The sequence below is a fragment of the Crotalus tigris genome, unplaced genomic scaffold (assembly GCF_016545835.1).
Source record: "Crotalus tigris isolate CLP2741 ecotype Arizona unplaced genomic scaffold, ASM1654583v1 scf7180000020129.766959, whole genome shotgun sequence".
NCBI classification, from domain to species: domain Eukaryota; kingdom Metazoa; phylum Chordata; class Lepidosauria; order Squamata; family Viperidae; genus Crotalus; species Crotalus tigris.
In genome coordinates this window covers 311586-439100 of record NW_024097870.1, presented here as the reverse complement: position 1 = coordinate 439100, position 127515 = coordinate 311586, and the positions used below count along the sequence as shown (strand labels likewise).

General features: G+C 38.4%; 2 protein-coding genes across 10 annotated transcripts; both read left to right on the top strand.

The window, feature by feature from the left end:
• Nucleotides 1–10071: 10071 nt before the first annotated feature.
• ARFIP1 (ADP ribosylation factor interacting protein 1) lies at nt 10072–54069 on the top strand. Of its 5 annotated transcripts, XM_039365583.1 has the most exons (10): nt 10080–10258; nt 18194–18273; nt 27976–28077; nt 32517–32625; nt 32942–33037; nt 36119–36231; nt 40021–40242; nt 40911–41068; nt 41614–41788; nt 52717–54069. In XM_039365583.1, the coding sequence occupies exons 2-10, from the start codon at nt 18196–18198 to the stop codon at nt 52870–52872; spliced, it is 1209 nt and encodes a 402-aa protein (XP_039221517.1). In that variant the 5' UTR covers nt 10080–10258; nt 18194–18195; the 3' UTR covers nt 52873–54069. The 5 variants fall into 5 exon arrangements, with proteins under 5 accessions (XP_039221521.1, XP_039221517.1, XP_039221520.1 ...); XM_039365587.1 differs by lacking the exon at nt 40021–40242 and having other exon boundaries at nt 10072–10258; XM_039365586.1 differs by lacking the exon at nt 32942–33037.
• A 14424-nt stretch (nt 54070–68493) lies between these two features.
• Nucleotides 68494–115258, top strand: FHDC1 (FH2 domain containing 1). 5 transcript variants are annotated; one of them, XM_039365595.1, is made up of 12 exons: nt 68494–68972; nt 79693–80311; nt 92872–92933; nt 93556–93655; nt 99978–100063; nt 100150–100250; nt 101865–101935; nt 102043–102150; nt 103065–103135; nt 103663–103780; nt 107916–108080; nt 111104–113083. In XM_039365595.1, exons 2-12 carry the CDS (start codon nt 79844–79846, stop codon nt 113081–113083), a joined length of 3330 nt encoding a protein of 1109 aa, XP_039221529.1. In that variant the 5' UTR covers nt 68494–68972; nt 79693–79843. The 5 variants fall into 5 exon arrangements, with proteins under 5 accessions (XP_039221529.1, XP_039221530.1, XP_039221531.1 ...); XM_039365596.1 differs by lacking the exon at nt 68494–68972 and adding an exon at nt 68998–69487; XM_039365597.1 differs by lacking the exon at nt 68494–68972 and adding an exon at nt 69831–69853.
• Nucleotides 115259–127515: the final 12257 nt, after the last annotated feature.

The window sequence follows — 127515 nt, the reverse complement described above, 5'->3', positions numbered from 1 at the left end:
AATGCAAGATGGCAGTTGTAACTCAACAATCAAAGTCCTACTCCCAATGAGAACAAGGAATGGAGACACATCTTATACTGAATGGAATTAATTATAGAATTATTAATTATTAATTTTTCCAATTTAATGGGTCCTTGAACGTTTCAGTCATGGAGCAAAACTAATTACCAATATTTCTGGCCTGAGAAACTATGACTGTAAATGTAAGTTTTAAACGTTGATCACAAATATGATACCTTGATTACCTTGGACCTTCTAGATCTCTTTTTCTATTGGCACTTAAAGTGGGATACAACATGGTTGCAGTGGATAATTTTGCTTCCATGTTATTTTTCTTTTCTCTATGAAAGGTTGGTGTAGCTTTTCCCCAGTGAGTAAAACAGACTTGCACAGTTCCTTAAAAGGGCTACAGCTGAACTCGCTTGCTTAACTGTATTCCCAGGTGTGGTTTCAGAGAAAGATTTTGCAGGAAGCTAAAATGACAAAACAGTGAAATGACTAATGGTGGCCTTTCTGACCTTGTAACTAGAGGAAGTTGATGTTTATGTTTTTCACGTATATAGACCTGTATATAAACTTCAGCAACTCAGTTCTTATGTAATCATGGTCACTGTCTAGTGCCTTTATCAGTCAAGCAATAGGGAATAAATTTTCAAAGACGTCAAGTTTCAGATGACAAATCTGCCCCATTCCATATTACTGTCATCACAGGTAGATGTTTTTCCACTCACTGGTGATGTTTGAGAGAGACGTGGGCAGAGGAATCACTGGGTTAAACCAATGTTTTTGCTTAAACATCCTACAGATAATCAGACCAATACTATTTGACAACAAACCATAAAAGAGGCAAAAGAGGCAAAGGGGAAAGCCAAAGCATATGTGTGTGTTTATTCCACATAAGTGTGTCATGTGAGGTCTGGAATAATCAGTGTTCATTTTTTAAAAGCATTTTCCATTTTATTTAATATTTCCCACCATGTTTACAAGGTTTGCATGGATGGTTTCCATGGCACTTCTCTTTTATTCTCGTAACAACTCTAATATTCTGAGATTAGATTGAAAAGGTCATTGTTAAGCATTGCATCCCAACAGATGTTTGAACGATCCAGAAAGCCTTATCTGCATGTGCCGGCAATGCTTAATGAAAATGGAACAGAAGACAGAGGGACTGCAAAGAAAGGTTTACTTAGCTATGGCATAGGAATTTTACTCCACAAAGCTCAGTGATTTGCATAATCCATTCTACAAGTGTAGTAGGATTTTTTAAAAAAAGATGCAGAATAAGAGTAATTATGAAAATATTATGTTTTTATTAGTCAATGTTTTCTTGATAAGGAATTGTAATATACAAAACTCAAAATTATTTTTTTTATATATTTTATGAGCTGCACCAGTACATGGTGCTCAGATTCCATTTCCTTGATGGCTGAATGTTACAGTTATAGCCAAGGATTGCCAAATAGCAAAAACCAGAAAATTACCTGTACAAGCACATATGATAAATGTCCACATTGATATTTGATATGCATGGCTTGAATTCTCGCTCTGTTCTCCCAGCAAAATATCTCAAATGAACCAAGTGCAGTTTTTTAAGCATTCCACTTATAATAGATTATTTTGCAACAAAAATGTGATTTACTGTACATTATCTGTCTTGCAAAATAAAAGTGAGATACAGTATACATATTTGGAATAAATTAAAAAACATGAAGTCTTCCCTTCCGGGGAGTGTTATAGTCATGTACTCATGCATCATTTATTTATTCTATGCAGAAATATATTTTAGATGATTGTTCCCCAGCTATGGAATCTTTGCATTCTGTAGTTGTCATATAATCTGAAAAAAGCCTGTTTTCATTTCAGCAAATTATATGAAAAATAATAAAAAGAATGGTAGCATATTTTACATTTTCTAGTTTATTATACAGTTGTAATATTTATACTGTTTTTGTATTGTTGAATTAGGCTTGTGAAGACTTGAGTTCAAGTTCAGTTATGGTGGCTTACTAGATCTACAGTCAGTCACAACTTTTACTAAACAGGCAGCAATGATAACTATTGCTAAATAATAAATGTGCTTTAACTGCAGTCTCAAATGTCCTGTTTTCTTACTACAAATGCAGATTTCCTGCCACCTCAGAAGATCACATTTAAATGTACTCTAAGTCTATAGTTATGGTTTTCATGTGCTTCCTGTTGAGTCCGTCGCGAAATGGCAAGACACGAGAAGCAGTTGTAGTTCTCAGGAAACCTTTATTCCTCAGTTCAGCTTACATTGGAATATGGCAGCAACGCCCAAAACTCTCGGCCTCCTTTTATAGGCCTTTCCCGGGTCAATCTGCAACTTTTGGCGCACCAGCACCTGCGCGTGCACACAAGTACTGGCGACAGCCTGTCTGGTCCCGGGCAGCTTGCACCTGCCCGGGACCGTTTGCAATGCCCCAAGCCTGCTTGCACAGGCTCAGGACATAACACCCCTTCCCCCCGGGCTAAAACTATTACCCATGCCATAATAATACATAACCCATTTTTTAGTGAAGCACCATGCTCCCCGTGTGTTTTCCATTACGCTTTGGAAAATCTCAGGAGCGACATTTACTCCAAATTGAAGTCTCTTTACCTTGAAAGCCCCTCTGTGGGTCACAATAGTCTGAGCTATAGCAGCGTCATCATCAACAGGCAGCTGTTGATATGCTTGAGCTAGGTCAAGCTTTGCAAAAACGCGCCCCCCCTTGAGGGAGGCCAGGATATGACTGACCACAGGAACAGGATAGGCATGTTGCTGCAATGCCTTATTTAGAGTGCATTTGTAATCAGCACAGATGCGAATGTCCCCATTTGCCTTAAGAGGCGTGACAATGGGGGTCTCCCATGGACTGGAGTCAACAGGTTCTAGAATTCCTTGTTGGATCAGTTTATCCAACTCAGTGTCAATTTTACTCTTTAAAGCAAAGGACACAGGGGGTCCTTTGAATGTGCCCAGCTGGGGGCTGAAAACATCTGCAAATTCTTTGCAGACTTCCTGTAGGTCGAGTGTTTGTAGGCTGTTGAGCCCTGTGACGTGTATCCCCAGGGCCTCAAACCACTCGAGTCCTATGAGACTCGTTCGTTCACCCCCTACTACCAATAGGTCTAATGGACCCTCAAAATCCTTATACTGTACGTTAAGGGTGGCCTCCCCCTTAACACACACTCTGGAGTTTTGAAAATCCGTTAGCAAAATGTCAGAAGGCCTCAACTTGGCCTGGGTTCCGCTGCCGGAACAAATCTTCCTAAATGTGTGCATAGAAATGATCGAAAGTGCAGACCCCGTGTCCAGTTCCATAGTTAATGGAACCCCTTGTAGCTTCACCTTAAGTGACAGCTTTTTCTTAATGGGCTTGTGTGTGCCTGTCCTATAGATGCTTCTTCGCGAAGCGCAAAACCCCACCCTATTCTGGCTGGGGACCCTGGTACCTTTCAGGCGCAATTCTTCCTGAGGTTGTACCTTCTGACGGCCCAGGCACACAGCTGCAATGTGTCCTTGTTTTCCGCACGCCCTGCAGATAGCGGAGTGGAACTTGCAGTCAGTTCTGTTGTGGTGACCTCCACAACCGATGCACTTGGGGAGAACTGAAGAGCTTCCTCTTGGTTTTCCTTCCTTTGTGGGGTGGAGACGGTCCACTTCCTCGTCCGGATCCTCCTCGGAGTTTCTTTGGACTTCTTCCTGGTGCACGGATGCAGCATCTGGACTGTTTCTGATTGGCCGCATGTTCTTGATGGCACCGCCCGCTGCTTCTTCTGCGGTGACCTCTCTCAAGGCATCTTGGAAAGACAAGTCCTCCTTGGCAAAAAGTCTCTGTTGTAGTTCTCGATGCCTTAGCCTGCATACAAACCGGTCCCTCAGTCGTTCTTCGAGGTCCTTGAACTCGCAATGTTTGGCGGCTTACCTCAATGCGGCGATGTACTCCTTGGCCGATTCTCCGGGTCGTTGATCCCTCTGCTCGAAGGTGTGGCGCCACACGATGACGGACATCTTAGGCTGGAAGTGCTCCTTCAGTAACTTCTTTAGATCTGCGTAGCTGACAGACTCTAAAGGAACAGGTGCTGCGAGGTTCTCAGCGATTTCAAATGCGTCTTGACCGCAGACACACAGCAGGGTGGCAGCCTTCAAGCTATCTTCCCTCACCTGGTTCACTTTGGGGTAGTTTTCCACCCTGGCTACGTAGGACTCCCACCTCTGTGGATGTGAGACGTCGAATTCTGAAAGCCTTCCAATCTTTGCCATTTTTGTATCAGGAAGGGTCTATCAGCCAGCCTACCCCCGAATGCACGCTGGATTGGCGGGTAGCTGCCAAGTCAACGCCGTTCCTGCCGCTCCGGACTCACTCGGGTAAGCTTAAACCTTTTCTTCTTCGATGTAAGGCATCCCACCTTTGTCGCCAGTGTTGCGTCCTTCGCGAAATGGCAAGACACGAGAAGCAGTTGTAGTTCTCAGGAAACCTTTATTCTTCAGTTCTGCTTACATTGGAATATGGCGGCAATGCCCAAAACTCTCGGCCTCCTTTTATAGGCCTTTCCCGGGTCAATCTGCAACTTTTGGCACGCCAGCACCTGCACGTGCGCACAAGTACTGGCGACAGCCTGTCTGGTCCCGGGCAGCTTGCACCTGCCCGGGACCGTTTGCAATGCCCCGAGCCTGCTTGCACAGGCTCAGGACATAACACTTCCCATCTGAAGAAGGAAGAAAGCCCCAGTTCTGCAACAACATACTACATTCTGTAGCTGAAAAAAATGAGTTAGGAAGAGGGTTTAGAGAAGAACCAGTCTAGAAGGCCACAAGTCGCTCATACCCGAACTAGATAAATTACAAATTCCGATTTAGCAAGAAAAACATATGAGGATCACGTTCCACATTTATGAACTGTTTAAGTTATCTAAGTGAATATCTATGCATTTTGGGGAAGCTTCCTTCATCTGTTGCCTGCATGTTAATTGAAGAAAAATAGACATGTAGACTCATGCACAAAGATCTGCTTGTATTCTGCATATGGAAAAAAAGGTATGTTATTTTGAAAACTAACTAACCTGCCCCACTTCACAATGTTTTTGTTTACTGCTGCACAAGATTGAGATTAGTAGACTTGATCCCCCGCACCCTCAGCAACCTGTAGCAGACTTAGATGCTTCATTGGAGAGAGCCCCATAGGAGACTAAAAGAGGATGCCAGTCAAGCAGTGATGGATTTTTGCACAGATGTCACGTGAGAGTGGTAAATGAAGGAGACAGGAGGAGACAGCAGCAGATGTAGTAATGGTCAACTCTTAGCTATTACAGTTCATATAATCATATAAAATAATCACTCAGAAATGCAGTCTTGATCCTACTTAGTTTCAGTTCAATTGCTGATTGTTTTTGTCAAAATCAATCCTTCTCTCCCTCTTTTCTCCCTACCACTTAATGCCTCAGTTGAAAGTGTATAGTAGTCTGGGCAGCAGCATAGTCTTCAGCTGCATACATTGTGAGGCCTGTCTTACTAGACTGGGGAAGGAAGGGTACCAGCAGTCTTGTTGTCTTAGCTTTTCTAGAAGACCAGGCTCAGCCGGAAGGAGGGGTCAAACGCATCATCAGTTTTGAGTCCCTTCGTGCCCACAAGAGATCTAAGTTTAGCTCACCTTGAATTCCTTTGACTCTTACTACCACCAATTTGCTTTTAGCATTAGTAGTTCAGATTCTTGTAGAGAGCTTAAGCTTGCAATAAATCTTTATACTCATTTGAACTGCCTGGATTTTCTGATTTCCTTGGGGCTTGACATCTTTCTCAATATTGCTTTGATGACAAGGAGCTTACCAAACGGAATATTGACCTCAGGGCAGAGGGTTGGGGGAGAGGCACTTCTGCTTTTCTCCAAGAAAAACCTAACAGGTGAATGAGGGTTAGACAGAGGGGTGAGGTGGTGTAGGGAGAAGCAGGATGGCACAATCAGACTCCAGCTTGGCTCAGCCCTGCTGGATCCTTTCCTTAAAATTTCAAGGCTGTTCCAATCAACACATGCAGCCAAGATGGCTTTTTGGTGTGCAAGGGAGGGTGCAGGGCAGCCAAAGTGGGGGAGAGACAGGTGGGTGGAGGGAGTTGCAGTATCTCTGCAAGCTTAAATATGGGAGGTGCCAAATGCCTAAATTTTAGTCAGGTGACTGGGAGGTGTTGCAACAACCATAACTTTGGGCACAGAGCATATCCCATCATTCAGAGCTACTGTAACTTTAAACAGTCACTGAATAAATGGTCATAAATTGAGGACTATCTATATAGAAATGCCTATAGAATCACAGAGCTTCACAGTCATACAGCAAGATAAAATCCTGAAGAGGATCAATAGTTTGTTCACTTTCCAAAAACTCCTCCCTGTAATATAAAATATATAGCATATATTACCGGGCTGCAGGACAGGCTGGCCAGTGTGAACGCGTGTGCGCACACACACCCTCCCTTGTGCTAGTGCCACAGCTGCGGGATGCAAAAACAGGACGCTGCACCACAGGGTGCAAAAACTGCGCTTCAGGATGAGAAAATGGCCGCCACTGTGCTTGGGGTATGAAAACGGGTTGCCTCCACACTTGAGGGCATGAAAATGGGTGCTGCTACACTGCGGGGTGCAAAAATAGGCCACCATCATGCTGCAGGGTGCAAAAATGGGTGCTGCCACATTTCAGGACGCAAAATGGGCTGCCGCTGCACTGCAAGGTGCAAAAATGGACGCCGCCATGCTGCAGGGTGCAAAAACAATGCCGCCATGCCATGGGGCACAAAAATGGGATGTTGCCGCACTGCAAAGCATAAAAACGGCCACCACCGTGCCGCAGGGTGCAGAAACAAGGTGCTGCACCACGCAAGAACAGGGCAGGGTTAGTATCACATGGGCGCTAGCTCCGCCCTGTTTGCAGCACACATGTGCTTGCGGCCCCGTGCGCATATGCACACACACATGTAAAACGCTTCCCCCTCCCTTTTCCTTCGGTCCACCAACTGACAAAGGTTGGTGACCTCTGTTCTAGAGCATCTTGACCTGACTTCAATTTTCCTTGGCAGCAGACTAGCATGAAGATACCGTAAATGTGCCATTGTGAGGACATTAAAAAGGTAAAGGAGTCCCTGCAAATTTTACTCCACTAGTCGTTGCCAACTATAGCAGGCTGTGCTCATCTCCATTTCAAGGCTATTGAGCCAACACTGTCTGAAGACATTTTCACAGTCATGTGGCCAGCATGATATCATAGAGCAGTTACCTTTCCACCAAAGTGGTACCTATTAATCTACTCACATTTACACGCTTTCGAACTGCTAAATTGGCAGGAGGTAGGTGAGGATGGGAGCTTACCCTGTTTGTGTGGTGCTCGGGTCTTGAACCGACAAGACCAACATCCTAACCACTGACTTACTGCGCTGCCATTGTGAGGACATATCTTGAGGGGAAAAAAAACATAAGCAGCTTGTCTCAGAGGTAGAGAAAGGAGGGTATGTAGATAAGCCCCTAAAATATGTTTTACTTATTTGTCTGTTTGTTTAATCTTAACAGCTGGCAGCACTAGCTAACTTATTATACAGCTTATTAATCTCTTTATTTGTCCAGCATATTGCATTAAGTCCAAGAAAACAAAACTATCTACAATTTTCTGTTATTTGCCTGCAACTGTAAATTCATTAAATATATTGGTTGACACTACCTGACTTCTTAATATTACACAGTATCAAAGATTGTTCATTTTTCATTTTTTACTCTCCTAATCAGCTCTTCTAATGTAATAGGGTGCTTACTGCAAGGAGGTTGAGGGTTTGGTGAACTGGTGTCAGGAAAACAGCCTAGTGTTAAACATTGGAAAAACCAAAGAGATCATTGTCTATTTCAGAAAAGGCAGGCACAGCCACACTTCTCTGTGCATTAATGATTCACCTGTGGAGATGATTACCAGCATCAAATTCCTGGGTGTGCAGTTAACAAGTAGACTGGCTTGGTCACTCAACAGCGAGACACTGGTGAAGCGGGCACAGCAGCACCTGTATTTTCTGTGTCACATGAGAAAAGCATATCTTCCTTCTCCCATCCTTACCACTTTCTACAGAAGGATGATCGAGAGCATCCTGCCATACAGCATTACAGTCTGGTTTGGAAGCATCACTGTTTCAGACAGGAAGACGCTGCAGAGAGTGGTGAGGATGGCTGAAAAGATTATTGGCAGTTCCCTCCCTTCCATCCAGGACATGGCATATAAGCCTTGCTCAAGCAGGGTCCACAAGATTGTCTGGGACACTACACATCCTCTTCACAACCTGTTTTCCTTGTTACCTTCTGGGAAGAGGCTGCATAGTATCCGAAGCAGAACATCCAAATTCAGCCAGTTTCATTTCATACAGTATAAACCTTGTGAACTCTCTGCCAGGACGCACTTCAACTAATCACCCAAGAAAGTAGAACTCTTGAAACAGGCAGTCTCAAAAGGAAACTTTTATTAGGGACTAGTGACAGTAGGGAATGTAAGGCGAGTGTCATGTGTCTGATTAACAAAACACTTCAAAGAACTTTCAGGCATTTTTTTAACCTAAAAGCCTTTATTAGTATTACAGAGTGTCAGCACGGCATGGTGGAAATGCTAAGATCTGAATTTCCCTTCCTTTGCACATAACATTCCAGGTATTTCCCCTCCTCTATTTTGGGGTCATGATTCACATCTTCCAATTAACTGGGAGGGCAAAGATTCACTTTCGTTTCTTTTTCCAGGGCTTTCCTTATATTCTCCTCCCCTTTCTCTGTCACCTGATTTAACTCTAAAAATACCAGACAGTTCTGTATATATTGTCAAAGCAAGAATATTCAATATTAGCAGCGTTGACAGCGAGATCTGAAGAAAAGCCCTCGTGAATGATATAATTAAAGCAAGCAATATGCCTCCTCCCACCAAAGTCATAATGTCCATTTGAAATCCAGCCAATCCACAGGTGGCTTGATGGGCGGCTGACTGGTACGGTAGGCCCGCATCTCAAGGTCTTCTCCAGCTTTCATTTCCTTGTAACTGTCTCCTAGATAAGGAGACACATTCCATTCTCCAAAGGAGGCCAGACAAAGAAAGGAGAAAGCGAAAGTTACCACTATGAATCCCCCATGCACCCCCTCCCCGAACAGAAATGGCAGCCCCAAAAGAATAGAAGAAAGCATACAAGGAGCTTTGGGGTCTGACACTCTCAAGCTTCCTCCTTCCGTCATATATTCAATATGGACACTGATTAATGTTTATATGTTACTTATATGTAAGGGTGTAGGTCTATACATATGTTGTATATACTATGTTTAAACGTGTATTATGTATGTTTACACTTTGAGAGCAAGCAACTTTCATTTTTAATGTGTGCCATTGTGCCCACAGTAAAAAATGACAATAAAGGTTATCTATCTATCTATCTATCTATCTATCTATCTATCTATCTATCTATCTATCTATCTATCTATCTAATAAAGTAGTGTTGTCAGTATATCTCAAACTATTAGGTTTTAACTGTTGCTGTTGTATTTTTTCTTTTTTCCATTCTTATATTTGCTGCACAATTGTGGCAAGAAAGGTCGTAAAATGGGGCAAAATGCACTTAAAAACTTAGCAACATAAATATTGGGCTCAACTGTGGTTGTAAGTCAAGAACTACCTGTACAATTTTTAAAAAATATCCAACCCAGGAAGTCACTACTAACATCGATGCAGACAAATCGTTTTCCATCTCGCTGAAGCTGTTTACAAAATCTCAGCCGCAGCCTGTCTTCTGGAAAACAAAATCATTCAGCCTTAACTTCTTATTCCCCGTGAGACGCCGCCTCAGGCGAAGCTCAATCACTGGATACATTCTAGGAAAGTCAGTTACTACTCATTTCCTTGAGATTCGGAAGCATCTCTACCTTTCACTGAATCTATGACCATTTCTACTTGGTTCTCTTCCAAAGGACTACCGTAAGCAAAGGGCGCATATGATGAGATAGACCCGGATGTTGTTACAGCTACGCGGAAAGCAGGCTGTGCCACGCGTAGCGGTCTCCTAGAAGGGTCCCACTTGGAAGGGAGAAAGACGATAGAGTTGAGACTTGAGATTCAACTTCCGTCCACTCAGTTCCGATCGCTGCCGGAGTTCTCTGGGCGAGAAAGGCTAAAAGGCGGAGGCGACCGGTCTAAGCAGAGTTTTCTCAAGATTTCTCTGGCTCTCCCGGCAGAGTAGCAGGAAGGAAGTGGGTGACCGACGGTGAGAGAGAATGAAGGCGAGCCGGTTAGCGGCAGTCTTGGCTATTCGCCGGGAATGGGAGCTGGGAAGAAGCGGGCGGCCGGGAGGTTGCGGGGCAGCTACGTAGTTTTTTCCGTGTCTGCGTTGCTCGTGGAGATGGCCCAAGGCTTGCGGTCGAGGGATGATGGGCGGGGGGTTATGCCCTTCCTCTGGCATCTTAATCTTACTAGCTGTGAGATTCCCATAAAGTCATCGGGGGCAGCTTTTTTTTTTTCTGCATGAAGACGGACTGAAGGAGAAAGTTTGGCTCATTTTACAAATAGTCGCTTCCCACTTTTTAAAAAACAAACAAACAAACCTGGACCTTTACCAGGAGAACGAGGTAATCCTACTACACATCCGGATTTATTATCTACCCTGAAGTAGGCGGGGCGGTATTGATGCAGAAACAGCAGGAAATACTGTACTCTGTTGATCAGAGACCTTCAGCTTACTTGTGAATGCCCTCTTTCCTGCTTGCTTTGCTTTTCCATTGCTTGGTGTTTAGGCATTCTGATCAAATGTTTGGGACTGAAATGTGTGTGTTGTAATCCTCTAAGTTGGTATAAAGATAGCTGGCAGTAATTTTTGTTGAAAGGTGCAAAAAGTGAGTTGCCTAGAAACAGAATATGCTGTAATTGTACACCCAGTTGTTCCTTTGATTTTGGGTAGCTGTTATATAGTGCCAATATTAGCAACAGGTGGAAAGTAGAAAGTGCCTGAGATACTCTTGGGTGGCTTAATTACACTTTCACAATATGCCTGAATAGGATCTTAGCTTTGAAAGGTACACTCTCTCTTCACAACATTGTAATACTATTATTTAGTGGATGTTTTGTGGGAGAGGTCCCTGTTAGATCCAATTGTCAGTTAAATCTAAGTTCATATCACTTGGAATTAATATGTCATCTGATAATTAAAGACATTATTTGAAGTAAAATCTCAGCTTGACATTAAATGGGGTGAACTACAAATGATAAATTTATCTGTTGTGTCCATAGTCTAATAACTAAGGTTAATTAACACTAAGGATTTAATGTATTTTAGAGAAGTTTTGCATCAGTAGCAACTTGGTGATTAAGTATGACATTGCTTTTGAGATATATACTGATTAGACTTGAAACTAAGTTTATTTGAACTTTAATAAAGCTAAACTTCTGAATAGCATGCATAAAACTGTAGCTTTATTTTTATGAAAGATGTACTGTGTTATCTTGTCTGTACATTGTAAATATGTATCATAATATGATTTCTATCCTTGTAAAAGTATAAGGAAAAACTACTGTAAAGAGAAAGTAGGTATGTGCTATTTATCTTTTTAGATTTTTAGGCTTTATTACTAAGTCTGTTAAATGTTTCAAGATACATATAAAAAAAAGTAAAAAGGAGATCCAAAATTTTTGGAGAGAATCTTGTGGATTTATACCTAGTGAAAATGCTCTAAGTCAGTGGTTCTCAATCTTTTCTTCATCCCGGAAACCTATTTAAATACCTTTTGTGGTCATGGACCATGGTCACCGACAACCAAGACTTAAGATTTAAAACATCATTTTTTTCAATCCTTCCTGGGCCCACTGTGATGACATTGTGGGGTGGGGGTCTGTGGACCATAGGCTAACAATCACTGTTCTAAGTACAGTAATGATGTATATTTTATAACAGGAAGCACGATGAGAACATTCTATAGATTATAGAAAGTAATGGTAGATAAATTGCTTAGGGACAGAAAATGCTGCAAATTATTTCCAATTACTTCAAAATACCATCAACATTTCTGAATGAAATTGCATAAAGCTGTATTTTCACCAGGCTATTGTGTCCTTTAATGTCTTAAACTGATATAGTATGGCTGTAAAAATTACACTGTGCATTGAATGAAGATTAAAATGACTTCTTGAATTGTCATCTGCTAAACAAAGTAGAATATTCCAGCTGATACAACACAAAGTATATGTATCTACTACCAGTATAACTTCTTATTTATCTGTAGACAGTGATTGCTACATTCTCTTATAAGATGGAGAGTGATCACAATCTATCACAAATGCATATACATTGCTAATCCTATGTGTTTATCTATATAAACACATTCATTGTTTTTCAGTCAGTTAAAAAACAGCAGTTTACTATTAAATACAATAACAGTTTAAAAAAGAACATGATCAATAATTTTTAATGATGATTGAAGTGTTCTGTGGGGAGGTTTAGGCAAATAAGGCTTTAGCTGTCAGTTTATACAATGCTAATTTTGATGAGAAGACAGTATATAGTACCAGATGCATGCCTATAGTAGAACAATATATTGCTGGTTTCGAATGTTTGTTATATGATTGTTAATCATTTCTATGAATTTAGTATGCATAGAATTATTAAAAACCCACAAATAAATGTCCTAAGTCATTAACACAGTTTTGCTGAACATCCCATTTTAAGATGTACAGAAGTTATTTATACTTATCACTAATTTGACTATTATTGCCATTTTTCTTGTTGTAATGAGAATATGCTGACTTCATTTACACTATGCAGAGCCAGATATTTTTTAAAATGCTGGTAAGTACACCAGTGACCTTGTTGAAAATGTAAGTGACTGTATTGTTTTGGTCCTCCACAATCAAAATAATAAAAAAAAACGGTGTGGCATCAACAGAGCCCTATCAGATAGACCAAACTAAAGAACAGATACCATGCAGAAGTAAACTACTTCTATTAGAACAGTTGTAATAATAGAATATTGCAAATCTGAATATGCTACCTTTCCTGCATCTTTTATCTGCAGGAGAATTTGGAGGAGGTAGACAGAGCCATTTGCACAGATTAAAGTACTTTTTTGGTTTGAGTTCAGATTTGTTTATCTGATTGTTGCCTTGGTAGCAGATCTTTCTTTTGTTCTTCAAGGCCATCCTTTTTATCCACTACAATAGACCAAACTAAACTAAACTTATAAACTTATAAAATACAGCTAGCAAGTATATAGAATCTGGTAACAGTCAGAAACCAATCTTATTGATAAAATACAAGTAAATATTTTTTGTTTAATAATAATAATAAAGTTGGAAGGGACCTTGCAGGTCATCTAGTCCAACCCCCTGCTCAGGCAGGAAACCCTATACCAGACATGTCAAACTCGCGATGTCACGTGATGTTGCGCAACGTATCGGAGCTTTTTCGCCGTTGCCGTCAATAGGTGAGCGCAGCTCCATATGATGAAACTGGCCCGCAGGTCGGCAGTTTGATACCCCTGCCCTATACCATTTCGGACAAATGGCTGTCCAGTCTCTTCTTAAAAACTTCCAGTGTTTGAGCATTCACCGCTTCTGGAGGCAGGTTGTTCCACTGGTTAATTCATCTTCTGCAAAGATGAAGTGAGGAAAGCTAAGGCTCAAAATGAACTAAGGCTTGTGACCAAAGTCAAAAATAACAAAAAAGCTTCTTTCAACACGTAAAAAACAAGAAAAAAGTGAAGGAAATGATTGGTCCATTAGTAGGTAAAAGTGGCAAGAAGGTGACAAGCAACAGGGAGAAAGCAGAACTATTTAACTCATTTTGTGCATCTCTCTTTACACAAAGGGAAAAAAACAGACCAACCTATCAAAAATAGTGCCATAAAAAACAGAATAGAAAAACAAGATAGGCAAGAAAATGGTGAGCACCTGTCCAGCCTACACGAGTTCAAATCGCCAGGACCAGATGGATTACACCCCAAGGTTCTCAAAGAACTGGCAGAAATACTGAACTATATTTTTCAAAGATCCTGGAGCACTGAGGAACTACCGGAGGAATGTATAGCCGAGTAACTCAGTCCCTTTCTTTAATGGATGCAAACCATCTCTTTTGTACATCTTTTCATTGGACCAGCTACAGACATTGTGACTAATATATCCAAAGCCTTCCCCTTTACACCATTCCTTTAGCCACATATTGAATTCTGCTATATGCTGGCCTTTTCCATTTTGCTCCTTATACACTGGTAAAAGCTCTGAAAAAGTAAGCCTATAGCCCATTCTGCTAAGTTCCTGCCCCAAGCTCTGGAAATTGTTCTGCACAGAGAGTACATATTTTTGAGACAGATCGTTAGTGCCAAGATATACAATAGCCTCTCCATCACAGTCCTTGCTGCCATTCTTGATTATTTTAGAAATACACTTCTTGTCCCTGATGGCAGTAGCACCTGGAAGACACCTGATCTCTTTCAAAACCTCTGTGTCCTTTCCTAAATTTACATCCCTTATAATTGAATCACCTACCAGAAGGTGGCTTCTCTTTTTGGATGCCTTTCTGTTCTTGCATGACTGATGTGTAATACCTGATTCACACTTCTCCCTGTCGAAAACTAGTTCTTCATATCGGACCACAATCCCCTGCTTATTTGAATTATCATCACAAATACCTTTACCTGTCTCCTTGATGTCCCTTAATGTTTACTTGCCTTCATCTGCTCTGTTTCACACATAGCTGCAATGGTCAGTATTAAACAATAATGCAAAAATGGCAACCCACAGGCTCAAGATTGGTGGATGATAGGTAAATGACCTTTAAAATAATTTTATTGTTTTTGATAGTAAAAAAAAAACAAAATCAAACCTTTGGCACACTCTCCCACACCCTTCCTGACCCATGCTGTGACCCACATGCACTGTCCATGATCTGTGCAGCACTTTTTAAGCACTGCCTAGCACTCCCAGCACATCCTAATCCACACCATCTCCAACTAGTGCAGTATCTCTCACACACCTCTGCAACCCCCATGCATTCTTCTTGACCTGTGCTACCTTTCCATATGTCCTACTTGATCTGCATTGCACCTCTTACACATTCCCATGACTCCCATGAGCCCTTCTTGACCTGCACCACCCTCTACCTGAACCACACTGCACTCTTGTCCCAGGCACTCTTCTCAACCTATGCTGTTTATATGCTCTTCACAACTCACATAGTATCTCTGGTGCACACCCATACACCCTTTTCAAACAAGGAAGATAGATTTCTGATGCTCCCTGCTAGCTTTTCATAAGGCACCTCAATGAGGAAGCTGGCAGGAAGTTGGAAGACACTGCCATTCCAAGTGCTTTTTTGCCCACTTGCGATAATTCTGTTTTGCTCTTTACATAAAGAAAAATCTCCAAATGATGACCCAATGGGAATGAATTATCTAGTAATATTTTTAAAAATCCTAATTTTCTTGTACTTCCATTATTAGTCTTCTTCTGTACACCTATAAAAGTCCAAAACATTCTGATTTTCTGTTTCTTGCCTCTGTGCTGTAAAAATGTTTTAAAGTCATAGTATTTAGTTTACATCATCCTGTAAATGTGTGTTGAATGGTTCAACCAATATAATTTTACTTCTACGTTTCAGCTTATAAGAAGTGTTTAAGTAGAAATATCAGAGAAGTTACAGAGAAGTTTTAGCTATGAAAGAGTGTTGTTCCTCTGCTTAATTTTGTAACTATAGTTCCTAGTTTTCATTTCATCCAAAGAAGTAAAAGGATCACTTAAGGTGTGAAGTTTCTCACTTTGGTAATTGTAAAGGTAGTAAATTAATTTAATATAGTTGCTCCTATATGTTAGGGATAGATATAAAGATGTCAACATAAAACATTTTTATATGTTCTCAGGTGAATGCAGCATAATAAAAGCATTGTCTAATACTTTATACTGTTGTAATCTCTTAACTCAATTCTGAACTCTGTTCTTTAGCTGGCAATTTAATTTTTAAAATGTGCTATGGTAGAAGCAGTTCCTGTACTTTGAAATTAAGACAGAACAGCTTGTGACTCTTAAAGTATTTGTTCTAGCTTATCCAGCCTAGAATAAAGGCTTATAATGGTGCTCAGAAATTATATGAGAGGAAGAAGAAAATAGGGTTTTTTTCTTTCTAATCCTTTAAAACAGGGATCTTCAAACTTGGCCCTTTTATGACTTGTGGACTTCATCACCCAGAATTCCTCACCAGGTGTGCCTGGCTGAGGAATTCTGGGAGTTGAAGTCCAAGTCATAAAAGGGCCAAGTTTGAAGACCCCTGCTATAAAACCTCATTTTATTCTAATAATCAGTAGGTTAAATAAAGCTATTTATAGGCCTACATACAACTGAAAGACTCTTTAACCAAGCTGATAAATATCAGCATAAGTAAAGTTTGCAGAATTTCTGAAATCTTTCTGTATTGTGTGAGGGAAAATGTCGGTGAGCATGTCTTGATGTAAATTCTCTCTCCAATTTATTTCACTGGCTAAATAGTGTAAATCAGTACTTCACAATCCGTCCTAAGTTTGAGTGAAAATTTGAGAACTCAAGAGTGGGACCATAACATTAAAAAATAGTTAACTCCATCTAGGAGTCAAAAACCCAATCCACTCCATATATTAGGCAAAGTTCCAGGGGAAAAAATGAGAAATGATGGAGGCCAGCCTTTGAAGAGTTAATACATCAATGTGATGCAAAGGCAACCAGGATTTAGTGTTTATATAATTACACAGGCTCATAAGCAACTAATCTGGTTTTAGCTAATTTTATAATAGAACTTGAATTATCCTGTATTGTTTAATGATGCTCTACTCTGGATCACAAGGTCATGAGGACCCAGATTGTTGGGGGCAATGTAAATATATATATACATTGCTTACTGGTGTACACCGCTTAGAGAGTGCTTGCACTTAAAGCGGTATATAAGTCTCATAAATAAATAAATAAATTTAGACATGGGGCTACTTTTGACTAGATTTTAATTTCTAAGTTGCTGTGACTTACAAGTCCTGTGGCAGCTCCCTTTGTAATAGCACCTCTCAGATGGGTTAAGTATTGCATAAGTGAGTGTAAATCAGAGTCTTCCAGAGCTATTGTGTAATGATTCTGGCTCAAATCCTAGGTTTGACCTTGCTGATTTGGCTTAATAGGATTGTTGGCTCAGTAGGATTGTCTAAGAATTATCTTCAGATGACTCCATGATAGGAACTATCAACAAGGCCAGGCCAGCTGTTTGCAATCACACTGGACAGTGGCCAGTGCAGGAAGATTGTAAATTTTTACAACTCATTTTAGACAGTTTCTTTTTGTACATTACTAGGGTTGAACTATCACTCCCAAAATTGCTTTTTGGGATTTGTTCATTATTTAACATTTAATACTTAAACTAAAAAGATTTTTAGAACTACCAGCAGAAATCATGGGGAAAAAGTTCCTAAAATAGTAGAGTATCTGAAGCAGAACATTCCCAACTTTATAATCTTGTATTTCTTGACTTTGTTTAGTTATTTTGATATACAAGTAGATCTTGCAATTTTTGGCTTTTTCCCCCAGTCAGATTAAACGGATAGGACTGCCATAAATAACTTTCTCTACTTCCTTTCCCCCTTCCTTGATTGCTATGGATTATGGTTTAAAAGAATAAGGACAATATCTAAAAAGATTTTTGTCTATCCAGTTTGCAAATATTCTCCTTCCTCTTAGTCCCTTCAGTTATAACTCATCCAAAAGGTATTGTTAGAATGTATAATAATATTAATAACACTATTACTATTTTATTATTAGATTTTTATCCTGCCTTTTTTATAAATTACTGAAGGTAATGAACACACTTTATACTCTTTCCTCCTATTTTTCCAAACAATAATCCTGTGAAGTGTTTTGGGCTGAGAGAGAGTTTTTATGTACTTTTATGCCTAAGGGAGGCCTAGAATTCACAGACTCTAGGACTTTGTAGTAATGACTACACCAAGCTGGCTTTCATATATGTTATGGTGTGGAGTGGTGAGGTGTGTGATATGTTACATTATGGTGTGTGATAAGTTACATTATGTTAATACATACTTATATATGCATATATATTATAAAGCAAATATAAGTTCTTGTAGGAGCTTATTAGAATACATTTAGTTACTTTAAAAAATAATATACACTCAACTTGTTTCATTTTCAGATATGTCAGAATACAGCAAGAGTTCCCCAATGGTTGATGAATGTCACCAAGCTCCAGAAGGAATCCAGTCTGACTCTGAGGTGATTGGGTGATACATATAGTGATAGTTATTCAGAAATCAACCGATCCTTTAACAGGCTCAGACTGGAAAAACAAATGTAATTCAATCTCTATTATACGGAGATTGATCCAAAAATGATTAGCTAAAAATATTCCTACTTTTGGGGGAGGAACTATTGGCATTATTGACAGGTTTGCAGAATGGGTACATATTGATCCAGGTGGTTTCAATGCATACCAATGAATTTGTTCCTTCATAGGTAACCCTATCCTCTCTCCTACTTTGACAGGATTTTATGTTAGTTACTTAGAAAAATGTATAGTATGTAGTGTATGGACTGCTTGCTCTTCTGGGTGCATTCTCATGAAATAGATCAGACATATCAAACACAAGGCCCAGGGGCCGGATGTGGCCCGCAAAGTGGTTTCATGTGGCTCACGAAGCCATCCTGGAAACAATGAGGGAACGGCCCCTGCTGCCTTGGCCCTGGCCCAGGCCGGCTGGGAGCCAATGTACAATTTTGCAGTGGCCATCTATGCTGAAACGCACTCAGTCTTAGCTCCACAAGGCCGCCTGGAAACAGCGAGGAACCAGACCTTCCTGCATCGGGCCCCGCCCCCTGGGTGCATGCTGGGGAGGTGTCACCCTTTGTGAGGAAGGAAGAAATGGACCATGCCTTGGCGCTTGCCCCTGTCCCACCCCCTTCTGCCGGAGACCCTCAGATCTATCCCACTCCTGCCCAAGCCCCCATAGGCACCCTTGATGCGAACGATGTAGAGCTGACCGTGCTCACCCAGTAGGCCACACCCACTCCATGCCCACCTAGTAGGCTGCACCCACCCTGGTCACACCCACCCGGCCCCCCAAGGGCAACTGCAATGCTGATGTGGCCCTCAATGAAATTGAGTTTGACACCCCTGAGGTAGATGGTTGGCTTTTCTCATCCCATGTTTGAAGAACAGTTACTTTTTCTGTAGGAGGGTCAGTTTCTCTTATTTTGAAGAATAGCTTATTTGGTCCCTGTTTACCTTCTTGCAAAGTAACCTAATGAGATGGTTGGATATGATATTTGAGAATATTTGGATATGATATTGATTCTGTAGAAGGGTCATCTTCTCTTATTTTGAAATAACTTATTTGGTCCCGTTTAGCTTCTTGCAAAGTAACCTAATGTGATGCATAGAAGACACTAGATCAGATATGTCAAACTCGCGATGTCACGTGACACCGCATAACGTATCGGGACAGTTTTGCCATTGCTGGCAATGGGGTGGGCACGGCTTCTGCATGACGCATCCGGCCCATGGGCTGGCAGTTTGACACCCCTGCACTAGATTGTGCTACAGTATTAATGAACAGTTTTAAACATCATTCAGATTAAGCGGAAATTTTTTTTCAAGCAATATACAGCATTGTTGCTATACAGGTAGTCTCAAGTTACAACCACAATTGAGCCCAAAATTTCTGTTGCTAAGCGAGGCATTTGTTAAATGAATTATGCCCCATTTTAATACTTTTCTTTCCCCACTTGTTAAGTGAATCACTGCAGTTGTTAAGTTAGTAACACAGTTGTTAAGGGAATCTGGTGTCCCCATTGATTTTGCAACCATCATAAATATGTGTCAGTTGCCAAACCTGGATTTTGTTCATGTGACCATGGAGATGCAGTTGTAAGTGTGAAAAATGGTCATAAGTCACTTTTTTCATATTAATTTCAAATGGTCACTAAACAAACTGTTTTATGTCAGGGACTGCCTGTATCAGTTGTACTCATTGTGCCTAAATGTAAGGATAGAGTCTCTTTGATTGTGGTATTACAGAAGGCTTTTATACTCTGTCTACTTAGACGTAAACATATAGCATTTGGAAAGTTCTGGATTTCTTTTAAACATTTGAAAAATGTATTTATACTTTTAATAAATACGGTTAGTAAATGCTGAAAACCGTGGCTGGTTAAACTGGGACGATTAATAACACTGAGTGTTTTTGTTGTTCTGAAAAAGCTTTCCACCAGGGACCCAAATAGCTCCTGCATTATTTATTTTTAGGGAGACCATTACAATTATTCTGTTTCACCAAACATTTGTAATTCAAGAAAGAGTTAAGAATGGCTGCGGTTTTATTTCTTAATTACTTATTTAATTTTTATATTTATTTTTAGTAGTATACTCTTAAGATTTGGGGGTTTGGAGTTTATGTACTGTTTAAATTGCTTTTTTGATTGTGAACTTTAAAACTTGTCATTGTAACAAACCTTGTGACTCAGGTGAATATAAATATTAAAATTAATTATAAAACATGTTTCCATTATTGTGACATATGTCCCACATTATATCTATTCTAAAGTTTAATTGTTTGAAATAAGATTTTTTTTCTAAAAGTAAATCATTTGGACATATGAGTCACATATTTGAAAATAATACCTGATTTACCACAATAACTGGAAAGGTAGAAAAAGCCAACAAAGGCCTAATTTAATGCATAGTCTTGTAAATTTAAACACTTAATTAGTTGGCAGTTCAAAATTTCTTCTCTTGGGCATTGTATTAAGCTTTGCAATCTACCTTGCTATTAATTTTAGTGACAGTATCATGATTGTTAAAACCATGTAAACAGTCTAGAATGTCTACAGTAGCAAGAAGATGTACAGGGATTCTCCGTTTTAAGAACAAGTTCATTCTTAAGTTTGATTTAACTCAAATTTGTATACAAATCAGAGTTTGTAGTTATGAACAGATTGCCTGTTACTAAAAATGGCAGATTTTTCGCCTTGAGCTGCAAAACTGCTGAACTCATGCAATGTTTTCATGAATTGGTGAAAACAGGTTTTGTATTAAAAACATGTGACTTCAGTGGTTCGTGAAAAAATTGCTTGGCTTCAGCAGTTTGTTGATTTGAGGAAGGAGAATGCCATCCACCATTTTGAATAATAAGCCTGGTCATATGTGCAAGTTATCTGTAAATCAAATGTTCTTAATCCAGGGACTGCCTGTATTACAAAGTAATATTTTGGGGAATTCTGAACTCAAGGCACCATACTGAGAGCCAAGGAGAAATGCAGTTCTACCACTCTGAATTGTTTATTCTCTTTCCATTGAAACACTACAACTTAATATTTTAATGAAAGCTCTTGAGTGTTCAACAGCTTCCACATGAGGGCGCTCTGGGACCATTTAAATTGTTTTCAAGTCAATATTCATATGACTTTTAGCTGGTTTTAGCCCATTATATAAATAAAACATACAGAATTGTTTATGTGACATAAATTGTATACCCATCTAGATCCTACATTCTTGAAGAATAGTCATTGAAAGAAGAAAAAGGAATAGTAGTAATAATAATGATTGCAAATATGAGCTATAAAATACTTGTATATGTTTAAATTTTAAATAAGTAGCTTCATTTTAGTAATAAATTCAAGAGCATTCTCTATTATTATAGGAATGTCAGTTCAATATTTTTGAATTGTTGAAAGACATGTTAAGCACACACACAATCTTTGTCATTAGCTGCTTGTTTAGAGCAAATAATTACTCCTAGCCAAGTAGTTTGCCAAATATTTATGCAAACTTCTGTGATACATTCTGCTTAACAGAAAACTTTTTTTCTTTCACAAACAGGTTGGACAAACACGTAGTTTATAATATGCAGTTTGTTGCTAATGCATATTTCCCCAATAATATTAGGGTGGCACTGAATAATTTCAAATGATATTTGTGGAGAATTCTAGAACAACAGGATTTTTTGCAATCTGCAACTTCTGTAATGCAGTCAACAGTATTGTATTTAGAATTACTTGTTTATAAGTTTCAATATATTTAAATGGAATATTTGTGTGTTTTTAAAAACAAAGGTCTAGAAACTTTAGCACAGAGGTTCACTTGCATGAAAGGGATGGCAAGATATCCTTTCCTTCACGACCAAATTCTACAGGTATTGCAAAAGAAATAAATAATGCTGAACAGAGTAGACTCAAAAGATAATGACTATTACCTGATTAAAGCTGTAATAAAGTACAGTACCTCATACTATTCTTGGAAATTTTTGTCTACATGTATCATTTTTAGGAATTAAGTATGACCACTGTTAGGTTCAGGACCAGAGGATTGGAAACTGACACAAACTTTATTTGTATATATAAGTAGATAGCAGTCTCAAAAGTATAGTAGATACATTAGTAGATTATCATTATTTCAGAGTGGTAAAAATAACATCCAAGTTAAGGCATGGAATGTATGCGGAGTTTTGGAAACAGGTAAAACAAACTGGCAGTTCTAGGAGTTATAAATTCAACATATCTGGAAAGCATAGTATCATGGAATTGGATAATACCATCAGCATTAAACCTTTGTTTGTCCTTGTGTAGACCACAGTTAGGACAAGCAACTTGGTTATTAAGCAAAGTCACTAAATGAAAAATCATGTGATCATGACTGTGCTTACAATTTTGAACTTTCTTTTGCTTTACAACGCAGAAGGATGTGACCCAAACAGCTGAGTGAGCCCAAACACTAAGGAGCAACTCAACTCATGAGGAAGCTAGGTAAAAGGGCAAATCCTACAGCCCCTTTTCCCAACCCCCTTTTTCCAACCCCCTGCCCTTTGGAATGCTCACCCCAGCATTGGGATAATTAGCAAGAAAAGAATGTTTCCATTTACCTTCATTGGAAAAAAAAGGAATTACAAGAGACTAAGGCATACAGTGAGGTATACACATTGAAAAGAGTGTGCTAGTACCAGTTGTTTGCCTATATGCTTGCAGCTTTGAACTGCTAGCCATTTAGGAGGCAAAAAGAGTCTTTAGTATATGTAACTAGAGTCTGATTGGGTTATAGCTGATTTCAGACAGCAAGAAGGATTCTAATTTCTCTCACAGAACTGAACTTTTTAACTTGCCCTTGGCGCTTTTTAGGGAGATTGTTCTTGTTTAAGAATATTTGTTTATGCAATCTCTCTGCAAGGTGGGAGAAAAAAACTTGTCAGGTAGAGGATAACAGATACTGGCTGACTCTAATGGTGAAAATGTGACTGAAAAAAAGACATTACAAAGATTGTAAATGTAGTCATTGTAACTGTTCTTAAAATATCCCAGAAATGGAGAAACCACAAACTCCGTAACAAGCTGTTATTATCAGAAAGATGTTCTTTCATATTTGGATGACTGTAACTAATGCCTATTAGTTCTCCCTCACGCTAATAAGCAAAAAAAGCTTATTAGCCAGCAAGAAAAAAAAAAGATCCCTGTCTAAGTGCATGTTTTGTGAAGTGAGCTAATACTACAAACAGTAATTGTAGAATAGTTTCAAATTAATTAAATCTAATTTTTGTAATCTGTAAAAATATGGTAGCAGGATTTGGCTCATAAAATCAGCATATGTTAAAGAAAATATGATTTTTCAAGAAATTCGACTGATTATATATAATCTTTGTAATTACATAGACAGGTTTTCTCCAGGATGATACTCTGGAAACAGAGACCTTGCAGTGATACATCCGTTGTTGCTATAGTCAAGCCCATCAGACTCACTTCTAGTTCTCTTTCCCTCAGATGCCAATTTTTATTTATACAAAAAGTTACAGGGAAAAAAAACATTGCCTACCTGATTCTGATTTTTGTAGATACAGATACATTATGACATCTGAATCTTTTTGGAGCCCTCTGTTGCTACCTGAGCAAGTGCTACATAGCATATTTCTTCAGTGCTGGCCCCTTAATGTTGGTATTCAATCTCAAAGAAATAAAAGAAGCAATTTTTAAAAAAAACAGACTTGGAAAAGCATCAGATTTAGATGGGTTGAGAGCTAAATATTATAAAGAATTTGAGAAGAACCGTTGCAGCCACTTGCAAACACAAGGAATGAAATTAAAGGCACAAAGACAATACTGCCAATATGGGAAGAGACATGTATAGTTTTCAATTATAAAGAACAGAATGATCCAGAGGAAACACGGTTATACATATATTTCTTTGTTGAATGCAGATTATAATTTTTTGCAACAATACTAGTTAAATATCTAAAGAAATATATCCTAGATATAATACACATTAACAAACGGGTTATATGTTATCTTCAGTTAACTGCCATAATTGGGACCAGAACTCTGTCACTGAGTGATATATAGCCATGACCACACTCACTTACAATGGCAGTTCTGGTTGCTGTTGTTAACTGGACCATGGTTTATTAAGCATGATATTACATGACCATAGCTTGTAACTTCCTGCTGGCTTTGCTTTTCGGAAGCTGGCAGTGAAGGTTGTGAATAGCAATCGTGTTAGTATGGGACACTACAAGTGTTATAATTATGCGCTGGTTGCCAAATGCCTGAATTTAAGGATTGGCCATAAGACTCCTCATTCAGCACCATTGCAACTTTGAATGGCCACTGAACCGGTAATCACTAAGTGAGAACTACCTGTATTACACCAAAAAGAAATATCAAGATAACAGGTTTATATTTAGCATAACAGAACATATCAACAAACAAGACAGAAACAGTACACCACATACCTGTTGTCATTAGTTTCATTTTCTATGTTTTTAATCTTAGTCCCATTTTTTTCACTGTGCTTCTTGATTTTCGGTCAGCTTTATTAGGTCATTTTCCTCACTCTGAATCTTTTCATTACTAGAGCTTGCAGATCATTTGCATTTTCATTATCAGCACAGAGCAGATTATTGATGTTTTGCCTCCAGTGTTAAAACCATGCTCATCTTCCAATCCAGTCTTCTTCAATATATATTCAGCATATAAATTGGATAAATACGGAAAGAATATGTAGTTATATACTGGTATAGGCTTTCATAGCAGTTAACAATTAAGTAGTAATGAGTTTTCAGACTAATGGCTATTGTCTAAATTGCCAAACTAGACCATGGCCTTTCAGCCCAAAAGGTCATCACTGTTTAAGTATGCATTCTTTTGCCAACCTGGAATCAATCTGTGTTGCCATATTCTGCCTAAACAGTGGCTTCCTAACCTATGTATAGTTTTTTTATGAGGAAAATGGGATTCCCATTTTCATAAGGATACTCCAGAGCTTGATATCAACATAATTTAACACCATTCGGTAATCAATTTAGCACATGTTTATCTATTTTTTTCTTTGGTTTTCTCAATTATCTAGTGTGCAGCTACAATAATATCTTTTGTTTCTTGTCCTTTTCTAAAACCATCTTGAGCATCCAATATCTACCTTTCCATACATGGGTCTAATTTGCATAGGAAGATACTAAGTATTATTTTGATACTATGTGAAATTAAGACTATTATATGATAGTTTGCACAGTCTATTAAGTCTCCTTTCTTTGGCATTGATATGTACGCTTATATCTTTTAACTGATATGCCAGATGGTCAGTCTCCAGATTTGTTAGCATAGTTTGGTTGGTACCTTGACTGGTCCGTCTTCTGTTGCTTGCTGTATTTCTGTAACTTTACTAATTTTTGTTGTGAGCTACCTGCTCTGAGATGGGGTGATCATTCAAATCTAATAAATAAATAATGACTAGAATGTTAATCTAACGTCATCTTCTGGAACTAGAGGTTCTTGTAAATAAGGAATATCTTTTAAAGTAGAATTTCTAAACTTTTTACCATTATATATCTCTTTAGTATAACCTTCACATATACACTGTTCCTAAAAATCTAAACACCAAGATGAGCACAAATGAACAATGAAATCAATATAGTGAAACTTTGGGAAAAGTGGATTTATTATAATAATGTACTAAAAGGTTCTTCACACTTCCCCTGGACTCTTTCTGCATCTCCTCAAGGAAAATACACCTCACAGTTTGGAAAACTCTGTTCTAAGGAATCTTGAATGTTAACAAATTTATTGTACAAAATTTCAGTATATTTCTTCCCTCTTCATTTCATCTTATTGGAATCTCTTGCTATCTGTCTATTGGTGTCCTTTTGAATACCAATTTGAAGTTGAAAAGTCTTTCTGAGTTTGGAAATCTTTTGGAAATCCTCACCGTTTCTATGTTTGGTATCTTTACTTGTCTCTTGTAACAGCTCTCTGAAACTCTTTGTTAAAATCCTCCCTGTGATTTTTATCTTTCTTGGCTTTGGTTTCTCTACTTGGCAATTTTCATAATTTATTCTGATATTCAATTTGGTCTCTTCTATTTCTTAGTCTTTTGTAATCTCTTTTCATATTCATCCTTAACAACCTTGATATTCATTCTGTAGTTCCTCTGGTTCTCTAATAATGAATTTCAGCCCTAATGTGGGCTTTCAAAATGTATATATTGTATATGCTTATGATAATATATTGGAAGTTAATCGGTTTTGTCTGCTGTTGCTTGACTTGGAACTTGCACATGATTACTTCATAATGTATTCCATAATCAGTCCCTGGCCATGTTTTTACTGTGAAAACAGTATTTCTACTTTCTTCTACTACTAATATTGTCGTTTTTCTTTCTGTGTATTCCTTCTAGTATATGTAGATGTCATTTTGATTGTTTGAATACTATAATAGCAATGAAGAAATAATTGAGTTGGCTTCATTTCTATTTCCTAGACCCATCTACATTTTCTTCCCTATTATTTCAAATTTTGGTATTCCAGTCTCTTGTAAACATTATTATTTGTTCAGACTAAACCCTCCTGAGGTTTCTAATGTACCGTAATTTCCGGTGTATAAGACGACTTTCTAAACCATGCAAATCTTCTCCGAAGTCGGGGGTTCTCTTATATGTCCAGTCATCTTATATGCCGGAAAATACCGTATTTTCCGGCGTATAAGATGATTTTCTAACCATGCAAATCTTCTCCGAAGTTGGGGGTCGTCTTATACGCCGGAAAATATGGTACATCTTTTATCAGTACCAGTCAGAATAGCTAATGATGAGGGATGCTGGAAGTTGTGGTTCATTATAAGCATTCCAGGACTCACATGGACAGAAGAGAACTATAGCGATTGTCTTTTAGTCCTCTGTAAGTTTGAAGGGAGAAATTGAGCAATACAATTGCATGGGACATTGAGACTGTCTATTTTGCATGATCAGATATGCTTATAACATATTAATAATTTAATTAACATATAACATTAATACTTATTGCTTAATAAGTTATTAATACTTATGGTGTGATTCACTTATATTCTTTCAGCATCATTTATTCATAACCACTGTGCTAGATTGTCATTTTATATTGTGATTATATGTCATCCTGTATATGCCATATGCTAGGGGTAACTTTAGACTATAAATTTCATAAATAAATAAATATACTATTGTGGTGGGGAACCCTGACAATGAATGCATAGTCCATAGTTATTTAGATTCCAGTAACATGGTAACAGAAAGTCTGTTTGGTGTAATGGTTAAGGGATCTAGCTAGAAACCAAAGGACTATGAGTTCAAGTCCTGTGTTAGCCATGAAGCCAGCTTGGTGATCTTGGGCCAGACACTCACTCTCAGCCCTAGGAAGAAGCAATGGCAAAGTACTTCTGAAAAAGCTTGCCAAAAAATAGTAAGGACTAGTCCAAGCAGTCACCAAGAGTCAACAGACTTGAAGGTTCAAAAACAAAGCTTAGTAATAGCATGTTTCATAAAACTCTTATATAAGAGTCTCAAGATACACCTGGGATATAGCAAGATTTCCTCCATTTCCTGCCCCTGCCAGGAAATAAATTACTGAATATCCAAAAGCTGAATATTGATTATGTTTGAGGAAAGCTAATGCATTTTTTTTCATATTGTAGGTGTGCTCAATGGCTCAAGAGTCCCCCAAAACCTCAGCAGCGGAGATTTCTGTGACAAGCAATGGAGAATTGGAAGACATGCATGAGCACAACTATAACAGGGTATGAATCTATAAATATCCCCTGAATTGCTTTGCAATCATCCTGTTTTACTAATGATTAAGCAATCCAAGAGCTGGAGAATGTGTGTCAGATTTTCCTGATGGGAGAAGCCTTATTCATTAAAAATGAGTATTTTATTTCTAGAACTATACATAAAATAGAATAAACTAAAACTGGACAGCCATTTGTATTTATTTTGTTTTTAAAATGTAGAGAGTTTAAAAAGGAACCTTAATCTAGCAGCATGAGTGAAATTTAAAATAAAATTGATGATAAAATTGAAGTGAGAAATGCTAGACAGACTGTGTTGTGGTTCCGGCTAATGAAACATTCCAAAGAACTTCCAGGCATTTATTTTCCTAAAAGTCTTTTATTGTTACAAATGTCGGCACAGGCACAACAGAGGGATGCTAGGATCTAAGTTGTCTTCCTCTGAGCAGTTAAATTGCATGTCCCCTCCCTAAATTAGCCGTCATCTCACATTATCCAATTAGTGTGAAGATCAAATGTTTTCTTCCTCTTTCTTTCCTGGGCTTTACCCCCAACCCCCCTTCTGCTCAGTATTAACCCCATAATTACCAGACAATTCTACATATTGTCAAAAGCAAGAATATACAATATTTGCAGCGTTGATAGACTATTTTAGAGATTTACATTCATGATACATAAAAGAGTGGAACAGAAATAAATGCTAGAAACTATAAAGTCCAAAAAAAATATGAAAATTAATGTTTTGTGAAAATGTTGAAAATGTAATGTTTCAAGGTAGATATAATTGGTGCGTTATTAAAATATGGATATGGTTTTTGTGGGGTGTTTATGGATGGTGCAACTTATTGAACATGTACATGAAGACTATGGCAGTGCCTGATTATTGGACAAATATTGTTTCCTATGCAGAGTGAAATACAGCAAGAGTAAGTAACAAAATTACAAGAAGATTAGTTTGTTAAGTCTTTACACATTTAGCAAAAGCAAGTTAAATTTTAAATTCTGCATTTCTTAGTCAGTAGCAAGATTTATACAGAGAGTGTGGCCCAGGATGAAAAATTGTCCTGAAGAAGTAAGAAATCATTTTATACTTCACTGTTATGTACAAACCAGGTCACTAGTAATTAACGTTACCTCACAGACAAAGTGATACAGCAGATGTCCTTTTAGTAATTATTGGTGTTAAAGAAGAGGTAAGAAGACAGATATAAATGAAAATTAAAATGAAACACAGCTTCAGCAATATATAACAATTTTGAATATTGTCAACTATATACTTTGAAATAGCTATTTTGTTAGTTTTAAAATGGAATAAACATAAGCCTGGCAAGTATTCCATGTCAACCAGATCTTAAAGAAAAAATATTGAAAGTATACAGTATATCTGTTCTAGTTTTTGGAAGCAGTCAAATGAACAGTGAAGGCAAACTTCTGGCAGACTTTCATGCCTATTATGGTCATTAACACTGGGGCTTTGAAACTAAAGCTGACAGCTGTTCTATAAAGGTTGAATCTTGTAAATGATTAAAGCTTTATCCCTGATTATTGTTCATTACTGTAGAACTTTGGCACTTTGTAGGAAATAAGAAAACATTTTGCAGTTGCCAGAACATGGGCATGGAAAGGGTTGAGAGAGAATATGGGATATTTATAGAAATCCCCAGACAGCACAGAGTGCTAACTTTAATTAAAGAAATACAAACATCCAGGAAAGTAAAAGGATACATTCTTATGCCCAAATTTTTATTTTTAAAAGAACCCTAATACCAGCTACACCCTATATCAGTGACGATGTGTAGTAGAGACAACTTAATTCAACTTAAATTAAAAAATAAAAAACCTCTTAGTTCAATTGAGGTGGGTTAAACGTCACCCTTCATATCTGAAAACGGAGCTCTAGAGAAATTCTTTGGGTACGATGCAAGTCAAAATAGTATTTTAGTCAGTTGAACCAGAAAGTAACATAACTGAAAAAAAGATAAAATTCCTTGTTTAAGTATTCATTAATAAATTACTGTTAGCATTTAATTTAAAGACATCTTTTCAGTGTGCCATAATGCTTAATGGCAGAAGCTGATTTCAGTGCTATCTTTACAATATTCCTGTTTCTGTAAATTTTGTGGATTTCTCTATAGTTTAATCCTGTTATAGATATTGTTAATGAGCATATTGCTGTTCCATCTAAATAATGATAATTTCTTGACTATGTAATTACACCTGCATATACTATTTGGCCATAACTGTTTAGGTTTTTGGAGAAATCTCAAGAGATGTCACATATCACAAACTGGTAACTTATTACATATGACTGCATGGAGCCTGCCCATTAAGATTGTATGTTGTAGCAGTCATAAATGTTTGGTCATGGGACCTCCAAGTGGGCCCAACCAACAGAATTTCGAATTCAGATTACAAGTTCCCGGTTTTGGCTTGGTTGTATATAAAGGACTATATATACATAGATCTTGGTTTTGCTATGTTTCCATCTTCATCCTCCAGTGGAATGCTATAATATGGCAGGATTTCAGTTATTTATACAAGCAAATACAGTAGATTATCAAAGTCTGGTTTTGCAAAAGTGTTGCAAATCAAAATGTCATGTTTTGCTGACTTGCTAATTGGAAATGGTTATCCATCATTCAGTTAAATATTGTTTTAGTTTGATGATAGGATTAAATATTATGGAACAGACAAATGTAAAATTCATTGTATGCATTATATTTTATATTAAGTAAACAAATGTAGAATTACTTCACTCTCTAGTATTTGCTCCTTCCTCTTATATATGGAGAGTTCTACTTTTTTATCCTTCTCTATCACTTGCTTATCTTTTTCTCCAAATCTATGGCTTGATCTTTGTCTTCTAGTGATATCTCATTGAATGGATGAAATAGCAAATTATGGCTTGTAGCAAATAAGGCATGAATGTATCAAATTAGAAAGATGAAATGGAAAAAACTTGAAATCCTGAGGCTCTAATGCAGTGGTTCTCAACCTTTTTAATGCCGCAACCCCCAACCAGTTGTAAGTCGAGGACTACTCAACCGGTCGTAAGTCGAGGACTACTCAACTGGTGCAGCACCGTTTGCAGAATGGGACTTTTGGCGGGCTCAGCAGGGCAGAGACAGCCTGGACAATTCCTATTGGCTTTTGAAAGCCAATAGAATTAGACTCTATTCAAGAGAGTCTATTCTATTGGCTTTCAAAAGCCAATAGAATAAAAGGGAGTAGCACAGCTAAGGAAAAGGGGGAAAAAATGGCGGACTGCGTTGTTTGGCGACCCCCGTGAAATGGTCATTCGACCCCAAATGGGGTCCCGACCCACAGGTTGAGAACCACTGCTCTAATGGGTTAATAGCAATCTATGGCATGAATTTAAATCTCTCTAAATCACGTTGTATGTGTTACTATAGAGATGTTTAGTATTTATTTATCAGTTTGCCAAAACAGAATAAAGAGGTAAAATTGAAAAGGTAACTTTCTGGATTAATTTTGAATTGTGTCCAAATAAGAACATCAGATTTAATTTGCTCAGTTCATTGTCATCAATTCCAGTTTCTAGTCCCCAACTCTTAAGAAGTCAATGACTAGAAGTCATTGTACTTGCTCCACTGCCATTTTGCTGAATGGACAAATTACATCAACAGAAATAAGAGTGCAAATTCTGTACAAAGATTACTACTTTCCTGTTCAAATACTTATTTTCAGAATGGCTGAAAGAAAAGGACTGTTAGAATTGACTCTCAGAATATTTTAAACGATCTAAGATTTTTGTATCTGCAAACTACATAAGTTTGCATTGAGTTTTTGATACAAAGACTTAGTTTACAGCTTTAACTTTTCTATCTAAGCAACCACAGTTGTTTAATTAAACTATTGGATAATAGAAGTTTGATCCATAAATGTATCTGTGATTGATCTCAGCTCTTCAGATAGTTAACCCTGTATTGAGAAACTCTTCTTGCAGAAGGCTTAATGATAAGAGTTTCTTTACTGGAAATAAGAAGCAAGACACATATACACAGAATATTAGTTAGTTTCTTTACTGGATTAGTTTCTTTACTGGAAATAAGAAGCAAGACACCTATACACAGAATATCTGCTTATTGCACTATGTAACATTCAAGGTAACAGTCTTGAAAAATGCCTTCTAGTTTGGAATCAATCAGTGCTCTAGAATTTTTCCTCCTATTTTTTCAAGGATATGCTGGACTGTTCTCCTTTGGGTCAGGGAAAGCGTCTAGGCTATACAAGGGGTCTCTTAAACCTGGAAACTGTTGTAATTGAGCATTGTGTTGTCATTAAAATAGAACATCATGACACCATAAAATAGATTCCAAACTACAGAACACATTTCTCAAGATGACTTAAAGACTGTTATTATGCCTAAGTGTTCCCTTATTTGGGATTTTTACATGGATATTCCCTTTTATTCAAACATTTCTAAGGAGTTGAAGCGTTCTTTGCCAGCTGGACTTGGCTTGTCCGAAACACAGATCACATCTCATGGCTTTGACAATACCGAGGAAGGGACTATTGGAGCTGGACCTTTTCAAGGTAACAGAATTCAGTGTGTATTATTGGTAAATAAGGAGCCGTCTTGTAACCTTCAATTTAATAGAGTGATTTCAGCAGTAAAATGTACATGCTAGCAGTAATTGGTAACAAACAGTGGTTGAGAATCTAATGAGTATACACAAAATAGCTCTCTATGTGATTTAGTCCCCATGTGAAGAATGTAATAGCTTGCCTTTTATTTAAATGTGAAGTCTAATTCACTTCAAGTTTTGCTTCAGTTTCACCCAATATTTTGTGCATTAAAATATATTGATTAAATGAAGATGGATGTTGATGGCATATGTCCCATTTCCAGGTCCCTCATCATTACCCATGTCTCCTGTTATATCGCCTAGCAGTGCAGCAGCCTGCAGACTGGCTGGACAAGGGAATGATTTAGTTATTCCCAAAGGTATTCAGAGGTCTAAGCAGTTAATGGCTTTGCTGATATAATACTAATTCCCATGTTTACCTATACTTCCTTGACTTGTGATTAATTGCTATGGCTAAGTAGAATGCTACCTTTTATGCTGCTTTGGCTTACCAAATAACTACCTTTTCTGTTCTGCATACTATTTTCCTTCAGTATTAAGCATGTCCAGAGAAGCAATCAGTAAAATGAGTTGTGAGAAATGTTAATTAGAATGAAATTTTGTGTTAAATTTTATCATCATAATACTAAATAATGATTGTGTTGAGGAATCCTTTGTAATGGAAATACAATTTGCAAATCTATATCTATACAAATTTGCTGGTGTTTATGCCTTCTTTTAAAGTAAATAACAGAATGATTCTTGGTTTTATGAAAATTATATTACCACCTTTGAAATGCATCATAAGATGAATAAAAATAGATTCAAAAAGATACTAAAACTACTGGTATATTTAAAATACTAAAATAATAACATTTGAAAAAAGGCAGGAAAATAAGGAATTTACTGGGGGTATGCAAAATATTTCAAACTCAAAATTATGGAATCATTTTAAATTGTCATTTTGCAGTTGAATCAAGGTTGACTACCTTGGAAGTATTTCAAGCTCAAAACAATGAGGTTTTGAACTCAAAACTACTAGCAGAAATGATAGCTACTTTTGCATTCAGAGCAACTTCTTCACATTCAAAATGGTTTGGTGTTCAAAATGATTTATACTTCCCTAGTATTATTTTGGTGTTGAAAAGTTTATAATATAGGTGCCAAGCAAGCTCTTCTGGATGTGCTGGTATCCAAATGTCAACCCCCAAAATATTCTTTATTGTAAGCACAGGCTTGACTTTATTTGATTCATCACATTTGGAAAAGAATCTTCTAAGTTTTAAGTAAACCTTTGAAATGGCAAAGCAATAATGTATTATAATCGCATTGACAGGTGTCAAGTTAAAAGTAACCAGGATGTGATTACAATTAGGTTATCTCTATCCATATATCAGGCTAAACCAGGGGTATCAAACTGGCAATGTCACGTAGTGTGTCACGATGTATTGCAACTTTTTTTCCATTGCCTGCAATGGGGTGGGCATGGTTTTGCCACAAGGCATTTGGCCTGCAGGCCAGCAGCTTGACACCCCTTGGCTAAACAAACAAAAGGGCCAGCAAACTGCTACCAAGGTAATTTATGTTTTCTATGCCTGCTGGATTTAACATTCTCCAGATGTCCCTGAATTGGAATCCTCCAGATATTCTGGGCTGGTGTTTCTTAAAAGATCTAGCCACTATAGTAAATAATCAGTGCTGATTGGAATTATAATCCGAAACATCTAGACATTATCAGTTTGGGAAATGCTGCTTTAGATGGAATTCAGACACTCCCAAAATAGATTATTAATTACATCTATGGCAATCTAGATCAGGGGTCCCCAACCTTGGGCACTTTATGACTTGTGGATTTCAACTCCCAGAATTCCTCAGCCTGCCATGTAGTAGTAACAATTAATTAGTGGAACAACCTGCCTCCAGAAGTTGTGAATGCTCCAACACTGGAAATTTTTAAGAAGAGACTAGACAACCATTTGTCTGAAATGGTATAGGGTTTCCTGCCTGAGCAAGGGGTTGGACTAGAAGACCTCTAAGGTCCCTTCCAATTATTATTATTATTATTATTATTATTATTATTATTATTACTACTACTACTACTACTATTACTACTACTACTACCATACAGAGGCATTAAACCATGATTTATAATAAATTATGTTTATGCCTCTGTATGGTAGTAGTAATAATCATCATCATCACTGACCCTGTTGGGCTGAGAGAGTTCCTCAGATAGTCTAGACCAGGGGGTCAAACTCGCAACGTCAAGTGACATGTCGTGACATATTGCAATTTTTTTTCCATTGCCGGCAATGGGGTGGGCGCAGTTTTGGCATAATGCATCTGGCTCATGGGCCAGCAGTGTGACACTCCTGGTCTACACCCATGTCATACAGGGCTTTAAAAGAAGTTATCAACATCTGGAATTGCACCCAGAAGCAAACTGGTAGCCAATGTAGCTTGCAGAGCAGCAGTGTGACATGGACATTGAGAGCCCCAAGAACTTTCCGTTCTGCTGCATTCTGCACCCAATTGTAGCTTCCAAATACTCTTCAAGGATAGCCCTATGTAGACCAAATATTCCAGGTCTTAGATGACTGGGGCCTGAATATCTGAGTGCAGGAACTCCCAATCCAGGAACGGATGCAACTGGCACACTTCTGACCATGACTGCCACCTGCTCTTCGAATAGGAGTCAAGAGTACAGAAGTACCCTAAGTTGGGCACCAGGTTTCTTTGGGGTAGTGCAACCCATCCAGAACTAAAGATGTTAAAGAGTCCCAGATCTCGGAGCTCCATGCTCCCAAAGCCATTTGGTCTTGCTGAGGTTTAGTCAAGGCTTGTTGTCCCCCATCAGGCCCCTACAGCTTCCAGCATTGCAAGAAGACAGCGACAGCATCAATTGGTCACTAAGGGTGGAGATGTAAAGTTGTGTATTATTGGCATATTGATGATACCTTAAGCCCTGGTAGCAGATAATCTCACCTAGTAGCTTCATGTAGATGTTAAAAAGGAGTGGAAAGAGTACTGAGCCCTGCAGCTTTCCACAAAGGAGCAGCCATGGGCTGAATCTCTCAATCCTTATCACAAAACGTAGTTTTTGATTCATGGTGGCTTTACATGGTGGTCTGTTAGTTTTGGTAAAACATGAGCTTGTGATGAAAACAGAAGAGATGATGTGCCTGTCTGCACATTTCTGGGAGAATTATTTATATTTAATATTTAATTGTCCCTTAATACAACACATGAGAATCTTGCAGAATGTTTCGTAGTCGCTTAATTCTAAATTACTGCTAGCTATGATTTAAATGCAAGCAATGTTATTTTTTAGACTTTACCATAATCAAATTATTGTGCTATTTTCTTTAGTACGATGCTGAAAATAAAGTTGTTTTATCTCTTTAATACATTTAAAGAGCTCTAAATATGCTTTGATACACTTACCTGTATTTTATAAATAGGCAATCCAAGAGTGCAGCAGAAAAGTGGACCAGTTGTTCTAGCAGAGGAAGTAAAGAATCCAGCAATGGAAAAACTGGAGCTTGTAAGAAAATGGAGTTTAAATACATACAAGGTTTGTATGAGTTTCATTGCAGTAGCCAAATGATTCAGGTATTTCACATACCATGAATGTTGCATTTTCCGGAAAATAAAAACTTTTTAATTAAAAAAAATAAAATAAAGGCAGCTTCTCTGCTGTGGAAAAAAAATGTTGCATTTTCCAACTTGAAGGCTGATATGCAGTTAAAACAATAACCTTCCTCTGCTACAGTAATTTAATGGGAAGAAATGTTTTGCAGCAATGGTATTTAACAAGGAAAGCAATTTGTTTCCTATAGTTTATTTTTCTAAGGTTATTTTTAAGCCTGTGTTACTTTTCTTGGATTCAAATGAGACATTGAGAAATTATTAAAAAAAAAAAATGATGTTACTGAGCAGCCGTAAATAAATGGGTTAAAGCAAGCCTTGGGGTCATTCTAAGTATTTACCCGACAATTCCTGAATTGCTGAAACTTATATCATTGCTCGTACTTGCTTGTGGCTACCCTTTCTTGGTATCTGCAGGTTGCAGGGGCCTGGATGGGGGACAATAGGCTTCAGCTGAACCCTAATAAGACAAGAGTGGCTGTGGGCAAGTGTGGTCTCAGGATCTGGAGGTTTATTGTTGTTGTTCTGGATTGGGTGGCACTGCCATAGACCCGGTATGCTACTTTGGGGTTCTGCTAGACTCACAACTCCCACTTGAAGAGCAGGTGGCAGTCGTGGCTAAGAGAGCCTTTGCACAACTTCATTGGTGCACCAATTACCACCTTTTCTCGGTCACCCTTTAAGAATATTTGTAAGCTACAATTGGTCCAGAACGCAGCAGTGCAGACAATTTGGAGGCCCTGGGGTGGTACATGTAACATCACTGTTACACAAGCTGCACTGGCTGCCAATTTACTCTCAGGCTATTTGTTTATTTTTAAAGCCTTTTATGGCCTGGGTCCAGGATATCTGTGGCTCCATCTTTCCCCAATGAGATCAGCTCACTAGTGCTGGCAGAAGGGGCCAATTGCAGATCCCATCCACCAAGGAATTTCAGCTGGTGAGATCCAAAGAACAGCCTTTTCTGCCATGGCTCTACCCTTTGGAATATCTTACCACAGGACGTAAGATCCACCCTCTCTTTTAGTCGTCAGGAAAAGCCTTAAAACCTGACTATGCCAGCTGCCATGGTCTCCTGAAAGAGAAGCAATTGGCTGGAGATAGTTGGTACACTTAACAGAGAAGGCATCCCCACCTCTCCCGTCCAAACCTGTGTTTCCAGTCTGTTTTAATTAAAGTAATTTTCAATATGTTGTCATATTTGTATTTTTTTAATATTTGTAAATTGTTTTAATATTTGTATATTTTACTTTACTGTAAGCCGTTCAGAGTTGCTTCAAACGGCAAGATGATTGGTAAATAAATTTGATAATAAAAGAAATATTCATTACATAGCAAGTTTCATTGTTCTATATGGTGTTACAGTATACAGGTAGTCCTCGACTTACAACAGTTCGTTTACTGATCGTTCAAAGTTACAACATCACTGAAAAAAGTAACTTATAACCGTTTTTCACACTTATGACCATTGCAGCATCCCCATGGTCATGTGATCAAAATTCAGATGCTTGGCAAGTGACTCACATTTATGGCGTTTGCAGTGTCCTGGGGTCCCGGGGTCAAGTGATCCCCTTTTGCAATGTTAATGGGGGAAACCAGATTTACTTAACAACCATGTTACTAATTTAAGAACTGCAATGACTCACTTAACAATGGTGGCAAGAAAGGTCATAAAAAGAGCAAAATTCATTTAATAACTGTCTAACTTAGCAACAAATATGTTGGGCTTGAGGACTACCTGTATAGAGATTATAAAAGACAATTTATGTTAATAATTTAGGGTAGAAAATTTTTTATGTCACCATGCAGAAGGTTTCCAGTGAGGTTCTTTGTTGTTACTTTAATTTGGAAGAATTAGTTCTTTATTATAACTATCTTACCCTTAAGATACACATGTATCTACAATCAAAATGGGTGAAAAGCATTTTATTTCTGCAGATTTTTGTCTTATCTAGCAATTGTCATCTAAATCCTTAATGGAATGAAAATATTCTTCTCAACCTGGAAATACTCTGTCGGATTGGTAAATCTTTCATTTTAGGAAGATATAGTATAAGCCACAAGTGGTGTTTTGTTTTGTTTTTGTCTGTTTCTAGAGATTATGATATCTAGTTCACTTTTTCCGGGGGGGGGCAGAAAGTCACAAAATCCTACTTATTGAAAAAACCTTATAAATATATTTATATCATTTATGAATTAGTACATACCAAATATATTAGTGAGCAGATTGTGTTCACTTTCTCCCCATAAAGAAGGTATGGAGAAGAGAACAAAATATAAAGACTAGAAGATAGAAACGACAAAGTAAGCAAGAATAGCACCAATAGGTGCTTTGGGTGCAATCCCAAAACAAGTACAATACCATTTGAACATCATCAACATTGACCGATCACCATCTGTCAATTGCAAAAGGCAGCTTTGCTCAGAACAGGTGGCATCCTGCAATGATACGTTTAAGACATCATAATCATAATAAATGAGGTTTTTAAATTCTTAATTATATTTTTAAGAAGCAATACAATTCAGTTTTAAAAAATTCATATGCACCTTCCCCCTAGACATTAACATGTTATAGAAGACAGTCTGCATAATTTATTTACATCCATGTAGGATTGGTACAATTTTGCAGCCATTTCCAATAAGAATAGTCTCCCAGGTGAGGATATCTACACACAAAATTAAAAAAAATCTGTTTCAGAAAAAAATGAATTGCAAATGGTCAGTACATTCATTGTGCTTCATAGATTTTTTTTACTTAATCTACCCAAAAGAAAGACCTAACTTTAAAATCTTCTAAGTTCCATTTTAGAAGATACGATACTTTAAGATATTTCTATCTTAAAACACCCCATAGTAGCAATCATCCAAAATGACCTAACTCTAGTCAGACAAATATGCATATTTTTCTTTCTAGACTAAATCTACTTAAATCATCTTAATGTATCTAGAAGATAGTTGGATGAATTAGTGCAAGGAAACATGTTTTGCATATTCCATATCTTTAGTGACTTCTTATCGAGTAGTTTAATAACTATTGTTGCTATATTCAAGAACCATGCTAAAGTTTGTTGATTCAAATACAATAGGCGGCTGAGTTGCACTAAGATTTGTAATGTCTCTATGACCTGAACAGAGACAAGATCTCCCAGTAAACGATTCGGTTGATTAACTGTAATGTCCTCCTATTCCCAAATTGGAAGCAGATTTGAAAACAAGATTCAACAGTTCTTCCCAACGCTTGGTCAGTAATAGAGTGACTGAATGATGCTATATGTCCTACAGAAATAGGTGATTCTTTTAGCCAGTGCTTAGAACCATATATTTTGCTGTCAAATACAGTTGGCAGCCAGATATGTTGAATTTGAAATCAGGTAAAGCTTATACTTCCCATATTGCAAATGTTAAAATTTATGGCCTGCAACATATTATTTTAGCGACTTAGGAATTGTATGTGCATTCATTACTAGAAGGTTTTATTAGTACCTTGTTCAGTTGATTTTCAGCACAGCTTTTTCCCCCCAATATTAGATGAACTTATGGTTTAAAATTTAAAATTTAAAATTTAAAAGTTAAATTTTAGGAAGAAGTGTGTAGAGAATTTTAAAAAGCAAATGCAATATTTTCAGAATAATTTTATACTAATTCTATAACATGAATGATGTTACTTTAAATAAACTGAAAAACTTAATTTAAGCTTCTCTCTCAAATTTTACAGTGTACTCGTCAAATAATCTCAGAGAAACTGGGCCGGGGATCACGAACTGTAGACTTTGAGTTAGAAGCTCAAATTGAAATATTGAGGGAGAACAAAAAGAAGTATGAGAATGTCCTGAAACTGGCGCAAACTCTATCAACTCAACTTTCCCAAATGGTGCATACTCAACGACAACTTGGAGATGTTTTTGCAGACTTAAGTTTGAAATCGTTAGAACTCCATGTAAGATTTCATTCGCATTAATTATCTTCATTATCTGCTGAAATGCCTACATTTATATTTAATGCAACTTGTAAAGACATTGGATAATAATAATTGGTAGCTTAATGGAAATAAATCCAATAATATGTGCCTTCCATGTTGAATACCAATACAAATTAATACTGCTAATTTCAGTGTTCTCTCAAGATGTTCTAGGATTGGAGATGGTTATTTTAAGACATTGACCGTACTATTTTGTAATCTTGTTTTGTATTTCATGGATTTTATATCCAGAAATAAAAGCAACCCAGTCTAAGGTTGACTCAGCCTTCCATCCTTCCGAGGTAGGTAAAATGAGGACCCAGATTGTTGGGGGCAATGTAAATATATATATATATATACATTGCTTACTGGTGTACACCGCTTAGAGAGTGCTTGCACTTAAAGCGGTATATAAGTCTCATAAAATAAAATAAATAAAATAAATAAATATTGAAATCAAGAAGCATGTGCTAAGATTCTGGGAGTACTGGGAGAATGAAGAACATAGTTGCAATGATACAAACATATTGCAGATCAATAAGCTAACTAGGCTGCTTTCATATTGATAATTAAAATATCTTGATTACTGTTATAATGCCAGCACCATTTAATAAAGAATTAACTGTTCAAAAATTATATATTAACAGGAGGAATTTGGATACAATGCAGATACTCAGAAGTTGCTTGCTAAAAATGGTGAAACTCTGCTTAGTGCAATTAATTTTTTTATAGCTAGTGTGAACACTTTGGTAAATAAAACTATTGAGGATACCCTACTGACAGTAAAGCAGTATGAAAGTGCCAGGTAATGGCTTATATATTACTATTTATTTTAATTTAAGTAGTTATTTATTGAACTTTTTAACACAATGTAGTGTTGGGTCAGAATTTAGACACATTCTAAAAGCAGTTTTGTTATAATAAATAAAAATTTAGTAATTCATGAACAATAAAGGTATGGCTGATTTTTGAAGTTATCTTTTTATTCATTTGTTTCCTGCTTCAATCACAAAGTGAATGTAGAGACTTATGCAACAGGATCAAAACATAAAATAAAAATAATAAAACATTGAACAAGGTTCTGACAACCTTTGCAACAGTATAGTCTTTGGTCACTACGAAGTTTTATAACTATGATATAAAGTTTGCTTTTTACTAGATTTATGTTCTCCCTTTGCGACAAAAGTTCAAAACAACATACAGAACTTTTAATTGTTTTTCCTAATAACAACTTAGAACTTGGGTCTCTCCACTTCTAGCACAGCACCATAACCACTGTTGCATATTAGCTCTCTAATTAAATGTTGCAGTTCTGTGAATATTTGTACATGTTAATTCTTTTATTCTCAGGATTGAATATGATGCTTACCGTACAGATCTAGAAGAACTGAATCTTGGCCCTCGTGATGCTAATACTTTGCCAAAGATAGAGCAATCACAACAACTATTCCAAATACATAAAGAGAAATATGATAAAATGCGCAATGATGTATCAGTTAAACTGAAATTTTTGGAGGAAAATAAGGTAAGGAATTGTTTTAAATTTCTGTCAGAGATCAGTTAATTTTCATTGTTTAAATATGAATAATATGGGAAACATAACCTTAGCTCTCACTGGGTCTGTTTCTGCTTCAAATAAATTTGACCTACTGTTCATAAATATTAATTATTGATAGATTGATTATCTGCCCTCAAGCCATTTTTAACTCCTAATGACTACATCGTTTTTTTCCCATGACAATCTAACCCCAATCTTATCTTTCGAGTCTCCCAACTGTGTACTTATTGCCACTTTAACTGAGTCCAGCCATTTTGCTGCTGGTCAACCTCTTCTCTTTCCTTCCAGCTTCCTCAACTTTAGAACATAATTTGAGCCTGGTCATTTGTGCCTCTAGTAAGAACTCTGGGTTGATTTGTTTAGTTTATCTATTTGGTTTTTTTGGCTGTCTTGTCTAACATCAGTGTTCAAAAGTATCAGTTCTAAGTTCTTACTGTAAGTAAAAGTTTATGGAATGATAATCTACTTTGGAACGGCTCCAAATTGTAATAGCTCATAGTAGAAAATTATAGTTTATCAAATACTAACTGAAGTGAAAAAGATGTATTTATTGAATAAATGAGTAAATAAAAATAGTTTAAGAGGCTAAGTTGTAGGAAAAAGGACAAACATTTTATTCCCTGTCATTAGTAGAAGCATTTTGAGAAGCACGTGATAGTAATTCAATATGCTATTAACAGAAGTAATTACTATTATATTTCAAAACAGAACATGACCAAACAGGACTAATTTAAATCTGGTAATTCTAATCTTGTTTATGCATTTGTTTTCATATCTGTCAAATATAAATCTTGGTTTCCTTCCAGCATGGATAATTAGTGTAGAATTGTTTGCATTTTTGCTCATATTGCAATTTTATGAGAAGGAAGGTCAAAACACACAAAATAGTAATTATGGCATCATGATTGAAACCCCACCCCTTTAAATATTTGTGTGACCTCCATGCACACACAAAAGGAATGGAGGTTCAATAATAATCCCATGAATTTCCAGTTTCATACCCATTCCCCTGATATATAGACGTACAGATATAATACAGATTCATGGCAGTTTTCAAGAATAGACCGATACATTCATAGCAGTTAAAAATATAAACAAATTAAAACTAATAATTAATCAAGGGTATTACAATGCAATGTTCAATTAAAATTATTGAGATAATAAAAAAACCAAATCATAGCAGAACCAAATAAAATAATAGCAATAATTACATAAATATGGTTGATACATGGAGTTCTATGAAAAAGAAAGCAAATCAATTTGAAACATTTTATTAGAAGATAAGTGTGTTTCCAATACTGTTCCATTTCTTTGATATGTTACCAGTCATACAATTCTTCAGATATTAATGTGAATTATTTTTGTCTTCCCAATATATGTGCACAAACGGAGCACAAATAATGTCAAGAATCCCTGAGAACTATTAACACTATTATTTGAGGCTAATATATACTTTCAGGGTTTATGTTTTATTAAATGCAAATTTCATTTTCATACTTCCAGGTATCTGTAATTCTTCATAGCGAGCGTAAAAGAAATGAAAACAGGTAGTCCTTGACCCATGACTAGTCAGTAAGTGACTATTTCAGGTTATGATAGCACAGAAGAATTTTTTTACCAGTCCCCACAGTCTGGCCACCTCAGCATCCCTGTGGTCACATGATCATGATCTGTGTGCTTGGCAATCCATTTGTACTTTCAACTAGTTGCCAAGCACCCTGCAATCACATGATTGCTATTTGCAGTCTTCTCTGCCAACTTCCCCAGAAAGTCAATGGGGAAGTTGACAAGGTGGATCTCAGGTAAGTCTCTCCTCCCACATACCCTCTCCCGGCCCCATTGCACCTGTTCCAATCCCTTATGCACTCCAGGCACTTCCCCAACCCTTGCAGGCACCTCTCATGCACCCTCCCTGACCCATGCAGTGTTTTCTGAACCTCCCTTGTGCATTCTTCTGACCCACATGATACCTTTTATACAACCATTCACCCCTTTGCACCCCTTCCCCATATCATACCCCAACCCTTCCTCACACCTCTTCATTCTTTCCCTACTTATCTATCTGTGGGCTTGTGACTTGCAACTTCCTGCCAGTTTTCACACTGATTTTGTTGTGGAAAGCCAGCAAGAGGTTGCCTTACCTAATGATCACAGGATTCATTCAACAATGCCCTCCAGGACAGCGGGGATTGCTATCCCTAAACGATGTGAGCATGCTTTATGATCACATTGCTTAGATCCCAATTGCCATCGTCAGTCAAGGACAACCTGTATTCTGAAATGTCGAATTCCCACATTTGGTAGAAATAGTTTTCCAGTGAAGCAAGGAGTGCCAGTTTAGAAGTTTTGGTATGTGCTTCTAGCTAAGTGTAGTCCTCTGAGGTTTGGGGAAAATCCTGAAAGAGTGTGATATGATAGGTCTTTTAAGTGCCAAAGTTTATTTATTTTTATACAGAAGTCTTCAGTGAATTGATGGTCTCAAGACACATTAAACTACAGTTTCTACTGTTACTTGAAATTGCTGATGTGGAACTCATTTCTACATATTTTTCTGATGAATAGAGGAGCAGACAGCAGAGGGGAAAAAATCTGTCCTAATTTTCTCTATAATATATTTGATTTTCATTACCGTAGTTTCACAAGGAGCAATTCTTCTTATAAATCCCTACTTCTAGTCTAAAATAATTATAGATTCCTTTTTAGCTATCTAAGGTTGATGATTCATATGTTAAAGGAAATTATAGGTTTTATTAGAACCTATAATTGTAACCGAAAGGAAGATCCTAGCTGCTAAACTATAGTGGATTATTTTACTGGTCTGTGGATTATAAAACTTTTCATTCAAGTTAATTTTTTTGTGGATATAATGGAACTTGTAGAATGATCTGCTTTTCCCAACCCCAAAGGAACAGTGTGATTTTTGAAGTCTCATCATGGTAAATTATAGCCACAGGTACTCTGTACATGAATGAAAAACATTTCAGATTAATTTTGTTCCAAAGTTTTGAATAATGAGTTGATAGATTTGTGGACTTTTTTTGCATTTAATTGTTAAATGAAGCAACCAATTTGTTTTTGTTTCTCCTTGTGATATTCCCCCCCCCAAATTAAGATTTAAAAACTCAAAAGTCTCTGGAAATGAGAGGCCTGTTTTTCTTACCTTATGCTTGCCTCAAGAGCTTTTCTTCCTTCAAACAAGCAAAAAAGGCACGTATGTCCTGTTTTGCCTGCAAGTCTACAGGAAATGTTATTTATGTGTTAAGCTTTGGTGATGCAGGAAAGGAAATCTATCTAAATTCACACCTTTCTCAAATGTCTTGCTTTGACTTATAGTAAGTGCTTATTAGTAGCCAATGAGTATATAATATTCTTCTACTAGAACCTTGATTGACCTGTTGAAGGAATTTTGATTTCACAATCAAAAAGGAGCTTGTCAACTGTATTGTGTTGGTCATCTCAATGAAACTCACAACTAGGTTACTACCGTATTAACTGGGTAAAGCTAGATGCAATATATCTTTATTTAATATGTTTTCCCCCTTTCTGTTACTTATTTTTTCCAGTCCTGAATATTAAGTCTTGTGCTGAAGGAGGTCATAGTTCCAAACCAGCTAGTTTATACTGCAGACATACAAAGTGAGAGCAAGGGGATTCATAAAGTTATTTCCATGCCCAGATCTGTACTTCATTTCATTTCAATATTATATTATATTATATTCATTATTCTATGGGTAAATTGCTGACAATTAGTAACATAAATTAATGAAGAATGTTTTAAAATAGTCTGCCTACTAATGTAGGTAGCCTAGTATACTTGTCAATGTCTAGATTGACTTATCTAGAATATTAACCTTAGAAAATTAAAAAAAAATGACATAAATTCAATGCCAAATTTGAAAGTGTTAATTATGCATCTGGAGCCCTGTGTGTACCAAATTTAATTTTCCTTGGTTCTCATACATGTTTTTGAGAGCACTTTGGGAGAAAATATATAAATTATATAAATATCCAACTTTTAGATATTGACAGGCATCACAAGCAGGAATGAACCATTTAGACAAGCTCACAACAGATCCAATCCAGCTAAGAAATCATTGGAAATTGTAACCGCAAAATTTCAACAATTACTGTGTTTCAGGAATAAGACCTTTGTACTGTATAGGCCTTTATTCACCCTAAAACATTCCAGCTGGTAGGTCACTTCCAGTTCCAGGGTGCACATATTTATGTAATTGCAGTGCCCAATAGCTCTCTTAGTCAGGGTGCGTTGCCAGTCCTGTGATTGGGATATGGCTATCAGCCACAGCATATTGTTTCCTGTGCCTTATTTGTTCAGGAATGCCACTTGGGTGACTGCTGTCAAGAGAATGCTGAATGATCAGGGATAAAACTAAGTTGGACCCTGAAAGCCTTTTTAATCAAGTAATTGAATTATGAACCCAGAACTAGCTATGTAAATTACATTTTGTTGTATAATGTTATGGTGTGTGTGTCTGTCTGTGTGTGTATCTGTGTGTATATACATATGTATACATATATATATATATATATATATATATATATATATATATATATATATATACACACATACATACATACATATACATATACATATACATATACATATATATATATATAAATATATTGAATCCATGTTTTAATTTTTGCTGGGAAAGGGATAGGACATCTCCGATTCAGTTGAAAAGCAGGAGCAAAATCAGTATAAAATTGCTTCTAATTCTTCATCTGGTTGGAATGGAACCTAATATTTTCTGCAAGCAAATTATTCACTTTGGTATCACTTTGCTACCTGTAACAGTTTTTGAATTATGATTAGAAAATTGAGCCTTTAGGGGGCAGAGGTTCTTTTGGAAGGCCCAGTAGATTTGCAAGCAGATACTGCTGATTCCGTGAACTTGCATTTATCTCAAAAGGCTAGATAGGTATTGAGAAAGCACATAACTATTGTATGTATTAACCTTTTAAGAAAGGGTGTTGATACATTAGTTACAGCATTGTCCTGAACGTCCAGAATTAAACTTCTCAAATTGAGTTTTATACTTATACATTTCTTGTAATTTTAAATGAGAAATGTTAATGGATACAATAAGTATCTTGCCTATAAACAAGATGAAAATAGAAGTCTTTGGTAGAAGAAAACATTTTCCCATTGTGAAATGAGGTCATAAAACATGAAATTATGCTGTGGAAATTCAGGTTAAGAAAAGGGATTGCATATAAAAAAGAACCAACATGAGGAAAAAAAGAATTAAGTAAAAATATTCCATTAAATAGTACTTTATAATAGCTACAAAAGAAGATTTTCTTTTGTAGTTATATTCAAATATATGATGTTCTCATGCATTGAGTTACTAGGCAGTACAGTCTAAGAACAACAATGCAAGAGGGATTTTATGAGGATATCAACAATGTGAAGTAGCTAAATAGAATATGAAATTTTCATTGGCAGCAGATTTGATGGAAGCAAAAGGCAAAAATGTTGGAACAAGTTAAATTGATTCAATTTTTTGCTGTGCTATTATTTATGTCCTGTTTGTCTAGATTGTTAATAGTACCGTTTGTCTTTCATCACTAGTTAGCGAATGATGTGGAAGCACCAGTTGTTTAACTGCCTGGAATGTAATTCTATAAAGTCACTATGAGCTTTTCACTTGTTTTTTTTTTTCTGATGTTTTGTACATATGTAGCAGTATTGCCAGAACTATTAGGGGATGTATCTTAATTGCATAATGCATTATAACTGCATATATATGTCTAATTTATAAAACTGGATTTTAAAATCCTGTTCAGTCAGTAAAACATAGTGGTGTCTAGGTTTGCTGTCTGATTATTGTAATTGCAAATTACTTTTAAGTATGGCCATCCCACGTGTTTCACACATAAATCGGCTTTCTCAGTCTGTAGTTATAAGCATGTAACAGACACAGACTAGCAAAAATTGTGGAAGAAGTAGTTATGGAGTATAAATACTTTTATTTATTTGATTTATGAACACCTCACTTTTTGCACACTTAGTCTTACTGTAATGTGTTGCAACATTTCTGTAATACCTCTTATAGAGTTGCAAAATATGCTTACTAAAATCTTGTAATCTTGAATATTGTAATGTTGAAAGCTTTAGGATGGATAGTTACATTGTAACATTTTAACTTTATTATGAAATTGACTGGAGTGATAGGTGATAGAACAATCTCTACTTTCTCCTTCAGAATAGGGAGTATTGAAATATTCCAGTAGAATGTTCAGAAAAACCATTTTTGTTTCAACCTTGGCTCAAATTACTGTTTTTAAGGTTTCAAACAAAGACTGCAAAGTACTCAAGACATCCAGGGCTGTGCTGAGAGTGGGTTTTAAAAAAGTTCAACTGAAGAATTAAAAGGATTTTCTATGGGATTTGATCTTAGATTTGAAAAAGGAGATTGGAGACAATAAAAATGTTACTCGTGAGGAAGTTGGCCATGTGTCTGGATTGAATTAAATTGGCTGACCTAAAGATTTCCCTTGAGTTATGCTAGCAGGGTGGAGACTTGCAATCAAGCATTTGCAGGTACTTGCATTTCTCTGGGAAATTCTTTTCTGTCTGATTTATTAGAGGATGCACATACTCTTCCTTAGCTTAATCAACTACGAAAAATATAACAATAACAATTACTGGCTCTTATTCTTCAGGGTTACTATAGCTTCCTTTTTCCAATATCTTATTTTCAAAGAAAGAATTTTTTGACCCAGCATACTTAATGATAATGTGAAAAATTCCAAAATATGCATGTCTGGAGGATCAACGTAAATTACTTCTAATCCAGGGTCTATCTCTGAATAGGGCAGATCTAATACTACACATGTAGCAGAGCAGTATCATGTCTTTAGTGGTTAATTTTTTTAATATAATAATGTGTGCTTGGAAATGACAGTATGGCATAGGTTAAGGCTGAATTAAGGCTCATAATTTGATGACTTGATTGTGGATGAGAAGGCTGACCTGCCATGTATTACTGAAACCTGGCCGTGCCCAAGTGGGGCAGTCCCCTTTCTAATATGTGCCCAGCTGGGTTTCAGATGCAACATCAGCCAAGACCACATGGTAGGGGTAGTAAGGTGGAAGTGATCATCTGAAATACTTGGGAGGCACCCAGAAACACTGTCAACACATATACAAGTTGCTGAGTAAAATAACAAAGGTAAAGGAGTCCCTGCGGATTGTATTCCGTTAGTAGTAGCCAACTTTAGGGGGCAGTGCTCATCTCCATTTCTAAGCCATTAAACCAGCTCTGCCTAAAGATGTTTCTGCAGTCATGTGGCATCACGCAGCAGTGCAGAGTATGCAATGAAACATGGAGTGTTGTTGCCTTCTCACTGAAGTGGGATCTATTTATCTATTTGCATTTACATGCTTTCAAACTGCTAGGTAGGTAGGAGTTGAGGCAAATGACGGGAGCTTACTCCCTCATGCAAGGGTACAACTCGAACTGCTAGAGTATAGACCTTCTCCAGCATCTTTTAAGCCACTGAATCACCGCACTTCTTAAATTGCTGGATGCAAGATCCTATTTGTTAAGTTGGGCGCTAGGGATTAGTAGGACTGTTGCTATTGTATCTACTCTCCTGTTGCATAGTATTCTCCCTGCCTGACCTCTTTGACTCTGTGCTGGGTTGGCAGTGGGGTTTCTTAGGATTGTGGTCTTGTCTTGTTACTTAAGGGGCCATTTCTTCCCAATTATTTCTACCATTCAATCCAATCAGGCAAGATACTGTAAATATGCTTGGGGTCCCATTGGCCAAATAATGTCAGTTGGCAGGGCCTAGATGTGCCTTTTCTTCTGTAGCACCCACCATATGGAACACCTCCTTCTGAAGATCAGGATGGCCCTGACCATGCAGAATTTTTGTACGGCTCTGAAGACCTGGTTCTGGGACCCACTTCTTGGTTATGCTAGTTATTTGGGCTGATCTTGATCAACTGCTTTATAGTTTAACTTTTGAAATGTATGTAATTGTTTGGATTTTAACTTTGCTCTCTTGTCACTTATTAAAATGAGCAGCCATATGAATTGGATAAATAAATACATAATTTATTTTAGTAAATTGGGCCTGAGCGTAATGTGCCCATTGATGATCTTGCAATGCACTTTTCAGAGCTGAAGAAAGAGATTGTGGTTAGGAAAATATTAGTACATCTGCAAAATATAAAAAGTTGAGTACATTTCTTCTACATCACAAAAGCAGACAGACAGTTCCCTATTCCCTCAAAAGGAAATTATCAAGAGGATCAAGGATTATGTACCCTAATCAATTTAAAGATAATTAGGATAGTAAATATATTCATTTTACAAAGATTTTTGTAACCTATCATCCTTTTTGTCCTTTCAATAAATCTGGTTAATAAGACACAGGAGAATCTCGTTATCAAATATTACAACATGTATTCATAAAAAGCTGCACCATCAAAAAAAATAATCCACATAATGACTTAAGACAACATATGAGCCTAGCCCACAGGTCAGCAACCTGCGGCTCCGGAGCCGCATGCAGCTCTTTGAGCCTTTCCCTGTGGCTCCCAGCCTCCTCTGCCTTTGCAGAGAGAGACAGAGACAGAGAGAGGCAATTGCGCTTCCCTGCTTCTCTCTCTCTCTCTCTCTCTCTCTCTCTCTCTCTCTCTCTCTCTCTCTCTCTCTCTCTCTCTCTCTCTCTCTCTCTCTCTCTCTCTCTGTGTGTGTGTGTGTGTGTAAAAGAGAGTGCACTCACAGTGTTCTCCGAGGAGCTGAAAAGCTTACTGGGCGGAGCTCCTCCCTTTGCTGCGTCTCTGCAGGAAGCAGGAAGGGCAGGAGAGAGCTAGCTAGCCCAGCTAGGCTGACTCAGGAATTCTGGGAGTTGAAGTCCATGAGTCATAAAAGAGACAAGGTTGCTTATCCCTGAGCTTGTTGGACAACAGCTTGAAGCTTGCCAGGTGAGCAGCAGATAAGAGGGGGGGGAGAAAGAGAGAGAGAGAAAGAGAGAGGGAGGGAGAGAGAGAGAAAGAGAGAGGAAGAGAGAGAGAGAGAGAAAGAGAGTGGGGGAAGAGGAATGGCAGACCAAGGGCAAATAGGGAGGGAGAGAGAGAGAGAGAGAGAGAGAAAGAAAGAGAGAGGGGGGGAAGAGGAGTGGCAGACCAAGGGCAGATAGAGAGGGAGGGAGGGAGAGAGACAGAGAGACTCTTTTGACATCTAAAATGAAGATAACACTGCATGTATCCTTTTTTTACCTGTGTGTGTATGTAATTTTATTCTCTTAAAGCATTCTCTTGGTGATCATTGTTTTAATAGTATGGATATTCCCAAGAGTGATATTTTTACTTTTATTTTTAATGTGTGTGTGTGTGTGTGTGTGTGTGTACACACACACACACACACATACACCTATAATAAAGGTAAAAAAGGATATATGCAGTGTTATCTTCATTTTAGATATCAAAAGGGTTTTGCGGCTCCCGGTGTTTTGTTTTTGGTGGGAAACAGGTCCAAGTGGCTCTTTGAGTATTTTGGGTTGCCTACCCCTGGCCTAGCCAGTGATAGCCAAGAGCCTAAAACTAGGAAGCTTCATGACAAAGTGGGGTTTTAAGTCTAGATTTCCTTAGTGTTGCTCAGATATTTGAATTACAGGTAATCCTCAACTTACAACCACAATTGAGCCCAACATTTTTGTTGTTAAGTGAAACATTCATTAAGTCAGTTTTGCCCCATTTTACAACTTTTCTTGCCATAGTTGTTAAGTAAATCGGTGAAGTTGTTAAGTTAGTAACACAGTTGTTAAATGAATCTAGATTCCTCATTTACTTCGCTTGTCAGAAGATCACTGAAGGTAATCATGAGACTCCAGGACACTGTAACCGTCATAAGTATGAGTCAGTTCCCAAGCATCTGAATTTTGATCATGTGACCACAGGGATGCTGCAACAGTCATAAATGAAAAAAGATCATAAGTCACTTTTTTCAATCCCATTGTAACGTCAAACAGTCTCTAAATGAATTGTTATAAGTCGAAGACTACCTGTACATATTATAGTGGTTCTCACTTTTATAGACACTACTTTGTGTATAGATTATAGATCTACTTTGTTCCCACTATACATACTTTTGTCTTTATTTTCTTTGGCTGAATTAAAACTTAATCAAATGATAATTGTGATGTGTTGAAGTAATCGGTACAATTTCAGTATTTACAAATTATCCTTACATATCTCTATCCAACTGATAAGCTTACGCCAATATTTTTCTTAATTGATTGATGGTTGCTAACAAATGCAATAATAAAATATACTAATATCCTTATCAGAAAACAAAATAGACAAACAGATGCAACTGATAAAAACAGACACATGATCAGTGTATCTATTGGATAAAATAATCACCTACCTAAACAATCTTTTTGACATGTTGATGAACAACCCTAATTCTTAGAGCAACGAGCAAACAAAACAATGGGCGTATTTGTGTGTGGTGATAAGATGTAACATGGATGACTACAAATGAGCAAGATTGCACACATAGCCCTCCAAATTAGCTATGATTTATGTCATTCATAGTTCATTTGGTGCACCCACTCACAGGAAAAGCCTGTGGCGGGGTTCTGCTCATCTGTCATTAAGCCAAATTATGCTTAACAGGTCATGTGAGTATAGTCAGTTAAGTGCATCTATGCAGGTAAGGTTATATTTATCATACACAGCCTCTTCATTTAATTTGGCTTTGGTATTAATGGTAGTTGATATTTGCTTCTGTTGATGAAACTAATTTTTTGTTTTCAGTCTGATCGTTTCACTATAGAGAAAGACAATTTGTAAAAAAAAAAAAAAACCAACCCATATATATATTCATTTTTAATTTGATCTTTCTCCACAGGTGAAGGTGCTGCACAATCAGCTAGTTCTGTTCCACAATGCCATTGCAGCCTATTTTTCAGGAAATCAGAAACAGCTTGAACAGACCCTTAAACTATTCCATATCAAATTGAAAATACCTGGAGTGGATGCTCCTTCTTGGCTTGAAGATCAGTAATCGAACCACGTACAGATATCCATTGTTCAGCCCAGGATCTTCTATATCCAGGGAGAATCAAGCAACTTTTCTATAAGAAGGACTGTTTGTAATGATACTTGCACAAGCAGCTTTAATTCCTCCCCCCCCTCCTCCAATAATGAATACTATAATAATTTGGCAGGGTGGATGGATGTAACCAAATTAACTTGTCATTTCAGAATCAAAATGTTTTGTATTTAAGGGTGAATGGTTTTCTGTAGTAGGGAAGTATAGATTTGCACTAACATAAATATTTGTGATCTTTGGTAACTGTGGCAAGTAGGTGAGAAATTTTCCAAAGTAGGTGAGAAATTTTCCAAAGGAGATGCTCATGATTTATACCAATATCTATATTTTATATAAATGAATTAAAACTCTACAGATTCTTTTTCATGTAACTGTGTTCAAAAAGTATTTTTTTAAAAGAAAAACATTAAGCCCTTTAAACAGCTTCATTCACAAAATCAGTGGCTCACTGACAATATGAAATTGCAAAAAATGCCATTTTTTACACCTGAATCTTTCTAACGTATGCTTAAAAATACTAAATGTCAAGTTTCCATTTTGAGCTGAATCCTTTTTTTATCATTATAAAGAACCACCTTAAGAAAGTAGTCTTAGTTGTACTACTTCAATGTTTAACTCTCTATGAAATCATACCTTACTTGTCTGAAATTCAAAAGTGCCTTTTGAAATACTCTTTCTACTCTTCTATACAAAATATATCTTTACAAAACCCTTTCTAGATTTATGGTTTTTTTTAAAAAAAAAAAAAGACTAAGGCCAGTCTAGTTTGTATTCTTCTGTTTGACTCGCAGACCATGTCACTTGAGTGGGACAGAGTCTGTTTTTTTAATCAGTAGCTGTTACAAGTACAAGTTTGTTACTTTATCATAGCCGGTCAAAATTTATTGTTTTGGAGCATCATTGTTTGCACACTTTCTACTGCTTTTTCTGTTTATATAAATGAAGTACTTAAAATAACTTATCTCAGCTAAATGAATTGTACAATTATGTATTATATGTTGAAACAAATTCAGTTGCTTCTTTAATGGTTTTGTTTCAATCTTAAAGTAAAATGTTTATCAAGTATACTTTAAATCATTCCTTGCTGCGTTCTTGTCCATTATGTTTTTGTTGCTGGGTTCTGTCTTGAAGTAAAGTTGGTTTCCCAGAGTATATTTCATTATTAGCACTTATTCATACTAACAGAAATTAGCACAATACATATATATCTAGAAGTAACATCCTTCTAGAGCAGCGGTTCTCAACCTGTGGGTCGCGACCCCTTTGGGGGTCGAACGACCATTTCACAGGGGTCGCCTAAGACCATCGGAAAACACATATTTCCGATGGTCTTAGGAACTGAGACACTGCCAAAGCTGCCGCCGCCACTTCAGGAACATGCAGTGGACAAGCTAAGGAAAGGAACTGAATGAGGAGAGGGGGCGTGCCCGCTTGCGTGTTTGTGTGTGCATTTGTGTAGAGTCACTATTTTCAACTCCCAATATTACGAAGAAAAAAAAGATTGATGTGAATAAAATGTGGAAGACAAGCGCTGTGTGTGTGTGCGCGCGCGCGCATACGGTGTTAACCATATTCTTTCCCTCATGCGTCTTGAGCCGCGACGCCAATAACCGTCTGCTTTCAGTTTGTGACGACCAGGGCTCTTCCCTCTTTTTCCATCCCTGCTTCGAGCAAAACATTGAAAACCATACGACACCGAGAGGCGTGCATCCCGTTGGCAAGGCTCAGGAGAAGCGCCAGGATCAGTGCCCCTTTCTGCCTGATCTAGACCGGGACAGCTCAGGGGAAGTGCCAGGATCACCGCTCCTTTCTGCCTGATCAGTGCTTCTCCGAGGCCAGGAGAACTTGGCCCCTTTCCGCCTGATCGGCGCTTCTCCGAGACTGGGAGAGCTCGGCCCCTTTCTGCCTGATCGAGGCTGGGAGAGCTCAGGGGAAGCGCCAGGATCAGCTCCCCTTTCTGCCTGATCGGTGCTTCTCCGAGACCAGGAGAGCTCGGCCCCTTTCCGCCTGATCGATGCTTCTCTGAAGCTGGGAGAGCTCAGGGGAAGCGCCAGGATCAGCTCCCCATTCTGCCTGATCGGCGCCGGGCAGCGCGGGGGCGCCAGGGACCCCGATGATGCAGCAGCGGCCACTGCTGCTGCCGCCACCGCACTGCCCGGTGCCGATCAGGCAGAAAGGGGAGCTGATCCTGGCGCTTCCCCTGAGCTCTCCCAGCCTCGGAGAAGCATCAATCAGGCGGAAAGTCTCCCCCGCGCCGCCCAGCCCACCTCCCTTGCCATCAAAGGCCACCTTGGCCCTCTGGCGCCCGGCGCAGCCGTGGGGCTGCCAGGCAGGAGCGGCTCCTTCCTGGCTTGCCGGGCTCTGGGCCTCAGAAGCGGTCAGGAGGTGGGAAAGAGGGCAAGGCAGCAGCAATGTCCGCATGTGCATCGGAGGCCAGCCGGCCGGGCCGGAAGGGGAGAAGCAGTGCCTTCCGAGCGGGAGCTGGTGCTCTGGCTGCACCCCTCTCACGTGCGGTGGGCTGCACGGCATGGAAAGGGGCTCCTGCGATCCCGCCGCTGCGATGGCTGGAGGGGCGGGCAGGTCCCAGGGGAGTGGCTGGGAAAGGGCAAGAGGTGCCGGGATGAGGATGGGGGGCTCCAGGTTGGCGGATGTGAGAGGGCGGCCAGCGACTCTACGCGGGACTTCCAAGCCCCAGAGCTGCCGCCGCTTGGCTCTCCACCAGAGCCTCCTCCCCTCCCTGGGCAATGTTGCGGAGCTGCTTGTGTGTCCTTGGCAGCGCCTCCCCCCTTCAATCTCCTTCCTTCTCCATCTCCTTCCTTTCCTCTTCAACCTTCCTTCCATCTCCATCCTTTCCCCTTCAATCTCCTTCCTTCCCCCTTCAATCTATTTCCTTCTCCATATCCTTCCTTTCCCCTTCAATCTTCCTTCCTTCCTTCCATCTCCATCCCTTCCCCTTCAATCTCTCTCCTTCCTTCCTTCATTCCTTCCCTCCTTCCCCATTCAATCTCCTTCCTTTCCCCTTCAATCTTCCTTCCATCTCCATCCCTTCCCCTTCAATCTCTCTTTCCTTCCTTCTTTCCTTCCCCCTTCAATCCCCTTTCTTCTCCATCTCCTTCCTTTCCCCTTCAATCATCCTTCCATCTCCATCTCCATCCCTTCCCCTTCAATCTCTCCTTCTTTCCTTCCCCCTTCAATCTCCTTCCTTCTCCATCTCCTTCCTTTCCCCTTCAATCTTCCTTCCTTCCCTCCCTCCCAACATTTTTGAGCAAGGAAGAGTAAGCTTCTCCATCAAGCATTGCTATATTGTTTTTGTGATTAATCACTATGCTTTAATTATGTTCAATTCGTAACAATGAAAATACATCCTGCATATCAGATATTTACATTACGATTCATAACAGTAGCAAAATTACAGTTATGAAATAGCAACAAAAATAATTTTATGGTTGGGGGTCACCACAACATGAGGAACTGTATTAAGGGGTCGCGGCATTAGAAAGGTTGAGAACCACTGTTCTAGAGTCTTGCGTAAAACAAATGAAAATACTTTGTAGGCTTTTCGATTTACTTCATTGGAATATTGCATTTAAAATCTGTTTGTTTCTTGCAACTAGAGATTAAATGCTTTAATTTTCATTAACCCCGAGGAACAAGGTGTCTTGTATTGTTTTTGTGAGCCTACTAATTATAATAAAAGAAGCAAGCCTCACCTCACTTATTCTCCAAGTATAAGGCATACTTGAACATTTCTATCAATGATTTCATCTCTATTCTGCAACCTTCCTGATTATAACAGAAGTGTTTATTGACCACCCTTTTTTGCTAAAGGGAAACTTTTTGTGACTGCAGGTAGTCCTTCAGTTACAAATGTAATGAAGCCTACCCATTCCATTCGCCACTTGAGGTTTTTTAGGAGTGAATATCATACCTTGAACACAATTCACTCCCAGCATTGCTCACGTATTCACTAATTTAATGTGTGGGTGAATGCACTGCTCATTAAGTGAACATGAGGTATTTCAGGGTGGGGAAGATCATGGGCCTAGTCATGGAACAGGCCATCTTCACACCACCCAAGGCCTCCTCCAAACTACAGAAATACCTCATGCTCCCTCCCCTGGGGGCCCACAATTGCTCCCCCCCATCCTGCTACGCCGGGTCACTTAACTTGTGAAGATGTGTCCTCTCCAGACTCTGTTTCTTTCTCTGCTCCCAGCAAGAGCAGAGGGAGGCCTCTGAGGCCCAGAACAGACCTCTGGAAGCATGTAGTTGCTGTCCATAGCCTCCATTTTGGGCTTGGAAGCCTGGAGAAGCCCCTGGCATCCTTTCTGGGTGGTGGCAGCTCAAAAAAGGCTTCCGAGGCCCAGATCGGGCCTTCGGAGCCTGCGAAAGTGTCCCCCAGTGTCATTTCCGGGTGTTAGAGACCTTTTCCAGGCCTCTGCCAGCTGGAAAGGACACCAGGGGATGCTTCAGCGGAGCTCCAGAGGCTGTTCTGGGCCTCAAATAGGCTAGATAGCAACTTGCTTCAAGCCTGCATCATTCAAGGTTTTCCTAATCTATTGTGTGAGTGGTACCGCATGGTGCTGGTGCTAGATATCGAGCTGGACCGTGTCCGAAAGTCAAGCCCCACCGAACCCAAGCCGCCATGTCCAAGAAAAACATCTATGGGCGACGTCCCCAAGCCTCTGCAACCACCAGTGTCTCCCAAGCACCAGCCAGGGCTTCAATCAAGTTCTACCAATGCAGTCAGATGGATCACTATGCTGTGGAGTGTCCAGCTCCTCACCTTCAACCCAGGAGCATGTCAACCCACGAAACCGTGAAGAGCTCCCAGAGGGGGAAGAGAAAAAATTAACTGGGCACATCAGGACCTGAGTGTCAAAGCCTTCCCTCCTGTTGAGGTCGAAGCCAAACCCCAATCTGAGCCACAGCAGATGCCAGCAGTGTACGACAGTGACGAGGAAGGCGAGGAGGACCCCATAGTGAGTCAGCCCATTCCTTCTTTTGCCATTCCCACCAGGCTGGTAGTGCCCAAAATGGGCTCACATGAATTTGAACGTCCTAATAGACTCGGGGTGTACTCAGTGCTTAATTAACTTACCCACTGTGTTCAAACTGGGCATCTGAGCCAAGCTATTGCCCCTATCCAAGAGGTTTGAGCAGGCTGACAGATCCCGCATTGTAGGTGTCCCTCCCACGCACCTAATCGAACCTGTGCATTTGGAAATGGGTCGGCATTGGGAAATCCTCCATTTTGTGATGGTTCTGAAGATGACCAAAGCAGTAATTTTGGGGCTAGCATAGTTGGATAAATAGCATCCTCACATTTGGTGGGAGGAGGGAATGTACAAATTAAGACTGAGGACAGGACCCTTCCCACCTGCCACTGACGATAAAACAAAGACACTGGCCATCAGCAAGATTCGAGGGAAGCCCCGCAAAATCCTAACGACTAGCCCCAAAAGTGTCGGGGATTGAATTGGTCCCCACTGAATACCGTGATTTGGCGGAAGCGTTTATTGAGAAGGAATGTAACATCCTCCCCGCATACCAGGCTATGGATTGTGCTATTGAAATTCTGCCTGTTGCCAAGCTCCCAAAACAAAAAATGCACTCTATGACACTCAGAGAGATGAAAGAACTGAGAGAGTACATTGATAAAAACTTAACTCGGGGTTTGATTCAGCCTGCCGAATCACCCATGGCTGCTCCCATGCTCTTCAAGGAAAAGAAAGATAGATCTCTTAGATCAGTGGTTCTTAACCTTTTTGAACGAATCGCCCCCTTGAGCCAATGAGGAAGTTGTCATCGCCCCCCTCCCCCAACATAATCTCTCAATCACAACATAGGAAATAATTCTTCAATTTATGCAAACACTTGTTTTGTTTTCTTTAAAATTGTCTTCAGGACATATTGATGCAAATAATTTATTTCCAGTCTTTTTCCCATATCTCCCATATTCTGGCCAATGGCGTGCCACTGTATGGGTAGAGGCTGCTGCGCAACGCGCATGAAGATAAGCGATGTGTATTCACATATGTATGGCGTTCTGTACTGAAGCTAGCTGGAGGAACATTTGAAAACACAATTCAATCCACTAATAGCGAGCGATCTGATGTTTTTGTATGACAGATATACAGTGATTCACTGTACTAAAAAGTCTCAAAAGTGTCCCCAAAACTTCTCGCTCCATCGCCCCCATATCGCCCCCTTTTCGTTCCTTCGCCCCCGTGTCACCCCTTTTCGTTCCATCGCCCCCCTGAAAAATGAAATCGCCCCCTGGGGGGCAATATCGCCCAGGTTAAGAACCACTGTCTTAGATTATGCATGGATTTTAAATCTCTGAACACGGTCAGCATGGAAAATATGTACCCTCTCCCCCTGATGAAGGACATGTTAGCCCACCTGGCTAAAGGAAAAATCTTTACCAAGCTGGATTTAAGAGAGGATTTATTACCGGATCCAGATTAGGGAGGAGGACGAGTGGGAAACAGCCTTTAATTGCCCCTCAGGAAGCTTCCAATTTAAAGTGATGCCTTTTGGACTGCAAGGGGCCCCTGCTGTGTTTATGTAATTGATAAATCAAGTGCTCCATGATCATTTATACAAGGGGGATTTGGTTTATCTTCATGACATCTTTATTTACACCAAAACCATGGATGAACATATCAAATTGGTCCGTGAAGTGTTAAATAGACTGTTAAAAGCCAAATCGTATGCAAAGCTGTCAAAGTATGAATTTCACCAGATGCCTTGATTATCTGAGGTATCAGATTTCAAATGAGGGATAGAGATGGACCCCGCCAAAGTAAAAGTAGAACTAGAATGGTAACCCCCATGTACCCGCAAGCAGCTTCAAAGTTTTCTAGGCTTTGCCAACTTTTAACATCAATTTATTCCCTCTTTCACAAAGATAGCCATGCCAATCACTGATTTACTCAAAACAGAAAAGGAGGGGGGAAACCCTGGCCTTGTCATCCATTGCAATGGTCGTTTAGAGTGCCAGGCAGCATTCAAAAAACTAAAGCTGAACCAGTTCTTAAGCACCCTGACCCTGGACAACAATTTGTCATTCAAGCCGATGCAAGTGATATGGTCGTGGGTGCCATTCTCTTACAAAAAAAAATCACAGGATTTACAATCCTGTGCTAACTGACACTGAGAGGAGGTGGGCTGTTTGGGAGAAAGAGGCTTTTGCAGTTCGTTGGGCATTGCTGATATGGCGTCACTTCTTGGAAAGGGGGAAATACCTTTTGAGATATGGACTGATCACAAAAATTTGGAGGCTCTGAAAAGCCCCCATATATGATCCCCATAGCAAATACAGTGTGCTTAGTACTTCAACTGTTTCACTTTAAACTATTTTCTTGGGGGCAAGAACTTTTTGGCTGATGCCCTATCTAGAATGCCCCAGTTCAAGAGCCACTGAGAGGAAGTAATTAATTCCATTATTCCTCCGCCACAATCTGCTTCTCAAATAACAATCAGATCACAGACACAGAGACCCCCTGCTGGTCCTGACAATCACTCACTAAAGGAATTGAAGGAGAAGCCAGAGACTGATGTCTGGTTTAAAGATAACAGATCTATTTTAACCCTAAGGTGGGGGACTAGCTTGGATAGGTTCCAAGTTATACCTCCCAGATAGCCTCAGACTCCCAAGCATTACACAGAATCATGATGTTAAGCAAAAAAGTCACTTTGGGTTTTTAAAGACATTGCATCTGGTGTGGAGGTAATTCTGGAAAAAGACAGGAATGGAAAAAGACATTGAGGGTTATATTAAGGGTTGTGTCACCTGTGCTGCCATGAAGAGGCATCCTGGAAAACCCCCAGGATTATTGCAACAAGTTGCCAAGCCCTCTCAGCCTTGGGAGAAGATAGCAATGGATTTTATAGTGGAATTACCTGAGAGCAAGGGAAACACTGTAAAATGGACTGGATTGATCTATTTTCCAAACAGGCGTATTTCATCTCTTGCTCAGAAGCTAACCAAAACTGTTTTTGAAACACATATACCAACTCCATGGTGCCCCAAAGCAGATTATTTCTGACAGAGGGGTCCAGTTAATTGCTAAATTCTGGAGAGAGTTCATTAAACTGATTGGATCCTCCCAGGGGCTTTCGTCAGCTTTTCATCCGAATACTAATAGAACTGCTAAGAAAGCTAATGCAATGGTGGAACAGTACCTCAGATGTTATGTAAATTACCAGCAGACTAATTGGGCTGATCTCCTGCCTTTTGCAGAGGTAGCCTACAACAATACTGTGCACAGTAGCACTGGTCTCACCCCTTTCAAAATAGTAATAGACCGAGATTTTGTGCCCATGCCTGAGTTCTCACAGTAGCCTCCTACTTCCCAGACTTTGGACTAGTGGGTGACATCCTTTCAGGGGATTTGGGTGAACTTGAAAAAGGCCACCAAGGTTTACAAGGAGCAAGCAGATAAATGACACTCCCCTCAGAAACCTTTTTATGTTGGACAATTAATTTATCTTTCAACTAAATATTTAAGGTTAAAGTTACCCAGTAGAAAATTGGGTCCAAAATTCCTCAGTCCTTTTTCCATCACAAAGATCATAAACCCTGTCACAGTGGAACTTTGTGATTGTTGGGGAAAGTTCACCCTGTGTTTCATTGCAATCTATTAAAACCTGTGTCAGAGTCCTCTTTAAGATCTGTCCCAAAGGAGCTGCTGGGTCAAGTAGTGGTAGAGGAGGAGACACATTATGAAATAAAACAAAATCTTGATTCTAGGTTGTACAAGGAAAAGTTATAGTACCTCATTCAGTGGAAAGGCTACCCCCTTTCAGAAGCTACATGGGTGAAATGTACAAATGTGAAAGCGGATAGATTAATAAAAAAAGTTTTACGACAAATACCCTCACAAGCCTTGAAGGAATACTTAACCTACTTTTTGTTTCCCCTACAGAGACTCTTTCTTTCTAAGAGGAGAAGACTGTCAACTACAAATGAGCATGGTTTTTCCTACTCATTTTCGATTGCCACATAGAATGGAAGGAGGGGGGTTGCCCAGGTGCTTCGGTAGTCTAAATAATCTTTTGTCTCATGGGAACCAAGGTCATCGGATGCTCCCAAGACTGCAGGCTGGAATTTGTGTAAAAAACCCACCAGGAAGATGTATTGGGGAACATAGTTGCTTGCATAGTTTTAGGGGAGGGATTTTTAAATTTTGTATTGGGGAATTGTTATGTGTGTCTCCAGACTTGGTTTCACTTTTGATGCCAATACTTTGTAACTAATAAATATGTTTTTTGAGAAATTTGCAAGCCTCAGAGTTCTGCTTTATTCGTTTCTGTCTGTTGGAACCATGACATTAAAACCGCTAAGCAATAAATGTTAAAAGGTTACCATGGATTTCTGTCTTGGTTTGTTTTACTGAATTAAACCTACAGCAATATGAATATTTATATTGATAGTAAATACTTTTATATGCTTCTGATAATAGATTTGCAATATTAAAGAGAAACTCATTTCTTAATTACTTAAATTAAGATTTTTTAAAATTATGTCTGTTTCATGTGTCTCTGAATACAGTATTTGGTATTTCAACACCTATCTGAAATACAGTGAGATTTATTTAATTTTAGGATTTATCACATAGTAGTGATTTATGTAACAGTAATAATTTTCTTTATAAAGAATTATAAAAAGTCACTGATGACAAATTATTTCATCCTCCTTATATCTGAAATAGTAAAAATGTATTGCCTCATTATGACTAAAATAGAATCCCAGTGACATCTCACATTTTCTGGCTTCTGCAATCCCACATGGTTTGCCTGCAGCCATCATTGTCTTGTTTGAAGACTGTTTTACAGCAATAATTTTGCCTGCCTTTTATCAGCAAAACAAATATAATTGTTATTTTAATTCGTCTCAGTGGAATTCACTGTAATATCAAAACCTTGAACCCAGGATAAACAACTGAGTGCCTGGTAACTTTGGGGTGAACCCAGACTGCCTCCTTTGGAGCTTCATTCCCACTTGACTTTTTACAAAGATTCTTTTGATTAAAAATAAGGAATATTGCAAAACAAAACATGAGCCTATACCATAATATTTATGTCCATAAATTCTTTTGAGCCACGAAACAATATATGTGAAGTAGTATTTAACTACAAGTAAAATTATAAATTAAAGGAAAAATAGGAAGTGAATCAGCACAGTAACAGAGTTGAACTGGATAAATTAATGGAGGATGGGTTTCTCAAGTGCTTTTGATCTTTAAGATTCATTGTTAACTTGAAAGTTGAACTGAATGTCTCCATACTGTACTTAGTTGCCTGTTGGCCACCGGACCGTGGGAATAGCTGGCAAGGCCCCCCCACTCATGGTAGCACCACTGCGCAGGTGCTATTGACCCCATTTGCGCATGTATGGGGGTGCTATCACTGCCACCAGCATCACGTGGCTGCTAACAGCCTGTATCGCAAGTGCATTGGCGCTAGCAGCTCATTTGTAAACGTGCATGGGCATCATTGCAGGTGAATGTGGCCTGATTGCACAAGCATGCACTAGCATCAGGATGGCAGGTGCAACCACATGACTGAAGCTCCATTCCCTTTTCTTAAGAGTCTTATTGTATGCACTTAAAAGGAGGCTTAGACTAATATAAGCTTATATCTGCTTATATTGGTATAAGCCTCCTTTTATGTGCTATAAAACCTCTCTGAAGACCAATCTGAAATGAACATTAAATGCACTGCTTGGGTTCATTCACTCAATGAATTGAGAGCTCATCTAACAGTAGTGTCATGTAGACCAAATTTTTATCACTTTATTAAGAAAAAAGACGTTTTATTTTAGGCTTTAGTATGGCCATATATATTATGTCTACAGCATTCCCTGATTTACTAGATTAGTAATTTCATCAAAGAATACAGATTAATTAGTTTGATTTATTTGCAAGAAACCTCTTGTGAGTTCTGTTAATTGTAGCATGCATATCAAATACCAGCATGTTGTTTAATAATCTTAACAATCTTTTCAATAACTTTGCTCAGCTGATAGTTCTGTTGTTTCCTGGGTGGTCCTCCTTCAATTTTTGAAAATTGAGATATTTGGTCTTCTTTATTCTTCTGGAACACTGCCAGTCCTACAGGAGATCCTAAATATTTCTGAGAGTGATTCTATTAGCACTTTGTTATTGTAATATATAATGTATGGGTTTGGAGACTTGAATTTGCTTAAATTAGTCAAGTTCTTTCTTACCCTCTTATTTTCTTTCCTAAGTTATAGTTTTCTTTTCTTCCTAATTAATAACAATGAGGAAAGACACAAAAACAGCAGCTACACGCTTCTACCTTCTCACTACATTTGGTTTTGAACTGATGTGTACAGTACTCCCTTTCCCTGAATGTTATACAAAGTTTTCATAGTTTTCTGAATTTCTCACAAGACTCAACTCATTCCAAGTTTTAGTCTTTCTGACACAAGTTCTACTTTTCCTGGAACCTCACTTGCATTCTTTGGTTATTTGCTGCTTATTGCATATTCCTTTTTTCCCTTTTCATTATTTCATAGAGCTTTGTTTATATATTCTTTTTAGATTTCTCCCATCTGACCAAAATGCAGTTCCAGCAACAATGCAGGACTGTGATAGAGGAGAAGTAGGAGGCTGGCAAATGTCCTTTTTAACGGCCCCACAGGCTGGGAGGCTGGGAACTAGACTTAGAATATGAAGATCAGTGTCCCAAATACGTTGCCTGAGGATCCTTGTGGTATTCTCAAAGTTTAAAGGGCAAAGGCTGTCCAACTAAGGTCTTAGGGAATAAAGCTTGCCAAAAACTTTTATCCCCTTGATATCATGATGTCAAGAAAATAGAATTCCTTGTTCTTTCTTCAACTTTCTAAGAAACGTTGTTGGAGAGGACAAAAATTAGATAGTTTTCTGTTTCTTGGCAGAGTTAGCTCACTGGCAGATGTCAAGATTTTATATTTGTATTTTATTTAGAATATGTATTGCACTTAAAGATTCTAGGGTGATTCACAATAACCCAATAAATAAAAATGTACCATTAGTTGCTTTCTAGAAACTGTATTGCTAGTTTAAGCTAGCATTTTCTACAAATCAAGAAAATTGGTTTACTTAATCAAGGTACTATTTTTAAATGTATTTTATTATTTTAAACAACCTGGGTATAGTAATACATGGTGTACATGTTTGTATTATGTCATGGGTTGGGTGCATCCTTTCAATTGAAATACTGGGCAGGGATGAGGCTGCTTGGAGTTGTAATCCAAAAAAGTCTGCCAGGGGATCTTCTTTGGGAAGGTTGAGAATAGACAGCTAGTTGTATTGTCACTATTTCAAGATTATTCAAAAATGGCAGATGTGAGATTAAAATTATTCAAAATAAAATCCCTTTTGGTTGTATTCAAATGTTATATTCAGTCATAGGCTACTTAATAAATCACAGTTGGCTGGCTTGCTACACAAACTCAAAATAGTTGGGTTTTACATAATACATAAAACAAAAACACTTTCTAACTTAGCTCAACGGTAGCTATAGTCTTAATAGTACTAAACCTTCCTCCAAAGTATTTTCCTAACCAGACCGCCATTCCCATTGCCTTAGTTCTCCACGGGCAGTAAAGATTTATAAGGGTTTATATGGGTATTTATCAAGCACACAAATAGCCCCATTTGATAGTGATTTCCATCTGAAGGAAAAAAGAATGTTTTACTGTTAATAAGAGTAATATTTATAAGTTTGCACATCAGAATAATGATGCTCCTGGATTCCACACACTACATGCTTTCAAAATCTCTTTCCCAAAGCAGTTATTAAGCAAGACCAAATCTCACCTGAAGACAATGAAAGGAGAAAAAGAAAAAGAAAGAAGTTCAAGATGTAACAAAGCAAAATTCTTAGTGAAAACAGTGGCTGAAAATGGCAGGAAGAAAACACCAGCCAGGAACAGAACTTGTACAATAGTCTGTTTCAGATGAGTCTTCTACAGTATATACACTCATAGACCGATTGTAATAGAAAAGTCTTCCTCTTTAAGGAGTTGGCCTCTGGCTCAAGTTTGTCTTCATCCCTGTATATTCCAAAGGCATTTATTTTATGGATATATAAGGATGATTGAGTAAAAAGTGTGGAATGTCAAGAATGTATCTTAATTAGAATTTAAATTGTTGCTCAACTGCCTTAGTAGGTATCAAAAGTCACAATTAATCTTCACATTAGGCAATTTTTAACCTATTGTATTTGTTTACTTTTGGGAAATTAAGCATTTTTCTCCTTCACATTCAAATCCTTACTTTTGAATTTTTTGCCTCTTTTGCTTTCTTCTTGCAGGATAATTGCCAAGTTTCCCTAGTTATTCTTAAATGCTGGACAACTCAATGCCACAACGTGTTAGGGCATTTGGGAAGCTGAAAGCCAATCTTGGAGGCTAGGGAAAAAAAACCCTATCTTTTTCCTGATAAAAGTATTTCTTGTCTTGTTTTGAAGAATTATCTTTTCGAAGTACCCATTAAAGAAAATTCAGCAGCAGTAATAGCTTCACCTCTGTGATGCCCAAACAAGCAGAATGGATTCTGACCTTACAAATATGTAAAGCGGATGGAAGATTTCTTTCATTCAAGCCCAAATTGAGTCCAACTAGGTGCAAAATGCTTTATTATATCTAGGCCCTCAACATCGGAAACTTTAATCCAGTATTACCATGCTGTTCCCTGTGTGATATAGTTCCTGTTTGCTTGGGTTGGATAATCATAGCCAATGTGACATGCTAACCATACTTCATTACATTAGCATTATGGATACAACAACAGAATATTAGACTAGGTGAGATAGAGTATTTCTTAGATTGAGTGTTGATTCAATTCAAATGACTTTCATGTGGATAGTGAGTTTGATCTGTTCTTTTAGAGTGGTTCCTATGTTGCATAATATTGCAATAAGCCATAATGTAATACATTTAGATTTGGCTTAGTGTAATATGTAATTCTATCCATTATGAATTGTTGAACAAACCATTATTTTAATGGACTAGTAACTGGATTTACCTATCACACTGAAGCAGTATTTTCACAAAATGTTAGCCCTTAATAGCTTGTGGAATTAAGCTGCTTCCGCAGGTAACTGAATCAAACCATTTAGGCTTAATATTAGGCTAAAGCCTGTGGCAAAAACAAACTTCACTATACCTTGGCATAACATGAGAATCCTGCCTATTGTCCATTACACATTACGTTTGCCTTAAACAGTGACCCACTAACCAGACAGCTGTGTTTCAATTTAGCATTTTGTGCAAATCCAGAATCTTTTAATATTAACTAAAGGGGGTCACGGGAGACTTGCTTTCCCACAGAGACTTGATCTTTGTGTGCTAGATTTTGTATCCCCACCTCCACCTTTTAGAAAAGGTTTAGACGGATGTCCACAAGAGGGATTTGAGGGCATCAGATTGTCTTAATGATCTTTGAGGTTCCAAGCCTGCTCTTTGCCCAGGCCCTTTTAGGACTTTAAAGGCTGCCTGACAAGTTGTTCAAGGAATCCCTTCCTTCGTCTCACCTTACCCAACAGCATTTGCACCCTATTCTTCCGATTTTTTTTTTCTTTACAGAAGTCAGAGGCCCAAGGACCTAGAGTCTGTGGGAGTGGGAGAAAAATCTTAGATACTTGAGAAACTCCTAGGAACCTAGTCCTAGTCCTACTGCCTTGAATAAAAAAGATCAATTCATTGATTGTAAAAAGTGGAATAATCTGATAAGAATGTATATACTGGAATGTCACGTCAAATCCAATGTTTGTTTGTTTTTAATTTATTATAAATAAAATTTGTTTTTAAAAAAGATCAATTCATTAAAATATTGAAAAAGAATTAAAACGGGGACTCCTCCATATCGGCCAGGATCCACTTTGCTCCTTTTTTTTTTTTTTTTTTTTGCAGATCACAGAACCAGCAGGTAAAGGCAGGGAGTGCATAACGCAAAGGAATAAACCTTTCTCACACGGCTCTGGGACTACACCAGTGTTTCTCAACCTTGACAATTTTAAGGCATGTGGACTTCAACTCCCAGAATTTCACAGCCAGCATTGCTGGCTGTGGAATTCTGGGAGTTGAAGTCCACATGCCTTAAAATTGTCAAGGTTGAGAAACACTGGACTACACACAGGAAGTCCTCAACTTACGACTACAATTGACCTCAAAATTTATGTTGCTAGGTGAGAAATTTGTTAAGTGAGTTCTGCCCCATTTTACGATTTTTCTCACATTTCTTAAGTGAATCACCTTAGTTCTTATATTAGTAACACGGTTGTTAAGTGAATCTGGTTTCCCCATTGACTTTGCTTGTCAGGTCACCAAAGGGAATCATATGACTCCTGGCCACTGCAAGGGTGAAAAGTGTGAGTCAGTTTTCAAGCAGCCAAATGTAAATCACATGACCGTGGAGAAGCTGCAACAGTCATTAGTATGAAAAATGGTCATAAGTCACTTTTTTCAGTGCCACTGCAACTTTGACCAGTGCTGTTGCAACTTTGAACGGTCACTAAACGAACTGTTGTAAGTCGAGGACTACCTGTACTACAGTTTCCCAAGGGAGTGCCACCGGGAGAGCAGGTGCAGTACAATTCTCTGCAGGTCCACTCGACGGTAAATTCTTTGGGGTTTAATGGGATTACTCTCCAAGCGTCAGTTGTTGTTGCTGCAGCTGCTGGGAAAAGGCGCTGGCTGGTTCTGTCGCTCCGAGTTTCGCGATTCGTGGACCCAAGCGCGGGGATGAACGTAGAGGCCGGGAGGGACCTCTAAAAACAACCCCAACGCGCGAGCGAACGCGGCGAGCGCTTCGCCTTTCCGCCTTAATTGCTACTTGGCGAGCAGGCTGGTGCTGCTACCTGAAACAGCCCCGCCTAACGTTGCGCTTGCGCAGCGTCTCCGCCTGGTCCGGCTTAATCCTGGCAGCCAAAGAGGTGGCGGCGAGGGCAGCGGTGGCGTCCGGAGGCGTGAGGAGTCCGCCTGCTCGGCGTCCGGACGCTGCAGGTTCGGTCGCGGAGCCCCGGGTGGCAGGCAGGTAGGTCGGTCCAGGTTTGCTCTCGGTTTTCTATACTCGGACTTCGCGTTTCTCGGCTCGGCGTATTGGAAGTGCAACTGCCGATGTCTCTAGACTACAGTTCCCACCAGGCGTAGCTGGAGTGGCTGCCGGCAGGGAGTCGTCGTCGTCGTCCTCCAACAGGTCAGAGGTCCGGATCCCATGGGCTGATATGTGGCGGTCAGCGAAGACTTTAGACGTCCTTTTTCTGCCTCGCGCCCTGCACTGGGATCCTCGGGCCGCGGCTCCTTTCCGTTTGCTTGGAGGGAAAGGAGGCCGCTCAGAGGGACCCGCCAGCCGGCTTTCTCGGCATCCGATTTCCCTCTTTCTCCTCTCGCTTTGCCTGACGTCCCTTCCACTATTAGAGACATCGCCCTGCAGCTCGGTGCTCGATCTACGCGTTGGACTAGAGTTCCATTTTCCGAGTCAGCAGGTGTGCTAATTGGGCATTTGAAATGATGCCCCATGGTATCGGGAGAGCCCCGTCTCGGGGAAAGGTAAACCGCGGGGCGCGCGGGGGGGGGGGAATGGAAGTGGATTTCGGGAGGAAGAAGGCGGTTGTGTGTTTGCTTCGAATGAAAAGGGGATCGTTGGCTTCGGTTAGATTTTTTTTTTTTTCCCCGATCAAATTAAGACAGATTCTCGCCAGTCCGGCATCTTTTAACTCCTTTGCCTTTGTAATTGTATTGAACGGGGAGTTATTCTCTGAAACTCGCCTTTCCCCCCCCCCCCTCTCTCTCTCTCACACACACACACAGAGAGAGAGAGAGAGAGAGAATTTTCAGTCAAATATTCACGACAGAAGCCGGCGTCGAAGCACAAGCGAACGCTGGTCCATTTCTCTCTGTTCGTTTTCTTCTTCGGTGCGTCGGTTTAAGAAAGACTTGAATTCCTACAGAAGTTGTAGACCTCGAGCTTTGCCGAAGCGGTACTTCATGGCTTGGACTGGGCTGCCTGAGCGTGAGGGAAGGTGCAGTCCGGGGATGTGTTGGGCAAGGCTACGGCTTCTTCTCCCTCCCCCTCCGTGGGTAGAGAGGGGCCAAAAGAAAAGGAGGGAAGCAAAAATGACCTTCAGCCTCTCCTTTTCTTTTTACATATTCTGGGAGAAACGGGAGGGAAACGCGGGGCTCTGGCTCCTAGGCTGAAGGGAACTAAAAGCGGGGGTAGCGGGGAGCTAAGGAAGGAAGGGGGGGGGGGCGGAAAAGCTTGAGGTGAGAGTCGTTGGGTATCCCCGGTTAGTTCGCCATCGCCGCCCCGCCAGCGTTTCCCTCGGACTGCGGGTGGAAACGCGGAGTGCCGCTTCTGATTACAAAAGACTGGAGGCCCCCTTAGAGTCGAAGGAGCGATAACCTTCCCGCCGCCACAGCAACCCTCCCGGGAGGTGTCGCAAGGTGCCCGCGGGAGCCCCGAGCACTTTCGGCGGAGACGGAGAGAGGAAGGCCAAGTCTCTTGTGGCAGCAGCCACAGCTAGCGAGGCGCAGCCATGGAAACAATGGGCTTTCTTGATGCAGAAGCTGCTCCGGAGTCGGCCTGTGAGAGGGAAGCGTTGCCCGTGGGGGGGGGGGGAACCGAGGCGGGAGAGACCAGGAACCTCGCGCCCCGCAGGAAGAAGCAGGCCGGGCAGGTGGGAGACAGGAAAGGGGGGGGGGGCTGCGTTTGGTTGGAACAGGAGTGATTAGAAAATGTCTCTTGCTGGGGGTACCGTCTCCTATGGGGGAAGAGACCCCTTATCGCCACATCCACCATCTCCGTTGCTGTTTCTGCCACTGCAATCGACAGGCGGGTAGCTTTGGCGTCAGCATCTGCCTCTCCTGGGGGGGGCGGTGAGGACGATCTTCGCTGCAGCCCACAGCGCCTCGCCTTTACTGTATCTAGAATATTGTCTCTGATCTCACTTCGACTCTGCCTGTTAGTAAGCTTGTTATTTTTAATTGGTCTCCTCCCCACGTTTTTAGGATTTGGCCAGAAACGAAGCAAGCAGCTCAATAGCATAATAACAGCATCAGCTAGTGCCTAGGAGAGAAATAGAAGCAAGGGCATTTCACATTATCACCACTGATCTGAGATGTATGCAGTGTACAGGGAATTTGTTACTGCAGGATTTTCCTTATAGTTTTTTTTGGGGGGGGGCTTAATCAAATAGACCTTAAATATAAGGTATCTGCTATTCTCTTAAATTTCTAATCTCAGTTATTATTGTTAATCAAATGGAAACTGGGACTGGGACGAACTTAGATTAACTTCTTTTTTAAATGATCAACTTGCTGTAGCATAGAGGACAACCCTCACCTGGGTGGTCTCCTAAGCATAAGACAGTTTTATTCCTAATTTGCATGTGCCTACCCCCACACTTTTAAAAACGTAGACCACAAACCTCTTAAGATTGGAAAATGAGGTCTGAAAAAAAAACCCAGTGTTTTTTCCTAATCTATAAAGAGTTTAAGGCTTTAAGGATACTTTAAAATTGCATTTTGGCTGTTAGTAAGGCATTAAGTTCAATTATTAAGATGTATTGTGCATGTTTGGAATGATTTATAAAAAATGTTCAGTAACAACTTTTTCATGTTCTCATGAAATGTATCAAGCTTGTTCTAGATTCTGAAATTTCTTCTGCTTCAGTGATTTAGCACTGCTGTCCCTGTCAGGCACTAATGGTACATAATTTAAATTCAGCCATAAAGGAAGAGAAATGGTTTGGCTTCTATCCAATATTGACTATTCACTAGTTGGGACATAGGAAAGAGTGAGCCCAAAGTTTACAGTTGTAAGATATGTGTCATTATGGCTATCAAGTTGTAACTCAAAAAACAACAGTGTGCTTATTCCAGTTTCTGGAATAAAGTATATCCCTTATTATTTTCAGTTATGTTAGCTGACATTAAAAAAAAACTATTTGGCAGAGAACCCAATGTTTTGATCTAAGGCCTGAAGAAATTGAAAGTCTCAGCAATGGATTGGATACCAGGGATGAATATTGTGATTGCAAAAGAGAAGCAGTAAACTGCCACATTGCATGTTCTACATTAAAGGGAAGCTAATTCTTAGAAATAATTTAGGTTTCCTAAACATATAAAAGGACTGTGTTTTTGTGTTCCAAATACAATAAACACTCATGTTTGCTTTTTAAGGAAAACAAACAGCCTTTCAAATGCCATCCGCACTCGAGAATTTGCTGCTGTAGTATTTGTGGGTAGTTGCTCAATCGCCCCTTTTTGTAGAGAAATTATGTGGCTATTAAAACATTGACATAGTGACATCTGAGCATTGTGTTGTAAGCTTGTAGCATGTGAAAAACTAGCAGCATCATTATTCTGATATAGAAATTCCAGTCAATCATATTTCTTATCCATTGTGATGATATCTCTGTTTTTTTTATTATCATGGATGTGACTGTGGATTTGTTAGAAACTTACTGTTTTTAGATATAACTGGATTTTTATAGTGTTAATTGTAAATTATTTTAATTTGTGCAGATTTCAATTTTATATTTAGAAATATTTCTGTTTGCCTGTGGTTCCCTGGTGGGCTTATTGTTGGAGACCCTAGGTGAATTTACAGTTCTGCAACTATTCTTGCAATGGTATTTCTTTAGATGCTTCTGATATTCTTTCTTCACCTTTCTGTTGGATTCACATTTTCTCAGAGAAAGCATCAGGATGTAGAAATGGCTTACTCTGTTTATGTACCTCTGGTACACACATAAAGAAATCTGTACCTCTCAATTCTTCTCTAGGACTTTATACTGATACATCTACTTTTCTATGTAAAGTAGTTCTCAGAGTTTGTGCACAACACAGGTGCACAGCTTATTAATACAATGGGGTTTTGAGAGTATGCCTTAGGCATATACATTTATTCATTCACACCCTTTCTTGTGAATCAGGGTCTATCGGCAGCTCAGTGCCGCACCCCATCCCCTGTGTAACTTGAACACCAGGATTGTGTGGGAATCAGCCCGAAGACCTCTTCAGATTAAAACTCTAGTTTCCTTCAGACTAGTTGTTCAGGATGCAATCCCACATCCAGCAAAATGTGTGGTAATAGCCTCCAGTTTTATTCTTGTGCTAGGACTAGGTTATAAGATGGAGACATCTGCTGAAGCAAATTGAGCAATAGCTTTTCAAACACTCACGTGATATGTCTTCTTTTAATAAGTAGGGACTGTGTGTGAATATGCCTCAAGGTGAGCTCCAAGTAAGCCCATTTCATTTCTTCCCCAATTGTTGGGTTTCCATCCATTGCCAAGGTGAAGTGTACACCCCCGCTTGAAGCAGAGGCAATAAGAAGGGAGTAGATACCTGAGGGGGAAGCTATAACAAACAACAGAAATTTCTTTCCCCAGACAAAGAAACCTGTCTTTGACCTGAATTGAACTATATTCCAAATAAAATTCTGAAATCCTGCTGATCTGATGGTATTAAACCTATTCGAATCTTCCTTTTCCTCTAAATGGGTATCTTAGTCTTTCAAATGATAACTAAAGCTTCACATTTTATGTGAGAGCAATGATACTCGTCACCCAAATTTTTATCAATTTTTTTTTATCTAGATTAAAAAAAAGTAATTTTGCTTAAAATTTGAAACATGCAAAATATGAAGCTGATGTGATTTAGGAATCTAAAACTGGAAACATTAAACAAAGTTTAGTAATATTGATATTTAATCCCAGTGTTTGGATATTACAGTATTATTGCTTAGAATTCTGTAAGTGGCACACAAATAATCTGTTTAATTCTGACTAATTATCAGCAGTAATTTTGATAGTCCATGTAAGATTAAGTTATATATTCTAATTCACTCTTCTTTTGATGGCCATGTGTCATCATCAGCCATTCAATCATGTCCAGCCCTTGGCCACTCTATGTATCAGTACTCTCTATGTCCCTCTGTCTCACACTTCCTCCTTCAGATCTGCCATGGTCATCCCGGTGTCATCCTTTAGTGTCCAGCCAGCAGGTACTAGAGCAGCCCCTTTTCCTTTTTCCGCTGATCACTCCCAACATTATTCACTTTTTGAATGAGTGATCTTGTCTTCAACTGATATTTTTGGTGAGGTTCGGTCTAGGACTTCTTTGTTATTTTTGCAGTCCATGGGATGCATAATAGTCACCTCCAGCACCATAGTTCAAAGGCTTTGGGGAAAAAAGAGATAAAACCATTTCTGGAAAGTCATCATTTATTTGAGCAGGTGTCTGGTTAACAGAATGCTGACTTACTGGACTTTGGGTATGATGCACTTTGGTTCTTAGTGAGCATAAATGGTGATGTGGCACACTGCTGAATCTGTGTAAGTCATGAAACCTCTATAATTTGGAACAAGTTTCTTGGGACAGAAGGTAAAAGCTGTACATCTGTACATCTGCACCTGAGATGGGGAAGTGTGTTATTTTAGGTGATACCTTTGGCTCTGTCTACTTTCTTTTCTTTCTTTTTCCTAAGTTCTCTAATTTCTATACACAGCTTTCCCAAACTTGGCACCTTGCACTTGGTTGGTCTTTGGCTCCTATTGCCTCAAACAACATGGATGCTTCTGATTCAATTATTATGAGATAGATACACCTGTCCACCCTGAAAGCATCAACTTGAGACAAGGTTGCTGTAAGCACAAAGTGATACTGACTTAAGCAGAATCTATTCACAGTTATGTTAGTTGCTTCTCATTTCACTTAAATCAGGACAACTTGCATGTATAAAATGAAGTTAGTAATGTTCACTTATGTTGCTTACCTCTTGTTGAAGCGATTCTGCTAAAACAACTGTTCCATATCTCTTGTTTTCCTTATACGTCTACTCACTGTCCCCATCAGGGTAATGCAAGAATGTATTAATCACTTCCTTTTGGGCCACTCATTACCTGCTTTCTTAACTGATGGCTAGAAGAGAGGCCAGCTTGTAGCATTCATGTTTACCTTGGATATAAGTGGCAATTTGGGATTACTGAGCTTTTGTGAATGTTATGCATGTACATGATGCATTTAGAATTGTCACTTCCCAAGAAACCTCTTCAGTGTTTTAAAACTGGTTGGTCCAGTGCACAAGAACTTCAGATATTTTTCCTTTTATAAGAAAATATATTTCAAATTAGATGTATTATTCTGAGCACAAGTTTATTGTTTCCTGAATAAGTATCAAACATATTTGTTTTTAAAAAAGGTTTGTGATTTAATTCAGTAGCCAGCTGGATTATAAATACTATTAAATTATGTAAATATTACATTGTAAATTATATTCTGGAATTGGCATTTTTCTTGCTGTTAATTGCCAAGTTATTTGATCAATTGATACAAATCTGAAAGTTCACCTACATGTTTCTTTGCAATAGAAAGTAGTTCTTAATAGTTCTTAGTAGTTCTCTGCAACTAAAGTTCTTTAATTTTTTATAATGCTGAAAACCAGTGTGTTTATTAAAAGAGAAAATACTATTTTTTGAATTGTTTAATCAACAGCAATCCATAACAAATGTCAATCTGTCACAGTTTGGATAGTACCTTTCCTTGTAATGAAGGTATTTAACTTTAAACATTTTCATTTTTAAGAATCATATCTGAAAGCTTACTAGTCTTTTGTATTTCCTTAATAAAGGGATATATTATTCTTACGATGCAATTTAGTAGTATAATTTTCTCTGTCAGATACTGTCACTGACTTTATCTCCCTTTCTATGTTGCAAGTCTGCAGTTTTTTGTTTAGCACAATATGAATTTAATTTTAAGCTTTACACCTCTTCCTTAGCCATAATATATTATATATATTATAATATATTCCATATTTCATTATATCTTGGACTTGAATGTTGGCTTTAATACCATAGGATGACTGTAGCTTTATTTTATTACTTCCATATCATATTCCACCAAACTCCAAACAAATTTCTTTTTTAAAAAATGTTTCACCCTATATTGTGAACCAGCCAGAGGTTGTGTTTTAAGATAGGTGGCAATACAAATCCTTTAAATGAATGAATGAACGAATGAATGAATGTTGATTTCAAGCTCCATAATCCTGTAGGCAACATCAATTTGGAGAAAGCTCCCAGATGTTTACTTTTACATGAAATTTTCCTTCAGTAAAACAAAATGAATAATGATGTTTTTTAACATTGATAGAAAAAGAAAGATGTATTAAAGATCTATAAGGCAGCATTGCAGGATCATATAATAAAATTATTCTTATGGTAGAAGTAGTTTGAATGAGTAATTAATTTGATTGGTCATTGTTCTTATCTCATTATCTGCCAATAATAAAGTCAGAGTCCAATAAAGAACAAATGATTGAATAGAAGAGTTAGCAAGAGAGAGCCTTATGGCTTTGTTTCAGTTAAGTCAAAAGGTGTGTTTTTAGCTTAATGCTTAAATTTTTACATGTTTCTCTTAATCTTTAATAGAAGTTTATCTTGAAGCCTTGACTACAACTTTATGGTCTGCATGTAAATTATGTAGTATCCATAATTCTGTATGTGTCACAACATATTATAGCAAGGAAAAGCTCAGCTGTATAAAATATGTATAAATCTTTACTTTGCTAAACTCTCAGAGCAATTATAAAATTTATTAGACTTTATGAATACTGAAACTGATTGAAGTTCCTAGATGCCTTGTTCCTAAATTAGTTATCTCCCCCCAAATATAATTTGATATTTTACCATTAGGCTTCATATACTGAGAGCAGAAATGATCTCTTGTTTTTTAAATATATTTCAAACATGCTGACACCTTACATATTTTTTCCTAAATAATTTTCTGTGTACTATTTTAAAATTTTGTGATTTTTATGTTTTGTTATATTGTTTAGAAACAATCCTGTAATTTAGATCTGCCAGTTAAGACTTTTTTATTAATCATTTGAATCCAACTAGGTTTTGCTGTAAGCACTTTTAAAAGAACATCTGTTCACTTAGATGTGTTTGTGCTTTTTAACTTAGATTTGGAAACTGTATTTCAAAAAGTGATATCTAAAATAGTTGCTGTCTATGTTGTATTTATTTACTGGATAATAAAAATGGAATTATACAGTGGCTCTTCTAGCTTTTAAAGTACCCATCATTCCAGTATGAGATAATCTTGACATACTGGTTTGCCTATGTAAATACTTAGCTTTGCATATTAGCATAGTTATGCATCTTCTCCTTTCCATTTAATTGTTTATGCTTGTTACAATACCAACCCAAGGAGTCTAACTTAAAGTATCCATCTGTACTGCAACCCCCCCCCAAAAATGATGTTTTAACATATTTGGTAAACAAATTTAATTTATATTTTCAAATTGTGTGTAATAGATGAGTAGATTAATCAAATGCCCTAAGACTTTTGATGTAAAACTAAATTGATTTTGAGGTATTTATCAGTAATCTAAAAATGGGTTCAACTATGATATTTTATTTTCAAGTTCCACAAAAGTTTCTAATTCATAAAAGTGTATATTAATTTTAGTAACTACAATTTATGGTACTGCACATCCGCACAGAAGAAATGCTTAAAGATAATTTTTGTATTCCATCCAATTAATTATCAGTCTGAAAAAGTATACAATGACTGAATGTATACAACACAATAAACCATGATATGGTTCATTTGGTTTGATTTAAAGTGATATATGAATCAAATTGGTTGCAGTTTATATTAATAAAGGCATTATATTAATCATGGTTGGTTAATTAAGTCATCCAGAGTCACCTTATGGGGAAGATGGTTAGCATAAAAAGTTAACAAATAAAATAATTAAATGGTTGTGATTAAAATCAATATATTAGGTTTACATAGCCTGCCTATTAATAATAAACATATTGAGTCATCCCAATATAGTAAACTGATTTTAATCTAGATTGCTCATATTTAGTTTTTCTATTCTGATACAAGATATAAAAGATTCATACCAAAGAACAGATAGTGGATTAATTTATTAATGTAGAGAATATATTGGTGGTATACATTGGTGGTGTACATGCAGAATTGTCTCCCAATAAATATAGTTCAGAAAAGCTTGGCACAAATGTCAAAGTAAGCCAAAATTATAAAAAAAAATGGTTTGATTGTATGAGTTGTTTGGTACAAAGCAAACAGAAGTAAGAATTATGTGTTGTATCTCTTCAAACAGCTACTTTTTAAAAAGGTTTATGTCTCAATCTTGTTAAGAGAGGAATAAGCAGGGTTCCTGTTTCACATATAACACTGAATAAACAATGATTGGAACTATGAAGGATTGTTCAGCCATTCAAGTGAAAGAATATAGATTCGCAATAAGTGAAAATTATTTATAATATAGTTTAACAAGATGTACCAAGGTAGCCATTATTTTCTTTTGTCACTAAGTTCCTATAGCAAACTTTTGAGAAGCGGTTGAGTGAATTTTAATTTTGTATGCTACTCAGAGTCACATGCAAGTCAGATGGGGGGAGGCTATATAAATTCAATAAATAAATTGAAAATGTTATTAAATACTTTTTGACTCCTGGTGCATACACTGCATAAAATTGAATTGAAGGGTAGAAATTAAAAATAGCACAAGATAGTAAGTAAAGCATGTGTTGCTATGTAGTCTAATGCTTACTGAATTAATGATAATAACAGTTTAATCTAAAGCAGTCAGATCATGATACCAAACCTTGTGATGCAGCTTAAATAAGATTTTAAATATTGGTGTGATTGATTTGGGCAGAAGCCTTGGCACCACAAATGTTTTATGTTGGTTCCATTTAATTCCTTTCCACACTGCAGCCTTCACTTACCTCCCATGCATAAATAATGCTGACTTAAGAAATCCTTTTCTGAATTTCAACCCACTTCCTTAACTTTGTTCACAGTATTGGCCTGATGTTCTGTCTGATCATAGTTAACCCTGCTTCTTTCTTCCTTCCCATATTGGCAAAATATGCGCCAATTTCTCTCTCTTCTGCAGGCACGTATTTGGAGATCTGTTAGGGGAAAAAAGCATTAACAATTTACTGTTCTCTCTGTCCCCTTGGTCTTCAAGGAGAAACAACAAAATTCTTGCTGATTTCGGTTTTTCATCCTTCTGCTGAACCTGTTAAAAACAAGCAAAAATAGCCAGCATTTCACTGCTCCACTATTGAATATGGAATAAAATATAAAAACAAAATAAAGACCCATTCCTTCATGGCAGGCAGCCAAGCAGTCCAAGACAAAAGGTCATTGAAGTCATAGAGTGGGGACTAGTGGAACTGCCTGCCAGAACACACACCAGCCACCTGGAGTGGAGTTGTGTAAGATGAAATGAGTGCAACAAGAGACTGGCTGTTTCATTAGCAGAAGAAAAGAAACCACTATTTTTGATGCAAAATAAGAATCCTCAGTTGGGGAGCGCTTTCTGAGATGATTTGGGTGGGCTAAGGATGACACCATCCATTCCTGCCTTAGCAAAATGGCAAGTATCCTGTCCTCACACTGGAGGTGTGGATCAGCCCTTATAGTTATTCTTAGGTTCCCATTAAATTAGATTTACAGGTAGGTAGGTAGTTTTAAATACTTTGGGCATGACTATAAACAATGAGTTCTGAGTGTGTTGTTTGCAAAGCTTTACTCAGGTTGCATTGCAAGAGTTATAAAATGGAGTTAGTAATTGGTATGTCTGAATTGGTGGAAAAATTTGAACATAGTCTACAAATTGGTGCTTCAGCCATACTCTTTCCCACATTTGCAAAAAAATTGATCTAGTCTTCTTGTTTTTCTGTTATATGTCATTACAGATTTCAGGGGCGAACACGGGCTTCTTGAATGCCATTGACTGATGTTAAACCAAAACTTGGATGAGCAAGTTGTACACTATTGTTCAGCTGCTAAACATTATATGCACATCCACAGAACTAAGTCCGTCTCTCCAAGGGGAGAGATTGTAAAATGCATGTTATGAATTGTGTCTCCTTGGTCAATGATAAAGAAAATGGAGCAATTTCAGCTGAAGCTGGATTAATGATTGGCGATACCAGTGAACCAGAAGAGCGACCACCCCCACCCCCACCTCTTCCTCCACCATGCTTTTCCATAGAAGCTGGATTGCCTTCCTCAGCAGGAGTGCCGCCACCACCACCCCCTCCTCCCCCCAATCTAAGCAGATCTTCAGTATCACAACTGTTAAATGGACATGGACATCTGAGCAAGAAGAAACGAATACGTAGTTTCTTTTGGAAAACAATCCCGGAAGAACAAGTCCGTGGTAAAAACAATATCTGGACTATTGGTGCTAAGCAAGACTACCAAATTGACACAAAGACAATTGAGGAATTCTTTGGCCAGCAAGAAGAACCTGCACCATTAGCATCTAGAAGCAGATCTTTAAGAAGATCATTTAAAGATTCCAAACAAGAGGTAAGCATGGAAAGAAGTAATTTTTTGAATTTTTATTAAAGACAGTCTATTTACTAAGATGTGAGTGCGTAATACTTGCCTGTCATGCCTTCTAAAAGTGCTGGCTGCCATTCTCATCATCCTTCAACTAGCCATGATTCTTGCTTATCAGCAATGATTGCGGTTGTTATACAACAAAGCTGGAGGACACACATTTGTGCATGCCTGGTATAATTACTTGTGCTCATTTTACCTTACTCCCTCTCTTGTAATATTAGCTCATTCTGCTGGAGAACAAAATTGGACTTTACCTTAATGTACTGTATGCCAAATGATAGCAATAATCACACATTTATGGCAGTGAAGTAATGTTATATGATTTTTGTAACTTACTATGGTCTTCAGTGACCTCTTGAAAACATAGAATGAAGATTTTGTGAAACATATAGGTAGCCAAATTTGTCTCCAAAATCTTTAAACTGAGGTGAATTTTCTCTATGTAAGAGAATGTCACCTTTTTTTTAAGTTATCAGACATTATTGTATTAATATGTAATTAATAAAAAAAAGCATTGTCATCACAAATTTTAGAGTGGTAATCAATTTGCACACCCATACTATAACTGGGCATTTGGGAAAAAAGCATGCCTTTCATTTACTAGAATTATGCTCCCTATAATTTTTTTAGGACTATATTTAAAGTTTTCTGCTGAACAAAGTATTTACAAACTTGAAGGTATCTTTCTGCTAAAAGGACAAGGTTCTAGTCCACATGAGTGCAGAGAGACTGCATATTGGGATTGCCCAAATTGCAGTAGACCTTGCAAGGAAACAAAAGAGTTTTGGCCTTGACCTTCCTGTTGCTACATCTCAGAAACGCAGAGTGATGTTGTCAATGTGGACTTGTCTGTCTATAGGTTGGACTGAGATGCCAGAAAACAAACTCTTCAACAATACTTCCAAGTTAGGATGTCAGGGACAGGATCTGAGCTGCTTCTGCACTGTTTCTGTTTTCTAGCTTCCTTTATTAGGAGGCTGTCGAGCAAAGCTTTCTGTAGCATGAATTCCAGCCTGGCCCAAATACAAGTTAACAACACAATTCCATCTCTCCTTTTTAGCTCTGTCTTAGAAATAGTATATATTGTTTTGTTGTTGCTTTGTCCAGCAAGCATAGAACCAAAGTTAATCCAAGATACTAGGATGTGCAAGTCAAGTATAATTTTAAAATAGAAACCTTGCTGGGTTTTCATTCTTTCTTGTCATTTTAATTATAATTAAGAAAAAGACCGGCCTTGTCTTGCTCACTAGGAACTGCCCTTCCCTTTTGCCAAGTAAAAAGAGAATAAGAATATGAAACTCAGTCTTGTTGGTAGCCATACCTAGAGAATTCTCCTGCCTATATTCTCCTTTCTGTCCTTTATATCTTGCCCCATCTTAGTGAAACTTGGCTTTTTTAAGTGCAGTACAGGACTTATGCACTATGTGTTAGATCCAGCTTATCTAGAGCAGTGGTTCTCAACCTGTGGGTTGGGACCCCATTTGGGGTCGAATGACCATTTCACGGGGGTCACCAAACCATGCTGTCTGCCATTTTTTTCCCTTTTCCCTAGCTGTCCTACTCCCTCTTATTGGTGGCCACACCCACTTGGGGGTCACCACAACATGGGGAACTGTATTATGGGGTCACGGCATTAGAAAGGTTGAGAATCACTGATCTAGAGAAACTGCTTTAATATGGATTTCTGCTTATTTTTAAATATTTTTATTTTTCTCTTCTCATAAACCAGGCGGTGTTCTTGCTTTTTTATATTAAAATTGCAGTCCCAACTGATTGGATTCCCTTGAGTTCAGTAAATTTGCTTTCCAACTAAGCACAGTGAGGTGTTCTAATAATATGGAGAAAAGTGGATATATCTAAAACATTAAAATCCATTTAATCACTTTCACCAAATAGATCTAAAGCAACTTGAGACAATGTATACATTTAAAAGACAAACACCACTAAACAATGTAGTTTCGAAAGAGGGGAGAAGGGAATCCCATTGTATTATACTTATCAAATATGTTATCAAAGATTTTCACCATAAATATTCATGGGAGCTATAAAAGGTTTTAAAAAGCTAATATGTTTACGCTCTACCTTTCAAAGCTTTCATTTCTTTTTATTTCAACACAATAGTAATGCTTACATTTACCCTCTGACATTGCTAATGTTTTCTTAGGATTTGCATCTTCAGGAAACTGTTATCATGTGGTTTGGGAAAAGCATCCAAGATTATGTGGAAGCATAATTAAAAAAAATGATGTGTGTTCTTAGAAAAGGCATGTTTAAGCATATAAGAATAAATGAAAAGAGAGCTTCTAATCCTAGAAGTAAATTTTTAAAAATTACTGGGAAGTACCGTAGTGATTTTTTCTATTATGTAGCAATTAATTATTAAATGGCAAAGGAATTGATATGGTTTAAACTCATACTTTGGTTAAGACTGAAAGAGAAATCAAAGAATTAATGCATAAATATACTGACATTAACATATGTTCAAACTTTCAACCACTATTTATTAAGAGGCAGATATCTAAGAACTTTTAATTGAGTTTAGTAAATACCATCAAAGCACTTTATTATGGATTAGGTCTATAAATGTTACATCATATTATTTCAGTTCTGTATTGACTAGGAATTATAGCATTGACATTCAATGTCTCTGGAAGCCATTAGATAGGAAAGTTGTATTCAAAAAATATGGACTGATTCATTGTATTGATATTTTAATGGTAATGTAAGAACTAAGTTATAAAAGTTGTTCCATAACTGGCTGACTTAGTACAACATATTAGGCATAAAACATGGTTCACAATAATTCCATCTAGAGAAATGTCCTAATAATAGTTTACTGACTTAGCATTTCTCTGGACAGAATTATTGTAATTTGTAAGCCGTGCTTTATGCTTAATGTGTTGTACTAACTCAGCCAATGGTTATTTATTCAAAAATATAGCTAAACTATAGCTTACTATGACTTTACTATTACTAGTATTTCAGCCTGTTTCTGAAATATCTAATCTTGTTGAGGCTAAAAGAGAAGTTAGATGTGCATTTCAATAGGTCTTTCTAGAAAGTATTCATAATGATCCTTAGCACTGAGAAAAGTGGCTGCCACAGAATGCTGGTGGGCTTGGTCAGTCACAATCCTCCTTCCTGTTCCCTAGAAAATGTTTCTATAAGAGAACAAATTACAAGTTCTAGTAATACTTTGATTTCCTAGCTGAGAGTATGCACATAGGAAAAGCTAGAACATTATAAAGGATGAACCAACCTCCCAATAGGAAGAAATAAATAAAAATCTTTATGTGATTTATATAAGCTATTCTAAGTAAAGTTTTTAAAATATTGCCCTTATCCAATGTTTATGCATTGAACTATGTTCAGTGATTAGTGAAGGTATGGTCTAAATTAAGGTTCCAAAAGTTTAATGAATTGATTACAATATAAGTTATATTTGTGCAGAAGAAGAAAACTTACCCTAATGAAGATATAGTCAGTGTATATAGTATTAAATATAGTGTATTCTGTTAACAAGCGTGTACTACAGATGAGAAAGACTGCTTGATAGGCACTTTTTTAATGGAGGAATCTTAGATTTTGCTACTTGGAGAAATACATGTTTATATTCTGGAACTAAAGATCTGACTTACAATTTTATGAAACACAATTCTAAGTGGCTCACAACAATGATGAAAAACAGAAACACTAAAATAAAAAATATGATCTCTAATCCATCAAGCGATACAATTCCCAGACTCCAGCTGCAACCTATAAGGTTTTCACATGAAACTTTTATGGGTTTTAAGAAAGTTGAAAGGATGGGGGCTTGTTAGATTCTAGGGGAAGAGTATTCCACATGGCCAGAGCTCCTACAGAAAGGTGCACTTTGTAGGTCTCACTAGATGACAGTATTTAAGGGAACTACTTGACCTAGTATGGAGTGAGAGAGATAGTCCTACAAGTAAGGTCTTGAAGATAATTAGCACCTTTAATTACCTGGTGACAAAACTGGAAAGTCAGTGCAGTTCATACAACAGTGGTATGATATGGGCAAACTGACAGGAGCCCAAAACTCTGTATGCCACCACATTCAGGACCAGTTATAACTTCAGCTGGTTTTCAGGGATAGCCCCATGTAGAGCACATTGCACTAGTCCAACAGGAAGTCCATAAGATGTATTTGAACAAGCCCTTAGCCATGTCAGCCACTGATCCTCCAGGATCCACATATTGTGTGCCTTAACTTAACTTAACCTGTCAGACTAAATGAACTGCCTTTTAACAGCTTGGATATTATTTTGGGAAGAGAAAAGGAATACATTTGTAGAAAATTAAGCCAAATAAGATTCATATCTGAGCATTTTGAATGAAGAGAAGGACGAGGGGAGACATGATAGCAGTGTTCCAATATCTCGGGCTGCCACAAAGAAGAGGGAGTCAAGCTATTTTCCAAAGCACCTGAAGGCAGGACAAGAAGCAACGGATGGAAACTAATCAAAGAGAGAAGGAACCTAGAACTAAGGAGAAACTTCCTGGCAGTTAGAACAATTAACCAGTGGAACAACCTGCCTCCAGAAGTGGTGAATGCTCCAACACTGGAAGTTTTTAAGAGGCTAGACAGCCATTTGTCTGAAATGGTATAGGGTTTCCTGCCTGAGCAGGGGGTTGGACTAGATGACCTCCAAGGTCCCTTCCAACTTTATTACTACTACTACTACTACTACTACTACTACTACTACTACCACCACCTGTCTGGATAGTGCTCTCCTATTGATACATCACCATTCCCAGGAGAGCCAAAACCCAAAGCCACTCTGTCTTGCTTGGGTTGAGTTGGAGCTGGTTTCTCCACATCCAGACCTTTGCAGCCTCCAGGCACTGGGTCAGTATTGAAATAGCATCGTCTGCTCAGCCACGGGTGGAGTAACATAACTGGGTATCATCAGCATAGTGATGATATTGCACTCCTTGCCATTGAATGATCTCACCCAGCGGTTTCATGTACATGTTAAAGAGGAGTGGTGAAATACCTGAGCCCTAAGGCACTCCACATTGCAGGGGCCTAGGACTAGATCTCTCTCCTACCTTCCAACACCTGCAACCAGCTGCAGACAAAGGAGGACAACCACTGCAAAACAATGCCTCCCAATCCCAAAAACTAGTCTAGGATGATGCTATTATGGTCAATGGTATCAAAAGCTGCCAACAGACCAGAAAGCCCAGACTGGTTGCACCACTTCTGTTTTGAGCCCTCCAGAATCATCTGCAAGTGTGACCAATGAAATCTCTATATTATACTGCTGTTTCCCTACTTCTACCCAGCCTGAACTCAGCCTAAAAAGAATTAAAATATCTTCATTCAAAGCTCTCTGCAGAAGAGCAACCACCCTCTCAACAACATTTCCTTGAGACTGGATGAAAGTAATCCAACACTGTTGTATTCAAGGATTCTTAAAAAGGGGGCACAGTACTGTCTGTTCAAGGCAAGCAGTAGTGCTTCCTCCCACAGAGAAGCATTAACTGCTGCTTAGACCAAACACATAATAACTCCCAGGAGGCCTTGTGCAATTGGGGAGCAGAGGAGTAGAATACAGCCAGAAGGACTCGGTCCATTTCCTTAAGATCAACTGGCTCAAACTCTTCCCAGAAAACTGATTTCAGATAGTTATCAGAATGTAAGGTGACAGTAAGAAGCACATGAAATATGGCTTTTGGTAAATCAAAAATATTTAGTGAATCAAAAGAGAGCAGTCCAACTTTTTTAAAAGTGGGAGAAGTGAGATCGGGAGAGATAGACTCTTGAGTTTGGCTTTAAAAATACACGAAAAGTGCAGTGGAAAACATAACTTGAGTTTTCAGACAGCTCATTTTCTCTACCTGATATATATTAAAAAAGGGTTTGATGGATTAGTTTGCAGATTAAGTAAAATTAAATTTTGCTTTGTTTTAATAGAAATGACTATTTTCTATTATAATTTTATCTTGGTTCATTATGTGTGGTTTATTTAGAAGATAAGAGATGCTGTAGAAACTGTTTCTGCACTTAAAATCAGTTGTCAAGGATGCTAAACAGAATTTCAAAGTGATAAATTCTGGCATCTGAGTAAAAGGACAGATTATAATTGCTATATAGTTTACAGGTTTTAAGGTATGTCTTGTCTCATTCTTTTCTGTGCACCTTTAAGTTGGATGGTTAGTGGCTCTCAACTTTGCTATTTAATACTGTAGAATTGCAGACAGAATATTTGATGATAGACATTTTGTGGATAAGCAAAATAATTACAAGTCCCCATTAGTGCAAGTATGGTAAATATAATAGCTCCTTTTCTCCTTCTCACATAAGCCTGTTGCCACTTTTTCATGATCAGATTTTAGATATATGTTTGCTAAAGAAAAGATGTGCATGCTAAGTGTATGTGAGAGGGAAAATGAAAAAGGAGAGAGATTGTGTGGTTGTTTCATTGCATGCTAAACATTCTGATTATTGCTATTTTTTAAATATTGGGCTCTGGTATTTTAATGAAATATTTTCATAGCTATTGCTAGGTAAGAGTTGAGGAATATAATGGTTGCAGCATCTTGTAGTCATATAATCATGGTTTGCAACCTTCCCAGCCAGCTTCTGAAAAGAAAAGCCAATTGGGGAAGCCAGATTCATTTAATAACCATGTGATTTGCTTTAATGACTTCAGTAAAAATGGTTATAAAATTGATACCGGTAATATGATGAGTCACTTAATGATTGTATCACTTAATGACCAAAATTCTGGTCCTAATTGTGCTTATATGTGGAGGACTATTTGTATATATACTTCACATTCTCACAAACTCTCAAATATTGCAACTAGGTTTTCATTGCAGTGCAAGGGAGATTTTTCAACAATGGATTATTCAAATTGCTGGTGAGAGAGTTAGCTTCCTAATTCCCTAGTAGCAGCTGTCCAAAAAATTCCCTAAAATGCCTCAGCTGTCATATACATTCTGGCTGAGGCATTTTAGGGAAACTATATATTAAAGCCTTGAAGAGTTCTTCTGTCTATTCAGCCTTTTGAATGTAGATAAGGCTTACTTTCATCTTTGGGTGAACTTTTCATCAGGAAGCAAAGGGTCAGGGCCTGGGTAAAGGGAGCAGAGGAAGGGGAGGGAGGGAGTCCTGGAGAAAGAAAAAAAGGTTGCCAGAAATTCTGGCAGATAAAGCTACGGTGCTATAAATGAAGGTTCTTTGTCTCATTTGCTTATTATTACACAGAAGAGCAGGCTAAGCACATAGCAGAGTTAGTGTTCAACAAGGATCACAGGCATGATCTAAGGCCAATCAAATCTTGGGTCACTACTGGGCTAAAGACTGCTGTGGGGGGGGGGACATGAAAGGACAAAGAAGGCAATTTACACTTAGTCTTCAGGGTAGCTCCTACTTTTATTTCAGAATCAAACCGAACACCTAAAGATTTGTTGCTTGTGAGATTTTGCTCAGAATGGAGCAGCAGACAGAGGACTCAATGTATTAATCTTAAGAAATATTAGAAAACTCTGGAGGTTTTTGGCTACTTTATTGCATTTGAATGTATCAGTACTAAAGCCATGTTAAAGTTTGAAAACGTGGCTTATTTTCTGGTAACTTCATGGTTATGTCCAGGTAGTGGAGTTCTGTTTTGTTTGTTTTGGCAACAATACAAAAGTGGTTTATCTTTTGGGATGTGGTTTGGCTTCCAGACTATTATCTTGCTATTTCCTGGTAATCTCCCATTCAAGTATTAACCAGAGTTTAGTTTTTTGAGACCAGTCAGGGATAGCTACATGCTGCCATCTTAGTGGACAGTAAAACTAAAGATGCTGTTAGGATAGATTCAACTCCTGGTGACTGGATGAATTTAGCTGTGCTTGCTCTCAATGTGCTTTAAGTAATGGTATAGAAGAGGTTGGCACTGCCATTCCTGGAATGTTTTTTAATTTCTAATTATTGCTTTGGAGTTCTCTGAAGGTCTCATCAAGTGTTAACAAGGTCCAGCTCTGTTTCACTCTAAGCACAGGTCAGGCTCGTTCTGTCAATTGCTGAGATGCTAAAGAATTAAGCAAACATGAGAACAATAGACACCATGAATAATGCTCTGATGAAGTACAAATCAGCATCAGGATTCAGCTATATTTTTGCCAAAACATTAGGTTGGCCAATGTATAAGTACTCTTATGACTTAGTTGGCTGGATTGTGACTTGATAATTCTCTAGAAAAAACAGATTTTAAATAATCTGTGGGAGAAGCATAAGTCTTGTTTATTTAACTACTGCAAAACATTATAAGATTTAATTGCACTTTATAGAATTAAATCGGCTCTTGACTCAATGTTTTCAAATAATGCTTGTGAAAAATACAAGGCATAGTTAATATGGCACAGAGAACCAGCATATCAGTCTGATTGCTTGTATAAAGTCTTAGGGAATATGTCCTAGAACAGCGGTCCCCAACCTTTCCAGCTTGGTGGCCTGGCATGGGGAAGAGGAAGGCATGTGAGTGGCAGGCCCACACACGCGTGACAGCTCCATTTGTGCAGGCATGGGCACCCGCTACTCACACAAATGGAACTTTGCATGTGAGCAGAGGGTACCTGCGCTCGCATGCGAAGCTCCGCTCTCACGAAGCTTTTCTCTCACAAGTGGAGGGTGCTTCTGCGTAAGGTGACCAACTTTTTTACAATGAAAAGGAGGACACAAATAAATTGAAGAAAAAATATTGTAAATAAAAGAAACATTTTATTCATTGCAACAATAATACAGAATACACTATAATATGATAAATGCATAATAAAAAACATTTGTACAATAACATTTTATATTGTTATTATGCTTACCTGCTGCGCCCCCGCCCGCAGCCGCCCCGCCAGCACTGCTGCCCCGCCGTGTAGAGTGGGCCCCGTGGCTCCCAAAGCACCAGCTGCGTCAGCTCCAGCCCCGGGGGGCAGCCTGCCATTGACACACCCCACCTGCAGCTGCCCCGCCAGCACCACCGCCCACCCTGCACAGCCCCGTGTAGAGCAGGCCCTGCGGCTCCCACAGCGGGGGGGGAGCTGGCCACTGCCGCCCCTCACACACCCCCACCTGCAGCAGCCCCGCTGCCCCTGCCTCTTGCACCTTTATTGCCCCTGCCTCTTGCAGCCATTATTGCCCTAGCAGGGCCAAAGATCAAGAGAAAGTTACCGTGGCATCGCTGCTCCAGTCTCCTCCAGGTATCTTTGGGACTAACTAGAAGATGGTGTAGTTGGGTAGCAAGGAGGGGTGCAAAGTTCCTGCCAATTCGCCTTTGCTGCAGACAACTTACATGTGCAGAGTTTGCCGGCCAGGTGTTTTGGCGCACTCAGCAGCAATTCCTATTGGCTTTCGAAAGCAAAAGTTGAAAAAAAAAAACATCAAAAAAAGGTGCCGGAACGCCATTCTGAGCGTTCTATGAGGGAAAAAAAACCCTGCAGATTAGTCTTCAAATATCGAAAAGGAAGACATGTAGGAGGACACTTTTTGAGGGAGGACAGAACTTTAAAAAGGAGGACTGTCCTCCCTAAAAGAGGACGGTTGGTCACCTTATTATGCGTGAAGCTCTACTCATATGAGCGGAGGGCACTCACATCTAAAGTTCCATTCATTCAAAAGAAGCTTTAAGTGAATGCAAGCTCCTGCCACTTGTGTAAGTGGAGGTTTGCATGTGCGCACACTTGCCCGCCACTTGCACGAGTGGAGCTTCACACGTGCGCTTGCCCATTCTTCCTGTGGCCCTTTTCGTACAGGCCACAGCCTGGTTGTGGGCTGTGACGTGGGTGTTGGGGACCCCTGTCCTATAACTACCTTCAGTACAGCTACTTTCATTTCAGCAATTTTTATCTTTCATAACATATAATGTGAGTTTATGAGCTTTGGTGGCACAGTGGTTAGAAGGCAGTTCTGCGGGCTACTTCTGCCGGCTGCCAGCAGTTTGGCAGTTTGATTCTCATTGGCTCAAGGTTGATTCAGCCTTCCATCCTTCCGAGGTCAATAAAATGAGGACCCAGATTGTTGGGGGCAATATTCTGACTCTGTAAGCTGCTTAGAGAGTGCTGTAAAATACTGTGAAGTATATAAGTCTAAGTGCTATTGCTATTATATGTATTAAGTAAAATGAACTGTTTATTAGTATAACTGTAAAAAGTCAATGGAAAAACAAATAAGACTTTCCCAATACTGAAAAACTTTTTTCTAAGTGCCTGGTGATCTTTCCTTAGGAAGGTCTTCTTTGGTCACATAAAACTATTGAAGAATTATTATTCCATCCATTTATGCATTTGTTTATTCTTGATAGATTGATGTTAATCATCATTAGGGAGATATAATGGGGTTTAAAGAGAGCTTTTATTATGTGTATTATAGCAGGGCTTTTCAACCTTTTCACCCATTGTACCACTTTTAGGATATGGCAATATCTGAGTACCACTAGTCGCCTAGCAAGGTGTCAAAAACTTGATGACCAAAAAAAAAAAAAGGAAAAAAGTGATGAAGTACAGTCCTCGACTTACAACAGTTCGCTTAGTAACTGTTCGAAGTTACAAGGGCACTGAAAAAAGTGCCCTCCAAACCACAGCCGAGCAAGACGCCTGCCCGCCCAGCTGCGCTCTTCCTGTCTGAGGTTTTCATTGTTGTGAGCATTTCTGTTGAGGATTGGCAGCGGGAGTGGGGTGGGGTGTGTTTGGTTTTTATTTCCCCCATCTGCTGGGTGGTTGTAGCAGGTTTTGGTCACTTCACATGACCCTGGGACACTGTGACCGTCATAAATATGAATCAGTTGCCAAGCATCTGAATGTAAATCACAAGGCCCTGGAGATGCTGCAACATTCCAGGTGATCGGCGCTTCTTCTGGGCTCAGCAGAAGCACTAGGATCAGCCCCGAGCTCCAGCTGGAGCCTGGCGCTGATCCTGGTGCTTCCACTGAGCCCTGACAGCCCTGCAGCTCCAGCCATCTCTCACTCAGGCTTGTGCGGTGATGCCACCAGTTCAGCTCATTCTCCTCCCCTGCTACCACTTTTCTAGGATGGTCACGTACCACCTGCCAGGTGCCAATGTACCGCAAGTGGTACCCGTACCCCTGGTTGAAAAGGCCTGTATTATGGTATTTCAAGACAGGTCTGCTTAAAGTTTATTGGTGTCTTATTTATTGGAGAATAAATCAATAGCTACATGCCTTATTGTTTTCATCTTGTCAATTGGGTAGAGGAAGAGGAATAAAAAAAAAGGAGAAATGAATTTGGCATTTTCTTGGATAAAAGTACTATTCTATTTTATTCACAAAAGTTACAGAGCACACAGTTACTTTGCAGAATGTTTTATATTAAGTTAAGCCTGCTAGGCAGCTTCTGTGGCACTTGGACTGCCTGTAGCTTTCGTAATAATAACAGCTATCTTTCAGTCATAATTATTCAGATCTCTGGATCGAAGTTCAGTATCTCCGTTGCCTCTTCATCTTGCTATCTAGAAAAAAGTAATGGGTTGGAAGCAGAACAGAAGATTGACTGGTTGATTGATTATGTACCATCAAGTTGTAATTGATTCTTAGGAACCACAAAGATAGTTTTTCTCCGTGAGCCATGGTGGCACAGTGGTTAAAATGCAGTATTGCAGGCTGACTCTGCCCATGTCCAGGAGTTTGACCCTGACTGGCTCAAGGTTGACTCAACCTTCCATCCTTCCAAGGTCAGTAAAATGAGGACCCAGTTGGTTGGGGGCAATATGCTGACTCTGTAAACCACTTAAAGAGTGTTGTAAAGCACTATGAAGCGGTATATAAGTCTAAGTGCTATTGCTGAAACTATGATCTGTCCCTAACCTGGTCTTTTAGATCTTCTAACAATGTACCCATCATGCTCTTGTTTTCTTCACCTTTCCCAACATTAAAGCCTTTCCCAAAGAAAGACTGAGGGGAGGGGGGAGAATAGGTTGAAAATAGAAGGTGAAAGATATATCAAAGAATGGTAGCTCTCCCATTTACATGTGACATTTACTCTAGCCATCCTTTCTTCAGCCACACTTATTATATAGCCTACAATATATTTCTCTGGAGGGATTGCAGTTCTAGACAGGAGGACTTCTAATTAAAAATAACAATGTAGGAAGTAGGTGAGGCTCATGGGGTGGGGGTGGGGTGTCATAATGAGACAACAACTGAAATGACTCCTAGTATCCACCTATTTTTCTCATTATACAGCCAGGGCAAATAATGATATATTGGCACAATATTATTGTATATCCTTGCACCAGATAGCAGCCTATTTTCACCAACTGAAGTTTCAGAATTGTTTTCATTATAGTGATCTGAGACTTGACAGGAACAATTTTGTCCATATTTCTTTCTCAGCAGAACTGTATTATTATTTGGAATATGTTTACCTTTTCTTGTGATGTTTAGAATTAGCCTTGTTTTTGCTATGCAGAATAATTTTATTCTACCAGAAATAATGACTTCAAATAACCATTGTGATTATTTTGCTCTGTCTGGAATGATATTTTTTGTTGCTTTTTGTAGATTAATATTTTGGATGCCAAAAGAAGTATGAATATTGGGATTTTTCTGAAACAGTTTAAAAAGTAAGTTATTCTCCTGCTATTGTAATTATTAGATTGATGATAATATAACATCAAGAAAAGAGATATATTCAGCTACAAATGGCATAATTACAAACTTAATTTTAACAACCTTACCTTATACTTGGGTTAGCCTTACATTTTACTTTTAAGCAATAGTTCTGAAATTTTAGGCAATATGTAATATTATAATATTAGAGATAATTTTAGTTGAAGTAAACTGCTTTTTAAATTATATCTTATTTTTCTTAAAGATTGTATTTTTGACAATATGAAAGTGTCATGAAAGTAAGGACAATGTCTTGATATTAATGTATTTTTTAAGAACAGTTGTGTTTATTTCAGATGAACTTGCTCATAGGCAGCTGTACATTTAACTATGTTTTGCTACTGAAAATTGTTTTGGAACAGCAAATGATATTTTTTAAAAAAGATTCTTCCTTCCTCAACAGTGCATCCAGATGTGCTGGGTTTCTTCCCAAAGTTCCTAACCAGCATTAGATATACTGGCTGAGAATTCTAAAAACTGAAAAATTGAAACCCTATGTATGAGGTTGATAAAGAAAAATAAAGGAATCCTATGTTCCTAAACTAAAATGTATTTTCATTCTGTTGTCTCTTTAAGATCACTTGACTCTATAATTGAAGATCTTCACACTGGAAGAGACCTCTATAGCTCTGAGACCCTACGTGAGCTTCTTAAATTATTGCCAGAAACTGAGGAGGTAAGAATAGGATTGCTTGCTTTTGAAAACTACTTGGAAACTTCAATTGGATCAGAAGACAGCAGCATAGGCAAGGATAGATAGGCATGTCTCAGTATGTCCATGTGATACCTCTGTTTCATAAGTTGCACTGATTGCCGATGCAATTTGCTATAAAGCTCTACATGGCATTTGATTAGGTTATTTTTGGTACCACCCATCTCCAGGTACATGCTGGCAGAGTTGATGTGCTCCAGACTCTAATTAAAGAGTCAGGATCCACAAAACATCTCCCTGCCATCTATGTGGCTTCCACCCAGTTCATATACCGTTAGAAAGACCCAGTTCTCCAAACATCTTTACTGAATGTGTTTTTGTTTTTATTGTTTATTATACTATGAGTTGCCTACAGTTGGTTTGGAATTAGGTAGCACCCAAATAGCATGAAATAAATACCAAAATAAACCCACAGTTCTTTTTCTGGAAAAAGAAGAAAAACTTAAACTCTTAAAATTATAGTATAGCACTAAAAAGAAAATATTCTAGCCGTGATATATTTGTCTTGTCTAGCTAGTTTCACATTTAGTTTGAAAAGACATTATGTGTTGACGTACACATTAAGTAGTCCTACTTAGAAGACTGGCTATGTGAGTGATAAAATAAAATGCAAGCAAAAGACTCCATCTGAGAAGAACAAGATACCGTCAGGACCATTTTAGGCCAAGAAAGTCTAGTTAAGGCAGGGGTGTCAAACTGTTGGCCCATGGGCCGGACACGTCATGTGGAAGCCGCGCCCACCCCATTGCTGGCAATGGCAAAACCGGTCAGATACATTGCACGATGTCACATGACGTCGCGAGTTTGACATGCCTGACTTAAGGTATAGGAGTTTCAGATATAGAATGGGAAGAGCATTCTGTTCTGAGCAGAAGAAAAAAAGTTTAAAAAGTTTCATAGACTTGTCAAGAAATGACCTTTTTTAAAAAAAATGTAGCAGGGTTATAAATATTGTATAAACCATAGTAAGGGACAACCAGCAATCTTCAAGGCCATGAACAGTAGCTACAAAACAGAAATGAATGGAATGTTTGAGATTTAGAAAAATGAAAAAGCAGTATAATAGCCTTTCTTGTAAATGAGGTGAGGAGGAAGGGCTAGAACTGGAAATATTGCTAAGAAAGCTTGCTTTGAGGAATGAAGAGATATACGTTTCCCCATGGTATCTTGGCAATGAAGATTCTCAGTTTCCCAATGGTAGTTTCATTAGAACTCTCTCTCCTTACTTTTTAATAAAGAAAAGTTGAAATGTCCATATTTAATTTGAGATATAATAGAAACAGAAAAAAACTCTTTTACCATCAAATGAGACTAATATAGAAAGGAGAAAGCCAATGTGCAAAGAACAAGGATGAGAGAAAACTTCAATTTAGCAAGTCTGCAAGTAAATATATATGGTGTCATGAATGTTTTTCTTAAAAATTAACATGCTTGAACTTGAACACATCATTGCAGACACATTAGAAATATGAAAGTATTCACATAAAAATCTTCCTTCAACAACACTTTGCATTGATACAAACATATTTTTTTTAGTTAAAAATTGAGTAAAGTAAAAACTGGCATGTTAATAATGAATCTAAGGCTGCTATTGAGACTCCATATAGCATAAGGCAATTTTTAAATCTCTCAGAATCTAAAGGAGGGGGGGGAAATCTTATGTTAACATTTAACTGTATGGTTTTTTCACTCACTGTCACACTTTGGAAGAAAGCAAGTTTTGTGTATAGCACCTCGCTCCTTGCCATAAATCTAAACCAACAGTTTCAGATTTTGCCAGAGTTTACTCATAAGATACAATAAATGCTTCTTCTTAAAAGACAAGTTTTGATCTAGTACTCTACAGGAAACAGGAATGTCTTTTAAAATATAGCATAAAGTCAGATATTAAAAATTTTCCCTCTTCCCATTTCAGGCTCAGGGTGGTGGCAAGGTCTTGACTGCCCTTTAAAGCACAGAAAGGAAGAGTTAGGATAGGAAGGGTTACTAAAAAGTGGCCAGGCAGTTTCCATGGTGATTACATTTGTGAACTCTTGTTTATGCACAATATTTAGTTTACATTGATACAGATTTTTCTCATTTAGAATAAGTCAGTGTATTGCCTGGTTTACAGCTTAAATCCTTGAAATATTTCCTATGTTTAAGTAGAAAGTTTGATTCTCTTGTTTCAAGTAGCTGTTCTGTACAGCATCTGCTCAAGTAACAAAGTCTCTTTCATTAGTGATCTATGAAGTTGAGAATTGGGCACTCAATGGCTCTTCATCTCCCAGTGGTTTTAAGAAGTACTGAAATTAGCATACAAGAAACCTGGGAATGTTTAGAAGTCAAATACAATGGCTTGTATTTGCTATGATGCTAAGTGACACGCACTATTTCGACAAGATTGCTAAATAAGCTAGAATCGGGTTTGCAGATGAGGAACATTGTTCTGGCTTGTCTGACCAATTCCTGATTTCTTCCCACTCTTTTGTATAGCTGTCTTGCATTATTAGATGATTAGAAGTTTGTTTGGATGCAAAATCAAACTAGACTGAGCCAGAAAATCTCAAACAAGTCATCTTTCTCATTTCAAACATTACACTAAATCACATTTGCAATAAATATACTTCTTAATTATAGTTATTATAATGTTTGAATCTGTCATTGGATTTACTCAGCAAATCATAGTGAAAACAAACCTTGTTTTGCCCAATATGTGAATTCAACCATATCAGCTGAACACGCTGAACTCCCACAGTTATTCTTCAGTCAATAGTAAAGAATATTAGTCCTGTAATACAGGGTATTAATGAAACAAAAAGTTAGATTGTATTGTACTGAATAACATAATAACATAGAAATTCTCTGAAAGTGACATAATTTTATATTATTTAAGTAAGGTCCTATGGGCTGATTCACCCCTCCCTTTAGGCTACTATCTACTTTCCTGGCTGATCAATTTAATGTTTCAGTCATACTTTCTATGCTAAACAACATACAAAATAAAAACTAGAAAAGAGTAGGATTACACTTTCCTGAATTCAGAAAGTATACAGAAAAATGTCTGTTTGAAAATCATTAAATTCTACCTTGAATGTATTTTTATATCTTTAATAATGAATCTGTTATATTCCAAAGATTTAACTTACATATTATATGTGTAATATGATTACAACTGTGGATGATTTCAATGCTATTTCAATAATATATGATATTTATATGACGGTAGATGCTACATCAATATCAGTAGCTAAAAATGAAGTGCAAAGTTGTTTTGTGATCTAAGCAACATATTTGAAAAACTTCAGTGTTTTGCTGTAGTTTTATAAAGCAAATATGGATGTGACTTCAAAATCAAAACATAAACAGGAAAGGAAGTATTGCTGCAAGGTTGCTGCAGCTTTGAAAATATTTTTAAAATAATATTTAAAAGTATTAGATACATACTTTTTTGAATAAAGATTTTTTAGTATTGGCAATGAAGTATAGGCTCAATACAGTATGAGTGGACTCTGAGCTACGCACAAAACTAAGGTATAACAACTGCTAAAAATATTAAAGAGACAGCCCTGGCCACCATGCTGTAAGTAACAAAATCCATGAAACAAAACACAGGCAATTAAACAATAACAAAAGGTAATTAATGCCCTTGAAGCTTTTGCTTGACTGCAGCATGATAATCTTGAAGTAGTTCTCTCTTTTTTCTTGTAACACACCAAATTGTCACAGCTTTAGAAATCCTCATTAGATGCACAAAGTGTACATGATGAGACTGGTTTGCGTGCAAGAAGCTGGAGATTAATGAAAATTGATAATACTTTGTTTCATGCCTGCACCTTATACCTTTTGAAATATCCTTGCTATGAAGGCACATGCTATGGTGAAAACAGTTTGTAAACCTTTTGGAACTATCCATAATCTATCAGGACTGTGACCTGCAATTTGATTAGAGCTTTATCTAAGCCCAATTAACAGTTAAAGAGAAGGTTAAACAAATAATACTCAAACATTGTAGTGTGTCATGTTTTCACTGATAGATTCACAGTCTTTGTTGAAATAAGTATAGGGAGGCCTAGGTCAGGGGTCTGCAATCTTGACAACTTTAAGACTTGTGGACTTCAGCTCCCAGAATTCCTCAGCCAGCTGAGGAATTCTGGGAGCTGAAGTCCACAAGTCTTAAAGTTGTCAAGGTTGCAGACCGCTGGCCTAGGATAATCAGCTCTCTTAGGGCAGTACGTTGAGTCAACTGTTCTAATCAATGAGATATCAAACAAGTGTGATAGATTAATCCAAGGCCTCCATCAATCCACTCTCAGGAAAATATACATAGATGGACAGAATAGAACACCTTCCCAAATGGTCATCCAGCAAAATCACCCCACGTTCAATACTCTAAATAATCCTAGAGTTTTAGGCTGTGTAGGATACTTGTATATTATATGATATTAATGGCCACAAGGAAAACACTGGAGTGGTGAGCATGATAGGTACCACTATTGTCTATAAACATGCTGTTACACATTTTAAATTTGCCAGAGACCAACAGGCCTTTGGAACAACGCTCTATTCCAGATGAGTTGAAAGTGAACTTTTTTGGGGGCACTAATGACAAATATTATATTTGGAAGAAATTAAACATTGGCTTCCAACTAAAGAACTCACCTCAGCTATGAAGCATTGCAGTGGGAGTGTTTTGGGTTGTTTGGAACTTAAATGGCTCACAATCTTTGAGGTAACAGCAAATTCTAAAAGGGAGGATTTAGATTAGTAAGCTGAAGCTTAAATGAAGTAAGTCATGTAATATGACAGCAGTCCTGAACACCCAAGTAAATCTGTTACACAGTGGATGAAATAGAATATATTTCTCCTTTTGAAATGGCTGAATCAAATGTCTGATCTTAACCCAAATGAAATATAAATTTTGTGGCATAACCCAAAAGCCATATTGATGTAAGACAATCTAAAAATATTAATGAGTTAAAGCAATTCTATAAAGAAGAAGGGATCAAAATACCTCTAACTGCTAACCAGTGACAGGGATGATAGAAAGGTTTGCAAACTTTCTCTCAACACTGTTGTCATTACAATTGTGATTTTATTTCACAAAAATGATAATCTTGTTTTTAGCAAGCACATTGTTTTCTACAGTGCCATGTATGTAGAGAATCTGTATACACAGATGAGTCCCATAAATACTTACACATAATATGTTTTCATTCATTTACATAATATGTGGGAGTGATTTTGTTATTGTCTCTGTGGCATAGTAATTGTTAATGTGCTTAAATTTAGAAATATCTTTTAAGCCACATAGTCTTCTTCAATCTGATACTCTTTAAATGTTTGAATTACAAATCCCATTATTTGTAATACGTTTCAGGCAAATACTATGGTATATGACAGATCTTCCCTTAAATGGCTAGCAATACCTATTGAGCAAAGCCACCTGCAAATTCTGGAATTTTATTTGGTTTAAAAATAGTTTTCTCTTCAGGTTAAATCTACCCTTAGACTCTAAACTATGTCAAGGGAAAGAAATCTTTTCAAATGAGAAACATCTCATTTGAATAGAGACCAAGAATTGCCCTCCTAAAGGAGAAACAGAGAGAAAGAAATGAGACACAACTTGTTTTTTAATTATTTATGTGCTAATGAGTTGGCAAGCTGTCATGCTATTTCATAGCATTGAATGCTGCTAACCTCCAGGTGTATGTACATTATTCTGCATTTGGGTGAAGAATTTGAAGACTTCTCTATATCTGATCTTACTAGGCCGAATTTTTCAGTGATTATAAAAAGCCAAATTAACTTATTTACTGTGAAAAATCAGGCTGTGTTTTTTCTTATAAGGATAGTTGCTTATTGACATGTTTTGAACTTTCACACAATATTTTCATTATTTGGAGACATAAGACTGGGGAAGTTAGTTTAATTGTCATAGATAATATTGGGGAATGCTATCATGATTTGCAAAAATATTAAACAAATAGATGTTACAGCAAAGGGTAGAAAGCAACAATTAGATACATCACCTCTTTTTTCTGTCCTGGAAACTTATTGACAAAAAATGTAGTCATGGTATAATTTCTTTTCCCTTTAATAATAGATGAGAAATTTAGAGGACTTTAGATAATAGTATCTCAGAACATCTTTTCTAATCTGAATATTATTATATGGATATGGATATGGAATATATAGTATCTTCATATTAACCTTGAAATGTTTTTTACTGTGGTGAACTCTTAAATGTACTCTTTAACATCTTGCTTTTGATTGATTTATCTTCTTTATTGCCCCCCCCTTCCAGGTAAAGAAGTTAAAGGATTTCAGTGGCGATCTATCAAAACTTTGTCAAGCAGATTCATTTATGTATATGCTAATCCAGGTGCCAAAGTAAGGAAATGTTGGGTTTTTGTTATTCACACTAAATTCAATATTTCTTGCATCACAATTTTAAAGCTTATTTTGTTTATTTTCAGCTATTCCTTGCGCATTGAAGCAATGGTGTTAAAAAAAGAATTTTCTCCATCGTGTACTTCACTGCAGAAAAACATGACAATTATAAAAATGGCTACAAAGGGTAATTAAACATGCTGCAGCATGCATTAGGATGTTGTTTTTCTTAGCAGGTTAATCAACTAACTAGAGAGATGAGATCTGGAATTTCAGGTACCTATTAGCTATTTAAAAAAGGAAGCTAGCTCTGACACATTCCATAAGGGTGTGTGTTGCCATGTACATATGTTATCAATCAAGTGTGAATGTTGGTGTATAACAATTTTGATGTATTCTGAATTTGACAGAATCATTTTCCATTTTTTCTATTTTTCTGTATTTGTATTCTGATTTTGCTTTTCTTAACATCATATGATTTTCAGTCTTTTTCCACGGCATAACAGTGACTTTTTTTAGCTTTATTAAATCTTGGGAACAGCACAGATGCGCATTCATTTTTCCTTTATACATTATTCATTGTTATAATACTATTATGACTGAGTAATGGTGCTTAATTTATTGAATGAAAATCATTGCATTGTGCAGATAGGTAGTCATTGATTTTAGACTAATACTTAGCTACTGTACATTTAGTCATGGTTTATTGAATACCTTTATGACATGGCCTCCTAATGCTGATAGTAAATGACTTAAAAGAAGCTAGATTCCCAAACAGCTAAACCATAGTTTGCAAATCACAATGATTGCAAAATCTTGTGCTACATAAATCACAGTATGAATTAGAAAAATATATGAAACCACCCATTGATTCTTAAGATCTAATCATGTTGCATTTCTCTTATCTCAGCTGTTGATTGGTAAAATACTTACTCTGCCTTAAATCTGTTGTGCTATTTAGACATTTATTGGCCTAAGGAATAATGCTGTCTATTAGCCATCCAGAAACATCTAAATGCATAGGGGTTCCTAAGGTTACTCTACTTAATGAGCCTCTGGCAATTTCCAGTATGTTGGTCTTCCAGCTGCATAATACGTAATTTCATTCAGAGCAGATTTAGCCCTCTTGAACTAAAAGGACTATGGTGTGTCATAAATATATATTTTCCTTCTGCATATCCCTTCCTACCTGGAATTCATTGTAGGCCAGACTGATGAACATTGTTTTAGGGAAATAAATGTTTAATCTAGGGAAATAAATTAATCTTCTAGGTGTTATTTTCACACATCTACATAAAAGGAGCATTTGCACAAATTCAGACAGATTCAAATAAAATATCAAAATGAAGTTGAGTTCCCTGTTTCCTTTCCAAAGAACATTCCAAGCCCCCCCATCCACCCCCAAATTCTCATAATTAGAAGACCCTATTAAATGGCATAAGTTGTAGCAAAAAAGATGGAGCCTAAAAGTTTTGCTTTGCTTGTCCGCTGTGCGTAGGTCCATTTTATAGAATACAGTCTCAGAGTTCAGAAAAAAAGAAAACCTATTAGCAAAGGATGGACCAAGGCAGCTGATATGGTTTTCCTTAGCTCCAGCTAAAATTTGTTTACTTCTTTATTACATTTATTTTTGCCAATAATTGGATTTATATCCTCTCCCTAAATTACCTTTAAACTTTTACTTTTAGCCTAGCTTCCTCTAAGAAAAATAAGATAAATTGAATGTGCAAAATATTGAAGTATATTTTTTTGCCTCCTAAACAAATGCCCATTGGATTATATTTGTTGTGTCTTTTTCCAGAGCTGATGTGCTGTGAAGAGCTGCATGCCATATTGCACTTGGTCCTTCAGGCTGGGAATATTATGAATGCAGTAAGTGGATTAGCCTCTTTGCAGATGGCGAGTAGGGCAAAGAATTTCAAGCCTTGTGGATTGACCTCCCATATCTCTTCTGCCTCCCCCTTCACTCTTCTGCATAGGGAGGCTGTGCTGGCAATGCAGTTGGCTTCAAGCTATCCTCATTACTCAAGTTGGCAGATACAAAAGCAAACAAGCCTGGGATGAATCTGCTTCATTTTGTTGCTTTGGTATGTAAATTGCCATTTCTGAGATAACAGTCTATAGACATCTAAGCAGAAGGAATAGGTAATGGATGGGATATTATGGGACAGATAAGGGCTGCAAAACTGAGGAGCAAATTGTTTTTCCTAATACTTGCTTAATTTGCAATGCTCCTGAGAATCTAAAATTTAGCATTTGTTTTAGTGATTTTGTTAATATTTCCCTGCACACTGGTTTAACAGCTAATTTGAAGTGTCCAGAGAGAGGGCAAAAAAGAGATTAAGCAGGAAATGTTGTACAGATAGTCCTCAGTTTACAGCAATTCATTTAGTGACCGTTTGAAGTTACAGTGGTACTGAAAAAAGCGACATGACATTTTTCATACAACCATTGCAGCATCCTCATAGTCACGTGATCAAAATTCAGATACTTGGCAACTGAGTCATATTTATAATGGTTGCAGTGTCCCAGGGTCATGTGATCACCTTTTGAGACCTTCTGATGAGCAAAGCCAGGTTCACTTTAACAACCGTATTACTAACTTAACAACTACAGTGATTCACTTAATAACTGTTGAAAGAAAGGTCTTAAAACGGGGCAAAATTCACTTAACGAATGTCTTATCAACAATAATTTTGGGCTTAATTGTGATCATAAGTCAAAGACTATCTGTATTAGTTTTCAGAAAAGGCACTGGTATGTTGCCTTTATCTAATGGCCTTTCCTACTGCAATTTGATTGTATTCAGTGGTAGACTGTTACTCAGTCATTCTAAAAATGTCCACAATTAAGATGGAAACTTATCAGTTTTCTTAAATGCGGTTTTGAAAAACATGGTCCATAGGTTTAAAGCAGAAACCTCTTAATTGCTCTGGGGGAAAATACACATTGATTGCTATTGAATGAAATGAAATGTTACTGGGATTTTTGTTTGTTTCAGGAAGCCCAAAAGAAAGATAAAATTCTTCTAACCTTTTCAGAAAAATTGCACCATGTTCATGAGGCAGCAAGGTAAGTAAGAAAATTGTAAACATTGGGTTATTCTCTTCACAGAGAAGATAAATTGGTATGCAGAGTTTGTGCATGAAAACTGAGATTTAAGAAAATATTTACTATAAACTCTGTTTTCATTTTCATAGCAAAAAAAATGATGAATGCAGCTTTCCTGTTTAGAAGTTGAATTCAGGAATATATAAAGGGGCTTTTCATGGCAGTTAACTTACTAAATCTTATTGGGTTATACATATTAATTGAATGCATTGATTAAAGTTACGTTTAATGTTGCAATCATATTATTTAACATCTTGCCACCATTGTATCCTTCCACTTAAGAACCAGAATTGTAACACTCATATTGCATTAATGCAAATACTTTGATTTCTGTTGTGAACGTCATGGTTCAACAGTGTTGGCTGATGATTTGCTTAGACGCTGTTCACTAATGTGTCCCATTAGCAAATACCATGTTTTAAGTTGTCCACATTTCAGTGGGGAAATACTCTTTCTCAAGGTAGATTGAGATTGCTGTTTCTCTGCAGGATATCTGTAGAAAGTATTGAAACTGAACTTCATTCCCTGTCATCAAAGACAAAATCTCTAAAGGATAATATTCGCCGGGACACAGAACTCTTTCGGCAGATGGAAGGATTCCTTCAGGTTTGTCACAGATTCTTGATATGTCTGTTTATTATACATTTATATATTGAGCTGCATAATTTAAATTCGGTTAGTGTGCTTAACAGATAATAAACCCCTTGTTTCTCTTAGAAACCCTTTTCAGTGGTACTCTTGCTAAAATTCTGTAGGTATTTTAAGGGGTTGCTTTTCACAGTCAAAGCAACATAATTTGTTGTCCTGAAAGGGTATGGTGTGTGAAGTGGTTTTGTCAAGTGCCTATTATTTAAGCAGTGCTAACTGGTGGATCAATGGTATTTCCTGCCCACCCACTTTCCTCTGGTTGCGGAAAAAATAATGCTTTAAAAAGGTTTCTTTTCTTAACAAATATTACCACTTCAGTATGGAAGCTTCTGTTTGTGCTTTTTTCAGTAGCTTTCAGGTGATGTAGTCTGAAATTCAGTACAAACATTTAATTGCACCACTGTTTCAATTTGATGAAAGCCAAGTAGTATAATGCTTAAGGCAATTGACCCTATCGGTTTGCTCTTATGCTGGTGATCAAAGCATTCTTTCCTACAATCTCAGATTTTATTTGATAAAAATTCTTCCATTATAGACAATTTTAAACACCCTGGTTTTTAAAAGTCTGTTAAGTATTTTATTCATTATTTCTATAAAGGGTAAAATAGTTGAAAAACAGGAATTAGTGTCTTATTAGTTTGGTAAATTAGTAATTAGAATAATACTACCTTAATGTGTCTCAGGTAAGATGTTGCATTTTTTAATATTCATTAGTATACTGTGATCAGTCTGATGTCCAACTGGATTTTATAAATTCAAATAGTTTTACAATTGATGTCATACTTCTCAGATTAGTCTTATAGATTGAGGCTTTCTAAGATAAAGAATGAATTTACTTCTAGGAGAATGAAGAACTGATTTTAGTCTACAACTTATTTTTAGAATACTTTGTTTTTCTGATTTATGGATAATATCTGCTAAAACTGATTAGCTTTTGCATTGGATAGGTTTGACTCTTGTGTGTCTTTTCTGTCCTTCATATAATTGCATTTGTTGCTTAAAATGTTCAGATACATAAGGTAATACTTGCTTAAAGCTTTTGTCTTAATTAAGATCTCATGTATCTAGTGATAGCATAGTTAGGGAACCAATTTTATGACCATTTTTACTGCAGTTGTTAAGTGAATCCAGCTATCCCAATTGACTTTGTTTCTTGGCAAAGGGAAGCAGGGAAAGTTGCATAATCATGATCATGTGACCACAAGATGTTGCAACCATCATAAATATGAGCCAGCTGCCAAGCACTCAAATTGTGACTATGGAGGTGTCAGCTCTACAAATGAGCAATTGGGGAACATAGTTGCTTGCATAGCTTTTGTGGGTGGAACATTTAACTTTGTATTGGAAAATTGTTACTTGTGTATCCAGACTTGATTTCATTCTTGACCAGGCCGATATTTTGTAATTAATAAACATATTATTTGAGGAATTGAGCAAGCCTCTGAGTTCTGCTTTATTTGTCTCTGTCTGTCGGAACCATGACAGGAGGTTATGCAACAGTCGTAACTTTGAGAACAGGTCATAACTAACTTTTTCTGAGGCTGTCATTATTTGAATTATCATTAATGAACGGTTGTAACTCAAAGACCACCTGTAGTTAATTGAAACACGCATACTTAGACATTCTGTTTGGGCAGGTCCATTAAGAGGCCTATATTCACATGTCTTGGGTGGTGTTTACATTAAGTTAGTTTCACATAACACATTAAATAAATATACACATTAAGTAAAGATTCTGAAAGTATTCCATTTCTAAATAATAGGAGAAAGTAAAATTTTAAAAGGTTGACAATACTTATTAGTATAGAGTAGATAAATGGGAAGTTATTTAGAGTGAAGTTTGATTTTATCAGATTAATGGTTTGCAACCTTCCCTGCTTCCCTTTGCCAAGAAGCAGTCAATTGGGAAAGCTGGATTCATTTAACCACTGCAGTAAAAATGATCATAAAATTGGGTCCCTAAACTATAATTCACTAGATGCATGAGATCTTAATTAAGACAAAAGCTTTTAGGAGGTATTATTATCTATGTCTGAACATTGTAAGCAACAAATGCAATTATATGAAGGACAGAAAAGATACATAAGTGTCCAAACCAACACTTTTATTGTTTAGCCTTTGAATATTAGCTATCATAGTTTACATTAATGACAGCTGCCAACTGTCATTACACACTCCTGTACTTCATTGGTAACAGTTAATACTACAAATGATTTTGTATCACCTATTCAGTATTGAGAAATATTTAAGTTTTCCTAATGTCCTTGTTAATCTTTTGCTGGCATCCTGAGTTTGATGTGTAGCTGATTAAGAACTTGATCCCTGAATTGTCTTTGCAAAGCCCCTTCTTTGTCCACCCAAAAGTGTGGATTCAGGCAAAGCAAGGGGCATCTAGTCTCTTTATAAGGTACAGAAAGAAATGAGGCATGCTTTATATTCAGTATATGTAATATGTCAGAAACCAAGCGATCAAACAGTAAAGGAAATTGATTACACGTGAGACTTGAACAATAGAAAATGTTGATTCTAGATAACATTCCACAGCAAATTTATGGGTTACATTATTCTTTCCTAGCCGACTTTGTATCTTTCTTAAAATTTGCAAGTGTATTCAAGGACTTTCAGAATACACTATTTATTGTTTAGAATTGAAAAGACAAGTTTTCCGCATACAAAAATAGCCTTGACCTAGAAGAAAAATACATGTTTTCCTGAAGTTAAAAAGAGGCCTTGACTGCTATGTTAAAGGTGCTAATATCACCTTTTAAAATGCTAATACTGAAGCAAATATTTAAAGCAACAGACATATAATTGCCATATTAATTTTAATTAGACTAATTCCAGGTTTCAGTCTCCCTTTATTTTAAAAATGCATCTAATATAATCTTTTCTAAAAAATGCTGAATGAATCTGATTTAAAAATCTACTCTCATTATTACTCATAAACAACCTGTCTAATGAGAAAGGTAGAGCCAATTTTTCATACTCCTTCTTTAGGTTATCTTCATAACTCTTTGCTGAGTGAAATAGCTTTTTTTTCCTTTTCGTATAATAGATGAATTTAAGATAATCTACCTTTCTTGGAGTAGCATTTATGTATCTCCATGCCTTTTAACCTTCAGGCTTTCTCTTTCATTTTGTAAGCAAAGTCATCAGGAAAATAAAGCTTAATACATGTCTGGCACTGACATCCCTTTTTTTAAAGAAAGTTTTTTAAGAGAATGAATGGAAGTTCTGAAGGCATCTCCTTTGTTTCTGTTGCATGTTTTTTAAACAGAAAAAAAAAGGAATTGGGAAGATTTCAGTTTAATTTTCTTGAAATGTATGATTGCAGAATCTTACCTTGATCAAAATCTATTACTGGTTGTTTGTTAATTGGATTTGAGTTTGAAACTCAGTGGTCCAAAGGGCTATATTAATTACAAGAACGTATGCTGAGGCTCTTGATATACATAAGTGGATTTTATCTGTTTATAATTTCAGATGAGATTTCATAGTTGAGTCTTCTGCATCACTGTAGATAAAATGAAATATGTGGCAGAAAATAATAAGCATGTACTGTATTCCTCTCCTTTCATAGATATATATTCTGTAATGGAATACTAATGCTTTCGATCAATAATCAACATTCTTTATATGGCAAGAGTTATCTATTGCTTATTTCACAAGTGCTTAGGGTTTTTACCCTTCCTTTCTCATCATTTCACTGAACTAAAGGGAAGGAGAAAGCAGCTCTTTGGGGATCTGCATTTTGTGAAGAGAGGTATAATATATTTGATTCATTTCTGAATGATGAATGCTGTTGGCATAATTATTACCCATGAAGTGCCCACTCGTTCTACTACTGTTTTGTATAAACTTGTATCGCAAGGTTTGTGCCATACTTTAAAAAAAAAAAACCTGCAAAACCTGTTTGACTGGAAGGATAAAAAGTTGTATATAGACCAAGGTGAGCACAGAAAATGTGCCAGTGCTATAGTCTTCAGTCTCTTGCTACAGATAACACTCTGGATTTCTGAAATTAGCAACTGCATGCATAGCATGTAAGAAATAATTATTCATCAATCTCTATGTATTTTACTTTCATTTAAAGTTTGCTGTTAAAGAATTAAAAGAACTCGACCATTGGAAACGAGATCTGATGAAAGAAGCACACGCCCTTATAGACTTTTTGTGTGAAGACAAAGAGACTATGAAACTGGAGGAATGCTTTCAGATCTTTCGAGATTTTTGTTTAAGATTCAACAAAGCTGTTAAGGTAACAACAACTCCAAAACTCAGAAATATCTATTGGCCTTAAGTGATAAAGTTGCTTTATTACTATTAATATTGTGATTTGATCCATTGAGTCAAATAATGCATGACACTCTTTGGGGCTACCAGGGAGCCATGTTCTCTGTTCTCTCATCCCTGCTGATTTTCCAGAGTTGTACTTCTTACCCTTGCCAAATTCCTGAAAGAGCTATTTCTGCAGAACTCAAGATCATAAAGTTCTTGGCGTACACAATTACATATGTGTCCATATAAATATGTGCAGCTGTGATTATGGTTCTTGACAAAGCTCCTCAGGTGCACAGGAATAATGTGTATTTTATAAATCTTTGTTACTCTTTATTCATTTATTACTTTATAGTGCCACCCAATCATGAAGATCATAACTCAGATAAAAACAACATCTGTTGTTTTTTTAAAAAAAATAAAACATATTGCACATGAGGCAAGTTCATCCATCCAAAGCAGCCCAGACAATCTTTGCCTGAAATGGTATAGGGTATCCTCCAAAGTCCCTTCCCTTATTCTGTTATTCAGTCACAAAAACTCCCTACCTAGTTCCTGGAAAGGCAAGTAGGATTGTGGCCATCTGGCTGTCTTGGTTGAAGCTGTTCCTTGTAGTAGGTGTAGCAGTAAACAAGGCATGTCTTCTGGACTCTTATATGATGGGATCTAGAGCATACCAGCCTTATCAAATCTTATCAGTCAGGCAGAAGTAATTGGAAAAAGGCTTTGTAGGTCACAATCAGCACCTTAAAACACATGCTGGAAGTATACGATAACCAGAAGTTGATGGAATATTATATGGACACGACTTGAGTAAGACCTTGTGGTCCAGGAATGGGCATAACTGTCATACAAGATAAATTTGTGCAAAGGTTTTCAAAACTATGCTATTGCTTGTTCTTCAAGCAGGAGCCATATTTTAAGGACCTAAAGGTGCTTTTTTTTTTCAGAAGGCAACTGGACTTGCGTTTCTTTTGAAGATGTCTCACTTCTCATCCAAGAAGCTTCTTCAGCTCTGACTAGATGGTGGGGAGTGGGAGGATTTATATTGCTTGCAGACAGATGGTCATTTGAATTTCTTTAAAGAGTCATTGAAACCATTTTGGAGGTTTACCTGTGTCCTGAGGGTCACCTGAGAAGTGCAAATATGTGTGGAGTTATGATCTTCATGATTGGGTGGCTGCAGGATGTTTTCTACTCTGTGTCTCTAAAGGAATGCAAATGACCATCTGTCTGCAAGCAATATAAATCCTTCCACTCCCCAGCATCCAGTCAGAGCTGAAGAAGCTTCTTGGATGAGAAGCGAAACGTCTTCAAAAGAAACACAAGAAAGTCCAGTTGCCTCCTGAAAAAAAGCATCTTTGGGACAACCATACCTGGATGACTGAGAATCTCCATAGACATATTTTAAGGAGAACCCCAGATTGCTCTTTAGATCTGTCTAGGGCAGTATAACCCCATCCAGAATCAAAATTAGAAATTCTTTACATCCAGGTGGTCCTAAAATCATAATTCACTCAGTTTTGCTGGGGTTGAACTTGAGCCTGCTTTCCCCTATCTAGATTCCCATGATCTCAAGTCACTGAGATGTAAGTTTAGAGGCATTGCTTGAATGGCCAAGCATTTAAATGTATTACTGGGAATTTATATGTATTGCTGATAATACACAATCACTTGCCAATACCTGGGCAGGTGCTGGAACATTCTAGAGTTTATAGAAATTTGTTTGGTGGTAGTCCTGCAAAAGGTGGCTGGGCATATTTCCTGCTGAACCCCATTTGTTTATTCTTGACCTCCAGAGCAGTAACACATTCACCTTTGAGCTCCTTGTTCCATCAAGTTTGTTTAAATTATAATTTTATTTCATTTACTTTGTTTCATTGTTTCTCATGAACTTTCATGCTATGAAGGAAGATTGGTTGTGGCTATTCAGCCTTTAGCCTTAGGGTCCTGTCAGCACTGCAGGAATAATATAAATATATTTTTGGGCTGCCCAAGTCCTAATAACTCTGAGCAGCTTACAATTAAATGTACCTCTTCTAACTGACTGCACTGATGAACCTGCTACCTCAGTTTTCCTTCATGTAAAGGGCTTGTCTGAAATATTTTCTCAAGGTGTCTTGGAGAAGGAGGCTTATACCCTATTTATCTCAGCTTTTCATTGATTAGGCCTTCTTCCTGTCCTTCAAGGACCTTTTGTCCTCTACAACCAACTGTGTAGGTTATATCAGACAGCTCTGTAGCAGTCCAGTACAAAAACAACCAAGATAGCACAAAATATGCCCCTTTTCTGTATCTGATGCCACAGATATATTCAGATGTTTTTATAAACTCTAGAAGATTTTAAATGTGCAAATATGTAATCACATGTGTGGATGCCCAGATGACCACTACTAAACCTGCACATACATGAAAATTACCAATTCTTTCCGATCTGGTTTGTGTGAAATGTAAATTATTGCAATGATGGTTTTCATTACAGAAAACTCAATTTTTTTAAAAAAGCAAGATTTATAACATTAAAAGCATTTAAATGCTTTATAAAAGAAAACAATATGGGGAAAATGCTAAATATACTGAGGTATGGGTTATTATCCTACCTTGTACTTAAAATGCATTCACATTCATAGAAATATTCAAATCTGGACATGAATTTTACTGTTTCCTTTGAATGGTTTGCTTATGTTTTCCTAATATATTGAATGACAACTTTAGAATTTTGGGCAATATTATGACTGACTTTATTATTTAAAGAATGTTTGAGCGTAATGGAATAAAATTTGAGGAGCATATAATAACCCACTTGCAGTTAGGCCTAAGTATTTGCAATGAGACATCAACAAAATATTTACTATTCCATTTTATATTCTGATAGAAAATTATTATAGTACTACTTTGTTTAAAAATATAGATGGGGGACAGGTAAGGAGGATTAATATAAAGGCAAATTTAATGTAAATAAGTATTTAATTCCATGATTATAAATATGTATTTTCTGAACAGGAAAACAAAGAAAGAGAGGCTCAACAACTTCAGCAACTACAGCGACTTAAAGAGCTGGAGGACAAACGCCGGTCGTGGGTTGTTGGGGATATCAGTGCTTTTGGCAGGAGCAGTAGTGAAAATGATGTTGGTACACTAACAAAGCGAGGACTTGAAGAATTCTTACCCTTTTTGCAACAAAGACCCCAAAGTCCTTCATACAGAAATACCAGCACAAGACGTTCTCGACATTCCTTGGGCGTGACTGCAGAAAGAGAACTCTTTACTTTCCTGGGTACCTCAAAAGGGGAAGATCCGAACAAGTTTAACAGTCTCCCTCATGAACATCCTTGCCCAACAAGACCAAATGTAGCATGGTCACAAAGTAAGGAGCCTGTGGATGTCAGCTTCACTCGTTTGCATTTAGACCAAGGTTCCAAACACAAGGAGTACAGTTACCAGTTTTTACCATCTCAGGCTCAACATGTAGAAGATACTTCCCATGATAACCTCTATAGCAATCAAGAGAGGTCAAATGATGAGAAGTATAGGTTCAATGTGCCTTGTATGGAATCCAGTGATGCAGTTTCTTGGGACCCTTCTATGGAAGAACATGAACACATTTCTGGACTGTGTAAGTTTGACTCGCATGAAACAAATTATATAGAGGATTCATCTCCAATTCATTTTGTGGCTGGAATGCAAGGTTTAGATGCTCAGGATGATCGAGCCTTACACTCTCCTGGCATAACAGGAAATCCATCCAATAGAGAAAATACTAATTATAAAACTGAACATTCTGCCAAAATGATGAGTTATGTTAATGAAGCTCTGGAACCTGGTAATGATAGCCCCATATCTTCAGATGGTAGTATTTCAGGAACTAAAACTCAAGGACCAGTTTTCTTTGAATCAGATTTTGAATGTTCATTGACACTTGATCTCTCAGAAGAAAGCAGTCCAAAGCCAGGTGGCAATAAAATAGATAACAAAAATGGTGCTAACTCCTCTTATATGAATGATCTGCAAACTGGTGACAATGCCATCTTTTCTAATGATAAATCTGACTGTAGCAATAAGCCTAGTTTTCCAAAGGAAAAATCGGTAAGGAGCAAAGATGCATTGGGACCAAAGAGAAATTCTTTGAAAGACAAAACTTCAGGTAACACAAAATCCAGCACTGCCTCTCCAAATCATCCCAGACCCGTGAGAACTCTGAATTCATCAGAGAATGCAAGCATGAGAAAAGTTGTACCCATTTCTAGGTCCACTAAACCAGCATCTCCTAGTTGCCCCAAAAAACCAGAGACTAAGCCTGCATCTCGAGACACGGCTGTAGTTGAAACACGTCTGTCACGTCGTAATTCCGTCCGGGGTATTATAGACGCAGCGCCAAAACCTCAATATCGGCAGAGTATATCGGTAGAAGAGCCAAAATTTCAGCATGGAACCTCAAATTCAAGCAGTGGCTATTTTGAGAAGGAGCCGCTTCAGCATAAAGGCTCTTTCAAAAAGCCAAGCTGCAAACCAGTCAGATATGTTCCCAAGTCAAAAAATGATGAAACAAAAATGTGCCGCTCCTTGACCAAATCTCAGGGCCCTGTAGATGCTAACAAAAGCACATCTGTCATAGCTCCCAAGGCACCTGCTCCTGTTCCGAGTTTTGCAAGAAATACAGTGGCCTCTTCTTCAAAATGTGCAAAGGTGGATTTGCCCTCCCCTTCTAGAGCCCCACCTCTCACAAGGTCTTTGTCTCAAAGACTACCTCGAATGAAAGTAACAGCAGCCTCTGATGATTCCAATCCAAAGGAAAATGGTGGAAGCACACTGAAAAGAGCCAACAGTGCTAAAATTATCAAAAGAAACACTGACAACAGTGAGCTTCTAAGTGTTAAAGCAGAGTCTGTGCTGAGGGAACAAATAATAACGGAAAAATCAGGATCCCTTAAATGCAAAGATGGGAGTCAAAGTACAATTGGGAAACTATTGAATCACTTCTAAAACATAAATGCATTTGTATCATTTGGCAATATAGAATGTGAAAACCAGGTTTCTCATTGCTGACTATTTTTGTTATGAAAGATTCTAAACAGTAATGCTGTATTTTGTTATTCAATAGAAACTAAGGTACCTTATGCAAATCTGAGGGATGCCTGAATTGAATGTATTTCAAAACTACTGTGATGGAATAGCTGTAACTAAGATCCCTTGTCTTGGGGAGATAGTACCTCTTCAGGAATTTTGCATGCTAAAACTGATTTCCTCAACTTAGTGTTCTGCCAGACAAGACCTCAACTCCAAGTTGGCTGGCTTGAGATGAGATGAACTAAAGTTAATTACATGTAAAAAAATATTGCAAAGTTGGGGAAGATTGTGTTAACAAATGCTTTTATGCAATGAAAGGAAAGGAATTCAGAATTAGGAATTACGGCCAGTTGTTGTATTGTCACTGCTTTTCTGAGAATGCAGTCCTGAACTTTTTTTTTTTTTTTTTTTTGCAAAAAGTATGAAAAATACACATAGATCATTTTAAACACTTGGGTTCAAGAATAACTGTGTCTGTTGCAGAGTCCATTGCTGGCAATTGGACACATGGAATTTCTGGCCTACTAAATTATAAAAATGGAACCCTGCTGGCTTTGGAAGGGGTGTGACCGTAACCTCATCTAAAGAATATACAGCATGTCTTCAGTTATATGTGTGTCTTTTAGAAGGAGGGAAACGTCTGCTGGGCAGAATTTTTATTCTCCGTGAGTGTAACAGAGCTGCATTGCATGTAGAAATACTGTAGAATTCTAAAAGGAATGATTGGTGTTGGAATTAGTTGGGTTAGCTGGAAGCCATGGCTCTCAGAAACCACAAGCAGTACCGTGGTTAGAAAAAAATGTTTATGGTTGATTTGGCTTGTCTCAGTCATGTGCAAACTTGCCAGCTTTAGGTATACATAAGTGCCATGTTTGTGATACCTATCACAAATGCTGCAGCTTGAAATCTGCAAGGGATGCAACCTTTTGCAGAGCATTTTTCCTATCAATTCTGGTTTCCATTTATTTTTAATTATGCCACTTACTTGAATTGCTGCTCCAGTTAGGAAAAACCTTCCGTTTTCCTGATACCACTTTCTTTTAAAAAACAAGTAGGCTTGAAATGTGCAAATTTTCTTCAAGTATGGCAAAAGGCTCTTTTGCCTCAAGTGTTGGTTTTAACACTCCTTTTTAAACTTCACTTATAGACGTGTGTGTGTGTGTGTGTGTGTGTGTGTGTGTGTGTTAGTATGTTAGTGTTAGATAAATAGTTCGCTGCATGAGATATCAGGTCAGGCTAAGATACAGAGAATGAGGAAAAACCTGTTAATGTATATTTTGCATTCTCCTTGGTCTCTTTCCAAATAAATATTGGGCAGTGAGTTTTATAGGGAAAGTGGCTATTCAGCCTCTTCATTTAAACCAGGGGTCTTCAAACATACTGGCTAAGGAATTCTGGGAGTTGAAGTCCACAAGTCATAAAAGGGCCAAGTTTGAAGACCCCTGATTTAAACAGCTGCCATTTTATTCATTGATGAAATATTGTTAAAAAGCAAATAATGATATTAATATAGGGGCAAATAATGTTAGTTATCAAGCCATGTTTTCGACATTCCCACTCTTTGTTCTATATGTACATCAGGTCCTGTGGAATTTGCCCAGGCTGACAACAGACATTGAACGAATGAACTGAATAATTTTACAGTTTCAGCTCATGATATTGTGTTTTTCTGTGACTGAATTATTTTTCTCTACCCAGCTTGTTTGCCAAAATGCCATCAAGTGTATAGTTGAGCCACCACTTCAGTAGAATGGCTGGCCAAGCTTTCTTATGGTAAATGCTCTTGGGATGGTATCATTACTTTTGGTTTTAGCAGGTTCTTGAGTTCTCCTTCCTCCATAAGTAAAATGCTCTATCTACATCATTTTATACTCATCTGCAAAAGCAGGTGGTGGATTTTTATTACCTTTTGATGGTAGTGATCTTGAAAAGACAAAATAATTTAAATGTTACATGTTTGGAAACTGTAAGTAAATTTCTATATAAAAGTATATGTAAAAATGAACTGGATGTATTTAATGGACCATTTATACATTTCTGAGTTTATCTTGCTAGTTTAATAAAGTTCCCATTTATGGGATTTGTGCTATATGTTTCCATTCTTCTACTGTGATTTTGCTTAGTATTTTGATTGGGATTCCACTTGAGAACCACGGTGGAAAGATTAATCATAAAATACCTTGGAATTATAAATACAATTAAGTGACAAATTGACCAATTTACCTTCAGCATTTAAGCTTATTGTGAAACTAGATACGAGATGTCCAAGAGAAGGGTGCCAATGCTTGTCTTCTGAACCTAAGAAATAGCCATCTTGGACTATCCAATTTTCCTGCTTCCTGCAAACTACAGCTGCTGTTGTGGAAGAGCCTCAGGCAGGATATAAAAGCAACTATCCATAACTGAAAGTTGAAAGAAAATTTAAAGGTTGCTTAAGCTTAGGGTGCAAATAATATTCTAGATGCCATATTCCTTTCTAAGCGAATTATAGTCTGGATGAGGTATTTTCCGTTCTAGTTTGAGGGGAAACTAGTTAGGTTGCCTTATGAATATTTAAAAATTGACAAGTCTGAATTTGCCATTGCATTTGTTTATATTCACTTAGAATATTTTATCTATTGCTACATTTCAAGAAGGGGAATGACACTCTTGTTTAGACAGGATTGGAAGCAGCCTATGACATTAATTAGGCTGCCCTTTCCTAAAGACAAATAATCCCAAGTACAAGTTAAAAACACAATTGTCTTATAAACAGGAACACAGAAAAAATAACAGCTGAATCCACTGGATCTGGCACAAAAACATTACAGTTGGAAACACCAACAACTGATGAAACAATGTCAAACTGCCAAAGCTCTTTTAAAGAAAGTAGACTTGTATTCCAAGTCTGCCTTTCTACTGCACATCCTGGTGTGGTACATACAGTTTGTTAAAGCCAAAAGGTTTTTGATGTAGAGTGCTGCCTGAACCCAGCCAGTTGTGGTTTGTTTAATAAATTATTTTAAGAAATCATTTTAATACACAGTATGTTAGCCCAACAAATTATTTTGTTAATTAAAATTTAACAGGGTTTTAAATTACAAATTTTATAATAATAATCATATTTGTTAACACTAGTTCTCTTAACCCTACTCTATTAAAGAGTAACCAACAACCTTTCAACACAGAATAAGATGAAAGGGCGACATGTGCTGTCAAAAGCTAACTGTATCTTGGAAGGCTATAAATTATAACAATGGAAGATCCTAAATCTGGGATAAACACACACAATTCAGGATTTCCAGCTAATTAAAATAATGATACTTTCTATCTACTGTTAGTGTTATTTTTATTTTATGTTTGATATTTGCGGATAAGCATTATGTAGAAAACTTTAAAATCTATGATAGTTTCAGACTTTTTCCTTGTCATTAGTTGTTTTGGTTTGGAGACATGTCAGTGTTCTCATTTCTGGCCTGCTTTATAATAGTGATCACATTTTTAAGAGTTTTGTATTATTTTCTTAAGACATCAAGTCTGGCTTTAACTCTCTAAAGGTTTCAGATGTTGTTCATATATTTTTGGAAATTTCATGTATTCCATCCTGGGAAATTTGCCTCAGAACATTTCTTGAAATGTTAACTTGCATCTCCCATATGATGATTGAATATCATAATAGCTTCCACATTTTTTAAAATGTTGCTCTTTTGGGGGGAAATCCCCAATTACCGTTTTTTACTAACTGCCTAATTATTTTCTTGTTCTTGGGTACCATTTATAACCCTATATAAATATACATAGATATGAAAATATATGCACACCTTCATATTCTGTATTATTTTATTTATTAAATTCATATGCTCTCCATCTCATAGATGAGCAGCTATAGGCAGTTTACAACATCATAAGCCGGCAATATAAAACAATTAAAACATTAAAAAAAAATTAGAAATTTTAAAAAGCTAGCTAAGCAAGGAATCAATACATAAACAGGATGAAATGTGATCTTCTTAGCAAAAATCTTTCTCTGATCTATTAACTTCCTTTCCTTTGTTACTCCATTCATGCACTTAGCTTATTGATTTTAATTCAAAGATAAGATAAACATTAGCATAATGACTTCATTTTGGGAGAGACCTTGCAGATGCAGAGTCATCTTTTAGCAAGGGTAGAGTTTTCAGATGCATAGCAGTTGCATCAGCTTGTTAACTAAGATTTACTCCATAGTAAAGAGTGTGGGAAAATTCCATTTCAGTGCTAATGCATTCTTAAAAGAAACACAGCTGGCATATTCATCCCTGGAATTTTGCATAGGTTTCCAATATTGGTCGTCTCACCTGTTTTAGGATTATTTTGAAGTAATCTGAGCTAAGCGATGCAGGTATAAACTACAGGTACAGCTCAGATTACTTCAAAATACAGGTAGTCCTCGACTTATGACTACAACTGAGGAGAAAATTTTTATTACTAAGCAAGACAGTTGTTATTTTTGCCACATTTTATGATCTTTCTTGCCACAGTTATATGAATCACTATAGTTGTTAAATCATAACACTGTTAGGTAAATCTGGCTTGCCCACTGACTTTGCTTGTCAGAAGATCGCAAAAGGTGATCACATGACCTAGGACAGTGTTTCCCAAACTTGACAATTTTAAGGCATGAGGACTTCAACTCCCAGAATTCCACAGCCAGCGTTGCTGGCTGTGGAATTCTGGGAGTTGAAGTCCTCATGCCTTAAAATTGTCAAGTTTGGGAAACACTGACCTAGGATACCGCAACCATCATAAATGTGAGCCAAATGAGGATGCTGCAACAGTCTTGTGAAAAACAATCATTAGTCACTTTTTTCAGTGCTGTTGTAATTTCGAACTATATAATGATTGTTTGTCAATTTTAAAGGTACTCTTGAATCCAAGCTAACTCAATTTGCAAATATTTGGGTAAAATAAAAACCAAATTCAAAACTTCATGATAATGACAAGATAAGCTAATTACAGTTACCTTGTGAAATAAAAACAGAAGGTAGAATATAATTTTGGCCAGAATATAATTTATTTTCTTTTGGTGATAAGAATGTTTTAGAATAGAAGGTGACAGTGACAGTAACTTGTAGTTTTCAACTCGGTTTCATTAAAAAAAAGAAAATTATATAAGTGGAAAAGCAGCCACAGACTGACCTCCTGTGAGGGCTGCGTTTGCATGACATGCTGACTCTTTTACCACAATACTTTTAATTAGATGGGAGGAAAGCTTAATATATTGTGGGAGGACCAAGCAAGGGTCATTTGGGAAATTTAATTTAGCCTGACCCATTTCCACATAACGATAAAATTGCTCTGTTACAGGAACACTTAAAAAGTAAATTCATCTGAATGTCATACAATTGCTAGGGACTACATAGAGATACCCGTATAGTTTTCTTGGCAGTAATATAGAGTTGTATGCCTTTGCCTCTTTCTGGAATGTTTTTTTTTTTCACTCTCTAGCCTGTAACCCACGTTTTTGATCAATTTCCCATTCCAATATTAAGCACATTAGAACTTGTTTATTTGTTTGTTCACCTCTAGGGTCAGCAAGGTGCAGCCACAAATCAAGGGTTTCAGAGAGAATCTGGGATATTTTTGAAATTGTGGCATAGTTTAGCAAAGCCTGTTGCTGCTTCGAATGAGCATGCAACTAGGCTCTTAGTCATATAAAATCATTTGTGCAGATTGTCTTTGTGGATCCCAGAGGCCCCCCTCATTTCCAGAGAAACTTCAAGAGATAAAATGGCACAAAACATGCCAAGAAAGATGCTGAGGAAAACTAGCAAGAATTTATGAAGGGCTGCACTGTGATAACTGTGACTGCATCTACTTATTTTTCTGCTCTTGTTACACTCAAGGATAGTCAGCTAGTGGCTTTGTTTTGGATCATTCAATCTCTTCTAGATACTGCAGGCTGTTGAAACCCTTGCAAACCCCCGTGGGAACTTTTTTATGTTGCTTGGATCCTCATGGAGTTGGATTCTTGTTGTGCAGATCCTATCTTGTTTGATTATCTGGAAAGAATTCAAGCCTATTAGTCTTGATAAAGGGTCCTTGGGCTCTATGTTCTGCATCTTGTGTCTTAGATCCAGGCTGCACCTGAGTGGTCAAGGTCTCTTGGAGATAACATATGGTTGAAAACAGATAGTGATGAACAGGTCTCTGATTTGAAAGAAGTGAGGATGCTCCCTCATCTCAAAAGATCATCACTGGATCCAACTAACTTTGGCAATTTTCATCCAGTCTCTATTTTTCTTCTTCTTGGAGAAGCTTGTTGAGAAGATAGTAGGCTTACAGCCCCAAAAATTCCCGAAAGAAGCAGATTATCTAGAAATATTTCTGCTGGGTTTCAGATTGGGTTACATTATTGGGTTACATTATTAAGATAGCATCGATTAGATTACATTATTAAGATAGCATCGATCACATTTACAGATGTGTGGGGAGTGTGCCCTCCATGATTTCTAAATAGTTTTCAATTCCATTAATTATGGTGTCATCCTAGGGTGGAGGGGAACACTGTTATTGTTGAGTCCCTCGCGGAAGGCAAGACACGAGAAGCAGTTGTAGTTCTCAGTTTTCTTTATTCTGTGTTCAGCTTACAAGTAGATGGCTTCAGCAGCTCCCAAAACCTCCCAGCTTCTTATATAGGCATTTCCCGGGTCAATGCGATACTTTTCCCGTGCCAGCACCCGCGCATGCGCACGGCGCTGGCGACAGCCTGTCTGGTCCCGGGCAGCTTTGCACCTGCCCGGGACTGCCTGCAAATGCCCGAGCCGTTTGCAAGGCTCGGGACATAACACCCCTTTCCCCCGGGCTAAAACTACTACCAACATATAAACATTTATTTTATGCAGTGTTCTGCTTCTCAGTGCTCCTATCGTTATCTGGCTTTTGTTTAGCCAGCAATGTTATGTAATCCTCTAAGTATTTAGGAGACTTCCTTGCTCTCTGTGACCTTCTCAGCTCTGGGTTTCTGACAGGTGTTCCCTGACTGAGGGGTGAAAAGAGCCTGTTCCCCTTATCATGCCTTGGTGCCTTCCAAGGACTTTGCCCCGATGTCTGGCCTGCTTGCTCGCCCACCGGGCTCGTCAGGCCAGGGCTTCTGTCACTTTGTGACCTGGTTGACCTGCCTAGCTGTAGGCCCTCGGGCCCCTTGAAGTGATAGCCACTGCTGGGCGTCTCTATAGAACCTCCTAGGTCCGTCCAAGACCTGTCAGGAGGCTGTCCAATCCCTAAGCCCCGTTCTGTGTACGGGCTCGTGTGGGTCTCTGTACCTTCCCAAAACTCAGTTACTCCCTGATTTGGGCTAGAGGTGTTGCGGTCGGGACTTGGTTCCTCGACCACCTCCCTGTAAGTTTGACCCCCTGTAGGATTAGGGTAAGGTCAGGCCAACTCTGGGGATTGTGTGCCAGCTCTCTTGCGTGGAATGATTTGTTGGGATGCTCCCGGGTATCCTCCATGACTGGAGTGCTGTGTGATGTGTGTGGAAAGTGAGTATGCCCCCGGGGTGACTCCCTGGCTGGAATAGGCGTGAGTGCCTGTTGTGTGGGTAAGCTCCATGAATTCCTTTTCGGAGCACTTGCGGAAGCTTGAAATGGGCCGTCAGTGGCTCCATCAGTGGAGATGGGCAGCAACTCGTGCCCTTCCCTTTGCTCCAAAGGGTCCCCCTCCCCCCCTGGAAAAGACCCAGGAGTCTCAGCTGGAAGATGCCGCCTAGGGCGGAGTTGGTCGATGTGCCTGCGCAGGACACGACCGTTGTCCAGGGCTACCTCGTAGGATAGAGGACCCGTGACCCTGGAAACAGAAGCGGGGACCCATGTATGACCAGGCCCGTAATTGCGAGTCCAGACCGGGGCACCCTCAAGTAGTTGTCTAGGTGCCCTAGGATGTGAAGTAGATGAAGGCAATCTGTCCGGATGCAACCGGTCAAGTTTAGTAGTAAGTTGACGCCCCCAACGAAGTTCAGCTGGGCTTCTCCCTGTAGACGTGGACGGTGTGGTGCGATAAGAAAGGAGAAAGTCAGCCAACCTGTGATGCCAGTCCCCGTAGGTGAGTCTTTTCAAGGCGTCCTTTGTGATGCGCACCATACGTTCAGCCATACCGTTGGTGGACGGGTGGAAGGGTGCAGACGTGGCATGACGAATCATGTTAGCTGTAAGAAAGCTTGGAATTCGGAGGAAGTGAATTGAGGGCCGTTGTCAGACACAATGACATCTGGAAGCCCGTGTGCAGCAAAAATCCCCCTCAGTACCTGAATAGTCTTTGCAGTGGTGGTGGATGAGACAGGTACAACCTCAAGCCATTTGGAATGGCTGTCAACAAGGACCAAGAAGAACTGGCCCTGAAAGGGTCCAGCGTAGTCAATGTGCACCCTAGACCATGGGGACTGTGTTTCCTCCCATCTATGCACGGGAGCTTGGGGCATCTCTGGGCGAGATCATTGGCACAGGTGGCCTGCATGCACCTTAGCCTCAATATCTTTATCTAAACCAGGCCACCACAAGTGGCTGCGCGCAAGAGCCTTCATACGAACAATGCCAGGATGACCCTCATGGAGGGATTCTAAGACCCTAGTCCTCATTGAGGTGGGAATGACAACTCTGTTTCCCCAAGCAGACAACCCTGAGAAAGGGACAGCTCGTTCCTTTTGGACCAGAAACTCTGAAACTCAGGACTAGGGCAGTGCTCAGGCCAACCAGACAAAACCCAGGAACGGACACGTGAAAGTGTGTGATATGTACCTATTTCAGCGGCAACATCCCTGGCACTAAGAGGGAGCTCGGCAAGGCTTGGATAGATAGAATGTTGACAGCTGGCGCAGGGTCAGCTTCTACTACTGGCAGAGGCACTCTACTGAGGCCATCAGCATGGCCCATTTCTTTCCCAGGCTTGTGGAGTAGAGAAAAATCATATGCAGACAAAAAAATAGACCACCTAAGCATTCTAGGGAAAATGATTTGGGGAGTCTGCCTACGTGTGGTAAACAGTCCCAGCAGAGGCTTATGGTCAGTGAAGACCGTGAACTACCTGCCATATAGAAAATCATGGAATTTTTTAATTCCAGCAACAACAGCCAGAGCCTCCCTGTCTATCTGAGCATAGTTGCGCTCAGCAGAAGACAATGTTCTGGAGTAATATGCAACAGGAACCTGAGTTCCATCAGACCTGAGGTGGCTCAGGACAGCTCCAACCCCGTAAGGGGACGCATCAAAAGCGATGCACACAGGAAGGGACTCGTTGAAATGTGCAAGTACACTGTTAGAAGTGAGCAAAGCCTTGACTTTGTTAACACAACCCTCATGCGTTTGTGACCACTGCCACACTGCTTGTTTGTCTAGTAGCCTGTGAAGAGGCTCAGCTACACTAGCTTTATGTGGAAGGAAGGAATTGTAGAAAGTCAGGAGGCCTAGGAAGGCCTGAAGTTCGGCCTTGGACTTTGGCCTAGGTGCTTCTAAAATAGCAGTTAGTTTGGATTCAGCAGGGTGAATCCCAGCAGCATCAATTTTGAACCCCAGAAATTCAGTAGAAGGCACCCCAATCTTGCATTTGTCTTTTTTTGAGCTTGAGGCCTGTTTTCCTGAATCTTAACAGAACAGCCCTTAGCCTTTCAGCTAGAATGTGTGTGGAGTCTCCTGCAATCAAGACATCATCAAAGTAGGGGCAAACCCCCGGTATGCCCCGTAGTGTGTTTTCCATTACGCTTTGGAAAATCCCAGGAGCGACATTCACTCCAAACTGTAGCCTTTTTACCTTAAAGGCTCCCCTATGGGTCACAATAGTCTGAGCTATAGCAGCATCATCATCAACAGGCAGCTGTTGATACGCTTGAGCTAGGTCAAGCTTTGCAAAAACGCGCCCCCCCCCCTTGAGGGAGGCCAGAATAGGACTGACCACAGGAACAGGATAGGCATGTTGCTGCAATGCCTTATTAAGAGTGCATTTGTAATCAGCACAAATGCGAATGTCCCCATTTGCCTTTAGAGGCGTGACAAGGGGGGTCTCCCAAGGACTGGAATCAACAGGTTCTAGAATTCCCTGTTGGATCAGTTTGTCTAACTCAGTGTCAATTTTACTCTTTAAAGCAAAAGGGACCCTTCTTGCTTTAATTCTAATGGGAGTAACAGTGGGGTCTAGCTTTAAGGACACAGGGGGTCCTTTGAATGTGCCCAGCTGGGGGCTGAAAACATCTGCAAATTCTTTGCAGACTTCCTGTAGGTCAAGTGTTTGTAAGCTGTTGAGTCCTGTGACGTGTATCCCCAGGGCCTCAAACCAATCGAGTCCTATGAGACTCGTTCGTTCACCCCCTACTACTAATAAGTCTAGTGGATCTTCAAAACTCTTGTATTGCACGTTAAGGGTGGCCTCCCCCTTAACACACACTCTTGAATTTTGAAAATCTGTTAACACAATGTCAGAAGGCCTTAACTTGGCCTGAGTTCCACTACCGGAACAAATCTTCCTAAATGTATGCAAGGAGATGATTGAAAGGGCAGACGCTGTGTCTAGTTCCATAGTTAATGGAACCCCTTGTAGCTTCACCTTGAGTGACAGCTTTTTTTTAATGGGCTTGTGTGTGCCTGTCCTGAGGATGCTCCTTCGCGAAGCGCAAAACCCTACCCTATTCTGGCTGGGAACCCTGGTACCTTTCAGGCGCAGTTCTTCCTGAGGCTGTACCTTTCGTCGGCCCAGACACACAGCTGCAATGTGTCCTTGTTTGCCGCATGCCCGGCAGGTAGCGGAGCAGAACTTGCAGTCGGTTCTCCTGTGGCGATGCACTTGAGTGGAGCTGAAGAGCTTCCCTTCTGATTTCCTTCCTTCGTGGGGTGGAGACGGTCGACTTCCTCGTCCGGATCCTCCTCGGAGTTTCCTTGGACGTCTTCCTGGTGCACGGATGCAACTTCTGGACTGTTCCTGATCGGCCGCATGTTTTTGACGGCGCCGCCTGCTGCTTCTTCTGCAGTGACCTCTCTTAAGGCATCTTGGAAGGACAGTTCTTCTTTGGCGAAAAGCCTCTGTTGTAGATCTCGATGCCTTAAGCCGCACACGAATCGGGCCCTCAGTCGTTCTTCGAGGTCCTTGAACTCGCAGTGCTTGGCGGCCTTCCTCAATGCGGCGATGTATTCTTTGGCCGACTCTCCGGATCGTTGATCCCTCTGCTTGAAGGTGTGGCGCCATGCGATGACGGACATCTTAGGCTGGAAGTGCTCCTTCAGTAGCTTCTTTAGATCTGCGTAGCTAACAGACTCTACTGGAACAGGTGCTGCAAGGTTTTCTGCGATTTCGAAGGCGTCTTGACCACAAACACAAAGCAGGGTGGCAGCCTTCAAGCTATCTTCCCTCACTTGGTTTGCCTTGAAGTAGTTCTCCACCCTGGCTACGTAGGACTCCCACCGCTCTGGATGTGAGACGTCGAACTCCGAAAGCCTTCCAACCTTTGCCATCTTCAGGAGACGGGTCTATCAGCCAGCCTACCCCCGAATGCGCACTGGATTGGCGAGTAGCTGCCGAGTCGACGCCATTCCGCCGCTCAGGACTCACTTGGGTAAGCTTACACTTCTTCCTTTCCAGGTGATGTAAAGCATCCCATCCTCGTCACCAGTGTTGAGTCCCTCGCGGAAGGCAAGACACGAGAAGCAGTTGTAGTTCTCAGTTTTCTTTATTCTGTGTTCAGCTTACAAGTAGATGGCTTCAGCAGCTCCCAAAACCTCCCAGCTTCTTATATAGGCATTTCCCGGGTCAATGCGATACTTTTCCTGCGCCAGCACCCGCGCATGCGCACAGCGCTGGCGACAGCCTGTCTGGTCCCAGGCAGCTTTGCACCTGCCCGGGACTGCCTGCAAACGCCCCGAGCCGTTTGCAAGGCTCGGGACATAACAGTTATGGTGTTGTTTTTTTACTTGGGGACTGGTTACTATCACTGGCGAGGAAGTCCTGCCCTAGACTCCTTCATTACAGAATGCCTCAGGGTTTAATTCTTTCCCCACTCCTATTTAACATCTACCCACAGGAAGCTACTAGGTGAGGTCATTCATCAGTTCAGAGTTAAGTACCATCAGTATGCTGAAGATATTGAGCTGTACATTTCTGTCCAAGGCTGCCAAGCCATACAGGCTGTGGGGATCTGGATGGGGAAGAAGACTTTGCATGGGATTCTAGTCTCTCAGATACTGTTGATAGGTAATTGGGGGGATCCTTCTGGATTGATGACTCATTCTCCAGAATCAAGTAATAGGTGTGGCCAGCAAAGCCTTTGTACGCATTATCTAATGAGTCAATTATGCCCATTCTGGAACTTCTGGTCACAGCACTACCTTGTTGGATTACTTCAATGGCTCTTCAGAGGGCAACCCTTGAAGAGATTGTCTAGGATGCAGTGACAATGGCAGATCAATCATTACAATTGATTGTAGTGTGACAATTCACCATGATCAAATTGCCACAGGCCAACTCGCCATAGAACAAGCTTCCAATGGCCAACTCACCATGGGACAACTCACTGCGGAACAAGAGTTACACTAATATCAAAGAAATAGTGGAATAGAATCACTAAAGAAAAGATGCCAAAGGAGCGACAAAATGAAATGTGAACAACAAAAATTAAAATAACTTTTTAATTATTTTAAATAATTAAATTGAATTGTTGAATTTTCCTACAGCAAGTTGGCCATGGCGAGTTGACTTGGCAAGTTGTCCCATTTTGTCACTACATCAGCTACATTCATTCTCACTCACTTCTGGACCAATTTAAGATGCTTACAATCACATCTAAAGCCCTGCATGGCACAGGGCCAGATTATTTGCAGAACTATCTGTCCAGTTGTGTGCAACCATCCCACCAAATCTCAACTGCAAAGAACATTCACAGAGACTCTGAAGAAACCACAATTCCCAATATCTAAGTATATTAAGACGTTTTGGGCCCACAAACTGGCTATAAAGAAGCTCATGGAGTTCCAGGGAGATTGACTGAGTATTCTCAAAAATGGTGAGTATTGCCATATGTGCTACCAGAACCACTGGTAAGGAAATTTCACTGGGTTAATGCCAGTCAGGTTAAGTGGATTATGGGAAAGAATACAGTAAACTAATCACATCCCAATGAATTTTAAGTTACCCATCTAAATAAAATCATTTAGTGAGATTTCTCACTGAGGCTAATTTAACACATTGATCATTTCTCAAAATAAAAATGTTTTCACAAGTAAATAAAGTCAGTTAAGGCATTCAAGACTCATGGAGCAAGATATTTCATGACTGGTCTAACTTCTTAAATGTTTCTCCTCCTTCAACCAGGAAAAGGTGTTCCCCCACTAAATACTAATAAATGGGCTGGCTGGTATGAGAAGAGTCACTGTTATTTTCCTATATATCCACACCCATGCTAACAAAGCTGGCAAATGTTCTCGTATTAATTTCCTCTTCCTGTTAAAGAGATAGGAGTAACTACAAATGTACACTGTGTGAAAAATACGGATGTCTGCTTAATGCAGAACAGAAATTTTTAGCAGACATGGGATGGTAGACCAATTTGTAAATCAATGAAAGAATAAAATAGCCATACAATTTACATGGGATCACATATGAGCCAAGGATTGATTTAGGTAGCCTAAATATACTGTTTCTTTTTTCTTTTTATCCTTTGTGTTGCTCATTCCTGGTGATGCTATTACTTGATTATGTTATCTCTTGCTTCAAATCCTAATCTATCCTTGCACAACAAATTAGGTCATTCTCCCTACAGGAAATAAAGCTAAACCCATATAAGTGAAATAAATGCATATTCTTCCTTTGGCTTTTCTCTCACATGCTAAACTTAATGACGACTATGAGTGTGCTGGCTGGGGAATTCTAGGAATTGACGTTATATTTTCAGGTTGTCAAGGTTGAGAAACATGGGTTTAAACAGTAGTATGAGAAGATACTAACCGAGCAACTATCTGGCAGTTATCATCATCCGTCCCACTGTAGGCCTGAATATGATATTTTCAAATATAAAATTGCTGCATGTTCTATTTAAATATTGTTTTTCCATTCTCAAATTCAGAAATCCTGTAGCTATATTTTAAGTTGTTTTACTATATTTTCCGCTCTGATATTTTCATTTACTTTTCTCCTATTCCAACCCTTCCTTTAATTTTGTCCAGAGTAATTTACTCCCACTCCCGTTCCATGTATTGTCTTTTTTCCACCCTATCCTAACAAGCTATGCTATAATTTGCTCTCTTTTTTGTTCTTATTGGAATATTGTTTCCCCTCCCCCTCTACCAACATAGTTGGTTGCTCTTCTTTTTTAAAAAAATTAGTACACCCAGAACTTCAAATTTCAAATGAAACTAATT

Excerpts from the sequence above, each read along its gene's own strand:
- FHDC1 (XM_039365599.1), top strand. The coding sequence starts at position 79,844 with ATGCATGTTATGAATTGTGTCTCCTTGGTCAATGATAAAGAAAATGGA. Across the intron at positions 100,251-101,864 it reads TATAAAAATGGCTACAAAGG|AGCTGATGTGCTGTGAAGAG; the intron begins GTAATTAAACAT and ends GTCTTTTTCCAG. Across the intron at positions 103,136-103,662 it reads CATGTTCATGAGGCAGCAAG|GATATCTGTAGAAAGTATTG; the intron begins GTAAGTAAGAAA and ends GTTTCTCTGCAG.
- ARFIP1 (XM_039365583.1), top strand. The coding sequence starts at position 18,196 with ATGTCAGAATACAGCAAGAGTTCCCCAATGGTTGATGAATGTCACCAA. Across the intron at positions 40,243-40,910 it reads TGAAATCGTTAGAACTCCAT|GAGGAATTTGGATACAATGC; the intron begins GTAAGATTTCAT and ends ATATATTAACAG. Across the intron at positions 41,069-41,613 it reads AAGCAGTATGAAAGTGCCAG|GATTGAATATGATGCTTACC; the intron begins GTAATGGCTTAT and ends TTTTATTCTCAG.